We start from the raw sequence: 128,494 nt of genomic DNA, 5'->3' as shown, positions 1-128,494 counted from the left end.
TCCCCTGAACCCACAATGAACTGACCTGCTTTCCAAAAACACACAGCAAAACAGAAGTGACAGCACGTGACGTTATTCTTTTTTTACTTGAGCTCAACTCAGCAAAGCCAGAAAGAGGGAGAAAGAGAGAGAGAGGAATGGGAACTGAGGACAGTGAGAGAGAAAGCGATGTAAAAAGAGAGGGATTGATGGAGAGAGAGTAAGGGACAGAGAACCGGGGAGCAAAATGGAGAGGGGGGAGATAAATGTGGAAGTGACAGAGAAAGCGGGAGAGAGAGAAAGAGAATGGGGAGAGCAGAAGAGAAACTGCCTCCATCCACCTCACCTAGTGCTGCTGAGCTATCTATAGGCAGTGCTGCAGTAACATGCTGCAATACCTGTGTTACCTGTCTTGCTGATAAAGGTCATTTGGTAGACGGGGCAAAAATAGACATAGCGAGAAGGAGTGGAGGAGGGAGAGGGAGGGGAAGAGAGAGAGAGAGAGAGAGAGAGAGAGAGAGAGAGAGAGAGAGAGAGAGAGAGAGAGAGAGAGAGAGAGAGAGAGAGAAGAAATAGGCGACCAACGTTTATTTTTTTATTTTTATTTGTCCGTTTATTTTCTTTAAGTTGACAACAAAATACAAACCGTAAAAACTATAATAAAAAAAACACGGATTTCTTCTGTGCGTGACAAGCTTCGCCGCGACCCCGCCTCCTGCAGTTCTTCACGCTGCTTCACTCTGCCCTTCCTATACGCTTAATGTCTGTTTCGCTTAACCGATCGCACAAGCTTATATGCGAGTCCACGCTTATGAAGCCGAAATTTTGCAAACCAATGGTAACCAATTAATTTGCATGTAAAGTATAAGCATGCAAACGCATGGGAACCTGCTACAGTCAGCACTCGCACAGTCGCGTTTTACCGTTATATTAGTTTGTTACATACATACATATAATGTATGTATGTAACAAACTAATGCACTTACTGTTACCATGTTCTTGTTTATCCGTCAGCCCGCGTTTTTTTGTTTTTTATTATTTTTTTTCTCACAAGCCAAATCAGTCTGTCTTTATTGTGCAGTTACACAGCACTTCCTCCAATTTCACATGACGAAAATGCAGCCAAAACAAATCGAACGAGACAAGACACTGATGTAAAAGTTCATTAACAGATTTAGATACTGTGATGCACTTTAAAAAAAAAAAAAAAAAATCTTATCTTTAGTGCATTTTCATTTCACGGGTGTTGTTTTTGCTGAATTGCATTGCCTTTTAATGTTTTACGCAGTTCTGTGCCAGGGTAACATTTTGATTTATTTTTGCTGTTGGGTCGTTAATAGGGAATTTTACATACTGATACAATATGTACCGGATTTAAAAGTATGTACTGTATTACAGTCCACGTGTCCAGTAGGCTCTTTTGGCAAGCGATATGTTCAGAATCATATCGTTGTGAATTAAAATACTTCTTCTGCTGCTGAAAATATAGTACTGTACCAACAAAACCAATTACAGTACATCTAAATGGAAGCCTACTTATTTTAAAACACAGTCCTTTCAGCTATGTATTAATGACATTGTATCTATTTTGTGTTTCCTGAAAAAAACGAACAAGGGTTGGAACGGGGCCAAAATGAACTAATCAGATATGAGTCACACGCGTTTAACCATCACTGAAGTCAAAATTTTATAGGGTCGGGTATGTGAGTGCTGACTGTACAATACTATGCAAATTGAGTATGCTGAGTACACAGCAGCTCATTTGATTTTTTTATGACTTGTTGGTACTTGTCAATGCGGTCAGTCCCGTTGTTAGTGCAGTCTGGTGGGGATAATAAAACAGAAGACAGTACAGTGCATCAGTCCTGTGGTTCAGCTGCGATAAGTACAGGTCTGACAGGCGGGGGATTCCTAAGACTAGTGGGACACAGAGTGTGAGGGTGTGAGTGCATATGACCTGTGTTTCTGTGTGGGAGTGTGTGTGTGTGTGTGTGTGTGTGCGTGCAGGTGTGTGCATGTTTGGAGTGTGTGTGTGCGTGTGTGTGTATGTTTGTGTATGCATGTGTGTGCGTGTGTGTGGGTGACAGTCAATATTCCTGCAGGTCAAAGGCACCTTCCTCCAGTTTACCAGTCCTGCACGCACAATTTCTATAGAGAAGTGATCCTCGATGATAAAACAAACTAAACAGTAAATACAAGAGGTAGTGAGGGGGAGGTAGAAGCTGGTGAGCTGATCAAAGACACTGTGAAGGGCTGCCCTTATAAAGGTATAACACAGGAGAGAATAACACCAGAATTCTGCTGCCAAGGGGAAGTTATTAAGAAAGGAGATCGCTATCTCGATGGACCTGCCCTGTATAGATCAATAAGGAAATAAATAAAATAGACTATTAGTCTCTGCAGTCTCTCTTGTTCAGGTGAACCCGGTGGCCTTTGCTTGCTCCAGTCAGAGGAATGTGTGTCACAGTCAACAGCTAGAGCCTGAGTCACGTAGCAAGCGGACTACAGGACTGTACCGATACTACCTGCCTCCCTCCCTGCCTGCCTCCCTACCTCCCACCCTGCCTGCCTCCCTGCCTGCCTGCCTCCCTCACTATCCCTGTCTGCCTGCCTCCCTCCCTGCCTCCCTCCCTGCCTGCCTCCCTACCTCCCACCCTGCCTGCCTTCCTGTCTGCCTCACTGCCTGCCTCCCTGCCTGCCTGCCTCCCTCACTATCCCTGTCTGCCTGCCTCCCTCCCTGCCTGCCTCCCTACCTCCCACCCTGCCTGCCTTCCTGTCTGCCTCACTGCCTGCCTCCCTGCCTGCCTCCCTCCTTCACTATCCCTGTCTGCCTGCCTCCCTCCCTGCCTCTCTCCCTCCCTGCCTCCATGCCTGTCTGCCTGCCTCCCTCACTGCCTGCCGGCCTCCTTCCCTACCTCCTTGCCTGTCTCCCTCTATACCTGCCTGCCTGTCTCTCTACCTTCCTGCCTCAGTTCAAACCCACAGACCTTTTCAGTGCAAGACAGGTTGCTCAGCTCATTGCTATTTTTGAATTATTTTGTGTGTTTCCCCACTGTACCTGTGTGTGTGGTTACTATGTATGTTTCTATGCGGTCTGTGTCTATGTCTAATGAAGATGACAGTGTATTTCATTCTCCTGCACTCTTTGCTGTGTTGGGGGGTGGGGGTTTAAACATTTCAAATGCATTGTCACTGACATGTCAAGTGCATGATCAGCACTGAGTGACTCCAGTTACCTGTGAATGTAGAGGTGTGTGGAGTAGTGACTGTGGTTACCTGTGAGTGTAGAGGTGTGTGGAGTAGTGACTGTGGTTACCTGTGAGTGTAGAGGTGTGTGGAGTAGTGACTGTGGTTACCTGTGAGTGTAGAGGTGTGTGGAGTAGTGACTGTGGTTACCTGTGAGTGTAGAGGTGTGTGGAGTAGTGACTGTGGTTACCTGTGAATGTAGAGGTGTGTGGAGTAGTGACTGTGGTTACCTGTGAATGTAGAGGTGTGTGGAGTAGTTTCTGCTCAGCTCCCCCTCATGCAGCTCGAATCCGCACAGTTCGGACCTATCACAGTTGTGGAAGGTGAAGTGGTCCCCGCTGGCAGTCCGGCCTGCAGAAGCCCAGGTGTCACTTCCCCACTAGGTGTGTGGCATAGCCAGTGCGGTGCAAGCACTGTGCCAGGGTGGGGGTGTCGCGGGCAGGCACAGGCGCTGTGCCAGGGTGGGGGTGTGCCAGGGTGGGGGTGTCGCGGGTAGGCACAGGCGCTGTGCCAGGGTGGGGGTGTGCCAGGGTGGGGGTGTCGCGGGCAGGCACAGGCGCTGTGCCAGGGTGGGGGTGTCGCGGGCAGGCACAGGCGCTGTGCCAGGGTGGGGGTGTCGCGGGCAGGCACAGGCGCTGTGCCAGGGTGGGGGTGTCGCGGGCAGGCACAGGCGCTGTGCCAGGGTGGGGGCGTCACGGGCAGGCACAGGGGCTGTGCCAGGGTGGGGGTGTCGCGGGCAGGCACAGGGGTGTGCCAGGGTGGGGGTGTCGTGGGCAGGCACAGGCGCTGTGCCAGGGTGGGGGTGTTGCGGGCAGGCACAGGCGCTGTGCCAGGGTGGGGGCGTCACGGGCAGGCACAGGGGCTGTGCCAGGGTGGGGGTGTCGCGGGCAGGCACAGGCGCTGTGCCAGGGTGGGGGTGTCGTGGGCAGGCACAGGGGTGTGCCAGGGTGGGGGTGTCGCGTGCAGGCACAGGGGTGTGCCAGGGTGGGGGCGTCACGGGCAGGCACAGGGGTGTGCCAGGGTGGGGGCGTCGCGGGCAGGCACAGGCGCTGTGCCAGGGTGGGGGGGGTCGCGGGCAGGCACAGGCGCTGTGCCAGGGTGGGGGTGTCGCGGGCAGGCACAGGGGTGTGCCAGGCTGGGGGTGTCGCGGGCAGGCACAGGGGTGTGCCAGGGTGGGGGTGTCGCGGGCAGGCACAGGCGCTGTGCCAGGGTGGGGGCGTCACGGGCAGGCACAGGGGCTGTGCCAGGGTGGGGGTGTCGCGGGCAGGCACAGGCGCTGTGCCAGGGTGGGGGTGTCGCGGGCAGGCACAGGCGCTGTGCCAGGGTGGGGGTGTCGCGGGCAGGCACAGGCGCTGTGCCAGGGTGGGGGTGTCGCGGGCAGGCACAGGCGCTGTGCCAGGGTGGGGGCGTCACGGGCAGGCACAGGTGCTGTGCCAGGGTGGGGGTGTCGCGGGCAGGCACAGGCGCTGTGCCAGGGTGGGGGTGTCGCGGGCAGGCACAGGCGCTGTGCCAGGGTGGGGGTGTCGCGGGCAGGCACAGGCGCTGTGCCAGGGTGGGGGTGTCGCGGGCAGGCACAGGGGCTGTGCCAGGGTGGGGGTGTCACGGGCAGGCACAGGCGCTGTGCCAGGGTGGGGGCGTCACGGGCAGGCACAGAGGCTGCCGGGGGCAGATTATAGAGTGCTGGAGACACGTGTGGATCTGATACCTGGGAGAGAAGAAACTGAAAAGGATTTCTAATGAAAAATGTTTGTTGTTGAGTTAAAGGTTTCTTTTAGTAGTTCTATTTGTCTCCTTACCACTACGAAAAAGAGCTGGGTCAATCCAGCCAGCTTCCTCCTCACACCTGGCTGCCACATTCCTCCCGTTCTCTCCGCCAGCCCCCGAGCTCTCCTCACCTCTCAGTAACACAAGACTAGAAACGACCCCAGCAACTTCCAGAGCGCCTTGGCTGCCACCTCCGAGGGCTAATAACCAGCGCTCCAAAACACATAATCTTTTACCACTCATCAGCACAACTAATCTCCTGCAAGTCACTTATCAGACTCTATTTAACCTGCCATTCACAGGTACCACATTCTCCATGCTTTATCCCTTTATTGTTAAAGCATGGAGAATGCGGTACTGGTGGAAGCAAAGGAAGTGTGGCTCAGTGTGTTAATTTAAATAGCTGTTGAGTGAAAAAAATGAAAGTACACATGGCTTGTGTGTGTGTGTGTGTGTGTGTGAAAGAATGCATGTGTGCATCAGACAAAAGCTGTGTTATTGCAGAGAGAGAGGAGGACCCATGACAGGAACTGAAAAGGAGGGGGGGTTCCATTTATTTGACAAGGTGCTTGTTATTCTGATGGTAATAATAATAATAATAATAATAATAATAATAATAATAATAATAATAATAATGGGTTGTGTGTGTGACAGCTAGAGAAAGGAACCTACGCATGTCAAATATATACTGCATGAGGGCTTGCTCGCGCTCAGGGGGGTAAATAATGAATAGAATGTCAAGCATCTAGCTTGTTTAGAAGTCCTGTGAGTCTAATGTCCTATGAGTCTAATGTCCTATGAGTCTAATGTCCTAACAGACAGTAATACAGGGCCTTAAGCTTTAATGCTCCCAGTCTCTGGAGTTCCTTCCACCCCCCTCTATCTTGGACTGTGGTTCACTATTTTAAGTTGGCACTCTCTGTCTCTCTCTCTCTCTCTCTCTCTCTCTCTCTCTCTCTCACACACACACACACTCACTCATTGTTATTGAATTATCTTTCTGTTTCATGCATTTCTTTTGTAAAGCACTTCGGGAATCACTTCAGCTGTGAGATGGGTACAATATGCTGTGTATCTATCTATCTATCTATCTATCTATCTATATATATATATATAGCATCAGAAGAAACTTATCACTATTATAACTCATTTATTTACAAAAAAAATTGTATATAAATGATGGACATTGACAAAATGTTTTCTTTTTAATCACTCGATGATTCATCCTTGACCATTACACGCTTGAGTGACTATGACTGAAGCAGATGCACCTAATTAGTGAGACAGTTGATTGGACACTGGATATGGAGTGATTTCAGCTGTTGAATTGCAAGCTTGAATAAAAGCAATAAAAAAAATCACAGAAAAAAACAATATGCCACGTCTGTCAAGAGAGCAGCGCCTTCGTGCAATCGGCATGTTGGAGACTGGACTAGGGCACCGTACTGTGGCTCGCCGTCTTGGGAGCTCACAGCCAGCCATTTCAAACCTGGTGAGACGGTATAACCAGACACACTCTGTCAATGACAGGCCACGAACTGGGAGACCAAGAGTCACAAGACCTGCCCAAGATCGAGGGATCATTTTGCAGCATCTTTGTGATGTCAATTGTTAATCAGCACAATAAAAAGTCACTGCACCTGCTCTAAAACAGAGTTTGTCATTTTTCGATCTAGTGAATTTTATCCAGATATAAGTGATACGTTTCTTTTGATGCTCAAATATAAGTGATACGTTTCTTTTGATGCTCAGTGTATATACAGCTGAGAGACGAAATCGCTGTCTTCTGTGTGATCACATGGGGAGGAATCTCCTTTAACACAAGAATGCCTTTGGTGCAGACTGAGGGCAACCTTACTGCTCAGCGGTACATTGACGAAGTCCTTGAGGCAACAGTTTTAAAACAGGGAGGTCATACCCGATAATAACTTTTGTAATGTTTTCATTTTGACAGTGTGCCACATTTCATACTGAAAACTTATCATGATTCTTTGATCTGTATTTGTGTTCACATTTTCTGTGATTTTGTTTGATATCTGTTTAAAATGTTTGATTAAATCCATTAGACCTGAGTGTTGTGTTTCTTTTGTGCATCAGTATATATAAGTGTTGTAACTGACTTGGAAATAAAGGCACAGCGTGTTTACGTTTTGTTTTGTGACTTCTCGCCTTGCCATTGCCATGCCCCTTTTCAGCACTTGGTGCTGGTCATTTGTCTTAGTCTTGCTATCCTGTCAGTAGTCACCGGACTCTAGGATTAACATGCTCAATAGCCTGCATGTAAATGAACAGACAGCAGCCGGACAGAAGCAGCTGCCTGCCTGCCACTGGGGTAAGGCAATGGATACAGTTACCAACCTTTAGAAAAGTTTCCTGCAGTTTACAATGGTAAAGGCACAGTGAAAGCACGGTAAAACACACCAAAAACATGGTAAATGCACAGTGAAAGGACGGTAAAGCAGTGAAAGCATGGTAAACGCACAGTGAAAGCACGGTAAAGCAGTGAAAGCATGGTAAACGCACCAAAAACATGGTAAAAGCACACCGAAAGCATGGTAAATTCACAGTGAAAGCACGGTAAAGCACACCAAAAGCATGGTAAATGCACAGTGAAAGCACGGTAAAGCAGTGAAAGCATGGTAAACGCACAGTGAAAGCACGGTAAAGCAGTGAAAGCATGGTAAACGCACAGTGAAAGCACGGTAAAGCAGTGAAAGCATGGTAAACGCACAGTGAAAGCATGGTAAACGCACAGTGAAAGCACGGTAAAGCAGTGAAAGCATGGTAAATGCACAGTGAAAGCATGGTAAATGCACAGTGAAAGGATGGTAAAAAAACTGTGAAAGTACGGTAAAACACAAATGAGGATGGTAAAGCCTGATAAAACCTTGGCTAACCACTACAGCATAGTAGATTCCTGGTAAAAGCAAAACCTACTCTACAAGCCAAGCTATTGATGAGCCAGACCACCCTTCACCTTCCCCTTTGTCCCCCTGTGTTTCGAACCCTGCTGATCCCACTGTCCTGACTCTGGTCAGTATCCCAGAGTGCAGCTGTGAAATCATGACCATTAGTCACAAGTCAGCTGAGAGAGAACTATCTGAGGTTCTCAGAGTGGGTATAGAGTTTTAACCCTCATCACAGAGGGGTCTGGTAAAGCATATTGACAAACATGGCAAACCAGGGTAAACTATGGTAACTGCATAGTATAACCAGAGGAAAAACTGCAAAAATAGAGTATTAAACTTTTGTAAGAGTAGTCCAGGCAGTCAGCTACCTAGGAGGTGATCTCAGACGTATTTATTCCTTACAGATAGGGGAAGACAACAGCTGCAGAGGTCATCAATAATCAAACTAACATCCCTGACGTTATAAAGTGTCACGTTGTGTTGTCCAGGCATGTAGGAGGACGCAGCCTGAGGGTTTGGATATGCGGGTGTTTCACTATTCAGCCACACAGAGTGGGTGTTTATTTTGGAGAGTGATGCAAGGATGAAACTGAGTCAGCAGTAGTTTTTTCGAAATGGGTGCAGTCTTTAATTGCAAAGAACATTTTAAAAAAATGCACACTCTTCCACAGAGCTCAGGCCACGACTGACTGCATTCTGCTGTTCTGTCTGTTTAAATGCTGCCCGGGCATCACATGGCCCATTTGGGTAGGTAAAAAGTCAAACATAAAACATTTTTAAACATAAAATAACGAGTCAATATACATATATAAATACGGACTTATACAAATAAAGCTGTACATTTTTGTATTAATTAAAATAAACCAAATATGCCAAGAAATGTGTTAAACAACAGCTCCCCTTAGTTTCATATACCTGACCTGAGGAGTGGTCATGTGAACTCCAAACACATACAGGGCTTCAGACAAGAACAGATGGAAGTAAGGAAGTGGTTTTATTTTCTACTGACATGGTTTACTTGCATTCCACCAAAGCTATAACAAAAAGCAGCACTATTGCTGTTTTGTATGTATATAGTGTATGTATGTATATGATTGGAGTGAGTGTGTACACTTAAACGGATTAACAACGGGGTGCAAGTGATATGCACCAGTAATTAAGCAGCCCATTATATTTTTTTACACCTAGACACGCGTGGGACAGAGTTGACTGCATTTCTATCTGTCACGTCCAGTACATGAGCTTCCTAACTGTACGCACGCATGTCGAGGGGTTTTGCACACACACGGTTAGGCACAGGCAAATCAGAATTTGAATAGTGCAATGCTATAGAAAGAGGAAGAAAGCAGTTTGAACAGTGCGCACACATATCAACGGGAAGTTAGGAGCTTCAGGGTGCAGTAGTCATTATTAAAAGATCATGAAGTCAAACGGACTAACAAAGGCACTACGACTGATTAAAAGGACCCCTCACTGAAAATTACCTAGGCAATAATACCGGGTGGTTACTCGCATTCAAAAATGATTATCTGCAAGATACAGTGCTTTACTTTCATTGTTTTATAATCCAGGTGGATTCCAAGTTGAAGTCGAAACGGTTCTTTTTGAGATTCACAATACACACCAGTGATGTGATGTAATTTAGCTTGAACAAAACAAAAAAAGTATTGTATTTATAATAAAGGCATATTCGTAAAAATCGTTGTACATAAAAAATAGAATGCAAATAAGTTATTTTTAATCCAAACATTTTTAAATAAATTAAAAAATAGCAGAAAGTTAAAAAAAAAAAAAAAAACTCAAACGGAGCGCTGAGCCGCCTGAAGAGCTCCCCGTCTCACCGTGTGGCGTTGCAGGACCCAGCCAGGACGTGGTACTTCGCCAAGTCGGTCCTCTCATCTCTCCCTACATAGCAAGCACAGAGGAAGTCTCGCGTTGCTGGCTTTTTCTCTCTACCTCCCCTCCTCCTTCCTCCACTCCCTTCCCCTCTCTATCTCATTTCTGTCTCACTCTCTCTTTTCTGAGCGTGTGAGAGACTCGGTGACTGTATCTCCTCCCGAACCAAACTCGAAGCGTTGCAGTCATTGAAAACAGGCGATACACTCCCTGCTCAACAACATGGCTACTATCGTTACCTCGACCCGGTTTACAGATGAATACCAACTATACGAAGAACTCGGGAAGTAAGCGAGAAAATACGTTTTTGCTAAATGTGTACGTGTGCAATATTTGTGTCAGTCTTGGTGTGTGCGTGTGCACAGACATACATAGAGACAAACACGAGCGCAAGCTTATCGTCTCAGGAAAGAGAAGACAGCCAGTTTGTCAAAAACGCATACATACCCGAATCGAGTAAACGCGAGTCTCATTCTTAAGACCTAGATACATTGGTTTGAATTCAACTCATTCTTTCCCGAGTGTGCAATGTAATACTGTATTTTGCAATGAGGGCGAATATTGGTAATAGTAATACTAGTGGCAAGCTAATTTTCTAATTGGCTGGTGAACGCCTGGTCGCGTCCCTTTCTGAGGTGCTGTGGGTTTTATACACGGTGGCTATTAATTAAGACCACCCCCCAAGGAAGGCTGAAAAGCCTAGTGAGACGCATTCCGAGTCGCAGCTTGAAGACATCGCTATTTTTATTGTCATTTTTATTGTGTTTACGACATGTTTGCCGCATTTTTATTATTATTGAGCATTTGGGGCAGTGCCTCGCAGGTCTCAGTAACTGATAAGGTGTGTGATAGTACATACTCGTGTTAATATTGCTGGTCTCAGTGTACCTTCATATTATATGTGAATGATCTAATAACGCTACAGTGTATCGGCCTCGCCTTGTGTTTGTCAAGCGTGTTGTATAATTTTAAATAAATAAATAATGTGCACAGCTTTAGTCGACCCTGGTATTAAATAATATTTGTATTTATAAAAACGAGAACTACAATACACATGGATTTTAGTGTGTGTGTTTTTTAAACATGCCCTTGTGGTATGTATTGTTGTGCTGGTCCCCCTTGTCCGCGCCGGCTATTTATTGCGATTGTCATTTTATAGGATGGACCGTGGCACTATTTAGCTTAACTTTTTAAATAAATGCTACAATATTGCAACTGACTGGGGATTTAGTCTCACGGTTACGTTTAATGACACAATGTTAGCGATGGTTGTATTACATATTATGAATGTGTAATTATTATTATTATTATTATTATTAGTATTGTTATTTGTTGACAAGTGTCCGTTGCAATTGGCGGCTGTCTAGCGTATTAGAAGTGCCCATGGATATTTGCTTTCTCTGTTTCCTATGCATTTACAGCCGAGTCGGTTTTTATTCTACGATCTTTGTGTAGCTCTACGGTAGTGTAATTAATCCCCCACACAGAGCTCTGTGTTGCAGTACTGGCGGTTGCAGATGGGTTTTAGAGGCGTCTATGCCTCCCTTTTTTATAGCAATATTTTTTTATTCTTTTTTTATATGGTAGAATTTGCATAACCGCACATATCGCTCTGACATATAAACGTTTTTTTTTTTAATTTAGGGGTGCATTCTCCGTGGTTCGCAGATGTGTGAAGAAATCTACCGGCCAGGAATATGCAGCTAAGATTATCAACACTAAAAAACTTTCGGCAAGAGGTAAGACACATTTCAGTTTTTTTTTATTTTTAATTTATTTTTTTTTTTTAATGAAAAAAAAAGTCAGGTTTGTTTTATTTTATTTTAATTTGTATATTTATTAAATAATTGAGTTTGGATACGGTTTTGTGTTTCCTGTCTGCGGTAGACTGAACTGGGAGTGACGTCGCGTCACTGTTTGTTTTGTGTGCGTAATGTTTGAAAGGAACCCAAAAAAAAAAAAAAATGTTAAGGGTTTGGCTTTGAATTTCTGAAAATGTATTTGTGTGTGCTGTAAATGATTAAATTAGCGGGCCCGGTATGTCATTGCATACTGTGCGTCTGTCTGTGCTGCTGAAAAGAATCTGCTTGCACTTTACTCCAAGCAGAGACATTTCCCGACAGCTGCAGTTCGCACTTCTCCCATACTTAAGGGGCCGTCAGCAACTTCATACCATCGGGGTGGAGCGTGAAAATCCTATATTTTTTTTTTTTTTTTTTTTTACCCATCTGTATTTGTGTGTCATATGACCGGAATTGAAAATGTAAACTCTCTCTAAAATACCCAAGCGCTGTGCGTTTTTTTGGTTTGTTGGTGTTGTTTTTGGAGGCGGGAGTGGTTGAAACAAACGTAGGTGCCTGGAGCAGTCTTATTAGTACAGGTCCCTTATTTACTGTTAAGCGGTGTGTTGTCGGCCTTGGCCTAAAGCAAACGGCTGAAGCACGGAGACTTAAACGTGCTGGCAGTTAGCTATATGATGTTAGTTTGCTAGTTTTATTTATTTATTTATTCATTTATTTAATGTGTTTCACATTTTGATGCGTAGTTGCACAAATATTCCTCCCTCCGATCTCCTAGGTATCTTTGGTTCGTTTCATAAAGTAAAATAATTATTCATATGTTAACAAAACGTTGTGTGTGTAGACACTTGTACTTTCTGTGTACACACAGATAGCCTGCTCCCTCTGCATGAGGTATCAGGACCCTACCGCAGTGATGGAACTAAGACTCCAGTTCCAGGTTTGACTTGGGCGTAACAAGACACACGTGATTTTATCTGCATGCACCATGTGTACACTGTGGCTAACCAAGCCTATGCAGTAGGAGTCTTCTTTCCATCCCTGCTAGGTGCTGAGCTTCACACCAGTCCAGGGTGCATTCTGCACAAGAAGTAGGTTTATAGTGTGGTGGTGGGGGTGGCAGGAGGGTTTGGTTTCACATGTGTCAAAAATAAAGAAGCCTGGCAAAGTGAACCAATCTTTAGATATGGTAAGAGTTTTGCTGATCCCATATGAGAAACTATGGCACTTCGGCAGGGGGGGGGGGGGGGGCAGGGACATGATTGATGTGAATGGTTTAATTTAATAAGGAGTTTACATGCACGCTTGTTAAGGGAACTGCCTGAACAGAAATAGAAGAGCAAATATGGAACACATTTCACCTACAAGATTCATTTCGTTCACACCGAAAAACTACAAAAAGATGCAGCAATTAATTGACCCACAGTTGCTAATGAAGGTCCAGTTATTGATGTTGAATTCACCCACCAGTTCCACTCTCATCAGTAACATTGTCTTCTGTGCACACAGCTTGAACTCGGGAGTCCAGAACAGATTCTGAATGTCAAACTGTATTCATAAAAACAATCTTTATCTAAGTCATGATTTGAAAGCTTTGTGAATAGGGCCTCTTGTCCAGTATGTTTCCTCCTCAATTGAAGATCGTTCTCTGCTTGTTTTTTATACTGATGTTTGGGATCTGCAGGTGGTTTAGAATTAAGGCAGTGGTCGTGTTCAGCCGGTAAGTATGAGACAGACAGACAGACAGACAGACAGAGGGACACAGTCAGTGTATAAGAATCCCCATTTTTGAATGAAGACCCTAAAAAAAAAAAAAAAAAAAAGTTTCATTGAAAAGCTTAGTTAGCACTCGTTGAAAAGGTGTTGGTTACTTGACAAGCTGACTAATGTGTACCTCGTATTAGCTTTATTAACATTCGTTATTACCGGTCATGTTGCTTGTATTATAATCCTGAGAATCTTTTCGTTGGTTCTTAGATTTTTAAAAAAAGGTAAAAAGGAAAAGAAAGAAAATGATTACTTGAATTTCAACTACAAAGATAGATAGATAAACTTCTTCACAGCACAGGAACCAGGTAGGTCACATGGCCTGATTGCAGCCTGACCATTGGTGAAGTGAGCTTGAACTGCAACACAACAGGAAGTGATTAGGTACCAGGAAGAAGCAGCAGCAGCGTTGTCTTTGAGATTTCTGCACGTTCTAAACTGAGTTACAAAATACAAGTGACACCAGAGGTAATGGATCTTCAAAACCTTATTTGGCTCTGCATTTAAGAGGTTAACAAATGCTCTGGCCCCAGTCCAGTTACTGGTTTTCAAATCCGAGTGCCCCATGAATTGATCCAGACTAGTCTGGCTGCAGCTGTCCGCGGTACTGGGAGGGGTCCAACCCTGGGAGCCGGCACGCAGCTGCTCAGGGCATTATAGTGAAGCGCAAACACTTCTGAATTATTAAACGACAATTATTAAATAACAGTAATCCGCACACAAATATAAAAGCCATTCTTTATTGGTATATATCGGCCAGTCAATAGTGCACTTCACTCAGCCTGTCTGAGGACATTTAGATGTGCTGTCATTGGGATGAAGCCCCACCAGTTTGGAAGGGGTGGTTGCAGCAAAAATCCTTTAGAAATACATCATTAAAGGTGCTGTGTAACCAGAGCTTTCAAAACCACTCTAGCAGGGCTGGAGTGAAGACGCCCTCTCACCTCTGTGTTCTTTAGAATGTGTCAGATACCCAGGGAACTTCTTTACCCATTTGCCAGATGTTCTTTGGCACAATCTAGGCGTGTCAGGACTAGGCGCCTGTCTGTGTGTCGGTCTGTCTTTATGTAGGTACAGGTGTCGCACCTAAAACACATTTTTGTCATGTCATGATCGCTGTAATTGTGTTTTATAGCCAAGGCGGGGCTGGTGGGTGTGGCTGATACACTTGCCGTTTTGAAAATAAGACTCCTATTGCATAGCAGTGTTATCCATTCCAGGTTTTACTACGAGCTGATAAAGTCCAGTCCACTCATTGCCTCTCTGTTTTTCGCTCAGTCCCCTTTTGACTGGATAGGTATTTAAATTATTAATAGTTACAAAAGGCTGGATTAGGCAGTGAGGCGCTCTCTGTAGATTTGTGAAGCCGTGCGGACGTATCCCCTTATAAACGTTTCCACAGTAAAAGCACAACAAGTGTAATAAAGCATAGTTAGGTATGGTAAAGCATAGATACGTGCTGTAAAGAATAGCGAAGTATGGTAAAGCATATTAATAAATGTGGCAAACCAGGGTAAACTATGATTCAATGTATAGTTTTATACCTTGGTCGGAATGCTGGAAGTCAGTACAGCGTCTCCCGATTCCTCCAGAGCATCCTGTGAGGTGGGACCCTGCCCTTTTCTGAGTCTCTGAAGAGCTTCTCCGAGCTCCATTTGTTGAATCTAGTAACGTTCCAGTTAGTGGTGTATATTTCATGAGACAAATGGATTACGGTGAATCGTTAATGAAGCTGGGCTGGTAATGAGGAGTCGGAGGGGGAGCCTCGGTTTTGATGCGCGGTCTGTCTGTGGAGGGTTCTGCAAGAAAGCTGAGGAGAGGGAGGGAGGGGTGATTTATATCCCTGAATAAAGAGTGTAGAAAGGACGAGTCGTTATGTTTGTAAATACGAGAGCAGGGATTATGTTGTGTTTCTGAATGTGTGTGTGTGTGGGGGGGGGGGGGTGTTGAGTTTCTATATATTGTGTGTTTTTTTTTTTTTTTTTTTTTTTTTGTAATATTTTATGTATTTATTTTTCTCCTTTCACTGAGGCGTTTATTTTCTATATTGTAACACACTATGACAATGAGAGAGAGATCCATCCATTTCTGAGAGCCATGATTTTCACCCTCACCAAAATATCAGGCACTCAGTTTAGAGTATGGGATTTTATTTTCTTGTTTGTGTTGCAATCAAAGAACCTGTTCAGACAGTTTCTCACAGTTTAATACAGAAACACCTCATGTTCCTACTAAACCTTCTAAAAGTGCCCCATAGTAAAAGCACAGCAATGTGGAATAAAGCACAGTGAAAGCATAGCTATAGCTAAGAGTTGTAAAGCATAGCTTAAAAAATAGCGAGGTATGGTAAAGCATATAAATGACTTTTAATAATACATCTTATAATAATAATTAAGATCCCGTTGCAGTGACTGTTTCAGTATGTGACATACAGTACTGTACTGTTGATACCATCTATGGAAGGCTGAGTGCTAGCTCATTTGCTTTGATGCCAGGGCAGGAGCGCACTACACTGTTCTAGCTCTCCACCTGCTGGCTGATGAGTTAATAATACTGACATCCGCATTACACCTGTACTCACCCCTCAGCTACAGAGCCAGCAGTTGAATGGTAAGACATACTGTATTTACCTGACATGCACACAGTGGTTTTGTTTTACCATAACTACTGTCTGGCATCCTTTGTTTTGTAGTTAATTCAGTGGGTAAAGTCAGGCCTTCACAACCTATTCTTACTTCTGGGATATTTTTCAATTTTAATACAGTGTTACACATAATGGCTTTGATAATGTTTTCAAATCAACGAATGCCCGAAATAATCTTGAATGGATACCCGAACATCAAAACCACATGATCTTTCCAGGGATGGAAATAAGACTCCTATTGACACGCTTGATTAGGTAGAAAGTGTTGAAACAGTTTGTTAAATAATGATAAAGATAGTCATTCATTGTTGTGAGAGTCCAATAGGAAGGCCCTTAACTTTCAACTGCGAAGAAGTATGGTAAAGAAAGACTGTTCTACAGTGCAGCAAAGATAACACCACTTCAAATGACTAATGACATGTATAATGTATACTAAATATTTATAACAGCAATTTTTTTTCTCTTCTGCAAAATACATAGGACTTTATTTTGTTCTCATGAAATAGCACTGCTGTTGCAATACTTGGTGCTGAAAGATATAAAAATGTAATTCTGTACTTTAAGGAAATGTTGTTTTCAGTGACAGTGCTTCAGACTGAGTGACACTTCGGGTGTAAAAGCAACTTGACTAGAGGTGCAATCGGCACCCTGATTTCATATTCGATTATCGTATATACATTTTTCAACGATAATCCTTGCATTGATTTTCAAAGCATTAGTTTTTTTTTTTTTTTTAAATCAGATGTCCCTTTAACACTGTAATAATAAAAAATACTATATTTTAACAGAAGTCATTTCTATCTGAACTATGGTTGTTCATTACTGTTTACATTTTATGTCCAAAAGCAAAGCGTAAAAAAAAACGTATTGCCTTCATTTTAAAATCAAGAAAACGTGAATACAATAGGCCTACTTCTGATTTGGCATGTCCAACGCGAATGTAGAGGCCTAAAGTGTGTATCCTAGCAACGCGCTCATCTACCGTACTAGCACTAAAAGAAGCGCAGCCTCACACACTTACGGTTTTAATGCTAACTGGCAACAGGAGACTTCAAACTGGGTTCTAATTTGATGCATCAATTCACCAATATGTAGTCGAAGCTCGGGAAATTAAGGACAGATGATCAATTAATTGTTGCACCCGTTGCTTTGACACAACGCACTTGGTGTGAAAAGACCTTTAGACTGTTACAAGGCTGCTGCTTGCTGTGGTTCTTCCATTTGAATGGGTTTAAAATATCACAAAGAGGTGCTGAGCATCAGAGGAATCCCAGCCAGCGCTGAGCGTTGAGTCAGAATCCTCCGGAGACGCTGCTTCCTGTGACATCAGGATCACATATGCAAACAAGGGAGGAACAATGGGGTGAATGCTTCCGGTCCGATCGGATGAAACAGGGCCACTGTGTGTGAGATCTCATCACTGCAGCAGGACAGGAAGAGAAATGCACTCCCCACCTCCTGGACTTGATATGCTGACCTTGCCTTCTCTCGATTTGGAACTTGCATGCATTCAAATCCAACAGCAGAATGACTGGATCATGCTGTTCCAAATTGCGCCATCGCGTTGCTGAGCAGAATGCGGAGCTCGATCAAAGAAAAGTAATTCTCTGATATCAGCTGTTAAATATAAGTTTAAACATGCTCGTTCACAATTCTCCTTGTCATTTAAACAGCATGCTCCATGAACAGGGGTTCATCCAGGTTATTCAGCCCCATCCTCATTTGTGGAATAACTACAGTATTCTATGAAGGTTCATGGTGTCTCCTCTGTATATATTTTTACATGCTACTTTTTTTCCCCCCACACAGTTATTTAAAAGTAGTGAAAAAGTTTTGCGACCCTTGTTATGACTTGCAAACAATTGGAGGCCATTCAGCCCAACAGTGCCCAGTTTCTAGTAGCTGCTTGATCTCTCAACCTTGTCAAGTCAAGCAGTTCTTACTTTGCCTGTTGGGAATCTGCAGGGTTATGGAACGTGGTCTAGAATGGCACTGCAAATGACAAGTTCTGTTGCTTCAGTCCCTTTTGAAAACAATGTAACAAACCTGTTTCTTGAACCAAACACAAATGTAAAGATCTGCCTGGCAACACACAATGCATGGCCTGGGAGGATGTTTTCAAGCCTGGCACAGTGTGATACACCAAATAGGCCACATGTGTAGCTGCAACATTCCAACTGCATTCTCCAGTTGAGAGTTTTACACCAGTTTGCATGCACGCTCTCTCACCTCTGTCAAGTAGATAAACAATTTGGATACTCTCTCTCTCTCTCTCTCTCTCTCTCGGTCTTTCACAATGACAGACACCCTCCCTCCCTCCCTCCCTGTCCCTCACAGAGACTCGTGCTGAGGCCCTGCTGGCGTGCTGCTGGATGTGGAGCAGGTCCAGGTTACCCTAGGCGTCAGTTGATATTGTGACCTTCAGATCAGATCTCTTGGAAGAGCGTGTCAGATTTCCTGGAAGTCTGCTTTCCCTTCCCTGTCTCTGCTGCTACTCCCATGTGTGTCTTTCTCTTTTGCTTTTTCTCTCTGTCTCTGAACCTCTCAGCAATGTGACATCATCTCTCTCTCTCTCTCTCTCTCTCTCTCTCTCTCTCTTTTCAAACACAGGCAGCGTCCCTCGTACCCTCACTGTCACCGTCTCAAGGCAATGTGACGTCACCTCTCCCTCTCTCTCTCTGTTCGAACATGGGCAGTGCCCTCTCTCGTTCTTGTCTTTACCACTTTGTTATTGTAGTTATTATTATGAATTGGTCATTTAGCAGACGCTTTTATCAAGAGTGACTTTCAGAGACTAGGGGGGTGAACTGTACATCTCAACTGCTGCTGCAGTCACTTACAATAGGACCTCGGTTTTACTGTTGTGTATGGAGTAGAAGGTTCTGCTCCTGGTATGTGTCTGTCTGCAGTATAAATGAGTGTGACTGGGTTTCAATGTAGCAGTCTGGTTCTAGCAGTGCAGATGTGGTGCACTCCAGCACGCTCAACCCTTTAGCATACTGCACACAAAGCAGAGCAGTCTTCCCATCACAAGGAATACGAAGAGTTAACCTGCTCTAGAGCAATGTCAGAGTCCCGTTTATCCACCGTACAGCGAATTACCTCCCCACTGAACATACAAGGAGAACAGTTACAGGAAATCAGTACTGGAAGTTGCTGTACAGCTTTCTTCTGTAGTTGCAGTGTGTTGTGTACAGTATAGTGTGACAGACTGTATTGATGATCTCTGAGCACGTGCTGTAAGCAATGCAACTACGTGTATCTTCAGATATGTGTTGTTTTAATGCTGTTCCTGACAGCTTGTTGGTGAACTTGTGGTAGTCAGCTCAGTGAGATATTAAAATGGTTAGACTGTATACAGTAGCTTGTAAAGCAGCATTACTTGTGCATGACACATTACTAGTTACGTTACTAACCATTGCAAACATGTCTTTGGTGGCCTGTGTTTGACCCCCCTGTGTGTGTGTGTGCTCTAGCAGATATCAGGGCAGCACCAGAGGCTGGATGTGTCATTCAGCTGCATTTTCTTTCCTCGAATCAGTGACGTTGCTCACCACAGGAAGTGCACAGTATGCAAACTTCCACATCAAACACGTTGCGTTGAACTTGCTTTTTAAACAGAACTGCAGTGCTTAAACATCCAGGGCCATGCAGTGCTGCAGTGCTTAAACATCCAGGGCCATGCAGTGCTGCAGTGCTTAAACATCCAGGGCCATACAGAGCTGCAGTGCTTAAACATCCAGGGCCATGCAGAGCTGCAGTGCTTAAACATTCAGGGCCATGCAGTGCTTAAACTTCCAGGGCCATACAGAGCTGCAGTGCTTAAACTTCCAGGGCCATACAGAGCTGCAGTGCTTAAACTTCCAGGGCCATACAGAGCTGCAGTGCTTAAACATCCAGGGCCATACAGAGCTGCAGTGCTTAAACATCCAGGGCCATGCAGAGCTGCAGTGCTGAAACATCTAGGGCCATGCTCACAAACCCGGATTGTTTTTAAGAAAACTCAGGAGGCTCATTTGAGAGCTCCTACCTGCATCTTGGTTGTTTTGCTGTTAGTTCTGCAGTTTTTGTTTATCAAAGGAAAGGTACGAGCGCAGCGGTAAGTGCTATATAAATATGGCCCTAAAACGAAGACAGTGTTTTTGTCTTCTGGTTGTGTAAAGGCTATTCAGTTTTTTTAACTATGTATTCTTATTTATGCTGGAGAGGCATGTGATGTCTAATTCAATGCATCAGAAATGTACAGAGTTAAAGAAACTACCTCAATTTAAACAAATTAAAACCAATGTCGCCTGAAAGGGCAGCAGATTGCTAGCAGAGGTGGTGTATAACCCCCCTCCCCCCAACTGCCTTGTTTTTATTACTGCAGTAAATCCCCTTCCAGTCCCTCTGTCAGTGCTGGCGGGTGGGGGGGGGGGGGGGGGGGTGCGGGTGTATGTTCGAGACTGACCCTCTGTCATGGTGCTGCTCTGCATGGTCAATGATCTCTCTTCTCTCTCTCTCTCTCTCTCTCTCTCTCTCTCTGAAGGCAGCTGGACCTCATTATGTTTTATTCATTGCTACCGTTTTCAAAAAAATTGCTATTTTAAATTGGCTAACACAGTAGTACCATACATTTCCTCTGCCATGCACATCCATAGCTGTCTTGGTCTTGGCTGTGCGGTTCTGAAGTAAACGCATGTTTTAGCAAATACGTATTTTCATTTTAAAACACGATGGGCCATATTTTTTAAACGTTTACTCCAGTCTTAAATGAACCTGACATCTGGTACTACACAAGATAAAAGAAACCTTGGCTTGCCAGCCATGATTCTGAATGCTATCTTGTACTTCTTCTTTTTTTCTCTTCTTTTTTCTTTCTTCATGCACTGTGGTACTGCAGGACTCGTGTGTGTGTGTGTGTGTGTGTGTGTGTGTGTGTGGTGTGGAGCTTTTTTTTTAGCTTGTGTTTGATTGCCTTTTAAAGGCTGTGCTAGGCAGACTCTTCCAGCAGACAGAAAGCTGGTTAAACTGTACTATACTCGAGAGAAACACATCCTGGTAAAATACATGACCTGGCATTGCTTTTGAAGGGCAAATCAGCTTTCAGTGGCATTACAATGACTTGCTTCTCTTCATTTTCTATGTACCCCACCTCTAATAACTGGATTTCAGCTCAATTCACTGCTGCTGTGGAATGGTAACTGCCTCGGATGTGCCTTTCAATTCTTCTTTTCACAAACATTTGTTCTGGTCTGCTGACTCTGCTATTGCATGAAGTACTGATCAATAGAGAAGACATTAACCATGCAAAGCTGAGGAATCTTGTCCATGCAGTATCAGGGTGTGTGAGTCAGTTATCTATGAAATCATGAAACCAGCTTGTTCGCTGTACACACCCCCTACTGCCCAGTTAGTAGCGTTACTAAACTGTTCTGTACTTCAGGAAGCACTGGTGAAAATCTCCCCCTCTGATTGGCTCTCAAGACAAACCAAACAATATTTTGACTCTTCGTAATTTTATTTTTATCTTTCTTGTTTTTTACATTAGTTTTGGATAGGCAACAAGCTCAGGTGTGTCTTATTAAACTCATAGCAAAACCAGGAATGGATCAAACTGCTATACAATGAGATTCTTATTTCCATCCCTGGAGCAGCATTAAAAAAAAAAAAAAAAAAAAAAGTTAGATAAATAAAGAAAGTGAGCAATTTCAGCCTGTTGTGTTTTTCAGCCAGTTGAAGGAGATGGTGATAACGGGGCTGCTGCTTCTACTGGTTCATAGTGTGAAGCAGCAGATTCAGTCCCGAGTCCAGCCAGAAGCTGACAGCAGCTAAGTATCGAAGGGGGAGAACTGTAGAGTGTGTTTTACAGTAAACGGTGAAACGCAGTTAGACTGCAGTTTAGCTGCTACACTGGAGATGCAGTTAGAAACTAGATGCTCAATCTCTCCTTTTATTTTTTTCTCTCCCAACCCTCTTTATACTCCCCTCAGTCTCCTTTTGTTTATTCTCTCTTCCTCTTCCTCCCCCTTCCTCTCCACTCTTATCTCTCTCTCTCTCTCTCTCGCTCGTGCTGTGTTGTGGCATCAGGTGCTGTGATCTGCATTGCAGGTGAGAGGTGCTGGTTCCTTCATGACTTGGGACGGGTGGGGTGGGGTGATGGGTGGGGGACTCGCTGGCTGGCTTGCTTTCACATCGAGATGTGAGCCAGTAGTATCAGCTGTGTTGTCTTGTGGTGCTATTACAAAGAGACAGACAATGGTTAGATCTGAGGGACTGGGAGGGAGGTGTGTGTTTAGAGCTGAGATAGTGTGCCCTGGAGGTTTGCAGGGAGGCAGAGGGCAGGGAGCCAGTGTGAAGTTGATGCTTTGCTCTTGGTCGCTTGGGGGCTGTGCCTTCCTCTCCAAGTATATCCCTCCCCGAGGACTCGCGTCCTCCTGCTTTATTTTTAGCGCTGCTCTCCTTGGTTACACTATCAGCTCGCAGGATTGGAAATGTCATGCCGACCTCCTCGAGCTTCCTATCGCAGTGACCCACACCACTGCACCAAACTGCAGCCATGCCCAGGCACAGCAGAGAGAGAGAGAGAGAGAGAGAGAAAGAGGGATGGAGGGAGGTGTCTCGGGGTAAAATTAGGATGCAGAGACACTGTCTCTTGCATGCAGAACTCTTTCTTTCTTTCTTTTTCTTTCTTTTTCCTACTGATTCTTTGAAGGGCAGTAGGCAACTTCTAGTAATGCTTGGAACACCCCTCTGTATGTGTGCTCTTTCGCTCTCTCTCTCTCTCCCTCCTGTACCAGCTATGGGGAGAATGAGTGGCCAGCTTCAGTCTCCATGGCGATTTTTTTTTTCTTCCAATCAAGAAGGATTTAGTCCTATTTTTTTTTTTTTTCGACAGGTGGCCAGCTCAAACTGCTACCCACTCACTGCGTCAAAGAGGCAGTGGCAGCGAGCTGATAATTATAAGACAGGCCCACTCAAGCAGCTTGACTCATCTGTTGAGATGCAGTTTATAGCAAGGTGGGTTATACAGGGGAGAGTGAGAGGGAGAGGGAGATAATGACATTTCTGTGGTGTATAATAATGGACCTACTGAGTCAAGAAAGCCCAAGACCTGAGGTAGAGAAACTCGCCACAGCAGTGCCATTTTCAATATTACACTACATCTTTTAAAGTTATTTATATATGTACCTCCCTTTGTCTGAAATAATCAACAGGTGTCATGAATTAGTGTCATCTTGTGCGCTACTGAGTAATAACTGAACGACTGACCTCCATAGAATAAAATGGGACAGTATTGTCCAGTTGTATAATATACAGTAACATGGCTTCGGCTGGATTGCTCTGATAAGGGCTGGCCTGTTGTATGGAACTCCAACCAGCTTGACTAAAGGAGTGGCTCCTCTGTTTCGCCTATTGGTGCCCTACCTAGATGCCAATCTCCACAGAAAAATGATGGGAGAGCAGGGTCTGGCTGTGGTATACTCTATTAGTGACCTTTTGACTTTTTACTTTACGGGTGATAAAGACCCAGCACTTTGAGATACTGGCTTCATACTCGATGTGCAGCTGTATAAAGATTAACCCTTCCGTGACAGTTATTTTATAAAGCTGCTGCCGCTACAGTCCCCTGTTAGTTCCCCTGGGATGCTTTGTTTTTGTTCACAATAACTCCTGCTTGCAGTTCACATTGATATTGGTATCCCTGCTGTGTACACAGCTGATAGTTCTCCTTCTGTGTCTCTCTGCTGCAAACCTATACAGTATAAAATAATATATACTGTAGACCCCCGTCAAGCCGTGCAGATTGGGACCGATTTGAGCCCGAGTTAGTGAAACACAGATTCGCCGAAATTGAGTTTACTGTTTGGGAAATCCCTGCGCTATTAATTAAACTCAATAAATAAAATGTAATGTCCCAACAACTGTCAAAATATATACTGTACATGATCAGCGTTGTTCAGAGGCAGAGAGAGCTGCTTTAAAGCAGTCGCTGATCTTGCTTCGAGTCTTTAATTGTCGTAACTGCTCCTCGTATTCAGACTGCCAGGCTAAGAGACACGGATTAACGGGATTCTGCTGTAGTAGTAACACTCCCTGAGATCGTCAGTGGATGACGGTGTGTTTGTTCTTGAGAATCTAGGTGTTATTTGTGAAATCCTGTCGCGCTCAGCAGATGCTGAGAGGGGTGTAACTGACATAATAATCCCCCCTCTCTCTTTCTCTCCTCCTCCTCCTCCTCCTCCCTCTTCTGTATTAACTACCAGTGAGAATCCAATCCCGATGAAAGATAAAGACTAACATTTTAAAGGAGTGTTGATTCTTCCAGCCTGCCTTCGTCTTCAGGTCTCCTGCTTATCTCGCTGCTTCTGTCTTTTTTCATCTGGATTTTTTTTGTTATCTCTGTAGGTGGCAGAGGTTGCATTGCACGATTTAATCTCCATTATAACCTAATTATATTATAAACTAATTAACTATTCAGTGTGACCTATTGGTGAGAGCTGAGGGAGGACGGGAGGCAGTGTGGTCTACTGGTTAGAGCTGAGGGAGTGTTTCTCTAGCTGTATGTGAATTTGTGTACCGAACTGCATGTTTGTTTGTGTACTCCGCTGTGTGTGTGCGTTGTGATGCTGTACCACGCTGTGTGTGTTGTTGTGATGGTACACCATGCTCTGTGTGTGTGTGTGTGTGTGTGTGTGTTGCGTTTGTGTATGAAGTAATTTAAAAGTAGTGAGTAGTTGTTTCTTGATGTGAACTAGATGCAAAGAAATGCCCAGAGTCCTTTTCTTCAGATATTATTTTATTTCTATATATATATATTATATATATATATATATATATATGTGTGTATATATATATATATGTGTGTGTGTGTGTGTGTATATGTGTATATATATATATATATATATATATATATATATATATATATATATATATATATATATATATATATATATACACAGACGTGCTCAAATTTGTTGGTACCCCTCCACAAAAAACGAAGAATGCACAATTTTCTCTGAAATAACTTGAAACTGACAAAAGTAATTGGCATCCACCATTGTTTATTCCATATTTAATAGAAATCAGACTTTGCTTTTGATTTTTTATTCAACATAATATTGTAAATAAGAAAACAAATGAAAATGGCATGGACAAAAATGATGGGACCGCTAACCTAATATTTTGTTGCACAACCTTTAGAGACAATCACTGCAATCAAATATTTTCTGTAGCTCTCAATGAGACTTCTGCACCTGTTAACAGGTAGTTTGGCCCACTCTTCCTGAGCAAACTGCTCCAGCTGTCTCAGGTTTGATGGGTGCCTTCTCCAGACTGCAAGTTTCAGCTCTTTCCATAGATGTTCGATAGGATTCAGATCAGGACTCATAGAAGGCCACTTCAGAATAGTCCAATGTTTTGTTTTTATCCATTCTTGGGTGCTTTTAGCTGTGTGTTTTGGGTCATTATCCTGTTGGAGGACCCATGACCAGCGACTGAGACAGAGCTTTCTAACACTGGGCAGTCGATTTTCCTCTTGCGGCCGCACCCAGGGAGGTTGGCTACAGTTCCATGGACCTTAAACTTCTTAATAATATTTGCAACTGTTGTCACAGGAACATCAAGCTGCTTGGAGATGGTCTTGTAGCCTTTACCTTTACCATGCTTGTCTATTATTTTCTTTCTGATCTCCTCAGACAACTCTCTCCTTTGCTTTCTCTGGTCCATGTTCAGTGTGGTGCACACAATGATACCAAACAGCACAGTGACTACTTTTCTCCATTTAAATAGGCTGAATGACTGACTACAAGATTGGAGACATGTGTGATACTAATTAAAGAAACTAATTAGTTTGAAATATCACTATAATCCAATTATTTATTATCTTTTCTAAGGGGTACCAACAAATGTGTCCAGGCCATTTTAGAATATCTTTGTAGAATAAGCAATAATTCATCTCTTTTCACAGCTTCTTTGCTTTATTCTATGACATACCAAAGGCATGCAAGTATACATGATAAAATAGCTTTTAATCTCATCACTTTTCAGGAGTAATGAAGCATTATTTCAATGAGCTGTAAGGGTACCAACAAATTTGAGCACGTCTGTATATATAAAATTATATAGTTTAATTCTGGAAACAAAAAGAACACTCAAAGCAAAACAGATCACACTTTCATATGCGAACTGCGCGGAGCAAAACTTAGGTTCAGAACAGAACAAAATAATATAATGCAATACTGTGCAATCCTCCAGGAAGCCTCCAGTACTAGTCTTAATGAAAGAGAGAAGTGAGCTGAGCTGAGTGCGCCTTGATCACGTAGCCACTGACCTCGACCCCTCCCCCCTTCCTTCTCTTTGTGGGTTCAATCACCCCAGGCACCCTGTGGAGGGCCTCATGTTGTAAAGAAAACTGGTTCTGGCTCACACTGCCTAAGATGGTGTTATCTTGGTGTGGTTCTTTGTTCTTTTGTGCTTAATCTCTGTTATCTGTTGAGCGCATCGGTTCCTCCAGCAATGTGCGATTGTTTTTATTCCAGCAGTCAGACGGTCATCATCAGTGCAATTAAATGCAGTCTTGCAATCTCGCATTTACCAGTTCCTGTACCGCCTCTGATAATCTCCTTTTAAAACTAACAGAGTGTACAAACCTGTAAACACGTGTATCTTATATTGCATTCAAACTTCTTTCCATGTTATCCAACAGTGTACCACGCTGTGTGTGTGCGTTGTGATGCTGTACCACACTGTGAGTGTGCGTTGTGATGCTGTACCACGCTGTGAGTGTGTGCGTTTTGATGCTGTACCACGCTGTGTGTGTGTGTGCGTTGTGATGCTGTACCACGCTGTGAGTGTGTGCGTTGTGATGCTGTACCACGCTGTGAGTGTGTGCGTTGTGATTGTGTAACACAGTGGGTGTCTGCGTGTTTGTACCATGCTGTGTGAGTCAGTGCTAAGCCCACGGATTGTTTTATTTTTAGTAATCTGTGCTGCCCTTACCTCCTGCCTCATTGTGGGTAAGTCTCTTAAGCAGATAAACTGAGTAATCTCCCTCAGTTTCCTGTTCAGCTGTCTCCCTGTTCCCATTGTTTACATCCCTCCTGAACTGGGAACAGGGTCTCTCTCCCAGTCATCTACTGGGATTGCTGGCAGCTTGCCCTGCACTGTGGTGATACTGGGTTCAAGTGAAGACCCTGTTCTTGTCATCACAACCTCCCACCAGTTTTGATCCTCAGTCATTTCAGACATGTTTATTATCCCTCATGATTATTGTGTTTATTGTTGCAGACTCAAAAGCCAATATATTGACGCAGGGGAGATCATTTATTATTGTTATTAATAATAATATAAATAATAATAATAGTGGTCGATGTTTTTTTTTTTATTATTATTATTATTATTATTATTATTATTATTATTATTATTATTATACAGTGCATGCTATATAAAATAGCCTGGACCGGCTCGACTAAGAGTAACGCTCAGAAACACAGAAAACTGTAACCTCCCAGTATATAGAAACGGCACTATTTTCAAACCGTATGAGGACGCCACACCTTTAGGTCAATGTGCCATTTCCATAAAAATGAATGCTTTGTATTGCTGGCCCATTGTCAGTGTGCGTCTGTGACTCACAAAGCCTGGTTTTGCAAGCCCAGTCCCAGCTGTGGTTCAGCTGCTGTATTTGCGTGCTGCAGACCTCTTGTTAACAACCACGCTGAAAGAACAGTTTAAAAGAACAAAGGGGACGTCATCAATGAGTTCAAATAATTAACTCAGTACTGAATTCTCTGTACTAGACTGAATTGAATTAGCTGTCTGTCGGATCCCCAGTACAGTGCTGAGTTCTCTATACTAGACTGTATTGAACTAGCTGGCTGTCAGATCCCCAGTACATTACTGAGTTCTCTATACTAGACTATTGAACTAGCTGGCTCTCAGATCCCCAGTACAGTACTGAGTTCTCTATACTAGACTGTGTTGAATTAGCTGGCTCTCGGGTCCCCTGTCCAGTACTGAGTTCTCTGTGCTAGACTGTAAAATCGCTCCCAGATAAAATGACTGCATTCATATTTAATTTTTTGGGGGGGGGGTTTGACAGAACTAATTTAAATAGTTTAATAATTTTCATAGATTTAGTAAAACGCCCTGTACGCAGCATGTTCTCAGGGTTAAGTGTATTGGTGCTGTGTGCTTGCTGAGGTGGGGAGGCTCGTTCGGGGTTAAGTGTGTTTGGTGCTGTGTGCTTGCTGAGGTGGGGAGGCTCGCTCGCTCGTTCAGGGTTAAGTGTGTTGGTGCTGTGTGCTTGCTGAGGTGGGGAGGCTCGCTCACTCATTTAGGATTAAGTGTGTTGGTGCTGTGTGCTTGCTGAGGTGGGGAGGCTCATTCAGGGTTAAGTGTGTTGGTGCTGTGTGCTTGCTGAGGTGGGGAGGCTCGCTCACTCATTTAGGATTAAGTGTATTGGTGCTGTGTGCTTGCTGAGGTGGGGAGGCTCATTCAGGGTTAAGTGTGTTGGTGCTGTGTGCTTGCTGAGGTGGGGAGGCTCATTCAGGGTTATGTGTGTTGGTGCTGTGTGCTTGCTGAGGTGGGGAGGCTCATTCAGGGTTAAGTGTGTTGGTGCTGTGTGCTTGCTGAGGTGGGGAGGCTCATTCAGGGTTAAGTGTGTTGGTGCTGTGTGCTTGCTGAGGTGGGGAGGCTCATTCAGGGTTAAGTGTGTTGGTGCTGTGTGCTTGCTGAGGTGGGGAGGCTCGCTTGTTCGTTTAGGGTTAAGTGTGTTGGTGCTGTGTGCTTGCTGAGGTGGGGAGGCTCGCTTGCTCTTGTTCAGTGTGAAGCTGAGGGACCTGTCTGACAGGATCAACCCACTCATGCATTTTGGATCCTGTGACCACAAACTAAGCCTGCCTGATCCGCACAGAGGAGAGGAATATTGAATGCTGTCACATGGTTCTTTGCTGTCCTGGAAACCTCCAAACGGAGGGTGCATAGGAAAAGCATGGCTAAAACTGCAAAAATAATAAAAATAGGTTCACTTTTGTAAGGGATGGGCGTACTTCTATTTTTGCAATAAAAACAAGCCCACAGCAATCTCTCTCTCTTTCTCTCTCTCTCTCTCTCTCTCTCTCTCTCTCTCCTTTTGCATAGCATCATACACATACAAAACTACTAGGAACAGCTACAGCTTTCTTTTCTTTTCACTAAAGAAAGGCAGAGATTATCATGTCCTCTATGCAGGGACTGAAATAAGACCCCTACTGCATAGCAGTTTCACCCGTACCAGGTTTTACTATGAGCTTGAAGCTCAGATGTGTCTTATTAAACACGCAGTAAAACCAGGAGTGGACCAAACTGCTGTGCAATGGGAGTCTTATTTCCATTTCTGAGGTCATTTTACACCGGGGACAAACGGGGTTCTCCTGTTGGTTTTCTTTTAATTTAGATTTAGATTACAGTTTTTTTTTCTAGTCTGCGCCATATTAAAGTAAAGAAATATTTCGGAGGAAACCCCTCGAATTCCACTCATGTGCAGAACAGTGAGTGGGTGCGTGCTTTGCATCAGCTTTTGAGAGAGATTTTTTGATGCACCATCCTCTGTAAATGAATACGAATGCTGTGGTGGTTTTGGGGTGTTTGGGGTGCAGTGTTGGCAGGAAAGGAGGATATATGATGGAGCTGAACTCCTAAATCTCTCTGTCTTTCACTTTCTCTCCCTCGCTGATGTCAGCAGTCAAACTTTCTTTTGTAAGAAACAGTTTGACCAAGGCTGGGGGGCTGGGAATGAGGGAGGTGGGAATGAACCGTAATGCATCACCTCCAGGTGACATGACCAAGGAAGTGCTATAGAATCTGAAAGCGTTGATATGAAACAGAGGTGTCAGTAACCCAGTGCAATACCAGATAGTGCTGCAGGAATCCATTTATTGGGATTGAGTTCTCAACTGAAATCAGATGCTGACATCAGGTGAGGGGCATCGCTGTTGAATGGGCTAATTAAAATGGAGCAAGTGAAGAAACAGCAGCTTGGATTCGTGATGATTGCTGTTTATCTTAGACTGTAGAGAACAGCAATAATTGGCTTGTGCAGTTCTAGTAGCAGCTATGAGCTTTTAAAATATTAATACAATAACACTTGTTTCTTTCAAATCTAGAAATTTGAGACCAACAGGTAAAAAACAAATAGCAGAGCACAACAGGAAAGATTTACAGATTTTTTTTTTTAAGCTACCATCACTTTAAGTACACATACTGTAACAGCTTTGAAAGAGCAGTTTTGTACGGTGCACCTCTCCTGGGAGGGTGGGCAGACAGGCAGTGCTCCTGTCTGTCGCAGGAATCGGGTTAGTGAAAGACAAGCAGGCGCAGGATTAAGGGCTGTGTGGTTCGCAGTGTTGCACAATGAGTTAAATGCGTCACGACCCACTTTGTGTCTTCTGAAAAAGTAGTTTGTCTGCAGTGCCTGTGTTTCAGAAACAATAGCTCTGCATCTTGGTGTATTCTCCCTGTCTCTGTATTCAGGGCTTGTGTCTCTCACAACAAGCATGGCAGGGATAGAAAATACTCCCATTGCAGAGCAAGGTTTTACATTCCTTCTGTCAGATTAGTAATAATAACTAGAACTGCCAGGCAGTTTTACGGCTTCCAAGCTCAGTATCAGTTGGACATTTTGGCAATCTGTAGCATTGCAGCACAAGTGTTAGCAACATATCGGTTTTATGGAGCAGTTTCAATTCAAAATACTGCATTAGTTCATTTTCTCACAATACTTTATAACTTTAAACACCATAGTAACCAGGACCCTATCTACACACTGTAAGGAGTTATAATCTGTTTTTACATTTAACCTTAAGGAGAGGTCAAAGGTCACGATTAAGGTAATTTTAGAATGGAGCATATATGGGTTCCTAAATGTGTTGTATAGTAACCATAACCCTATGTGCACTGTCAGGAGTTATAAACTAGTTTCACATTTTACCTTGGAGAGGTCAAAGGTCACAGGCAATGTGCTTTTTGGATAGAGCATATATGGATTCCTATATGTGTTCTATAGTAACCACTAACCTATATACATTCTGTAAGGAGTTATAAGCTAGTTTTACATTGTAACTTGAGAGGTCAAAGGTCACAGTGAAGGTCATTTTTGGATCGAGCACATATATGGTTTCCTATATATGTTCCATAGTAACCATTAACCTATCTCCACTTTGTAAGGGGTTATAAGCTAGTTTTACATTTGGCCGAAGATTTTGAAAAGTTTTTAAAGAAATGTGGCAGGTGGCCATATTGGTTTACGCACAAACACAATTTTTGAACAAGTCAATTGTATTGACACAGGGATGGTGCTTGTCAACTTTGGAGTTAGTCAACTAAACTGTGTTTAAGTTTAAGTATGCCAAGTTTCAGATCAATCGGTTCACCGGTTCCTAAGAAGAAGATTTTGAAAGGCATTTTCCAAAAAATGCGTCGGGCCTTGGTTGACGCAGGAGAGCAATTTTCTTTTTTTTTTTGCATCTGAACTGTAATCTACATGGGATGATACCTGCCAAGTTTCATGCTGATTGGTTATACCACGTGTGAACAGGAGCAGTTTAAAGTTTTGGGAGGAAAAATGACAATAATTAAAATAAATTAATAAATAAAACCAATCTTTACAATAACAATAGGCTTCCCAAGCCAGCTTGGAAGCCTAATAAGACTCCTATTATAGAGCAGTTTGAGCCAGTGCAGGTTTTATATTAATTCAATGAGTTTGCAACGCACTCGTTTTGATCTGAGTTTCAGTTGATATGTGACGGCTGGCTAGAGGAGGGCTGCGAGTGTCTAAACTAAGATGCAATGTTGTATTTCCTGTTGGCTTTTGTGAGAGGTGTGACCTCTCTCGCTCTCGCTCTCGCTGAATTGTGTGTATTTTCACTTGCTCCTGGTTTTAAAACCAGGTCTTCAGAGGTGAGAGGCCAGGTCAGTAAGCTTGCTGTCTGTGCTGCCGCCTCCCCCGAGTTCTGTACTCAAATTTTCTGCCAGAGTGTTTCTGTAGTTTTGGAAGGCGCTGGTCTGTGTGATCCTCCGGCTGGCTGTGAATTTGCTGTGTCAGTTTGTTTTGTAATCAGTTTGTGGTTTTGAGGAATTGCTGCTATGGTCAGGCCATGTAATTCACAGGATATCTAGCACAAACCCTTACGGTCCTCCTCTCTCCCCTCTTTCCTCTTATCCCCCTCTTCTCCCCTCTCTCCATTCCTCTCTTCTTCCCTCTCCCCTCACTTATCAAATGTAGCTGTCAAACTACATGGGTTGATGTTAAATATGTTGCTAGTGTTCTGGTCCAAGTGGGGAGGTGGGTAAGTGAGTGCTTTTTTTTTTTTTTTTTTTTTTTTCACAAATTAAAGCATGGGGTGTTTGTTTTGCCCCTGTCAATCGGTGCCTTCCACAACGTGCACACAAGTGGATTGTTGGATGAACTGTTCCAAACCACAGAGCACAGTAAACAGCACAGTCCACAAAGAAAAACAAACTGAACTTGTGTGCACTCTGAAGCACTTGAAAGAGGTAGAAAATCTTGAGCAGATGGGCTGATTTTCATCTTTTTCCTCACTATGACACTATAAGGATGGAAATAAGACTAAATTTGCATAGCACAAGAGTGTCCAATCATGGTCGTGGAGGGCCATTCCACTTGAGGTTTAACAGGTAAATTAATATCATTAACTACTTCAGGGTCTGGACAGAGTTTGAATTTGTTTAGTTAAACAGTTCAGAACAGTGTTGGAACAAAGACCTAGGTGTGGAAGGGCCAACTTTGGCCCCCCCTGGCAGAGCAGTTCCACCCATTCCAGGTTTTACTACAAGCTTGACTAGCCACAGTGTAGAGGTAGCAACCTCAGGTGTGTCTTATTAAACTCTTAGTAAATCCAGGAATGGATCAAACTGCTGTGCAATGAGGGGTCTTATTTCCATCCTTGCTGTATATCTTCAATTTGATAAAGCGATTCGTTACAATAAGTGACTGATTCATCCATTCAAGCAGACAAACGTTTGGCCAGTGCCGTCTTCGGTGCGAGTTTGTCTGAGGTGGTGTGTCTCACTGTCATGTCCTCTTTGTTCTGTCTCCTCAGATCACCAGAAGCTGGATCGAGAGGCGCGAATCTGCCGTCTCCTGAAGCACCCCAACATTGGTGAGTGAAATACACTAGTACGTATATTAGTGCTGGGTCAAATATTCAAACAAATATTTTTTGACATGTATTCTGATGCAAAATACATGTTGTATTATCTTAATATTATGGGTTCTAATAACTGCAAGACAACTGTTGTACGTTTAACCTTTTGTCTCTGGCTCCTTCACGCCTCATTCTCCTCCCTGTTAATAACATCCGGTTCAACACATACCGGAACAATAACACTGTGTTTAACCTAACACCACATCTCCCTTTCTTGAGAGCAAAGGGTAGACTAAATTTGTCTCAACAGTGCCTTAAGGGATTATTCTGCCCTTACAAAGGAAGGCCTGTTTTTATAACTAGCTTTAGTTTTAAACTTAAGATCTTCTGCAATCTCAGCAATTTATTATTATTTTTCTTTTAATGCTGCTGCTGAAATACGAACAACTATATATATACATTTTAACACTTTCAGTCCTTCAAAGATTCAGTCTCTGATGCTTGTTGATTTAATCTTCCTGATCTTGTCCTCACTTGGTTGGTAGCAAGATGGAGTCTGTTTTCAGAGTAGACAATGATGGCAACGCTGGGGGTTGTGCTTGCGTTTGCAGACTGTTTGGGTGACATCACTGTTAAGTGGACTCAAGGGCAACAGATGATGGCGGTTGCGATGTACAGAACCCTGAGACACATCCACCAAGTAAGACCGTGGAGCTGAATGCTCGGAAATTACAGTTCCTGGAGTCTAACACCCAGACTTGGTGTCCTGCAGTCAGTTCTGGACTCTGTGACACTTGTTAAAGCAATTCTTCTCTGCCACCCTCTTCTCCCTTTCTTTGATTCTAAAAGTAGCTTCATCTGGAAGGTTTGGCCTAAGCATAGAAGGAAGAATTGGTAAAGTCTGCTAAGAAATAGTCGTGCGAGGACGTCTTCCCATTGAAAGTTGAGCTGGGCTATAGCCATTTCTCAAAGTTGTAGATCTGTAAGCTGAAAGTGCCCGGTATGGGTCTTTAGCTTTCTCCAGCAGATTTTTCACTGTCTGAAAAGCTCGTTCAGCTTTGCTGTTGCTCTGTGGGGACTGCTGGTCACATGACTGAACCCATAATCTGTAGCAAAGCTGTGGCTAGAAAACTGCGGTCCATTGTCGGTCACAAAAGTCTTGGGAACACGATGACATGCAAAGATCAACTTCAGATGTAAAATTATGTCACATGATCTTGTTGGTGGAAGTTTGGTTATCTCTATATATCTAGAGAAATAATATACAACAAGGTGGTAGTTGTTGTTGTGAAGCATGAACAAATCAGCTCCTAAGTTCAGCCAGGGCCGTTCTGGTAGCTCCGATGGCATTGGAGGTTCGGTATCGTTAGTGCGTTCCTTGATGCATGTTCTGCAATTCAGAACTAGCTCGTTGAGTTGCCGGCTAAGACCAGGCCACCATACTGCTTGTCTTGCTCGTTCCCTGCACTTAACCACTCCTTGATGTCCCTTGTGTAGTTTAGTTAGGATATTGTTTCTCATTGTTGCTGGAATATGAAGTCTTGTTCCTCTCAGTAGGCCATCTTGCACTGTGAGGAATGCATGCTCGGTCCAGTACCACTTCAAGGCACCGTCCAGTCTGCGTTGGTCTGGCCACCCCTCTGTGCAAAATACCATGACTCTTCAACACACACTGTCTGCCTTTTAAATGAGCTCTGAGTTCATCCAGATAAGTTTTGCTTGCTGGAAGAAGTTCCATTACAAAGTCCACATACACATTGGTGTCTTCCATCAGTTCAGTCTCAGAACTGGTGGTCTTGCTTCTGAGGGGTGCATGTGACGGTGTGTCTGCTGTGGTCAGGCTCTTTTCTGGCACATGTGAGATTAGAATAGGAATATCTCATCAGTTGCATTCTGAAATGCTGAATTCTGGGTGGTGCATCCAGTGCTTGAGCTCCCAGTAAGCTCAACAACAGCTTGTGATTAGTTTCCAAATGGAAATGCTGTCCAATGAGAAAGTCTTTGAACCGTTCACATGCCCATGTCAGGTCTAGCGCTGCTTTTTCCACTTGAGCGTAGCGCTGCTCATTGGGTGTTAAAGACTGTGAAGCATATGCAACAGGCACCCAGTTGTCTTTTTGCTGTTGTAGCAAGACTGCTCCCAGGCCATATGAAGAAACATCTGTTGACACTTTCGTGGTTTTGTTGGGATCATACAGAGCTAACATTGGTGTTGATGAAAGCTCCTGTTTCAGCCTTGCAAAGGATTTGACTTGATTATTGCCCCAATACCAGTGGTCCTTCTTAGAAAGCAAATCTCTGAGAGGTTTGTCTTTTTGTCTGCTAACTGAGGAATAAACTTTCCAAGTTAATTGACTGTTCCCAGAAAGCTTCTCAACTCACTGGCATTAGTTGGTTTCCTCATTTCAAGAATTGCAGCTGTTTTTTCTGGATCTGGTTTGATGCCACTGGCTGAAAGAATGTAGCCCAAGAACTTAGCTTCTTGTTTCCCTAGTTCACATTTGTCAATGTTGAGAGTGGTGCCGGCATCTCGAATTTTCTGAAGCACAGTGCATACACAAACATCGTGTTCTTCCTGCGTTTTCCCCCAAATCAGCACATCATCCATGTGACACACAACACCTTCTAGACCGTCAGTAACTTCAGTCACCATTCTGTTCTGAAAGTGTTCTGGGGCTGATGCTATGCCAAATGGCAATCTGTTGAAGAAATATCTTCCAAAAGGAGTAATGAAGGTTGTGAATTTAGCTGACTCTTCGGCTAGGGGAATCTGCCAGAATCCTATGTTCGCATCCAGCTTGCTAAAAAATGTTGCTCCTGCCAGCATGCCTAGGGTTTGTTCCACTGATGGAAGAATGTATTTCTTTCGACAAACAGATTCGTTGAGCTTGGTGAGACCAACACACATGCGTACAGCACCTGCCTTCTTTGGCACTACAACGATGCCTGCGCACCAATCCGTTGGTTCCTCAACTCTGCTGATCACACCTATCTTTTCCATGCGCGGGAGCTCTTCTTTCACTTGATGCATCAAGGGAAGAGGAATTCCTCTCGTGGGTCTTGAGAGTAAGGTACAGCATCTGATTTAAGCTTCATCTCATATGGCTGTTGTACTACACCCAGTCCGCTGAACAGCTTTGGATAGCTTTCTTTAAGTGTCTGAGTATTAATACTGTCTAACCGCAAGACCAGTTTCAGCTTTGTAATAGCTGGTCTGCCAAGTAATGCTGTCTGAAGATTTCTCACAACATAAACATGTTCCATAGCTACCTTACTGTCCTCCTTCAGTGTTTCACTGTAGACACCCAGCACATCCAGTGGCATTCTGCCTGGGCCAAATAAAGGTTTACTGGCTTCCTTCAATTTGCGCATGCCACCATTGTAGTATATGTCACAATAGATCTCTTCAAGAATCACTAACATCAGCTCCAGTGTCAATTTTAAACCACACACTAGTTTCTCCTGCTTCAACTGAGCCTAAAAAAAATATTGTCATCATCTTGGATCTTATGCACTGAACTTTCTTACAGTTCTTTATTTTCCACACAAATGGCATATCACTTAATTTGCCCGGCACTCAGTCTTGAATGCAAAGGCATTTTACCACGTCGTTGACGCTGTTTTTGTTCAGGCTTGTACTGTGCTGGCTTTTTTGTAAACTTGTTCTGCTGCTGCTGTTTGGATTTGCTGAGCGTTTTTTTTTTTTTTTAACTTAACCACATCAACAGAGCATGACTCTTGAGCTGCTGCTTTTGTCTCCCCTCTGAGATTAGTCTGCTGTTTCTTAATTTCTTCAGACTGCCTGGCCAAATTTATTGCCTTTTCTAACGTTAAATCCTTGTCGAGCTGCATTTTATCTGACAACCAAACGTCTTTCAGTCCAACAACTAATCTATCTTGAATGAGCTCATCATGAAGCAGTCCGTAATTAGTGTTCTGCCAATGTGTACAGTGGGGTAACAAACGGATCTACAGGCTCAGATTCACCCTGTTTTCTCTGATTTAAAACTAGCTCTTTCATAAAGTCACAAAAATAAGGGTCAGATTGTTTTCGTGACTTTTGTGTAGAGAGACAACTCTTGTGCTTTGTAAAATGTAGGCCCTACCATATTTATTACTGTATATTGGAGGACAGCAGCAGCCGTGAATAAACTGAACCTGTATATTTACATTGTTGTCATACTTAGCTGTATTGTAGTACATAGTAGTACTTTGTAACGACTGTAAACCGCACTGGATGAGAGCGTCGGCTAAGTAAATACATAATAAATAATGCTGGTTGAGCAAAGAGACAGCACTGGTCCACATAACAAGCACATTTGTTGAAAGAATACGAGCAGGCGCAAAATCATTGGATCGGCATAGCATCTGGAGAATAAATCCAATGCGACTCGAACGCCTTTTTTTTGTGTTTTTTTTATCTTATCTTATTTTAATTATTTAGAAAATTTTGTTTCAGTGTTTGTCATGAAAAACCGAAATAGAAAAAAAAAAATGATTGGTTGGAATCATCCCCACAACGAGTCTTGCTTCACAATCACAGCACAGTCGATTTGAACCCGCCCCTTGTACGATTTGATTGGTCACTGTGGGGACAAAACCCGCCCCCTCATGTGATTGACAAGCTTTAAAGAAGTCTTCGTTTGCCAAATGAAATTGAAAGATCATTTACCAAATTAAATTGAAAGATCAATTGGCAAACGGTAAATAATTAATTGATTTCAAAATTAATATATGAATTGACTAATTAATTTAAGAATTAATCTATCAATAATTAATGTAAGAATTAAAGATTTAATTTTGACCCTTATAACGCTCCATACTTGCTGATGCTGCTGTTCTCACTTCAAGCAGCTGGCGCTCCCTGGTTGCCGTGTCCCCTTCCATCTTTTTTGTTTTTCTCTGACCGTCTTCTTATATCTAAATATGTCAAGAGCGCATCTCACTATCAGATGTTGCAGGTCACTTATGACACCATGTCGTATTATCTTAATATAACGGGTTCCAATAACTGCAAGACAACTGTTGTACGTTTAACTTTGTTTTATTTAACACGGCAAACTCCAGCCTGCTTCCAGGATATTCTCTCTGGCTCCTTCACGCCTCATTCTCCTCCCTGTTAATAACATCCGGTTCAACACATACCGGAACAATAACACTGTGTTTAACCTAACACCACATCTCCCTTTCTTGAGAGCAAAGGGTAGACTAAATTTGTCTCAACCATACCTTAAGGGATTATTCTGCCCTTACGAAGGAAGGCCTGTTTTTATAACTAGCTTTAGTTTTAAACTTAAGATCTTCTGCAATCTCAGCAATTTATTATTTTTCTTTTAATGCTGCTGCTGAAATACAAACAATAACCACAATAACCTTGCACTTATTTATTTACCGCCTCCCCAGAAGTTGTGCGACCTGTTTAAAAATGGCAAATGAAAAAGAGCTCCTGTGATATGAGAGATTTAATATACACTGCTGTGCAAAACTCTGATGCATTATGGGCATCAACAATTTACTCAAAGCCTCCACTAGTGTTTTCTAATATTATAACAACCATGACTTGCATAAAGAAGGAAAAACATTGAGCGAAAATTTCAGTTTTTGTTTGCTTGTTCAGCTAAAAAAAAAAAACGTACAAGTAAACCTGATGTCTTTATGAAAACGTGTCTATGGCCACTGCTAAGAAATAAATAAATAAACACTGTTTACTGTGAAGAAACAGCAATGGCAAGGAATGAAAAAAAAAGTAAAAAATAAGTAAAATGCACTGTCAACTTTATTTACTATATATTTCAGGAATAAACAAAATAACATTTAACTTGAACTGCTATTTGGCATCCTTTGTTTTGTAGTTAATTCACTATGCAAGGCCTACACAACATATTCTTTACTCCTGGGATATTTTTCTATTTTAACGTGCTACGTATTGTCACCTCTTCCTGTAAAATAAAGGCACACACAAGCCCCCCTGCCCCTGCTGCTAAGCCTTTAGGTGCCTCCACAGTTTGATTTCAAACACATTTTCCCTTGACAAAGGTATGTTAAACATACTGAAATGTTGGGAAGTTGGCTCTTTTGAGCCAGTATATTGAATCCAAAAATAGCAATCCAAATGGCACAGATGTATTGAAAGGACTATATCTGCTCAATCCCTTTCACTCCCCCTCTCTGTCTCGCTCTCAGTTTAAATTCCATTCAAATCAATTCAGTTCAATTTAATTTAAATTGTCTTTATTGGTATGACAAGTCATACAAGTATTATCAAAGTTAATCCAGCAAATATGTACATTTTAGAAAATATCAATCAGAACAGAGATGTACTAAGGTGTCTTGCGTCTCTCTCTCTCCCTCTCCTCTTCTCTCTCTCTCTCTCCTCGTCTCTCTCTGTCCTAGTTTGTTCTCTGCCCCCAGGCCTTCTCTCTCCTCACCTCGCTGTCAAAGGGACAGCTTGTCGTGTTTTCTGCTTGAACTGCAGATAAACACCCAACAAAGAGCAATCGAGGGAGAGGGGGACACCTTTTTTTCCTTATAAAATATATAACAAAGTAACAGTACTAGTATTGAAAGCGTCAGGCTGCAATATATTGTGCAGAGATTTCTGGTAACTCTTTCACTCTCACTTTCACTATGCACATTCTCCCTCTTATTCTCTCTGACTCCCTCCCTCTCTCTGCCTCTCTTTCAGTGCGACTCCACGACAGCATCTCTGAAGAGGGATTTCATTACCTCCTCTTTGACCTGTGAGTATCAACCAACTGCTGTCCCAGACTCCCAGTCCCTCTGCTCTAACCACCTGGCCACACTGCCTCCCTCCCTCCTTCCCTTCCAGTCTCTGGCCTCTAACCTCCCATACCTACCCCTCTCCCTGCCCCCCGCTCCCTCACTTGTAGGGTGTTTTTACTAGAGTCTGTGTCTCCGCAGTGTGACTGGTGGCGAGCTGTTCGAGGATATCGTTGCTAGGGAGTACTACAGCGAGGCGGATGCAAGGTGGGTTCTGGGATTCATTGTTGCCGTGGTTACTTGCTCCAGCCTGTATTCTGCGGGTCAGTACTGAGGGAGATACTTGTGATTTTGAGACTTCTGTACACACACACACTGAGACACAGAAACACTCCCTGCAACACCCACACTGATACACTTCCTCTCTGAGTAGAACAGCGCTGGGTTTCTTTTCATTTGTCCTACTCTCTCACTCTAATTTAACTGTGGTGCTGAAGAATCTGTGGTGAAAGATCAGGTCTGTCGGGACTGGAGGTTTCTGCTGGGATTGAGCTGTAATTTGAATCCTGACGCACTGACACTGCGCTGGAGCGAAGGAGCGATTCTTTCTAAACTCAGGGGTGCCATGCATTCACAAGAGAGCGAGAATGAGAGAAACACAGCTGTGCTTCTGATTTGCTCTCATGCCAGTAAAGCAGCGCTGAGGTGAATTGAATTGGGACAGGGAGAGGCAAGGAGAGAGAGAGGGTTATAGGAGAGGGAGAGTCACGATTACTGGGCAGGGCTCTGGGCTCTGGGCTGTGTCGGATGGGAAGGAATGCAGGATGGAAGTTTTGCCATTTTTGGACAAAAAAGGAAGAAATAAAACTTGCTGCTCCTGATTTAGATTTAAAAGAAAACCACTGTGAAGTATAATAAGGACTTTCCTTCCTCCCCATACCCCTCCCTCTCCCTCTCTTCTCTAAATCTCACCATTGTTTACAAGGAGTCTGAGAAACCTGAAAAGCCAGGCTGTGACATTTTTCATGTTCCTGATACAATAGCTCCAGTACTGTATCTGCAGTCGTGTTGCTGGCATGCTTGTTTATATACAGCTGAAGATGATCAATTAGATTGATATATAGAATATGGTATACTATAGGGTGCTTTACAATAAAAGCTCATATCCACTCCAATTGTACTGTACTATTTGTCTTATATACTGTATATGAGATGAATTAAAAGGTAAAGTTAATGTGACAGCATTCCATCTGATGCAAACTAATTCATACATAGACATTTCAGATGGCTGTATCGAATCAATATCAGGGTCTACTAATATATTTTATTAAATAGGTATAGATATAGTTTATAGATAGAGTTGTATTCTCAAGAGCATGACGTTGCAATCCACTCTTTAGTGGCTTGACTTTTCCAATAATTTCAACACGTCTCTCCTTTTTAAACCCTAATCCATTAGAACAGTAAGCTGGTACAAGTGACCTGGTCTCCTGATTGATCACACTTGAGTTCAGTTTTTTTTTTTTTTTTTTTTGTCTGGCACTGTGGGTTGGGCACATTCCTTCTAATTGGACACAGATGGGAGTCATTCGAGTCAGAGGCACAGCTCTAAATAAGGGCTGACTCTCGGCTTGGACTCCGCTGGGTAGAAACCAGCGCCTTTCACAGAAAGAATAACACCCACAACACAGCAAAAAGGAAAATGAACTCCAAGTTCAATGTATTTGGACTAAACTGTGAAGGCACAGTGAAGGACCCGGGCACAGTGAAGGACCCAGACACAGCATGAACTGTTTTATTTATAAAAATAGACTTTTAAATACCTTGTGAGCTCTCTCTCTCTCTCTCTCTCTCTCTCTCTCTCCTCTCTCTCTCTCTCTCTCTCTCTCTCTCTCTCTCTCTCTCTCCTCTCTCTCTCTCTCTCTCTCTCTCTCTCTCTCTCTCTCTCTCTCTCTCTCTCTCTCCTCTCTCTCTCTCTCTCTCTCTCTCTCTCTCTCTCTCTCTCTCTCTCTCTCTCACTCCAAACACAGTGTCAGCACTGTCTCTTTTTAAATAACATTTCATTTTATTTTTTTCATTTTATAAGCTGGTTATCACGGCTTAAAAAAATCTAAACAAAAAAACAAAAAAAAAAAATGCATCACTGGTCAATTTGAAGTTTATTGGAAGTCCGGTCCCCATTGGAACCGATTTAACAGCAGCTACACAAGAATATCTCTGAGTGTGCAGGTCTGCCTCTCACAATGTCTCTGACAAAGCATTTGAAACATTTAAACCACAACAGGGTCTGTATCAACAGATTAAGTGTGTTTTTAATATCCGCTTTTTGTCTGTTTTTTTATTTAGATTTAATGACTTGTAATATGGTAATAAGTGTTTGGTGGCTACATGTAATCAAGTTGAGAGTGTGCTTTCTCTTGCACCCTTTGTATGACAGAACCAGAAACAGCCAATAGAATTACACTCTCAGCTTGATTAGAGGTAGCCACTGGACTTTTCTAAACCTACATTCCTGTGATATAGTCAGGTGATTTGCTGGAATGTCCTGATAAATGAAACAAATTGAATTGCTGTAAACATCTGCTGCTCTCGCTCTCCTCACGGGTATTCAGCACTGTAGACGTTCACGGTTATTTCTGCAGTTTCCCCTGCAGGTTTTCCTGTGCTCTGTGTACACTGGGGTTCGACCGTGCATGCAGTAACATGCCTCTCTGCTTCACTTTTACCTTGGATTTATGTTTAATGCTTATGGAAAATCTTATGTGGTAAGGGCTCCCAAACAAGTAATTGTTTATAAAATATTTTAAGTGTGTTGTAGAGCAATGCACTTTTATAAGGATGGGGGGGTGGTTATATAGCAGCTCGACTGAGTACCCAGCAGGAACAACAACGAAACCAGTCTGTGTGTGTTCCTAGTATTCGGGTAGATGCTCACAGTAATGTGTATCTCTCCTCTCTCCTGTCCTGTCCCGTCCTCTCCACAGCCAGTGTATTAACCAGATCCTGGAGAGTGTCAATCACATCCACCAGCATGACATCGTGCACAGGGACCTCAAGGTGAGCGCCCATCGCCATGGCAACCTATCGCACTACAGCTGCATCACCCGTCTCCATGGCAACACAGTGCGTCACTCCACCAGGTTCTGCCCAGGATAGCAATACAGCCGACCCCTGTGCTCCTCAGACTCTGTCTGTGCGAGACACTGGAAACAAAACCACACATCACCCTGAGACAGAGACAGAGATAGACTGACTGGAGTCCCTGCCGCCTTCCCTCCTGGTCCCTCTGCTCTAACAATTAGACCACACTGCCAGCTCCCAGCCCCTCCTCGGCTCTAACCACTAGACCACACTGCCAGCTCCCAGCCCCTCTGCTCTAACAACTAGACGACGCTGCCAGCTCCCAGCCCCTCCTCAGCTCTAGCCACTAGGCCACACTGCCTCCCTCCCAGCCCGTCTGCTCTAGCCACTAGGCCACTCAGCCTGCCATCAATTCAGGATGTGATGTGAATGTAAACAGGGGTGGCTGTGGCAGTGTGTTGCTATGGAGATGTGTGACATCACAGCAGCACGTCAGCAGAGTCTGTTCTGCAGAGACTAATTATGTCAGCTGTAATTCATCACTGCGATGACATCGCTGCCCCGGAGCAGAGGAGATACTTGACAAGCCGGTCACACAGTGCACCTCACAACGCATCACTTCCTGTGCTGTTCTTCAGGGGTGCAGAGTGATGAAGTCAGCCTTGACCTGTGTACGACTCCTGTGTCTGTCCTTGTCAGTTCATTTTACTGTCTGAGTGCTGCGTCCGACTTTGTTTGTTTGTATGCCTGTTTCCCCTTCTCTTTTTGTCTGTCTGTCTCTCTCTTCTCTTTTCCACGTCACTCTTCCACTCTCTGTCCACATGTCTCCCATCCGTCTCCTGCTCTCTCCCCCTGTCGCTTTCTGTCTCTATCTTTCATAGTCTCTCTCTCTTTCTGTCTCTTATATATTTCTTTGTCTGTGTCTTTCTGTCTATTTGTCCCCAAGTCAAGTTCACAATGTTTCAGCCTGAACTTCCTGACTCTTGTTATTAGTCAGTGCAGTGTTAATAAATGTTCATTGAGTGCCCCCTGGTGTCTCTGGGTGGAATTGCACTTGCAGGAAGACGCACACACCAACTTAGACTCCCATTGCAGAGCAGTTTGGGCCAGCCCAGGTTTTACATTCTCCAATCTTACCTATTCACAGTCTATAAAAAAGTCATGCTGTTTGTGTGTGTTGGTTGGCGTCTCTCTCTATTTGTATTGAATGTCGGTATTGACTCTTTGCCCCCCAGCCTGAGAACCTGCTCCTGGCTAGCAAGATGAAGGGGGCGGCAGTGAAGCTCGCTGATTTCGGACTGGCCATCGAGGTGCAGGGAGAGCAGCAGGCCTGGTTTGGTAAGAAACACACTCCTCAGTTAGCAGCATTGTCATTTGTTCAGTCAGTCATTCATTTATTATACCCTGGGCTGGAGGGAGCACCGTTTTCATTAGGTGTGGGAGGGAGCAGTTCAGTCTCCATGTTGCAAGCCTGCCTTCAACTGGAGGGACCGCCATTTCTCTAGGGGGTGAGCAGTTCAGTCTCCATGCCCATCACATTCTTGGCCCTGGTTTATTTTAGCCTACCGGACTGTAGTCCATGTTGTCAGCGTCTCATCTTTCAGACACGCATACGTTCAGGTTTTTGCCCAGTTTGTTGTTGTTCTCCTGGAGTGTGCACTGTGATGTATATTCAGATCTGCCCCAAATTCTGACTGATTTTTAAAAACTACTTTTTGTAGTAACTTGCTTACTCATCCTTGACATTTGACAAGACTGTTGTTGTGTTTTTCTATTTTCTGCAGGTTTCGCAGGCACCCCTGGCTACCTCTCCCCCGAGGTCCTTCGGAAGGACCCCTACGGCAAGCCAGTGGATATCTGGGCGTGCGGTGAGTCCTCCAGCTTTACTCAGTCTTACAGAGTGCCTGTGTACCACTCTGCCCTGTCTAACCCCCTTTCTTGCTGTTTCTGTCTTTTGATCAGGTGTGGTCCTGTACATTCTGCTGGTGGGCTACCCTCCCTTCTGGGATGAAGATCAGCATAAACTGTACCAGCAGATCAAGGCAGGAGCCTACGATGTGAGTGCCTCTCTCTCAAGTACAGCTCTATCGCTAACTTCCTGGGGACACTGAATTCCATTAGATGCACTATTGTTAGTTTTTACCCTTTTTTAATTTTTTGTTTTTTAAAGGGCTGGTTTATAGACAATCTACCATTTCCTAATATTTAAGTTCTTACTTGCTCAGATCATTTTTTTTACCATGCTTACTTACTATCACAGCAAAACTAACTTCTGTAAGGGCATCTGGCGATTTACAATAGAAAGTAACCCAACTAGGACAGTGGTGCAGAACACGTTTCCAAATGACAAGTAGAGATGCTTCAAAATAACAGGCGAGTATGGGGGAGAGTCAGAGTAATAGCATAGCTTACATTTAGTTATGTTACTGTGTTTTTTTCTACAAAAGGAAGTACTGTAGTGTATTGTGCTGTTGTATTTCAATACATAAACCATCCAATTGCCTGAATCTTGAACTGGAGAAAGAAGATCTAAATGTAAAGCAGTTTCTTGATTTTCAATAGAAAGCTTCTCATGGTCTCAGAGGGTGGATCAGTGACCATTGCTGGCAGCAGGTTTCTTTTTATTTGCATGTCCCCTTTTCATTGAGATGCTTCGGGTTTGATAAAAGCTCTACCGAGTTAGTAAGGTGCTGTTTCTCAGAGCTGCGGTCTTTCTTGGGGAGCCCACTCTCTTTAATTAGATGACTTGAGAAACTGTTCCCCTGCTGTGCCATCTGTTTTCCTGCCATCCTTTATATTCATTAAAAAGAAAATTCTAGCTCCTTCTGAGATTTTTTTCACCTCTCAAACAGTAACCTGGGTGACTGCCTCATTCACATGCTGCACAACCAGAACCAGACAGTCTTTTCACAGGCGCTGAATACGTGTGCTGAATACAGACCCTGCCACTTCATACCTGCGTAGTCACTGTCTCCAGCATATCAGTGATGGTCTTATTGTGTATGGCGGTTATGGCAGACCGAAGATCCTTCGAAGGGAATTTAAAACTAGAACAGACAGAGAGCTTCAGTCTCCTCCTTTTGCAGGCACTGAATTCATGACAGACGGCCGGGTCAGGTTTAAAGCCTCCTCCGGCGGTATTGATCTGGGAGGATGAAGTGTCTCAGCTGCTGAATGGGTGGAGATTGGCACACTTGTTCATTTTTAATTGGCTGCTATTGAAGTCTGTGCTGGAGGTATTGATCCTGTGAGGGCAGGGAGACGCATTGCAGAGAGGCGGGGGGGAGGGCTGGTACACTTGATTTGAGATGATTTATTGGCCTGCACAGAGGATGAGAGATTAGGGGTGACTGATTTGGGTACTAAGGAATTCCATGATCGTAATAGTGTAGCCACGTTGGCCTATTACAAATAAGACATTTAGTTGTAATTTATTATTATTATTATTATTATTATTATTATTATTATTATTATTATTATTATTAGTAGTAGTATTAGTATTATTATTATTAGTGTTGATACAACTGGGCTGAATGTCTTGCTTTTACTACAAAAAGCACAAATCTTTCAAATATTTTTCTAGGTATTAATGGCCCTGACTTTGTACCCCCCCCTCACCCCGGTAAATAGTCTGTTACTGATCTGCTTCTTTACTTTTGAGTTATTCTTCCTGAATTGGTCAGTATAGACAGGCCCAGTTTGCACCTGTATATGAGAGGGCACTTCCCCAGTATCTGATATTTCTATTGTTTCTCTCCCAGTTCCCCTCGCCAGAGTGGGACACAGTGACGCCTGAGGCCAAGAACCTCATCAACCAGATGCTGACCATCAACCCAGCCAAGAGGATCACTGCTGACCAGGCCCTGAAGCACCCCTGGGTCTGCGTGAGTAACACTCAGCGATCCCACTCTGAGTGTCTGTCTGTCTCTCTCCCCCTCTGTCTGTCTGTTTCTCTCCCTCTGTGTGTATGTGTCGGCTCTTCTCTCCATCACAGTTTAATCCCTTGATTTCCTTCCCTTGTTCAGCAACGCTCCACCGTGGCGTCCATGATGCACCGCCAGGAGACTGTAGAGTGTCTGCGCAAGTTCAACGCACGAAGGAAACTCAAGGTGGGTCTCTCTTCAGCCCTGCCTCCCTACATCACTCCCCGACTCCCTGACTTGTTTCTAGGTGTCAGACTCCTCTGAGTAGCAGTGTTTAAGAGCCTGCTAACTCCTATTACACACAGAAAATATCTAACAAAGCTTCTACAAGTTATGTGCTAGATTTAATCTGTACCAGCTTGCGTGAGAGGGCTGTGAAGCTCAAACTGAGCGAAATCATGTCTCTTTTAAAATAACCCCTGTACAAACTATTCATTATAATTCACAGAAACTCAAACTGCAATTAAACATAAGAAGTGTTGTCTTGTATGTGATTCATAATATTTTTTTCAAAAGAAGTGGGACTTAATCTTGCGATGATGCCCTCAGTTGAAAGTGATTGGGCTCCACATTTTGGGTAACTTCTGTCCATCTGTTCCAGGGAGCGATCCTTACCACCATGCTGGTCTCAAGAAACTTTTCAGGTAAGGTTCATTTAGCAAATAAAAAATCAAGAAAGAAGCTCTCATCAGTAAGAAATGGCTGTGTATTGGTAATGCTGTGGTCTGGAGGTAAACCCCTCTCTGGAGAATTGAAAATCCTGCACACAAAGACACTGTTTTTAACACTAGCACTCTCTGACAAACCAGGCCCTTCCCATCTTTATATCCCAAAGGAGGTTTAATTACAATCCGTTTTAATCCTTACTTGTTGTGTATTGTGCTCATGCTTGAGAGTTTATTGAACAGCTGGATCATGATAGAGTAACGCTCCCTTGATCACAAATCTTCATGGGGTATAGAATATAGTTAATGCGTTGTGTGTATTATCTGGCTGCTCAAACTGTGAAAAATGATTTCTGTGATACTAAGAAACACCCCAAACACGATGTAATAGCTTATTAAATCACAAAAACGAAGATTGAACTCTGGGAATTACTACTATTACTACATAAAAGGAGAGTTGTTGTATTTGTACCTTTTAGTATGGTGTCATGTATTCTGTGCAGGGATGACATCTGTACACAAGATAATAAGATATGCTGGATTCTAACACATTCTTAACCATGACTGCTTCATTTCCTATACATTATTGATAATAGTAAAATGAAAACCTGCCATAGCCCCACTCCAGGAACTCCTGCCCCCTATAGGTGGGAGCTGAGAGGGGGGGTAGAATGTACCAGCTCCAGGTATATGTCAGCAATTCCATCTAACGCTCCACAGTGACCCCAGCTTAGGAGACTTGGAGCTGCAGCCCTCCGTGCCCTGCCCGGCATCGCCATCTGCTTTGATACAAAAGTGATACAAAGTGTTGTAAGTCTTTTAAAGTGAGTGTCCTTGCCTCTCATGAGTATAAAAGACATCCTCTTCCCCAGTTCCTTATTGTTTTGCAGTTGGTCTTTGTGTTCTTCAGACTTTTAATTTCACACTCTCTTTGGATGAAGTCCTTTCAAACTGTCACTGCAGTCTCTTCGGGTCACTTCCTGTGTTACAGGTAGAAGGACCACACCACCTGACCACAATGTTTCCTACATGCAGCAATGCTCAAGTTGGTCCTTGCATTGTAGTAACCCTTTATTGTCAGTTTAATGATTTTTATTTAAATTTGTCACATTCTAGCATGTGAAAATAATGCTTTATACCAAGAACATCCCTAGCTTTACATTTATGTAAATAATGAAGTAGTTTAGTAGCGTTCTGTCTGTTTCACTTTACACGGACAGACAGCATTCAGAAGCTGTTACTTGCCTGGAAAAGTGGAAAATGAATTATTAACTAAATTTAACTAAAAACCGAAAGGAAAGGGCCTTGCTTTTGACACAGGAAGGAAATGAACGCCACAGTGTTGTGGCAGGAAGCAGTGGCTTCTCCATCTCGTCAAAGTGAAACAGAAGTCTAAAAAACAAACCGACAGCAAAACAGTAAAATGTCATTCTGCTGGATGGAGTTAGGGTTTCTGTATTAAAATGTATAAAGGACTGAAAAGTTTTGTTTTGGAATTTGTGTTCTGACTCTAGCCCCCATTGCTGGAGAGGTATAGTGCTGTCTCCTCCAGTAGCCAAGTGTTTTTAAAGGTACCTGCTGGAGAGATATTGAACTGCAGTGTTTTAATGGGGTACCGGTATTTGATATGGCTCTGAGGGCCTGTCTGTCTCCTGGCTTCTACCAACTGAACGCCTTTTTATCCAATAGTTGGCAGGCAGAGTACCAGCCCTGCCGCCGCCACCACCAGCACTGCGGCGCTGGCAGAGCAAGGTACGTCCTAGCACCAGGGGGAGCCGTGAGCTTCCACTGCGCAGCCAGCATGAGGCCTGGGAGCCTGCCCGCCAGTCACACAGACCAGCTCACTCGCACATGCCTCTCACATCCATCCATCTCACACGCCCATTGCATGCCGGCCACAGCCAGGCCAGGCTTTACTGGCAGCTGTAAATGACACAGCCCCATGCCAACATGAACCAGCCTTCATGTCATCCTTTTTCTGTTAGAATATTAATATGGTGAACCCTTCCGTATGGACATGGCAAAATCAGTTCATTAACACCAGAAATAAAAGGCTGGTTTGTTTTCAGATTAACTGGGGGTAGCCACCACATGTGGATTTACCAACAAAAATGTGTTAGAGATCAATTAATTACAAATCTTAGGACAAATGGCATGTGGGTGTTCATACACCTGAGATGGTGCTGAATTCACAGTAAAACCTGGAATGGCTCAAACCACCACATGAATAAATCAATAAATACACTTTAAAACACATTCAGTGCTTTTTGTAGCAGATCAGTTATGTTCTACAATGGGGTGGGTGTTCTGTTCTAAAGAATGCGGCACTGTGTTTTTAGTGAAGAACTTGTCACAGTCGCCCATGCCCACGCACACTGCTAAGTGAATTTAAAAACAGTTTACCTGCACACACAATTTATATAACATTTCTGCCAGAAATTATAGTGCAGTTAAATTAAACTTTTTGTTGCTGGTATTTTCCAGTTTTCTAGATTATTGAGAAATGATATCAGAATTAAGAATTTCAGATTCATGTAAGTTATCTATCAACAAAAATTACATAGAACAGAAAGAGAACTGCACTGCTTTGCAGCTAAACATCTTCAAGAAAATTACCTCTGATTTTCAGGCAGCATAAAGTGTGCTTAGCAAATTGTGATTTAATATCATCCCATACTGCATTCATTTTCGCAATGTTTTACATCAGAAATCACATTGCAGCAAGCAAACACGCATGCATTAAATAAGTTGCATGGTTATTATTAAATGCATATGTTCTAGATTTCTTTGCTGCTTGTAACTTGTATTTCGCTGCAGGGAACCCATATGTGAGGGTCATTAGTTCACAGCTATGGGCTGCTTAATGTATTTACATGGGGATCATTGCTAGAGTAGACCCTGTCCTAGAGCTGTATTTTGGACTAGCTCCTAGCTCTAAGGGTAGGGGGTCTTTTTAGAGGGAGCATGTGACATCTTACACTTCTAGGCAACTGTAGGTTTCTTGCAGCTCTTGGGGGCTCTTATAGTGCTATTATAGTGCTATTGGACCTATGGGATTACTTACAGTTCAATAGTACTGTATTGGGAAACTGTTGGTGCTATAGGAGACCTCCTAGAGCTGAAGGGGCTTCATCATTAAATGCTGCTCTAGCCCTTGGTGTAGGAAATGCGAAGCGCAGTGTTTGGGCTGGTGGAGGGACGGGGTTGCGCTCCGATCCTGTGTTGGATTTGGTGTCCAGTTGTGTGTGCTGGGCCGCCAGTGCAGGTGTCTGAATGGAATAGGGACTGGTCTGAACCAGTACGGAAGATCTGCATTATTCACTGCTGCAGGAGTGAGACCAAGAAGGGTCATGTGCTCTGTTCTGATTTCCTGGTCACTTTATAGGGCCATTCTACCGGCCCATTCATTTGGTGTATACCATTGCTTCTTGCGGGAAAGCGGTCCTAACTTCAGCGCTGGATGTCAATGGATCAACAGCTCCTTCCAAAACTCAGCAATGGAATACAGCAAGCTCTACCTGCTGCTGGAACTCCGGAACTGTAAAGCTCTTAGATGTCAGTATTTAGCACTGGCTCAACAGTGGGGTCAGTACTGCTGCCATTGCAGCTCCAGTATAGTCCGCCTCATCTAGCGAACTCTAGAGCTGCTATAGCCAACATGGCCGGGGATCCAGTTTCATAACCTGCTCTGTAGCCAACCAAACAGCAGCTCCTGCCCAGTCCTAACTGTGCAAACCTGCGGCTCCCCTCCCTCTCAGTGACAGAAGCAATAGAACACACCTGTACCGGAGTGTGGAAAGACAGAGTGAGAGGTGCACCCTGGGAAACTTCTTTTTTTGTTCGTATAAATTGCATGCTGAGCCTCTTTAATGAAATAACCCCACACACTGTCTCCACCTCCATTCTAACTGTCGCATGCACCAGAAAAAAAAGGTAAAAAAAAAAAAAAAATCGTTGCAAATACGCTGATCCCTGGAGCCAGCGTTACACTTCAGCCATCAACACCGGGCCAATAGGCAACCCACATTACCTGGCGGAGGAAAAGCACTGTTCTCATCAAGATGTAGCTTCACTGTAATCTGTTGCTCCCCACCACCGTCTCATTTTATCTGGCCAAAAAACAGGTCCAATATAAACATGAAGTAAATAACTACCCTCTTCTAGTAAAAAAAAAATAAACTAATATATATAATAATAATTCCTGTTCCCAATGACACTCCCAGACCCCTAGTCCTTTTTCAGACCCTCCTGAAAATCTCCACTAAAGTGTTCAAACCACCACACAGCATGCAGAGTACAGACACACTGCAACACCACAGCCACAGCTCAACCCCTAGATATTCACTGTATACACACAGCACCCTGACTCTTATTCTGTTTTCATGACCTTTGGCCCTTCAGGGTCTGTTTTTATTGTGTAAACCAACACTCCTGCTCACAGGGACCCTCTTATGAAAAGGAAACAAAAATGCTTACATAGGTTTAAATCAATGACTGTAGTTCAACACAATACATTTTTAATTTAATTTATAGAAGAAGAAGAAGAAGGAAAAAAAAAAAACGGAAATAATTTACCCTAAGATTTCCCACGGGTTTCATGACATGTTGTCACACCTGATTTACGACGACTCCAACATCACTGTTGTGTGTTCAAGGCCGTGTCATCCAAGCTCTGTACAATAGAGTAATGCTATATAATTAAACCTGGTGGCTTCTCACAATATTTAATGTTGTATACCCAAGGGCACTGTTTTTGTTTCTCAGTTAGACATTTCCTTGTGTATCTATTTGTTTCTCAAAGCTAACATTGTCTTGTTTTCTACATTTCATTTTACAGCTGCAAAAAGCTTACTAAACAAAAAATCAGATGGCGTGAAGGTAAGTGTTTTGGAAAGGTGGGGCTTTCTCTCGTTCTCCCTCGACTCTTTCCTTTATTACTTTGCTGAGGTTTAATGTTGAGGAAGCTGAGTTTTACTCGGGTCGAGCGGTTGACTGGGTGGCTAACTGGCTCAGCAGTCTCGCTTCCTCTCCTGTAGTGCTGGAGACCTGAGTTCAAGTCGCCCTCATTGCTCTTATTTATTAACATCTCCCAAGGAGTGCCCACGTCCAGCACAACAGGCTTGTAAATGCTTGCTGTCGTGCAACCATGACAGCACCAAGTCCTCAAAGAATTTGCTTGTGTTAAGATTTTATAATGGAGTGTTTTGAAGTTGCGGATGAGCTGGTGTAGTAGAAGTATGATATGAGCACACTTTAAGAACCTGCATTGCTGTATTGGATTGTAACGGCAAGATTACAAAACACTGCTATCGCTGGTCCAGATCACAGGAGAAGGGGACTATGAAGCTGTGCTGTAGGGCCACTGTTTCTGCTCATATTTGAGCAATATTCAGAAGAGATGCTGTGCTCAGCACTCCAGTGCAGCTCAGGACCCAAACCATGTAAATGGAGACAGAACTTTTAAAACTGTCACTGCACCCAAAGCGACCCACTACAAACAAAACAGCAAAAAAACTACAACTTTTCAATCAGTTTTAAAGAAATGTAAACAGTTTTAAAAACATATATAAAAACCTTGGACGATAACCACCATACTGTTAAAATAAATGGTGATTTTTAAATAGGCTTGTAATGCTTTAAAAAAAATATTCAATACTGGCACAAATGATTAATGATAGATAATTTAAATAGATAAATAATTCTAAAAACACTGACATGTAAATTCATGAAACTAAAAAGTTGCTTCAGCATCACGTTGTTTGTGCCATCAGGTAATACTGTCTTCACATAAAATGGTGCCTCGGCTTGCTGTAGTTCTTTCCATGTGACTGCCCAAAAGCGCAGAGATTCAGGGGCAGAGTGCACCGAGCAGGCGTAGGTGTTATGACGGCATAAGTGATGGGCGCTATTTTTTTGCAGAGTGCACCAAGCAGATGTAAGACTTATTCAGGCTGTAAAGGGGTTGTAACTGCACGCCTGCTAGCGGGTAGGTGTAAGGCTGGTGTAGACAGGCAAATAACAACATAGGGGATAGAGGCAGAAAGTTCAGTTTAAAAGCAAATCAGCTTCGAATATTGTAAAATAACATTTATTTTAGCAAAAGCCAAAAATGGGTGGAATAGTACATTGGTTTGATGATTTACAGTACTGCCATGCAATGCGTTGCGAAAGAATCCTACGGGACAGATTTTATCCATTGGATATGTTTGGTGAGCTTGAGCTCTATCAGCATTATCGATTACCAAGACAGAACCTCCTTCGTCTTACAGATGAAATGTGGGAGGACCTTCAATATATGAACCAAAGGAATGCTGCCGCCTTCTGATGAAATATCACTGTCGGGTTAAGCTTAGAGTTAAGAATTTCCTTGTTCTCTTTATATAAGGACAGCAGTGTGCGTATTTCGTGCTCTGTAAAGTTGTTTTTTTTCTTGACATTTTTGCTTATAGAATGCGGAAGCCAACACGTGAAATTTCCCTTCTCTGATGCGCCTCGGTCGCAACACGGTCGTTACTACACCAGGGATGGCTTTGCTTTGGTGCACTTGCCGTGGAATTTACTTTTAAGTCGGGCTTAAGTTGGAAGTAGTAACGACGACGTAAGCAGTTGCAACGGCAACGGTGCACTCTGCCCCTGAACACCAAGTAGTTAGTAGCATGGGATACGGGATTCAGAACACCAGGAAGTTAGCATGGGATACGGGATTCAGAACACCAGGAAGTTAGCATGGGATACGGGATTCAGAACACCAGGAAGTTAGCATGGGATACGGGATTCAGAACACCAGGAAGTTAGTAGCATGGGATACGGGATTCAGAACACCAGGAAGTTAGTAGCATGGGATACGGGATTCAGAACACCAGGAAGTTAGCATGGGATACGGGATTCAGAACACCAGGAAGTTAGCAGCATGGGATACGGGATTCAGAACACCAGGAAGTTAGCATAGGATACGGGATTCAGAACACCAGGAAGTTAGCATGGGATACGGGATTCAGAACACCAGGAAGTTAGCATGGGATACGGGATTCAGAACACCAGGAAGTTAGCATGAGATACGGGATTCAGAACACCAGGAAGTTAGTAGCATGGGATACGGGATTCAGAACACCAGGAAGTTAGCATGGAATACGGGATTCAGAACACCAGGAAGTTAGCATGGAATACGGGATTCAGAACACCAGGAAGTTAGTAGCATGGGATACGGGATTCAGTACACCAGGAAGTTAGTAGCATGGGATACGGGATTCAGTACACCAGGAAGTTAGCATGGGATACGGGATTCAGAACACCAGGAAGTTAGTAGCATGGGATACGGGATTCAGAACACCAGGAAGTTAGCATGGGATACGGGATTCAGAACACCAGGAAGTTAGTAGCATGGGACACGGGATTCAGAACACCAGGAAGTTAGTAGCATGGGATACGGGATTCAGAACACCAGGAAGTTAGCATGGGATACGGGATTCAGAACACCAGGAAGTTAGTAGCATGGGATATGGGATTCAGAGCACCAGGAAGTTAGCATAGGATACGGGATTCAGAGCACCAGGAAGTTAGCATGGGATACGGGATTCAGAACACCAGGAAGTTAGCATGGGATACGGGATTCAGAACACCAGGAAGTTAGCATGGGATACGGGATTCAGAGCAAGAGGAAGTTAGCATAGGATACGGGATTCAGAACACCAGGAAGTTAGTAGCATGGGATATGGGATTCAGAACACCAGGAAGTTAGTAGCATGGTATATGGGATTCAGAACACCAGGAAGTTAGTAGCGTGGGATACGGATGCGCAACCACAATAATAAATTGGTTAAAACTGCTCAGGTCCATGGAGACTTGAGGCAAAAAGTGAACTATTCAGTGCTGATGATCTCATCTCCGCATCACAAAAATCTCACCCCAACAACTGGCACTGAATAAGAGCTACAGAGCTGCAAACAATGCACCAGAACTCTGCCCTGCTCCGGACCACAACAATACTTTATGAATGTAAGATTATCAAATTATTACTCAAAAGGGTCATTCTTTGCTTGTAAACACTGAGAGGTGGTTGTTGTGTTTCTGTGTGTGGGAAACCAAGTGTTGCAGTAAAAAAACAAAGGGTTAGACTCCTGAAGAGCAGTGCAGCATTCATAGAACAGAGAGAGCTAATCCATCTTCATTAAACTGCTCCAGTCCTGACTATAGCACTCAGTCTTGAGGTGAACAGTGGGCTGTGTGTGTGAAGACAGTATTGTGGAAGGAGCCATTCATTGTCCAAAACTGAGCACTTTTTGAACTACTGTGTTTCAGGATTCGGGTCACTCTGTATGGCTAGCATGGAGAGGGTTCAGTGTAGCAGTGCTTGCGTGCTGTGAATTACTGCATTTGAGAGAGAAACTGCAAGCAGTGTTTTTTTTTTACTGATTTTATCGAATTCCACAGCTGCATCAATGTGGCTTCACTCGAATGTCTCAGCTCATTTAAAAACCTGGTTTTAGTACCTTGCCATCTAGTATCCTGTAAAAGACAGGAGTTCAGTATCTGGTGTGTTACATTTTTTTTTTTTATTTGTATGCACATTATATGAACGTGTGTGTGTGTATATTTAGAGAGAGAAAGCATTAACTGAAGTACATCAGTATGATTCTCAATCGCAATCTTTTTTTGCTTTTTTCAGGGATATCAATCTAGCGCTTTTTTATATAAAAAAAATATATATAAACCCCTCCCCCTTTTTGTTCCTCATTTGTCCTCTTCAAAGTTCTTGTTGTCGTTTCTGTGACCTTCTCTAACCAGAGGCTGTGTTCTATTTGGCTTTTTCTGTTTCTTTTTCTTTCTTTCTTTCTTTTTCTTTCTGTCTTGATCTGTTCAGAAAAGGAAGTCCAGCTCCAGTGTTTATTTAATGGTGAGATCTGTTGGATGATGTGTTTCTCTCTTTCTCTTTCTTTCTTTCTTTCTTTCTTTCTTTCTTTCTTTCTTTCTTTCTTTCTTTCTTTCTTTCTCTCTCTCTCTCTCTCTCTCTCTCTCTCTCTCTCTCTTTCTCTGTCTGTCTGTCTGTGGTGGGATGAAGCTGGTTGTGGAGGGTTGTATTGTTGTTGGATCTCCATCAAGGGTCCATCTTCACCCCCCTCCCATTCACATCCCCCCCCTGCTTGCTCTGCCATCACCCCCTTTGCTTTGTCAACTTGTCAGCCATCAGACTTTGAGCCGCTGCTGGACCAAGCATTGCCACTGGACTACCCTGCCTGGTCTGGAGTGCTGTTGCCCCTTGAAGGGGGTGCCACACACCAGGCTCTGTACAATTAATCGAAACACCAGCAAATCTAAAACCGCCATCAGTTAAAAAAAACAAACTAAGCAGCAACATTTAACAAGGGTCCTCTCTGGCACTTTCTACATAGAGCCCCACAAGTAATGCTGTGTGACCGTCACTATTTTTAATTCTTATTATAACACACATTACATTTTATTTATTTATGTATGAGAACCGTCTTTTATTTATTTATTTTAATATATATACGGTATGTATTTATATTTTGTTCTTGTCAAGGTTCATGAGCAAAAACACACAACGATTCTGCTTTTTACACAGTTAGTGCTGGAGAGGGTCTGGTATTGAGTTGCCTCATAAATGACGTGTATGTGCATCATTCACCACACAACTAGGCCCTTTCAGAGGTCTTTTTCACTGGACCGCCAGATTTACTGCACAGTCCTGTTGGAGCCTCTTGCTGTCCTCTGCTGTTTGATAGATTTAAATAAGGACACTGAACAGTCGTTCTTAAAGTGCAATAAAGCGGGTAGTGTCAGCCTACTGACAATGCTTATAATGCAGGGGAAATAATGATTTCAGTTTGCTCAGTGCAAGGATAAAGGCTGGAATATTTTGAAGTTTGGCAGATGTTTTGGGAGGCTAGTTTAGTGCCAATAGATAGGGCTCTTGACTGAGTCCCAGTGGAGAGCAGCAGTCCTTCCAAAACTACGGTTCAGTTGTCATTCTGTGGTGGGGAGAGGGTTAGGAGTGGAGGAGTGGAAGAATGGCAGGGAGCTGGTGGATTGTTGGTGCATTGGCTCTGGAGCTGCTTCGTTTGTGGGGAAGATTACCTAGCAGCCGCCTCTCATAGGGCCTAACGGCAAGATCAGTTAAATAGTAGGATGTTGCCAGCTTGCTGCTGATAGAGGAGATTCTACCCCTGCTTGTATGTGTGTCGCCCCTCTCTCTCGCCTGTCTGTTTGTTTCTTCCAGCTTCTCTTGCTAGCGCTACACAGGCCCTCAAATTTATTTTAGCCACGGGTGCACAAGTGAGTCAGCATCCCTATCAGAATTTCACAGTGGTTCAAAAAAATAAAAACATATAAAAAAAAAAAAATACATCAATATTATTGATTGATGTTTAAAAAGTTTGTGATCGTAACTATCAGTAGCCGGTATAGCAAATCATTTTTAATTTTACCGGAAACGAAAGACAAAATATAAATAAACTATGGTAATGCTACAAGGCTAAACAAACAAAAATGAGTCTGTAGCACTGGCATCAAGTGAGTAAACTTCTACAGATTGCAGCTTTGAGCACTATAACTTCCAACAGAGCTTCTAATACAGCACTTGAAGAATCATGCCAATAAACGCTGTCCAACAATAACACAGTGGAAAAGAAGTTATTGCATGAAAACACTTTAACAAAGAGGAAGGGTTTCAATGGAAGTGCTTGAGGCTACTGTTCCACATGGCTTCTCCAGAGCCACCTCTCTTCATGTGAACTGCCCCCATTCTCTCTGGTTCTTGGTCAACTCCTGTCTCTGCTGCTTGTGAAGGCGTGCTTATCTGGGCTTAGCTCACTGTGTGGGGAGAACGCTTCCTCTGCGGTCAGGGGGAGCAGATACTGTGCTCTGTGTGATAAGAATTGTTTTAAAGATTACTGTATATATTTATATATTGTGTCTGTTTATCTGTAGGAATATAAATGCTGTGTATTCTGTTTACAAATGACTGCATACAGACCTACATGCACACAAACACTCACAAATGCACGTTGACAGACACGTAATCTTAATACACTGTGACAGACGCGCGCACACACACCATGACAATCTCAACACGCACAGCGCCTGACAGAGACTCACGCAGATCTACACATTGACACAAACATGGACACTTTGTGCACTTTTATTTGTGCAAGTGTGAAGCCCAGTCCGAGAGGGTGAGGGTCCAGGTCAGGTTTTCTCCTCTCTGTGTAGTGTAGCTTTGAGGAGGGTTCAGGTGCGAGTGGCTCAATGTCTGGATCTCTGGACTGTGCTCAAGCAGTGATGCCCTGAAGACTAATCAATTAATGTAGTAAATCTTACACTTCAAAGGAACCGTACAGGTGTTTTGAATCGGAGGGTTCAGGGGTTCTGAAACCCAGGCCTGGATTCTCTCCTCTGGACCGGGCTGGTGGTTCGGCCCAATCATTGCTTGCATTTCTAAATCCCTTTGTTTTTTTGCCCAGCCACAGACAAACAACACTAAAAACAGTACAGTAAGCAGCAGCAAAGACAGCAGCATTTCATCTTCAGCACCAATGGTATCTCATCTAAACTTGGTTTCTTTCATTGTTTTTTACTATCATTGTTCTGTTTGCATTTTGTTTTAAATCTCCTGCCTGTTCCGTTTCTCCCCTTCCCCCTCCACCTTCATTTGAAACGGCGTGTGTACGTGTTTGTGTGATTATTCAATGGCATTGTTTAATAATGTCGGAAGCAACTGTTTTCCAAAAGGTGGCCTTGCCTGATTCATTTTTCTAAAAAAATAAAAATAAAAAAAAAAAATAAAAAAAAATTGGTCTGTTCCCATTTAATACAAGAAGGGGAAAAAATGTGAAAAATGTTACATTATAAATCGCAATGTAAGAGAAGAGAACAGGTCTGAGCAGACAATGCTACTCGTCATCTTCTGACTTTTCATGAGCCATTTCTTTAAGTCTGACCCAGGGCTGCCAGGGGACTGGATGATCATGCAGATGTTTTGAGGATGCAGTCTCCCCTGTCTAAAGAAAAGTGTTGTTTGCCGTACCTGCAAACTGTGATAAACCGCTCAGTAACATAGATGAGGTTGTATACATTTCACATGATTGACGCTTGGATTACAAAAATAAGTAAGGGACTGCCCTGGCTAAAACTAAACTCATCTGTAACGTGTTGACCTGTATTTACCAGTAAGAACAGTGTGAGAGAGTAGTAAAAAGCTGTTCACGAATGCCACAATAAGCACTTGGCTTGGCCATAACTTTCCAAAACGGACTCCTTGATATTCTGTTTTTGTAAGGTCTTCTTGCTCAGCACAGTATGAATTGCGTTATAATTGAATGCCATTAAAAGACAACATGAATCCAATTGCCTGCAGCAGGGGTTGTTTCAAGTTTGCTAACACACAATTAAAGCCAAGTTTATAAATTCAGTAATCCGTATTTCTTTAACAAAACACAGATTAAGGAGATTAATAACAGACAAAAACCCAGGAGACTGCATCTTTGCCTGTAAGGTGTGTGTGTGTGTGAGTGTGCCCGTGTGTTCTGGGTGCCGCATTGTGATGTGTTTGGGGTGCCTTGGAAGGAAGGGGTGTCAGGGCATGACGATGGGGAAGGGGAGCAAGATAGAGACCCTGTCCTCTCAACTGGAAGTCCTTAATTTTACTCTTGCTCTAAAACATTTTGCCGTAGAGAACCACCGTATAAATGCTTGGCATATTTGTTTGTTTATGTATTTATTTATTTATTTTTTTTATCCTCTCTGATATATCTGTTGACAAGCAATAAAATGTGCACACTATTCCATTCCTGAATGTGACGAACACCCTTCCCCTCCCAGATTTCCGAGCACCCCTCTAGTCTTGTCTGCCTGACTGTGTGGGGCTTTTGGTGTTGTAAAACAGCAAGCTCTCTGTGTTAAACTTTCTCCTGCCCCCCTAGGAGCCACAGACCACTGTTGTGCACAACCCAGCTGACGGCATCAAGGTGAGCATCTCACTCTGTGTCCTCTCATTCCTCAGGCTCCTGCTGAAGTTAATATGCATTCCTGTATATTTGACTCTTGGTACAGGACAACAAAAAGTCATCTGACGAGTTTGCAACCAAAGAGATAGAACCATCTGTACATATTAACTAACGAACCCCATTGTATGTTGCTGTTATCCCTTTAAGAGATGCTTGCACCTTTGCCTGTAACAAATAAACCAAATTTATATTTGAGCTGGACAAGTGGGGGTTTACCCCTTTACTAATCTACTATAATTGAAAGATGCTGACTTGTCTGTGGAGATTGGACTTTGTCCGAGGAGGTCAGGATCATTGAGGTGTTCGAGCAGAGCTATATCGCTTACATAATTACACCAAACAATGGGACCCGAGATTGACAGCATGGCTGATGAGACACTGCTTTGTTCCCAGGGATCCACGGAGAGCTGCAACACAACAGAAGAGGAAGACATGAAAGGTAGGAGCGATGCAGAGCTGCAGCGACCTGGTGACCTGTCTCAGTCCTCTGGGAGGGGGGCATACTCTAACACAGCTGGGCACTAGAAATGATATTAAGGGTACTGTCCAGGGATAAATCAAATAAAGAATTGTGTAACCTAACCTGTATGACCTTGAGATACCTCAAAAGTAAATGTCCTTCAAGCATTTACATTTTATATTTTCCCTCTTAATATTCTTCAGACACTCGAACAACGCAGTCCCCTTAACAGAATAAGGAATAATTTTAAATAACTGCACTCTGACCACCCACACATTCCCCATGCGTGTGGAAACGCAGCCTGCCTTGAAAAGTACCCTGAATTGTCTCAGTGGCCTGAATACCTGCTTATTTGTGACATGCATGAGAACTCACCTTCACAGTGAAGGCATGGAACGTGATATTTCCCACCATGGCAGGGCAATAGCAGGCCATGCTGAATTGCTCTGTAGCGCCTGTGTTTCACTTTAGCATGGGCTAACTCCCCATTCGTTGGGCTAAACAGGCATGCTCAAGCAATACGGTTACCTAGAAGAGTGCTGGAGCAGGTTGTCTGGAGGAGTAGAGGGTGCCATTGTCATCTGTTCAGGGTATGAAGTGTTGAGAGCAGGTGGAGGATTGTACCACTGTGGTGTGTCGTAAAGGGGAGTGTGTGTGTGTGTGTGTGTGTGTGTGTGTGTGTGTGTAATGGAACAGTGTACCACTTTGTGTACATTTAGGCTGTGTGGTTGAACACTGCACAGCCAGATGTGAGGATTCTGAAGCTGAAAGCTGTTCTAAAATGTTTGTCGAGTGCTACTCAGTGTTATTTGACTGGGTGTTTTAAGTAGATCGAACTTAACCAGTGTGCTGGAAAGTGGTTGTGTGGATGGTGTAAAAGACTGTTCCACTGTGTTGTGTAGCAGGTGTCTGTTTAATACAGGTGTTAATCGATTTGAGTGAGAGCCTGTAAGTTTAAGCCACGCGTTGAACGTTTGGAATTGTGCTTGCTTCTATACGTTTTCCATTCACACACTACTGTTGAACATATGTGTCTTGTACACATTGTTATCTAAAAACAGCTACTTCATTTATTAAAAATAAATACATTAGCCAAATAACACATGCCAAGAAGTGAGTTATAACATTGTGTAATTCAATGGAGTCTGAATCCCTATTAGATACCACAGGTGGATTCACAGCGTTAAACACATTCTGTCCTTTGTTATTTTTTAATAGATACTGTTTGCCTTGTTTAAACTTTAGATTCTCTGAATCTCTAAATCACTTGCGTAGTTGCAAAAGAGAAATATAGGTTCCATATTTACAGAAGCAGAGGTACTGACAGCAGTGGGAGTTTGGAGAGCTCAGGATAAGGATGCATTTTGGTGAAGTGATTCAGTATATATTATAGCTCTGTATCCCATACTGTGTGTGTGTCTGTTTTTTTTTTTTTTTTTTTGGATTGGTTAAAAATGTTTTTAATTTTAGAAATTAAACAGAATCAACCAGCCATAATTTATAAAGTAAGGCTTTAAGTGTGGGGACTGAACCACTGTTTTGTGTATCACAGGTGTGTCCTTGTCAAGTAAAGGAGTGTACCATATAAGCAGGAGGGGGAGGAGGTGTAAAGTGTAGAGTTCTGTTCCACTATCTTGTATTTCAACCCCATTATGTTTCTTTTTGGTTTGGTTAAACACTGCAGTGTCTGTCTGTGGCACTAGCAACGACAGTGCGGTGGTGAGCCAGTGCAGTGCCGTGACTGAGGACCTGACAGTGCAGGTGGGATCCCCTCAGTGTCCGCCAGCCAGTAAGTGTGCAGCCTGCCTCCCTCCCCCTCCCCTCGCCCCCCGGCACACCACCTCCGTGCCTCTGCTCTCGCCCAACCCACCCGCCTCACTCCCACTTGCTGTCGGTAAGACTGATGCTCCTCACCCCACCCCCTTCTCTCTGTCACCCATCCCCTGCTCTGCCAGGATCTATAGCTGTGTATATACCTCCTGCTATAGTCTTCAGATTCATCAGCATCTATCAATCCCATGCTGAGGATTAGCATGTTCCTATTCAAGCCAATCTTTTGTATCCACGCCGAGTTTCCTGATTCTCCTCTAAGCAACTCTTTCTACACCAATGCTCTTGAATCCATATGCCGTAATCTCTATCCTGACTCCAATAGCTGTATACCACCTTCTCCTCAACGAATGCATGACCTTCTGCAGATCCATACTCCCCATTCTCTAGCCCCCAAACGCCTTTTCAAATCCTTACTCTTTTTTTTATCATGCATTAGATTCAAACCATAGACTTTCAGCCTCATTTGATATAACCTTATCCCCAGATCATATACTTTGCTTATCAGAACCTCTGACTTTCTGTTAATAGTTCATCACCCCCCCCCCCCCCCCCCCCCCCCCCCCCCCCCAGACCCTGAGATCTCTCTAGGGTATCCCCTAGATATTTTAAAGCAAGGTTTCCTTTTATTTTTATTTTTTAAATCTTGAATGCATTTAGAAATCAGATTATGGGGTTGTATTCAGTGGTCTGTTGTCACTTTGGCATGTTTTAAGGGTGTGCTAGTAATGGACAGTAAAGATGTGGTGTAATGCACCAAGGGAGAGGAACACTAAAGGAAGAAAGCTACAGCTTGGGAGAGGAAACTTGTCTACTGTAGTTTTTATAAAATGATGAAGATTAAAACTTACGATAACTCTTTGAATCATTTTGGTGCCACTCTATATAGTTTGTACAAGACTAGGTCAATTGAGAGTTGCATGTAAATACATCCCGTGAGACCCAATGAATGGGTCACTGCCACGACTCTATTAGCACAAGTGGGATTTTCAACAATTTGTCTTCTGTTGAAAACCATTCTGTTTTAATGTTTGCAGCATCAGTAGCAGAACCTTACTCAGCCTTCACGCCTCTGTTAAAATCTCACCCACTTCCAGCCCCTTGGGTTCCCCAGACTCCAGCAACCCCACTGTTCACCAGTGGAATCTGCACAGTTGGGAAAGACAGCCTTCCTGTCTTGCCCCAGTAGAAGCTTTATATTTAAATGTTTTATTTAGCTTGAGCCTGTGTACATTTTAAAAGAGATCTTCTAAAACAGTATTATGTCACAGTGACACCTGCAAATTAGTCGGGTGCCCACCATACTCCCTGTATAAAAGTCATTGATAAAATAGGTAACTGTGTGCCACTAAGTTTGGATTCAGAAGAGTTGGATTCTTCTTCCAATGAGTGGTAGAGTGACTGGGGGCGCTGGAAGCTGCCCTGGAGACACAGCCGCTAGAAGCTTCTCTACTGTGGGTTTAGTTTTACACACAAGTGTGCTTTCCTTTTCCCTTCTATGGGGTGTTGTGCATGTATTTGTTCTACCCTTCATTAGAAACCTCTCTACTTTTCACAGACTCATGTCTGATACGGCTCTGTAGTTTCCTGCTGTCCTGTTTTTAGATGATAATCAGGACAGAACCATGGTCTTTGGCAGATGTTGTTCACACTGGCACCATTCATATCTTTTTTTTTTTTATGATTTCTAGTACCTGACAGACAGTTTATTCATGTCTTCTTTCTTGGTTTTATTTTTTTGTTTTAATGTGTTTTCTTCTTTTTCCTTTCTTGCTGTTGTGTTGAGCATGTCGTGAGATGTGTGTCTTTGTCTCTGATATTGTGTTGTGTCTTTCAGCTGGCCTGCTGCATGAAGTAAAACGCATTGCTTGGAACAGTTCAGGACAGGTCTCTGATTTAGAGCATGCTTTTTCCATAGCCTCCTCCTCCACGCCCCTAGGTGGCAGCACCGTGCAGCAGTGCAAGTGCAGGGCCAGAGCTACAGCAGCTCTGCGCCACAAACTAACCAAGGAAGGGATTAGGGTACTGACACCTGCAGAAAAAGACACGAGTGCCATTAGTAATCCTGTCTGTTAAGACAATTTTTGTATGAATAGGGGCAATGACCCTGTGATGTAAAGGGGATTATTACAGTATATGCATTAAAAATGAATAATAATCTTGGGATTATTGAACATCACTACAATAATATAAACCAGGCGGTTTTCTATTTGAGTAACTCCTCTGCGGGCAGAGATCGGGGGGGGGGGGGGGGGGGGGGGGGCGGTGTGTGTTTGCTGCATTGGGTATTGGAAAGGATGAGTATGGAGCAGGGTTGCAAGTCTGGGTAGTTTTAGTCTTACATTTTGAGGTGGTTGTGCTTGTTTTTGTAGGAATATTTTATTGGTCTAAAATTATATATATTTTTATGGCTGATGATACAGAAAATAAAGTGCAGTCTGTTGTTGCCCATGCATTGATTTCTAATAGGTGGTTTAGTACAGGGTACATTAATAGCGGGAGGCTGATGGAATTTGTCTTCTGCGTGTTCAACAGCTTTAGAAATGTGTGTCATTTTAAAATTGCCAATAAAAAAAAATCTAAATGCAATAAAATGTGGCAATATAGAAATAAGCTTGAGTGTGTGAAATATTCTCCTTGTAAACAACGCTCCAAATTTCATGATTTGCATTCTGTCCCCTTGCTAAGCACCTTGTTTGTCTTTTTCGCTTCACTTTATTGCAATCTGCCCAGGCCCTACTGTTTCGAGGACATTACTCTAGGAGCATGTTTTTATTTAGTCTGCGGAGGAGGAGATGTACATGTTGTCCTCAGTGATGGCAAGTATGATGGATGCATGTTTGTTACTGAGTGTGGGTGTAGGCCAGTGTTTACAGAAATGTTGATGGGAAGGTACTGATGGATTGTGATGGGTTCAAACTTGTGAGACACAAATCCCTGTGGGGTGATTTCTTTGAATATATATGAAACCTCAAGGACAGCCAGAAGAACACTGCGTTGTAACTCAAGTCTTTTTCTCTCGCAATTTCTCTCTCTTTCTCTCTCTTTCAGCTCGCAAGCAGGAGATAATCAAGATCACAGAGCAGCTGATTGAAGCCATCAACAATGGAGACTTTGAGGCTTACACGTGAGTGCATGCTGCTGTAGCTTAAGGAGCTTTATTATTTAGGATGGGCCTAGTTGGGCTTTTTTCAAATTCATAGATACGTTTATCTTCAAAATACATATCTCTGAACAACTGCGACAAACTTTATCCATTTGAACTAAGTCCCTTTTAAAAATTATCAGGACATGAATTCATAAAAACGTGATAATCTGTGTAAATAATTAATTTCCCAGTTTTCAGAGTAGTATTGTTGCTACGATTATCTGTAAATGTTAATGCTAATAACTGTAGAGCAGATGAAGCTAACCTTTATCCGTAGAATACATTAAACAGACGCAGGCACTTAAACTAATTTATTATGTATATTAACATGTCTACCGAATGTAAAGTCATGGATTTCTGTATAAATCTGTTTTTAGGCGACATTTAGGGTGAAAGTCTATTCTAAATAACCTATAGCTTTTGTACAACCATGGAATGTTTTGGTATAACCTAAAGTATAGTAGAATGTTTTAATGCAGATGATGTGGATTTTCAACAGTGCCACTGGTTTCCTTAGTATAAATTTTTTCTTCAAAATTTTCAATGGCCTAAATTATATTGTACACACTTTTTAAAGAAGGTATAGAGGATTTGCACAGATGAACAGATGTTTTGTATTCTGTACAGAATGTCATTTGTCTCCCCCTCTGGCAGGAGAATCTGTGACCCCGGGCTGACCTCGTTCGAACCCGAGGCTCTTGGAAACCTGGTGGAGGGGATGGATTTCCATAAGTTCTACTTTGAAAACTGTGAGCTCCTTTCTGTTCACATTAGTAATGTTTTTGTACATGGTATGCACACAGTCACTTTGCTGTGCCCCAGTGAGGTGTGGGGTTTGCAGAGTGCTGTCCACCCTATACCATGTCCTCCTGTATGTGCTGCAAGTGACTGGAGGTGAAACCATTGCCAGTACTGATGCAATTGTGTTGGTTATGAGGATAGGGGCCTGAACACCCTGTAAAATGCCTCATTAGTTGTTTTTTTCATTGCTTTTGAACAGTAACAATTTTCATGTTTGGGACTTTTCACATTTGTTTATATTTTTTTATTGTTTCAAATGTGATTATTTTGCAAGTCACATGTTAACAAGGCTGGCAATGTCAGGGAAGCACAGTGCTGATAGCCTGATTTACCAGGTGTGCATGGAGGTTCAGTGTTCAAGGAGAGATGCGCTCCAGCACAGGCTAGGCAGGGTGACTGACAGTGGAATGATTTCACCCACAGTGTTGAGTAAGAACAGCAAGCCGGTCCACACCACCATCCTGAACCCTCACGTTCACCTGATCGGAGAGGATGCGGCCTGCATTGCGTATATCCGGCTGACGCAGTACATCGACACCCAGGGCCGGCCACGCAGCAGCCAGTCCGAGGAGACGCGCGTGTGGCACCGTCGCGATGCCAAGTGGCTCAACGTGCACTTCCACTGCTCTGGGGCCCCAGCTGCTCCACTACAGTGAACTCTGAGAGCACGGGTAAGGGGAGACCTTATTATTCAGGTTTTTGTATGTCGGGACATCAGTACAGAACGGTATATTCAAATTTTAAACACAAAATACATTTTTATAAATGGAGCAAGTGATCTTTTTTTTTTTTTATTTACATGGTTTAGTACTGGATCATGGTGATCTCTTGGTGAAATTGATATTGTTTTGAAGGCCTGGCCTGAATGGTAACCCCAGTATCTGTTTGTTTGCAGCTCGCTTGGATTCCAAAGCTGAATGGAGCGTTTCTTCTCCGTGGTCGGATTGGCGCCGGGGAGCCCGGACGGAGGAGACCTCTCGAAGTTTAAAAAAATTACAAAAAACAACAAACAAGTCCAACCCTAGCTAGACGTTCCGAGCGCGCCCGCTGCCGCGGCCCTGCTCTCGGGATGGTGCATGCTTCTGACGCCCACACGGCGGCTGCTGTTTTCTTGTCGTTTTCCATGGATCCATCTTTTTTGCCCGTTTTATGCTGTCCAGAAGGTGTTTTTAAACAAAAAAAAAATACAAAAAAAATAATTTAATTATATATAAAAAAAAAAAATGAATACAAAAAGATACGTTTAAAAAAAAAAAAAAAAAAATTATATAAGAACACGTAACAGTCAAAGTCGGTGATTGCATTGAAACGCAAAAAAAAATGATTGCACACCCTAGTTCAGTGGGTGCGTCTTGCGTTTCTTTTATTTTGACATGAAATAAGTCAACAGAGCAAGAAGGGAAGGTGGGGATTGAACTAGAATATATATATATATATATACACACACACACATTTAAAGCACCAAAGTGTAGACTTCCGCATCAATGAAATTGTTTTAGCGTTGTTTTTGTTTCTTGGGAGAGGGGGTGGGTGGAAGGGTATGGATTTTAGTATTCTCTTGTGTTCTTGTGGAACTCTTGATTTTTACTCTCAATGAAGCGAAGTTTACGAGAACCTGTATTTGAAATGTATTTTGTTTTTTAAAGTGAATGAAGTAAATAGGGTTTTTTTTTTACAGTGAAAATGAATTTCACTTCTGAGTTTTGGGGCAGGGGTTCAGTGTGTGCTTCCTCATCCCCAAAAACCAGGCCCCATTGCTCTGTTAGAATTTGAAATAAATAAGTACAAATAATGCACAAACAAGGCGTCTCCAGCTGGCTATGCAGGAGAGACTGGCGCTCTGTTTTCATCTGCACTTCCGGCTTCACAAACATTTCGAATCACTTTTTTATCTGAAGTTGTGGAACACGTTCAGTAGATGTCAGTATTCAAAAGCAGTACAGCAAACCAGTTTCAGATGATAGGCCTCCAAGAGAAAGGCAATACTGAGATAATTAGGTGACGTTAAACACTGCAAAGTGCATTTTCATCTCTTTGTCTCCTCAACACTTATGCCACGCACCACTGCGTCCAAAACAAATTTGTTTTTTTTGAAGAGGTTGCCTGTTCTATTCACCAGACTCCAATGCAGAAGGGCAATTGAATTTAGTGGGGTCATACTCCACAATATGAGAGAGTGAGATTTAGAACAGCTCCGACCACTAGATGTGTCGCCCTCTCTCCCTCCCAGACCCTCCATCGAACTGTCCAACAACCACTAGACCTCACGCCCGCCATCACTCGCTGTCCCTCGTCTTTAATGACTAGGCCACACAGAATCCTAAACTCTGTCCTCGAGCTATAGCCATAAGAACATACTGCTTCCCTCCCAGTCCTTCGGCTTTAACTACCGGGCTGCGCTGCCTTGAAAATGGTGAGACTGGTCTGCTGTACATTTTTGAATATTAAAACCTGGCTTCCACAACCTCAGTTCAGTACGTTCTGCGCTGTTTTCTCAGGGGCCTGCACTGCGCATTAAGGAAAAGCAGGACTCCACCTGTAATGCACAGCCATTTCGGGCACCAAAACCATAATCATGCAATACATTGATCTTTTCATTTTCTAGCAGCTGAAGTGACGTGAGGTTAGTCTTGCCTATCACCAGCTGTTTACATGGTATTAGGTTCTTTCACTTAACAGGACAGTCCCGGGTCACCTGGCTGGTTAAATGAATAACATTATTTGTTAATGCTTTATAGTGCATGACATAAATTAATATTAAATAGATGTGCAATTGCATATTAAATGTGTTAAATTTAATAGATATGCAATTGATATTAAATTTACATTCAATTATTCCTTGTTACTTTCCATTAACATTTAAGTCAGATTAACTATTTTCAATTAAAAACATGCAAACAATGGGAAATTATTACATATTTTCAAAGATAACAAAATGTAATATAAATGGACGTGATATGCAATTAATCGACATTTGGTTAACATTTAGCAAGTAACCAGCTATTGCATATTTATTAAATATTAATTTAATATGCAATTGCATGTCTATTTAATATTAATTTCTGCCACACAATATAAAGTGTTATCCATTATTTTAGTGGAAGGATTAAGCAAAGCAAACCAGTGCTCTGGGAAACCTTGGCAAATTTCAAATAGAATAAATCAGAATGAAAGGGCGTCTCTGCCCCCCTGATTCTGTCAGGAGCGTCCCAGGGTGGAAGGGCAGGGGAGAGCAGTGGAGGCTCCAGTGAAGAGCTGGCTGTGGTGATGACTATCCTGGGAAATTGAAGTTGCAGTGCTTGTTCTAATTGTTATTCATATTCATGTTAGTAGTAGGCCTAGTAAAATGATGTATTATTTAAATGTAAATAAAATTGTAGTCACGTTGTAGATGTTGGCGCTCCGTTTTGAGCTCACATCCAGACTCTCTGAGTTTCAGGAAAGGGATAGCGAGGCAAAGATTTCAGCCGAGGCTGCATCCGAGTTCTCCCGTTCCTGATACAAATGCACATCGTAAGGCTATGAAGACCCCTTTAGCAGAGCATACATATGCTGAAATCCCAATTCAGCGTAAAATCAACCATTATTCTTACTATAATTACAATTAAAATATAATATTCAGTGTGACTGACTTTGCGATTCCATAATCTTCAAAGTTTGCTCTGGAGTCAGTTCTTGGAAGAAATTCCAAACAAAGTCTGATAATATTGAAATGGGAAGTGAAGCTGACTGTTATACCCAAAAGCAAAGCTCCCTTTAAGCATATCTGTATATTTCTCTATGTATCTAGGTACCTACAGTTTGTATTGCCTCACTCCCTATAAATAATGACAGAAGCTATTGAAGTACTCTAGTTTCACCATGTTTATAAAAGTGAAGAGGTTTAATTTGTATGAATTGTAAATGGTGGGCTAAAGGAGGGAACATGCCCTACATACTCCATCATGCTATGCCACGTACATCATGTCACGTTTTAATAATGGGCAGAAAATTACGATTTCAGAGCAGTAACAATGTCATTACAGTATACCACCACAAGGTAGCATCAAATTCCCATTGGATCAAAACAAAAAATTATGTAAAGGGGACATACCCTGTTTTTGTTCCCACAATTACTATATTTCGTGTGTACTAAACCATAGCGCTGTAAGCACCATGCACCGTTGGGCTATGTAACATATCAACACCATGGCACTGTGTCTCATACATACACCATGATGCTACTGTATGGGTTAAATACTGTAGAATATGGGATGTTTATTTTGGGGTTGCGTTGTTGGGACAGACTACCATGCCTTGCCAAGCTGATTGTGTGCGTATATAGCCAGGGATATTCAGTACAAGATTGCAATCCACAACACAGTTTACTAGGGGGAGGGGGGAGACCCTAAATGAAGCGATGGACAGTATACCCACGATGGCACAAAAAAAACAACTAGCTGGAAGGGACAGCCTTGTCAACTTATCAAAAAAAACAACAAATATTTCAAGAAAACAAACCAAAACTCCACAAAATGTACAAACTATATATGCAGTTTTACAGAAGAAGAAGTTATGCATGTCCACTTTCTGGTAAATATTTTTCACTGTCTGTGTTTAACTTGATGAAAAGTTCAAATCTATATGAAACTTTAGTTGCATCTTTGAGGTAAATGAAAACTGCTCCGTCTCGGATGTAATAAATAAGTGATGTACCACATTTAAAAAATGTAACAGAAGCCTCAACTTGATCTGTTCCCATCCTTATTAGTACATGTACTGCATTGTAACCGCATAATATGGGGCTAAATAGAAATATACTCTGAGTTTTAAAAGACGCATTGGATGCTGGATTTTGCATGAACATATAATTAAGAAACCATGAACTTCAAACTATCCAGTGTTTGTTTGAATGTTAGTAGGTCTTCGTCATAGCTTTGTTATTATTGAAACTTGATCTGAAAGTATTTAATAAAACCCACATTTCAAACAGCGGCCCTTGTACTGTGCAGTTTATCCGTTGGTTTTCTGTTCCAATCCCTGGTCTATCAGTCTTCTCTCACTTTTTATAAACGTCCACAGTCACTTTCAGCCAGGTTCGCAAACATGCAGTCAAATTAGTAACATTTTTCTGTGTTGTAAAACAACAAAGACCATTTTGTCAAACTGTTGAATAGTATTGTAACGGTGTCCCTACAGATATTAATTTGGTTCATTTGTATTCAAGAATATAACATAATTTGCCTGCAGCAGCGGATACATAAGGATAGTTCGATATCCACTTTTTATTCGCCTCAGGACAACGTGTTTATGTAACATCAGCCAAAGGCCAATAAAAACGGAATGCCACGAACGATTATTCACTATTCTGTATATATTTTAAAATAAATAGCAATAAAATGTTTTTTTTTTTTAAAAACTAAATCCATTAATTCAAGGATTATTTTACCTGTATGGCTTCGCAACCATCTTTTTAGATAGAACCTTATCATTTTGCAGCCTAGGAAAACATCTCTCCAATAGAAAATCTACAAGAATTTAAATGCTATAATAATACAATTGTATATACAAACTTTCCAAATCAAAACGATAGAAATCTGAAATTATTTCATACATTGTAAAGTTGCTATCAAACCTCTTATTGCCGGCAGTATTGTTTGAACTACCAGGAAACATACCTGTTTCACACAGAGACGCACGCCCCGGTGGACCTCATTCATTTGGTGTGACTGTCAAGCGGTTGCGGTGCCCTCTGCTGTTCACACTGGGTAGTGCAGGTAGTGAACTTCAGTGAGACAGACGAGGCTTTAGCTTTCATTTCTTATACAATGCACTTAGTAGAACTGCTGGTTTAAGTGTAAAACTTTTTTTTTTTTTTTAATCTGAAGGCATTACACATCCTTTGAAGTTACTCAGATTAATCTTAACCCCGTGCAAAAATAAATGCATTTCTGCTATAGTCTTCAAAACCCTAACCCTGTGGTGAGAAAGTGGAACTGTTACATCTTGCTTTCAACAATCTGATTGGATAAAACAAGCTACAGTAAGTACCTGACTCCTGATTGGCTCACACAGTTAATGAATCAAACTGATTTTGTTTCACCAGTAATAAAGACTTAAATGTGGAGATAGTACAGTAGCAGGGGGCATGAAAGTTTACTGTTTCAGCACTAAGAAACTTTGCAAAAAGTCAACCGTGCTAGAAGTGTATAGGGCAGCAGTATATAGTAGTGGTTAGGGCTCTGGACTCTTGACCGGAGGGTTGTGGGTTCAATCCCAGGTGGGGGACACTGCTGCTGTACCCTTGAGCAAGGTACTTTACCTAGATTGCTCCAGTAAAAACTCAACTGTATAAATGGGTAATTGTGTGTAAAAAAATAATGTAATTGTATGTAAAAAAAAAATAATGTGATATCTTGTTACAATTGTAAGTCGCCCTGGATAAGGGCGTCTGCTAAGAAATAAATAATAATAATAATAATAATAAGTGGAATTATTTCTGCTGTGCAGCTTCAGATTCCACAGCTTGACCAGGGACACAATATAAAAACAGATTTTCCTATGGAAGCCAGCACGTTTTTAGTATATATATATATATATATATATATATATATATATATATATATATATATATATATATATAAAAAATGATAAAGTATTAACACTGATAGCATTTACCCTGGTATTTACCTGTAGGTCTACTGTGTAATAGGTTTGATCATCCCTCCTCGCTTCAGTGGCATGAAATTCTGAAATAAGATCCACGATTCTCAACTCCAGAAGTGTGCACTCTCTGAAAAAGGAAGTTAGTCTCATAGAGAAATTTAGTCTACTAGTCTGTAACAAGGACACAGGTGGTGCAGTGGGCTAGTTCATTAGCATGCTGTGCTGGTCCTCATGGGGCTGGGTTTGAATCCAGTGCTCTTTCATTTATTTTCAGACTTTAATTTACTGTATAGTCAAATGGAAACTCAAGCTTTGCCATGAAAGTGAGATGGCACAGTGGGCTAATTCACTAACATGCTGTGCTGCTCTCCTTAGAGAACTGGGTTCAAATCCAGATGATTACAGCCTTTATTTTCAAAGAATTGGATAAGGATTAAACCACTGCACCACCAACTCCCACATGAAAGCTGTGTGTTCACACTGCATATAAGGTCAATGAAACCATTTATTAATAAAGGAAGGAATTAACTGGATTTGACCCGAGTTCTCCAAGAACAGCACCGCATAGTAATGAAGTAACACACTGAACGATCTCACTTTCCTAGAAAAGTGCTTTTCATTGATTATGAGGTAAATGAAGAAACCAGCTGTATTTGAGGAATAGCACAGCATGCTCCTGCATTATCACACTGCACCACATGGCTCTCTATGCAACAGCCAAGCATTGCATATGCAATCTTATATCAACCTCTTTATATTATTATTTTCATGCTTAAGATCACCGAGACCTTGTCCGTCATGTAAAACTGAGTATCAGAAATGAGAGTCTTTGAAAATAAAAGGAAAACACAAGCCTCTAATATGGGGTTTGAACCCATTAGCCTGGGAATCAGAGTCCCATGCTCTACCAACAGCCAGCAGGCTCACCTACTGTGAAACCTGGGGTTAAATTGTGCTTCTCAACTTAGTTTCTTTTGTGACAAACTGGATTCAAAAGCCAACCGTTACAAGTCTATAAGGTAAATTAAAGAATATTTTGGAAAATGAGGGACCAACACTTGTGGCACTTGAACCAACTGCCCAGTCAATCAGAGTACAGGGCTCTACCAACTAAGCCAGCTCAAGAGCTGCTTTGCATCCTTGTAAAATGCCAACTAGTACTTGAATGCGTTCTTTGTACATTATGTAGGAACAGATTGAGACTGGATAACACTTTCAACACACAAGACAAGGCCTGAAACGCAACTCTTGCATTTATTTATCAGTGCGTTTCTTTTTTTCTCTTATCCAGAGAACACCAGTGCTGTGCCTTTATGTTGTTCTGGATGTCACTGCATTTCTTTTGGCATAATGGCAGTCAGAGTTGGGCAGGGTCTTGTTGAGAGAAATCTTCCCCACCCTGCCAAAAAAACTGTGTCCTTCTAAAGCAATTTTCAGAAGGTAGCGACACCCTTATAGAGGCAGGTACTGAATACAGTGGAAGATTCAAGTCAGAAGTGTCATACTAAGTAAGAATCAAACAGGTCCCCACTGGTAAAGGCACGGCTGCGTGGTATGCAGGGGCAGGCCTACAGTCAGGGCAGCGCAGAGACAAGGTGGCATAGAGGGTTCATGTTAATGCACCAGCCTATCTCCTTCCTCTGAAAGCCTGGGTTCCAATCTGGGGGGGGATAGGTGGTTGGAGTGGTTTCCTATTGTTAACCTCAATTTTGACCCTAATTTCTGGGAAGTTGGCATGACTGTGTCTATGTTGTGAGCGACTTGTAGGGATAAATAAAAAGTATAACAAACTAAAATAAAATTGTTGAGCAACATCATACAGACAGCAAAGCCTCACTGTACAGAACCGACTCCGACACGCTTCCCCAAACACTGCAGCGGTTTATTAGAGATGATATTGTGTTGGTGGTTTTTCCTTTTTAAAAATACATATTTAAAAAAAAAAAAAAAAAAAAAAAAAAAACACACAACACCACAGAGCAGCTTTCAATATCAACAAGTCCTAAGTCAGTCAGTGTGTCTGTCTGAACACCTGTCCGTTTGTGTTCAGCCTGAGAGATAACCAGATATACAGTTCCAAATCTCTCAACTGGCTGCTGCTGTTTGAAATTAAAATTCTCAGGATGCAGTTTTTTGTTCCGTGGCAGTCCTTGAGAAAACGGCAGTTATCAGTAACAGTGCCCAGCGGGATACAACTTGACGTGAGGATGGCCTGGGTGGGTCTGGTTTGGCCTGGTTTTGGCAAGGGACAGGGCCTTCCTGTCTGTAGAGTCCTGGGATAAATTAAAGCAGCTAGGACCCTGGAGTGTGTGCATCTCTCTCCCATCCACACACACTGCCGATCCTCCTCTGGGTTCATGTTTAAAAACAGTAACAGCAACGTGTCCTTTATTATTAAAAATGTCTCATTTAACAAACAAAAAAAGAAAGGATTACACACATTAACACCTTTAAAAAAAAAAAAATGTGCATAGGTTTAGGTTTTGTTTAAAAAATTTAAAATAAAAAGAACAAACAAATGAAAGACAGAAAGGGGTATTGGAGAGAGGGGGGTTATAGTTCATGGGTGTCTCTTTGTGTTTACGCCTCCGTTCAGGCGTCCTTAGTCACATTCTGCACTTTGTGTTTTTAAAGTGTCTGTACAGGTTTAACAGCAGCTTGGACACTGCTGCCGTGGACAACGAGTTCCCCGCAGAGCAATGAACACCAGGGAGGAGGAGCGAGGGGTGGGTGTGTGCGATGAAAGACCGTTCACACAGGAACACGTAAGAGGCATCACGTGAGCCACAGCACCCCCTATGCGAGACCCGTGGTAGTGGTGGGGTGTGTGTGCACGCCTTTGTTCCATGTTTCCCTGCGTCTCTCTTTGGGTTTTTTCTGTCATTACTGGTCTTTGTGCTCTCCCTCCCTGTTTGCTCGCCTGGCCCGGCTCTGGCTCTGTCTGGAGGTCCAGTTCCGGTTCTGTGTTCAGCTCCAGCTGCTGCTCTGCAGTTCCTCTCTGAGCCACACAGGGATGGCCTGCCCCAGCCTGTTGAGCAGCTTGAGCAGCGCCATGTTGTGATCGCGGTAATACTCCGATAGGAAGGAGCGTGTCTGAGACAGAGGAAAGGGAGAGAGTGAGTGAGTGAGTGAGGAGAAACAGACAGACCGCATCTCTAAATTATACAACTTCATTGAGCTCTGCTTCACCTATACACACTTCCACTTCTTACTTATTTCAAATCGCTGACATCTTGACCTTAATTTCTAACTTGACTTCATTTTATACAAGACTGGATTAGCACTCTACCGGCAGGTCTCAGACTTCAATGGACAGAGGTAGCATCAGGTAGTCCAGGATCAGTGCTCACCAGGGTCTAGTGTTGTTGCTGGCATGAGGAGCACACCGATACTCACTCGCCTTCCACTGTTAGTTTGACAGGGAATCTGTTCCCATCAGTAACATGAATTGCGTAAGCAATAGGATACCTCAAGGTGTGCAGAATTACAAAGTGCATTCACCACCCAGGATGTGTGCTCATTTCAGTCTTATTGCACTTAACAACAAATACAAAATAAACACTTCACTGGTAACTCTGATTACTAAATGAGCTCCATGTGGTAATTGCTCATGACATTTTCTATTCCATGTTTGCATAGAGTATGTGTAGCTCATTGTAAGTGTTTCCTGGGATTCGACGCGCTGCAGTGTGTGCTCACCTCGGGCTCCAGGTCTGGGTATTTCCGGCCCTTGCTCTTCCCCAGACACCGGGTCCGACCCGCTTCGAGGCGCTGGCACCAGAACCCCTTACTGTCATCGAACCTGAAACACACAGAACAGAACCAGACCCAACCCCTCCCTGTCAGACCTGAAACACACAGAACCAGACCCAACCCCTCCCTGTCGTCAAACCTGAAACACACAGAACAGAACCAGACCCAACCCCTCCCTGTCATCAAACCTGAAACACACAGAACAGAACCAGACCCAACCCCTCCCTGTCGTCAAACCTGAAACACACAGAACCAGACCCAGACCCAACCCCTCCCTGTCATCAAACCTGAAACACACAGAACCAGACCCAGACCCAACCCCTCCCTGTCATCAAACCTGAAACACACAGAACAGAACCAGACCCAACCCCTCCCTGTCATCAAACCTGAAACACACAGAACAGAACCAGACCCAATCCCTCCCTGTCATCAAACCTGAAACACACAGAACAGAACCAGACCCAACCCCTCCCTGTCATCAAACCTGAAACACACAGAACAGAACCAGACCCAACCCCTCCCTGTCATCAAACCTGAAACACACAGAACAGAACCAGACCCAACCCCTCCCTGTCATCAAACCTGAAACACACAGAACAGAACCAGACCCAACCCCTCCCTGTCATCAAACCTGAAACACACAGAACAGAACCAGACCCAACCCCTCCCTGTCATCAAACCTGAAACACACAGAACAGAACCAGACCCAACCCCTCCCTGTCATCAAACCTGAAACACACAGAACAGAACCAGATCCAACCCTCCCTGTCATCAAACCTGAAACACACAGAACAGAACCAGATCCAACCCTCCCTGTCATCAAACCTGAAACACACAGAACCAGACCCAACCCCTCCCTGTCAAACCTGAAACACACAGAACCAGACCCAACCCCTCCCTGTCGTCAAACCTGAAACACACAGAACAGAACCAGACCCAACCCCTCCCTGTCATCAAACCTGAAACACACAGAACAGAACCAGACCCAACCCCTCCCTGTCATCAAACCTGAAACACACAGAACAGAACCAGACCCAATCCCTCCCTGTCATCAAACCTGAAACACACAGAACAGAACCAAACCCAACCCCTCCCTGTAAAACCTGAAACACACAGAACAGAACCAGACCCAATCCCTCCCTGTCAAACCTGAAATACACAGAACAGAACCAGACCCAATCCCTCCCTGTCATCAAACCTGAAACACACAAAACAGAACCAAACCCAACCCCTCCCTGTCATCAAACCTGAAACACACAAAACAGAACCAAACCCAACCCCTCCCTGTCAAACCTGAAACACACAGAACAGAACCAGACCCAACCCCTCCCTGTCATCAAACCTGAAACACACAGAACAGAACCAGACCCAATCCCTCCCTGTCAAACCTGAAACACACAGAACCAGACCCAACCCAACCCTGTCAAACCTGAAACGCACAGAACAGAACCAGACCCAACCCCTCCCTGTCATCAAACCTGAAACACACAGAACCGAACTCACGTCAGTGCCTGTGTGTAGTTGAATAGGGGGCTCACCCCCAGGAATCTTTGCACCCCATCCAGCACAGACACCGGCTTCAAACGCAGCTTGGCACCATCCACCAGCAGGAGCTGCAGAGAGAGGAAGAGACAGTGAGAGAGAGATACAGTGTGTGTGAGAATGCAGTGTCAGTGCTGCAGGGTGGCACACAGTCAGTACTGCAGTGCTGTACCTGGTCGGGGGGGTAGTACTGGAGCCACCTATCCAAGTGAGCTGCGTAGGCCCCCGGGGAGAGGCAGCGGCTCTGCAGGGCTCGGAGCTGGGGCAGGGCGCTGGGGGGGGCGTGCACCACCTGCTGGAAGGTGTAGTTCAGAGCCACAGGGTCCTGGTGAGCCCGCTGGTGCTGTAGAGACAGAGACAGAGTCTCAGACTAGATACAATACAATGAAGGGCCATCCCCTCGTTCCCTGTCTGAATCAACTCAGCTCTCAGACTGCAGATTGTGCAAACAGATTAGCAGTGTGTCTCACAGACCTGGTACCAGGAGTGAGCATGCTCTGCTGGGTTAATGAGCAGTCTCTCCCCCACTGGTTATTAGCAATATGTCTCATAGACCTGGTACCAGGAGTGAGCACGCTCTGCTGGGTTAATGAGCAGTCTCTCTCCCCCCCTGGTTATTAGCAGTGTGTCTCACAGACCTGGTACCAGGAGTGAGCACGCTCTGCTGGGTTAATGAGCAGTCTCTCTCCCCCCCTGGTTATTAGCAGTGTGTCTCACAGACCTGGTACCAGGAGTGAGCACGCTCTGCTGGGTTGATGATCACTGCGATTATCTTGGCTCGTGGCAGCAGAGAGGCAGCGCGGCGAGGGACCGGCTCTGTGTCAAAGTAATTTGCGCTCTTCTCAAACAGGAAGTCTGTGCTGGCGTTGGAGGGGAAGGGGAAGAAGTCCATGTACCTGTCGGGGGGGGGGGATAAAAAAAACCTCAACACTGCAGAGCTAGTTCACATTGAAATGACACGTTAAAATGAGCTAGACTGCCGTTTATAATATATAGCTAAGGAACAATTAAAAAAATAGTACAGGGTGCTGCGCGAGATACAAGCTCATTTGCACCCACTCAAGGTCAGAGTGGCCACTCAGTCCACTGGATAGTATGATGCATAGACGGGGATGGAAATAAGACTCCCGCTGCATAGCAGTTTGATCCATTCCTGGCTTTAATAAGCTTAAGACACACCTTCATTTGTCACCTGCACACTGCTATGCAATAGCAGTCTTATTTCAGTCCCTGCACAGATAATATGGTAACCTAGGTCTTTTTATAATTAATGTGGTCTTAGTGCTGTAAAGAAAGATGTAGCTATTCCTAGTAGTTCTATATAAATGTGTGTAATCTCGCTGGTTACCAGTCAATGCCGCGGTGGTAGTTGGGCCCGTTGAAGAACTGGATCTCCTCAAAGGTGACTGGGCTCGGGAAGTTACTGGTGAGCGCTGGGTGCAGAGAGAGGAAGAAGTGCAAAGCCGTCGTACCTGAGAGAGAGAGAGAGAGAAACACAGACAGACAGACAGACAGACAGACAGACAGACAGAGAGAGAGAAAGGCTTATTAAACTCACAGAATGAATGTAAAACCTGGACTGGCTCACACTGCTCTGAAAGGGAGTCTCTCCTACCAGTCTTTTGTGGTCCGATCACCAGGAACTTGGGCAGCCTGTCGCAGGTCTTCTCTTTGGACCAGATGTCTTTGTGTCGCTTGTCATCGCAGGGGTTCTGAAACACAGTCGACACACAGAGAGCGCACCATGTAATCATTTTTGCACAAGGCTGAAAAGAAGACTCCCTATTGTATCCATTCCAGGTTTTACTACGAGCTTGATTAACCACAGTGCACAGGTAACAAGCTCAGGTGTGCCTTATTAAGCTCATAGTAGTACGGGTAGTGCCGTTCTTCAGTGTCTATTCGACTTGGTTTCTACTAGTCTGCTCTCAGCCACTCCCATACCTGCCATAGGGGGTCCCTCTCTTCAGGGAACATCTGGAAGTACTGGTCAGCCAGCTGCTTGGGAGGCAGGGTCTGCAGGCGCAGGTTAGTCCAGCACTGGACGAACTTCACCAGCGACTCAAAGGTGTACAGCCCCAGCCGGTCGTTCCCATAGTTAGAGAGATGGGTCATGAAGATGCTTACCTGGAGAGAGGGAGGTTACATCTACTGCAAGAACATGAATACTTATAACAGGATTTCAAATACAAATATATATACGGCTCTGGATATATACTATAGTATTATAAATGTGCAGCACTGTAATAACAGTAACTGCAACTAGACATGGGAGTTTCTCTGTGAAGAAAGCATCCCTGGTTAGCTTGACTAATATAACTGGTTGGCATATGTGTTCACCATGCTTTCACTATGGTAAACTTCTATAAGGGATGCTTGATAAAAGAGATATATTCTTTTAGAGGGAGGCCTGGTCTCATTGCTCTGTGTATGACAGATGGGAGCCGGGGGGGTCCCTGATACTCACTGGGTTGAGCAGCACCGTCAGGAACAGCTCCCCTCCCCGGATGCTCTTGTCAAGCTCTCGGGAGCCCCCTGGGTACTCGTTGTAGAAGATGGTGTGAGTGAAGAGGCCACAGGTCTGTCTGGGCAACACCTGAGAGAGAGAGAGACAGACAGAGACAGAGACAGAGACAGAGAGGGTTAACCTGCACAGTTCTGCAAACTCAGTAGCCTCTGACCACTTTCCCTGGCCTGTCTCTTTCAGCCTGTATGCTGGTTCACTCTGGCGTCATGCTTTTTTGGAAGACAGAATCTGTTTTGAGGTCCCTTGATGTTGTTAGTGACCAGCCCTGTGGTACTGTGCTGATCTCAGATGGCGGTACTTTCTCTGTCTCTCAAACTGTGTGTTCTGGGGTCCCTGGCTCTCTCACCTGGATGCCGTTGTGAATGAACCCCCTGTGGTATCGCGCCGGTTTCAGGTGTGGGTACTCCTCTCTCTAAACTCTGTGTGTGTGTGTTTTGAGGTCCCCGCCCACTCCCTGTGTTCTGGGGTCCCTGGCTCTCTCACCTGGATGCCGTTGTGAATGAACCCCCTGCGGTATCGCGCCGGTCTTAGGTGGGGGTACTCCTCAGTGCTTGTCACTTGGATCCCCCACACAGACTTCCAGGCCTCGTAGAGCTGGCTGTGAACGGGGTACACCCCCGAATGATGGGGCGCCACTGCATACCCCAGATCTGTGGGGATCCCGTGCTCCTGAAAAACAGGACAAAAAACATTAAAACATTTGAAAGTGCATCCTGAAGCTTGTGGCTTTAACCCCAAATGAATATCCAGGGTCTCCAACCCTGGTCCTGGAGAGCTACTGGATCTTCTGGTTTTCGTTTCAACCAAGCTCTCAGTTACTTAATTGCACAAATTATTGGCTTAAATCCCATTAAATCCCAAATAGGTCACAATGTTTTCAGACTCAAAGCTGTTGCATTGTCAAGCAGTCAGGTTCAATTCGACTGCATTTCTGTGTCCGAGAAGGATATTCCAAGCTAAACCACCAGAGGGCAGCAAAACAACCAGTGAAGTCACAGTCACAATTGCACTCCAGTACAACAGCCTGCTAGTGCAATTCTAGAAGAAATAACCACTCAGCACAACAGAGATGAGAATAAGACTCCCATTCCATAGCAGTTTGATCCATTCCTGGTTTCACTATATCAGACACACCTGACCTTTACCTGTACACCGTGCTCGCAGTATGACCTGGAATGGGATAAAACCCGTCCTCACCTGAGCGAAGAGCTTGTTGAGCCTCATCTGCTCGGCGAGCACGCTCACGTTGTGGAACAGATGTGGCTGCATGTGGCTCCACATGTGAGGGAACCACCAAAACTCCTTCCTGTGCTGCAGCAGCATGTCATCCCCGATATCCTCCTCATCCGTGCCTGCCAGAGAGGGGAGAGGGGCGAGTTAATCCAGCTAGCTCCCCATCACACACTCACACTGGGGCAAGAGGGGATACACACTGTGGCAGGTACATCAAGCTGGTTCACAGACATGCACAGTTTACTATTCTCACTCCTGCAACCCACCTAACATCAGAGCAGATTTAGAGGGGGGGCTGGGGGGGGGATTGCTGGCACCTGGTCATTTCAATAATAAACTTAAGCAAGGGGAGCTCTGAAATACAGGAACGCGTCACGAAAGCCTAATTTTACAGATACTAACTAAAACCCTGCTGAGAATTCTTATCTGAGAGATGAATACAGCTCTCCCGCTCCCCTCAGCACTGCGTCAGGGCTGCTTCCCTCACCTGTGTGATGGAACTTCCCCGAGAAGCCCAGGTTAAAGGTGAAGTCGGGGACCAGCGCTCTCAGTTTGTTCTGAGTGTTCAGGAGCGCCTGTGAAGAACAGGAGAGACATCGAGATCAACACTGTGTTACTACAGAGTTCAAAATAAAATGAAAACTACAGCCATCAGTGTGACAGTAATGTATATCAACAGTGTGTACAGAAGAGTACAGAATAAGAAATGCTTAATCTCAATTTGAGATGATTCTCTGTGTCATACAGATGGACGGACGGACGGATGGATGAATGAACAGACAGTCTCCAGTAAATCCCCCAGATTCAGACAGCCCCAATAGACTGTGCTGAGGAATGCCCTCCCTGAGGATCGAGATGCATGTGACTGACAGCCACGCTGTACTGTAGGTACCACACAGGCCCCATGACTCTGTGTGAAATCCACAATGGGTTGATTATTTCACAGCCTGCGTTTCCGCTGCGCTGCGTTCCAGGAAACACGGCCGGAATTACTAAAACCAGCACTTACTGACTCACAGGGTCAGGTTCAATTGAGATACCTGAGCTGAAGAATTTAGTGAATCTACAAAGCAGACCTCACTCCAATAGACTCATAGCAGCAATACATCAGCCATCCATGGCAATAGACCAGCAACTTGTAATTGAACAATATCAGCTTTCTGTCCAATAGGAATCTTCGACAGTATTGAGTGTTTGAACGAGTCAGACTTGGCAGGGGTCATGGTCAGGGTCAGTCTTCCAGTACCATGGCAACAGTCAGCTGACACAGGAAGGAACAGAATCCGACACTCCCTTCTCTCGCTTCCATCTCCGAGTGTTTAGTACAAATACAGAATCACTTCTGTGAAGGTTTCAGACTCTTAACAGCTCTATAACCTCCCCCAGTTATCAAATAACCTAAACCCAATTACACAGTACCTCCCCATGCTGGCCACTGGAGGTTCGCTTAGTTAAACAGTATCTAAAAGTACTACATAGCTGCTCATTTTCCACCAAGGAACGGTTCTTGAATGAGGATTAAATGTGATTTAACATCCATCTCCACCTCAAAAGAAGATTGTTAGGGCTGTATTTTTTTCACAGTAAAAATGGCTCATTTGAAGGTCTAAAAACAGGCTTTATTAAAAAAGCAGAAATTGTAAAATACTTTGGTTTTTTATGTCCACCTTTGAAAGACTGGAATTTACAGAACTCTCAGAAATTTGAATTTTCACGGGGGACTACGTATTACACAGCAAGGGTACATTTCACGGAAATCAGGAAATCCATGATAACGGTAAAAAACAAAAACACAGCCTTCATTATTAATAGACATCATACAAAACAGCAGCACCAGAACACGCACCTCCCAAAGAGGCAGAGCTGAGGCTGCACAGACAGGATTAGCTCTGCATTAGACCTGGGGGGGTGGCAACAGGCTATTATGACCCTTCTACAGTGTCAGGTAGAGAATATGAGTCAGGTCTGGGGCTTTAAAATTAAATTAAATGAAAATCAATGAAATCTACCCAACCCTCGCCTTCAGAGACCTGAGCTTGGATCTAAATCTTGGACTACCTTACAATATACTACCTAACTAACATACAACACACAAACACTAGCCATATACTACCTAGAGTAACTAAGCTACCCAACTAATTTAACTGCCTAACTCAACTAACACTCCATCCCCCTCCCCTCCTCTCACCTCCACGTCCGACACCTTCATGCGCGTGCCCTCCTTGCCCACGAAGATGTCGTCGATGTCGACGAGCAGGTAGCGGTCGAGGGGGAGGCACAGCCTGCGTCCTGTCAGGTGTGCGATGGCGTCGATGAACACCAGCTTGTGCAGCCAGAAGGCCAGGTTGTTCCCGAAGAAGACGCGCTGGATGCCATCGTGCAGCCCCAGGTCCTGCACCACAGTGGCGTGCTGGGCCTGGTGCTCACTCACCTGAGCCAGCGCCTCTGAGGACTTGGTGCTGGCCAGCAGGACGGGCTCGTAGGTGCTGTGGTTGGACTGGAAGACGGTCCAGTCGTCTCCTGGCAGGGGCCCCTGCTCCACCTCGTTGGCACGTGTTACGTAGAGCAGCGGTGCGGCAGGGTTGATGCGGTAGTCACGCAGCCCCAGGTTCGAGTGCAGGAAGAGCGGGAAGCCCTTGAGCTGGGCGCTGAGCAGTGAGTTCTCGTTGGCCTTGAAGAAGCCGATCATTCCCACGCCGAAATCGGCACAGTACTTGTCCAGCAGCTCCCGGTTCCAGGCGTCCAGGTTGACGTACTTGAGCACGTTCTCGTAGATGACCAGCGCGTAGTGGCCACGCCCCCTCTCCGTCAGCATGGGCATGTCCCCCTTCCCCGGGGCGATCTCCGTGCGGTACTTGAACCGGCTGGACTCCAGCATCGCCACAATCTCCTGGCCCAGCTGGGAGTACTGGCTCTCCACGAACACCAGCACCATGGGGTCTGTGCGAGACGTGTCCACCGCCTTCACGAAGCGCCGCTGTCCCGCCTGCAGGGGCACTAACGGGGGGGCTCTCTGTCCCCCCTCTGGTCCTCCTCCCACCCTGCAGTCACTGAAAGGAAGAGGGGGCGCCTCTTTGATCTTGGGGCTGCTGCTGACATAATAAGCCAGGAAGCACATAGAAAGCAGGCTGAAGATGATCAGGGCCAGGATCAGACGGTGCAGCTCAAGCTGCCGAAGGCTACGCACAGATTTCCAGACCCACAGCATAGCGGCGGCAACAGCAGGGGGACCAGAGGCAGGGCAGGAGAAGGAGGAGGGAACAGGAGGAGCAGGTAGAGAGAGAGAGAGGAGGGGTGAGCAGCAGACACTGGCAACAAGCTCAGCACAGGAACGGCCATTTACTCTAAGTAACCATGGCACCCATAGCTTCTCTCTCAGCTTGCCGTTGTCACTGCCCACTGCAGACACGCACACAGAGAGGCAAACACATGCGCACACACAGGCTCACTCGACTTCCCCTCGCCCACCCTCCCTACCTGTAGTTTATCACACACACTATCAATTCTTCTCCCACACAGTTAAGGCTCAGGAGAAGCTAGTCGGTTTTTTCAATCAGTCTCAACTCTCCCTTTCCTCACAGTGCCTGTTGCCAGCTCCTCTCTCTGCCTTTCTCAGACACACTAAGAGGATTGGCTGCCCCGTCACACTCCTCCACACTCTCTCTCTCTGTGTTCTAAAGAGCACAGATTTGTATTCCTCCTTTCTCTCCCCGCGTTTGTCTTTCTTCTAGTTCTCTTCCTCACTCTCTTCAGCACTCCAGAGCTGCTGCTGCCCCTGTCCTGTGATCAGCCATGCTGTGATAGGTGGGTTTCCCCACGGTAGGTGGAGGTCTCTGTCCTTCAGCAGTGTCTTATTCCAGGAGCAGTAATATCACACACCTGCAGGGACAGACAGACAAGAGTTAAACATTTAGAATTCTGAATACCTGCTTAACCTTTGTCAGAATGTGTATGTAAAAAATATGATCCAGCAGTATGCGTACAGCTCAAGGTAGTTCTTTTCATTCATAACTATTAAACACTCAGACTTCTAGTTGAAAGGTCTGTCATTTAAGTTATTTTTTTAGAATTAAGTTACAAGTTAAGATAAATTCTTTTTCCTTATGTTACACATGTTGTCACATGAATGTGCTGTAACTCGCAGAAACTTGGGAGGGGCAGCAGTTTGGGAGCCTTTGATCTACAAGACCCCATTATAAAACAAAAAATGTGAAGCTTGAAATAATGAACCCCCCCCCCACCCCCACCCCCAACCCCAACCCAGTTTATACTGTCAAGATCACTGACTTATTCAAAAGTCGCTGATCACAATTTAAACGACACTCAATAAACACGTCTGGTTTAGTCCTTGTTTTCTGTTTTTTCTAGATCACATCCTCTTGCTTGCTCAGTGTCGGAGCCCCCGTTCCCAGGAGGGTCCCAAAATAACCCCCCCCCCCCCTTCCTGTGGAGGGATTGCTTTACAGGTGTGTGACAGAGAGGGGGGGGGGTGTTAATCTTTCAAACAGACTGTTCCCTTAGCAACAAGTCTCTCTCTTGCCTGGTACGGTCTACACGTCTTCTTGGGTGACATTAGGTAGGTACGTTCATTTTACATTCACCATGTGGAATTTCGAGCGTGGGAGGAAGCAGTCGTTTCACAGGCTGGCTGGCGGTCCAAAAACGACAGCCTTCAAAGACCGAGTGGCCCGTGCCAGTACACCCTCCGGGTATGAGAGCACGTCTCGTAATGCATGCCCATGGACAGTCCTGCCAGGAGGAGCCAGGCAGTTCCGGTACACCCTCTGGGTATGAGAGCACGTCTCATAATGCATGCCCAGACAGGAGGAGCCAGGCAATTCCGGTACACCCTCCCCTGGGTATGAGAGCACGTCTCGTAATGCATGCCCATCGACAGGAGGAGCCAGGCAGTTCCGGTACACCCTCCGGGTATGACAGCACGTCTCATAATGCATGCCCATCGACAGGAGGAGCCAGGCAGTTCCAGTACACCCTCCCCTGGGTATGAGAGCACATCTCGTAATGCATGCCCATCGACAGGAGGAGCCAGGAAGTTCTGGTACACCCTCCGGGTATGAGAGCACATCTCATAATGCATGCCCATCGACAGGAGGAGCCAGGCAGTTCCCACAATATAGCCTTTCACAGCTGTGTGTGTCACTGCAGTCTCCAGCTCTCACTCCCCCTCTACTCTCTCTCTGTGGAACAGCTTAACAGACATATCCACAGTGCTTCTGCAGAGCACACTAATAAGACTCCCATTGCAGAGCAGTTTGAGAACCAACCCAGGTTTTACATTCATTCTGTGAACTTAATAATAAAACTCCCATTGCAAAGCAGTTTGAGCCAGTCCACATTTTACTGGTGTGCATTCAATTAGACCTGCCCCTTTAACTCGCGCATCTAAAATCCTAGCTTCCATTTGCGGCAATGGAAAGCAGAGACTTGCAGCTTTCAAAAGAGCCCTTATTCATGTATTTACGGTAATCTTCTGCTGCAGGAGGCTGTGCTGAATGGCCTGCAGCCTGTGGGGTTCCCTAGCAACCACAGAAACCAGATCCATCTGGACAGCAAGTGGAGAGGTTTGTCAACAAAAGTTTTTATAGGTTTTCCAAACCTTTGGGGAAAAAAAGGTTTTACTGCTCAAGATGTCCTTCAAAAAAAAAAATAGAAGATGATGACAGTTCAGGAACAGACTTGGAGAGCTGTGATTCAGCAGAGGAATTGGCTTTTGCTGATGTTACTGATCCTGTTTTGGACTTGTAAGTATTTATCTATTTACACACACACACATTATATAAACAATTGTTATTTATGAAGTTTGAGGTAAGTGGCACGTATGTGCAGTATGAAATTGTTTTGTTACTAAATCTACAGTGTGTAAATTATGTATTTATTTTTGTAGGAATAGAAGATTTTTCTTGTAATTATTATATTTATGTAGTTTGAGATAAAACGTTGCCTGTATAAGTAGTATGAAATTGTTTTGTTTGTAAATGGCGTGCCTAAAAATATTGGAACTGGAAGAAGAACCCGTGCCTTTTGCAGGAGGCAGGGGAAAGTCAATTTAACACCATGGAAGTGCAAGGCATGTGGTGTGTCACTGTGACATCTTAGACAGAAATTGTTTTCTGGAATGGCACAAAGAACTTATGCAGAATAAGTAGCACAGAGAGACTTGATTCTTTTGTTCCATTTTTTTTATTTTTCTCAGGAATTGTAAATATGTTTATAACTTGTTAATTTTTTATCCAATTTTTTTTTTTTTTCCTAAGTTCAAAACAAGTTGCACTTGCAATACCCATTGCTGGAATGGAGCTGGCTAATGTAAAACAATTTTCAAAAATAAATAAATTTATGTTGTAAAAAAACTTTAGGTTTTTTTGTCTTTTTTTTTTGTTAACAACTGTGCTACCTGTAGTGTTTGCTAGCCTGGGTAACTATTTTGAAAGACCAGTTTGTGCACTTTCATTTCATGTATGGCATTTGCTTGTAACATTTATACTTGGAGTTAAGAGCACAAATGTAACCAGTGGAAATGGATTGGCTCAAACTGCTCTGCAACGGTAGTCAGCACAGCGCTGCGTGTTATTTGTTACTATCCGATTTGGATGTCTAGAAGTTTATTCAGATCATGCTCCCCTCCCCACTCACAGTGGGGTCACTTTCTATTCATGAACAATAGCCCGAGTGGGAAAGTGCTGGCCCCTGCACAGGCTGCACAATGGGGCCCTGGTAAGGGCACTTTAAAAGAGAATCACCCCACTGACACCATAATATTATATATAGAAATTATATATTTAAACTTCCCAATTACCAAAAATCACACACACAAGGAGAGAAGGAAAAAACACATACCAGTGTGTGAACCCGTCTGACCAACCTTCGAAGGGTTAAAACAATCTTCGAATCCCTGGCAAGCAAACAAACCTTCAAACACAGCCCTAGTTTGTCTACAGGAGTAAGCTGCACTCAAATTGGGGGCGACAGAGGCACGCTAACTGACCCTGCATCCTAATCCAGAGCATGAAATATGAATCATCTAACAAACAGGCTCTCATCACGCGCTAAACCTGTGCAGCTTTGTGAAATGCATCTTCCCCTGACCCTGCAATACTGACAGATTAGAGAACGCATACTGCCCTGCTCAAGGCTCTCAGTCCTAATCGCAGGCAGCATTAGCATCCTCCATGTTACTCAGTGCCCACTGCGCTACATACACAACACTGAAAACACTTACAGGTGGAATGAAGCAGGGTAGAGGGATCACAAAAAACACAAGACAAAGAAGAGAAGAAACATTCCAAGCGAGATGAGGCCATTCAGTCCATCAGGGCTCATCTGGTAGGTAGCAGCGGACTGATCTCAGAGGTGTTTCTGTCTCAACAACATGGCTAGGTAGCCCATTCCACACAGTCACCACTCAGTGAGGCATCTCCTTCCTGCTGTGAAATATGAACTAAAGTTTAAATATATTTATTTTTCTAAAAGCACAAATTTGAATGCAACTGTGTGAGCTGGTTTTGGAAAGAGAACTCGATTGCAGATAGAAGATGCTCTTGTGGATATCATGTCTCCTTTGGAGATAATAGCCACACGAAACTGCAACAACCACATGTGACCACAAGGGGGTATGCGTGTTCTGTGCAACACTCCCACTGACAATGAAAACACGCAAACCCTATTAAGAGGGGTGAAAATGAAGCCATGCTGTGCTGGACTGCGCATCCCTAGCAGTTTTCTTTGTTTACCAGGTAAATTACTATCTGTTGGGCCTGTATTCAGCCTTTAACATCCTCTCACAACCTCTTCACACCTTGCATAAAAAGGTCACAGGGGGGGATATGAACTAGTTCTCTAACTCTCTGCTCGAGTTTTATTTTCGTTACAGTTTACCAATTCATACACCCAGGTCAGCGTGGGTGCAGGGGGGGTAACGGGGATCCTCGCCCAGCACGGGTGCAGGGAGGTACGGGGCTCCTCCCCCAGCGTGGCTGCAGGTGGCAATGCCCCTGGGTCTTGCAGGGGTCCAAGCTATCCCTATTAAGGTACATATTTAGGCCCACATCTTTGTTAATTTTTTATGATTTTAGGCATCCAGATTTAAAGTGCAAGTAAAAAGTTACTTAAATGTGTATGAAAAGCAATTAAAATAATTTATTTATATTAGAATTTTAAAACCAGAAACTTGTCTTTGCACACAGTAATTCACAGTAAGTAAAGTCCACAATTTAAGCAAACTGTGTGGCTTTGCAATAATTTATTACACAGAAAGTGGTGAAAGACAAAAATCAGACACCAATGAAACAGAGAAATGATATTTTAGGCAAAAACAAACAAACAAAAAAAAAAAAAAGTCACATTATATAGATACCAAAACACCAAGTGAGCCAGAAGAGAAAAACGGGAAGCAATTTCTAAATTAAAGACCTACGATAAGAAGCAGTATTGATTGATAGTAAATGTGAATACAGAAAAGGTAAGTGTAAGCTGTGTTTTGTTTTCTATTTTTTCATGTATTCCATTTTTTTTTGCATTTTATACAAAAAGAGACAAATTTTAAGTTTCTAAAAATATGAATGGAGCCACATTTGTTTGTAGTTTTCCAAGATTGAGTATACATACTTTCCCAAGTCGCCGTTTCAAAAAGAAATATTTCACATATTAGAAAGCTGCTTGTTCACAGTTAATAAAACAACGAGCACTTAAAACGAGCGTTTCTAGTGGCAAATCACACAGCCATTTCCACTGCGGATTACTGCCTGAGATCAAAGACATTGTGAATGACACAAACTGCACCAATCCAGCTGCACAGACCTTAGTGCACAGCAGTGAAATTCAGTCCTGGGGCTATGCTTTTTAATTTATTTTGTATTATGGTTTATTTCAGGATGTAGGCAGACTTTTGTAAAAGTAGTTGTCCTTCATTATAAATGCTAGTAGCAGATCCGCACAGTTGAAAGGTCGCTGCTATCTACAGGGTATTTCTCTCGGTATTGCACATTCATTCCCATTCGCGTCACTACATTCCATAACCTAACGTTGAATTTATTTTTATTTTTTTCAAAATTTGGAATCGGCAATCATTTCTCTTATTTTCTCCCCAATTTCGTAAGCCTAATTATTGTTTATTTCAACCAGGCTCACCGCTGCCACCCCCGCGCTGAGACGGGAGGGCCGAAGACGGACACGCGCGTCCTCCGAAACGTGTGCCGTCAGCCGTCCTTTTCTTTTTACTCTGCAGGGCCGCCATGCAGTCACCTCAGAGGACCACACAGCTCTGGCAACTTACAGGCAAGCCCTCAGGCACCCGGCCAGCCTACAGGGGTCGCTGGTGTGTGGTGAGCCGAGGACACCCTGGCCGACCTAATCCCACCCTCCCCTCTGGGCAGCGCTCGGCCAATTGTGCGCCACCCCCTGGGAGCTCCCGTCCACGGTCGGCAGTGGAATAGCCTGGACTTGAACCGGCGACCTCCAGGCTATAGGGTGCATCCTGCACTGCACACGGATCACCTTTACCGGATGCGCTACTAGGGAGCCACTGAATATTTATTTGTTTTGTATTATTAAATGGCAATCATAAATTGTATTCCCCCCACCCTCATACGCACATCACGAGCGCCCTGTGGCCCGCCAAGATTTGGCCATTGCCTTATCTGGCCCTCCAGTGAATGTAATTGAATACCCCTGGTGTAGGCTGTTAGCTGCTCCCCCCTGCCCCTCCCTCTAAGGAAGGAATTGCAGAATTCATTTGATTTGTTTTCTCTCCCTTCCCTGCGGTGGTGGAAATTCCCAGAATCTGATTCTAATTGCTGACAAATAAAACAGACGATTGCATTTTATTAGAGAAGTGCCCTGTAATTTTGTTTTTCGTCATTCAGCCAAATATTTTTTTACACCACAAAACAAAAACTTTATTAAGAGTAAGAATCTGGGTCTTAGAGAGTCTGCAAATTATACCCACTAAATACTCCATTCTCAGCTCTCCAGCGCTGTCATTACCCTGCACCTTAATAATGAGCTCTAGTCTTTCACTCCATTCAGAATAACGAGCACATTGCTCCCCCTAGAATGGGACATTTCGAAGCGTAGGCAAGTGGGCAGTAGGGCAGTGGTCCTAATGGGCTACTTGTATGATGCACAATAAGATCCAATGATGAAAACTTTTGCCTTTTAAACAAAATAGTTTAACTGAGATGCATGCAACTACAAAAACACGCTTAATCCTCAAACCATCTAGTAAAATAGTACAATGCGCCATGTTGTGCTTTAAGTCTTGAATCACAAGGCAAACGATATACACCTCTATTACAATACAATATATCATGTAAAAGAAGATAACAACCCCAGGCAGGCAGGCGCGTTTCGGTCTCTGAATTGATGGCAGGTCGGTGCACGTGTGCGAGTGCTGAATCACACAGCCCTGTAACCACACGGAGATTCAGACTTCCTGTTCAAGAGAAAAGCGAGAATGGCGAGTTATGATAATAACCCTGCTTCCGTGAAATAGAAATGTAACCATTACCTCATGGGGATTAATCCTTTAATACCGTCTAACCTGAATAGATATATCAAAACTGAACGCAGTGCTTGTGACGTAGTTGTGCCCGCCTCTAAGGGCATAAACGACCAGACACAAGTATAGTCATCTGGAATGCTACAAGGCTCAGCCAAGGCCACCTTGCGCATTACCATGAGGAACCCAATCCAAGTAGACGGGGCTAAAAAATGGAGGGAGAACTCACCTGTATGTTTATGCTGCAAGGGTCGAGATCGAGGCCGCTCTTAACACTCTTGTTCCAAAACCAGGGTTTTGTGGATCCACGACATTCAGCCGATAAAAACACATAGAAGTATGGAGAGTAGCCCACACTGCTGCATCGCAAATGTCCCTGCCAGATGCGCCCTGGAACAAGCCCATTAAGTTGCCATGCCCCTGGTAGAATGGGCAGTGAGCTTCTCTGGAGGGGGCAAGTTGGCTGGTTCATAAGCAGTCTGAAACGTATCTGTGATCCATCTAGATAGCCTCTGTTTAGACAGAGCTTTCCCATGGGACATAACAGAAAAAACTGCTCAGACTGCCTCCAACTGAGTTTTGTCCACATAATACGCTAGCGCCCGCACCGGGCAAAGCGTGTGGAGCTGCTGCTCGATCAGAGTGGAAAGGAGGCGGATGAAAAGCCTCAAGTTCCACCGTCTGGTTAATGTGGAATGTCGAGATTTTTCGGCAAAAAAGCAGGATTAGTGAGACTTTCGTCCTGGCCTCTGCAAAAATTAAGCAGAATTTTTCAATCGAAAAAGCTTGCATCTCACCCACCTGCTTGGGGAATGTAATCGCAAGCAAGAAAGCCATTTTCATAGAAAAATATTTCAGCTCCGCTGAATGCAAGGGCTCAAAGGGAGGCTTCATAAGTGCTTCCAGCACCACATTAAGCCTCCAGCGAGGGACAATGTCCTTCATAGGCGGCCAAAGCCACCGAGCTCCGAAATGGCTGCCAAATAGACCTTCTATGTAGAGGGGGATTTCCCCGTCATCAAAAAGGTCCTGTATAAATTTGCATTAACTGCCATGGCACAGGTTGAAGGGTCAAACCCCTTGGGCAGACATCACATTTGAAAAACGCCCCACTTGTACCCATACTGCGCTCTGGCATTCTGTAAGGTGTCAATGACCCTACTGCAGCATGGCATCTATTGCCAGCAGTACCCCGACTCCTGTTATTGAGAACCAAAGGGGACAATGGGGTCATTCTTGGGAGGCAAAACAGGTCCACCTGTGTTCTCCCAAACCGTTGCCAAATGAGGCTCACCACTTCTGGGTGAAGCCTCCATTCTGAGGAACTGGGGATTTCCTTTGAAAGGTGGTCCACTACCCAATTTGTCACACGGTTAGATGAGAGGTGCTGTTGTGCCCACAGCAACAGCCTGCGGGCTCCCTGATGGAGACTGGGGGACCTGAGGCAGTCCTGGTGGTTTATGTAACCTACCACAGTAGTGTTGTCCGTCTGGACAAGAACATGTCTCCCTTGAACCTCCTGTAAAAAATTCTGCAAGGCTAGAAACACTGCCTGCAGTTCCAAAATATTTATACAGACACGCCACAGGGGTCTCCATACTCCTTGCGCTCCCCTGCCGTTCCACCTGATGCCCCAGCCGAGGCGGGACGCATCTGTGGTGACAACGTCACTTCTGGTAATGCTACGCCTAAGCGTAGGTAAGCAGGCTGTGTCCACCAGAGACACTGTCAGCAGACGGCTGCAGTATAATGCGGGCTCAAAAGCCCTGCTGTTGAACCAGCCTTGGAGAGGGCGCATGCGCAGAAGTCCCAAAGGAAGAGTCCGGGAAGCTGCTGCCATCAAGCCCAGGAGCCTCTGAAACATAACTACTGTGAGCTTTCTGTTCAACTGAAAGTTTCAGCCAAGCAGCTATTCTCTAAACTCTGTCTTCCGACAGAGTGGACAACATGGTCCTGGAATCCAGACCCCACTCTTTATCGGGATATGAAAGTAAGCGTCTTAAGTCCACCGTAGTGAACCAGTCGCCTGGCACAGGGCACAGAGCACCATACCCCTGGTACAATGCAAACGGTACGGTACAGGGGCACAGAGCACGATACCCCTGGTACAATGCAAACGGTACGGTACAGGGCACAGAGCACGATACCCCTGGTACAATGCAAACGGTACAGTACAGGGCACAGAGCACGATACACACGGTACGATGCCACTGGACCTATACACAAGTGTGCAACTATTTAGAAACGATTACAAATAAGTAGAAGGACCTCAGTGACTTCACAGGGGCGCAACAGTGGGTTCCCATGCAGCCGGCTACCCCACTGTATCCAACAACCATCAGGAAAGGCTCTTGCCCGGGTGTTCCTGGAATGGCGAAGAGTTTAAAGAAAACCACAATAAGAAAGAATGAACAAGCAAGCGAGCGGGGGTCAGTTAATAACTGACTCGAGTCCTAGAGGGGGTCACTTAATGAATTTAATAAGACACACCTCAGCTGGCTACCTATACACTGTGGCTAATCAAGTACAAAATAAAACCTTGAATGGGTGATACAGCTATGCAGTAGGAGTCTTATTTCCATCCATGGGAACAAGAAGAGGCTGTTGCTCCTTAGTACACCGTTCTAATTTAATAGAACAGAAGGCAAGTGTTGAATGAATGCTCCCAGTGTTTTAGATGCTACTACTGCACCTGGTAAGCTATTCCGTGTATTTATAACTCTGTGTAAAAAGGTGCTTCCCTACCTTCTGTTCTGAACATGCTTCCACTCAGCTATTATTCATGCCGCCTCTCTTGTTCGGCGCTCCAGTTTAGTTTATTCCTTTTGTTCCCACAGGGCTGGCACAGGAACATCTCTAGTGTGAGCGGTCATGCTTTTTCTCTAGGCTAAAGAGATTCAGTTCTTTCAACCTGTCCTCTCAGCTCACGCTACTGACGTCTGTTCAAACAAAGCGGTTTCCAAACAACATGCTTTTCATTGTTCTGGCACGAAGTGGATGTAAAAATGGCAGACACTTGAAACTTGTCTGCCATTGAGACCAGGTCTACAACACGAACACAGAACCCTGCTGCACAGTATCGGATCACACAGGTTTATTTTAAAAGATGCACCTCCAGCTAAAAGACCAATATGAAGCAGACAGACCCTTGATTTAGTAGTTACAATTTTACTTTGGTTTTCACACACAGTATTCAATTACAGTGTGTTTTGGATCAAGCCCTTTTGGTTTATTGAATATAAATAGCGACTGATTAAACATTAGTCTGTTGCACCCTGATTTCTCTTTCGCTATTAGAGCTGGCCTGAAGGGTTAAAAGGTCACAGAAACCTTGTATCAATGTCATGACTGCCCTCAGGACCGTATGGGAGGGGCAGAGGTCACCCTGGGGTCACAATTCCCCCAGGCGGTCACTAATCAAAGAATTTATGAGTGAGGTGGCGATTCGGCCCGTCAGCATTCGCCTGGTTCTTGGTAGCTGGTTGATCTAAGAATCATTAAGTGTTTGAGGTCACCTGAATGCTGTCTCTTTTACTGTCGCTTCCTTTATTTGTGTTCCATCACAAGGAATCTCCCTCCTGCAGACTGTAGAGAAGAGGGTGGGGCTGGTTTGTTCAAAACACTTGGGGCACAATGTTATAATACATGACTGACAGGGAGACTGGTCGCAGTTGCTGGAGGAGGAGGAGGGAAAGCGATACACAACAAGCCGATGCTAGCCTCGGTATTTCTACAAGAATATGCGCGCATCCTAATGATATATTATTACATTTGAAGCCTTTTCATAGACCCTCAAATGCTGTATGCATCTTTTGTATACAACGAGCATCCTAGGGCACTTAATCATTCTAAACACTTTCAACTTCTGAATTTACACAGTGTAAATCTAAGACATCCCTGCCATGATCGACCCCTCCCCCATCCCATCCCATCCAATCAGAAGTGTTTGAGGATACCCCAACAAGACAACAAACACAGTTCACAGACAAATAGGAGAACTGCATTACTTCCCAACCCCCACACCAAAAAGTCGTAAATTAAATGGGCTTCACAATAATACAACAGCAGTAACGTGTGCTTGTAAAAAGTGCTTTGCAGGTGAATTGAGGAAGACGCTGTACATCGAAACACGTAACCAACCCCCCCCCCCCCCCCTCCAGCTTACGATCAATTCGCTGGTAGAGTAGAACCATGCAGACATTATTACATCCTCTCCCGTCCTCGCTGTCTGCCTGTGTGTGTGTGTGTGTGTGTGTGTGTGTGTGTGTCTGTCTGTCGAGAGCCAGGAGATTGTGAAGTGCCTTGCTGAGAGGTTAGCTGGTCTACACACAGCACTGATTGCAAAGGCTCTGCTGTTTAACGGACAGCCAGGAGAGCCTCTTATCACTCAGCGGAGCACACAGGGAGTGCAGGGAAACGTGTGCAGTGAACACACTGATTACACCCACTCCCTGAGCCCACGGGGCTTACTCACACCAACTCAACTCTAGGGCTTTTTGACCAAGGATTTTATTTATTTATTTATTTATTTTATATATAAAAAACTGGTTCGAAAGAGAAGGAGAGAGAAAAAGCAAGCACTTATTGTTGTGAGAGGCACAGAGAACAGCATGACTTGCTGCTGAGTATGTAGCTTAACCAGACACAGCCTGAGAGACCATTTAAAAAACTTTGAGAGTGTTACGGTCAGGCATAACAAACAGGGATGGAAATAAGACCCCTGTCCCATGGCAGTTTCACCCATTCCAGGTTTTACTACGAGCTTGATTAACCACAGTGTATCGGTAACAAGCTCAGGTGTGTCTTATTAAACTCATAGTAAATCCTAGAAATGGATAAAACTGCTATGCAAAGGGTCTTATTTTTAACCTGTTAACTTGCTTCGACTGCAATCTCTCTACCTTTATCTTCTTGTGATGTAAAAATGTTCTTTTTAAAACTGGACTTTACAGCCAATGCAGTTGGAATGCAGATCTGCATGGACAGCCCCTGTAGCAGAAGATCTTGGCAGTGTTTTCACCAAACAGAGAGACCACACAGCAACATCCTCTTTGCATACACAAACATCACTGTTTAAAACAAACCTCCCCAGGATAACTCCTCTCGCAAGCAACACCCAGACCCCCAACTACTGTACACTAACCTCCCCTTCCCCAAATTCTTCAGCTGTAACTATTAAACCACACTGCTTCCCTCCCTCCAGTGTGTCAGCTCAAACCACTAAGACACAGTGCCCTGTCCGAGTGTGTTTTTGTGACATTCCAGTCTATTACTAAACACGCTAGCCTTGTTGCACAAGCACTGGCCATGCCTGTATTTTTCTTGTTTTGCCAGCAGCAGTATATCTATGCATGCAAGTCTTGGTTAAGGAACTACAGCACCCCAACAACACCCCAGGATCCAGCCCCTTCCTGGTAGAATATCTGGTAACACAAGTCAAAGTATTTCAGAAAAGCTTAAATCAAAACACCTGTCAATGTCTTTGAATATGAAAGACATTGATGAAGCCAATCTTTTTTCCCTCGTTTTCTTGCCAAGAGTTTTTTTGAGCTTTTGCTATCAGTTTGCTTGTGTGAGTTACCTTCAGACTCACAGAAAGGCTCATGGCAAGCATCATTCTGCAGGGTTTAATCCTGAAGTATAATCGTTTCAGAATTAAACAAAGTGACACCCCTGGTTACAGACAGACACAGCAGGGTCAGGTCTGGGGGCACTGCAAAAAGGGCAGCCTGCTGTTTTAAATTCTCAGATCACCCCTACACTGCTTGAAGCTGAAGTTCATTTAAAAAGTGACACAGAGAGAGAAAAATATAGCTGAAGTGTGTGTGTGCACACACGTGCACACGCGCGCACACTCTTAACACCATTCCTGCACTCAAACCCACAGCTTCACACCTGCTCCCCTGCCCACCAGGCCCCCCCACTCCTGAGACACTGCAGCTTCCTCCCAGTGGCAATCCCAATATTTACACACAGGGGAAAAACAAACCAAACCCTCAGGAGCTGGCTTCACACTAAAACCAACCAATCACCCCTCCCCACTCTACCCTCCAGTCCTGCACTCTCTCCCTTCCCATTTCTCTGTCTCCCAATTCAAATGGAAAGAATCACTGGTTAATTACTTCTGCAATCAAAACTTACGTTCCCTTTGCTACTCAACCATTACAAGCAAAACCCAGTGATTCATTGAATCAAATGCTTTGGGCGATTAAAGCGAAAGTGTACAGACACGATCACCTCAAGATGTTATCACTGTAGTGAGAGAAGCTGCAAACAAGCAGAGACAGACAGAGAGAAGGAAACCGGGCTACTCTCCCCCTCCTCGCTCACAGACACCCCACATGGCAGCGCTGACAACAGCCTGACCCAGTTCAAAACAGTCAGATATTTCCTCCGCAGGCTTCAGGAAAAGGGAACACAGAGAGACCGAGAGAGAAAGAAAGAAGAAAAAAGAACAGTAAGAAAAAGGGAAAAAAGACTGCATCCAACTTCCTAATACCTAATCATGTGTTAAACTCACTCCAATGGTCTTCATGCAATCAGACCAGAGACTCCATAAATCATGCAGACTGGTAAAGAAAGTCCTTATCAAGTTATCTGGAGAAAATAATGGAATGGAAAACAGTATTGACATGCTCCTCTATAGATAAAGTTGCTGCAACTTCCTGATACCTGATCATGCATTAAATTCACTCCTTTGACCTACAGCAAATGCACACTATGCCAATTAGGTCACTAAGGCGCCAAGATCTTGTGCTAAGGAATGACCGTACCAAGTTCCAGGGGATAAGACCATCTAAGATTCTGACTACAAACATGTATATCAAATAAGGAAATTACACAAATCAAATAAATAAACAATGCCTTCTGCTCCGGTTTTCAAATATTCTGCCACTTGAAGCCATCATTATTATTTCAGTCTTATTTCCATCCTTGTCACTGTTTCAGTGTGTGTGTGTGCACGAGAGTGAGAGCGAGAGTGCAGGGCTGGCAGCTCTGATCTTATCCCTGTTGCCTCTCCATTGCGAGTGATATTGATTTAGCAGACTGCAGCTCTCAAAAACAGCTTCAGTGAAGACTGTCGCTGCTGTAATCCCTGTGTCGCTCTCAAACGCCAAGGATGGAAATAAGACTCCTGTTGCATAGCAGTTTCACCCATTACAGGTTTAGCCACAGTGTATAGGTAACAAGTTCATCTTTTCAAACTTATAGTAAAATCAGGAATGTATCAAACTGCTATGTAATGGAAGTCTTATTTCCATATATTTTTAATTCCCAAAGCTGCCTATTTTGCTTAATTAGTTTGCAGACACACCTGGGAGGAGGACACTGGCCCTCACCAGTTCACTTCTTTACTGTGAATAATCTGCAGCACTGATAATTACTGTACTACTGTACAGCTACCCTAATCCTAACACTATCCATCAGTTTAATTTCTTTATTGTGAATAATCTGCAGCACTGGTACGGTAAATCACTGTAGAGAAACTAGAGATGCTGCAAAAGGCACAGTGCTACTTTCTGCCTCGTTTTGATTCTTCAATACAACCCTCACTCATGGTCCCCCGCTGCTTGGAGATCAGGCAAAGCTCTCCACGCTTCCACTCTCTCTCTGTGCTTCCATGTGTCTATCCACTTATTGCAATCTGAGCTGCAACACCACTATCTGATAAAGCTCAAGTAAACCTTTGCTCTCCTACACACACACACACACACACACACACACACACACACCCCTACCTCTTTCCTCCATCCCTCTGCATCTTCACATCGTCAAATATCATCAGAAATGTCTACAAGTCAAAATATAAAAGACTCCCATTGCAAGTTTTACGATCCCATAAAGAATGGAGAATCTGCTCAAACTCCTGGCTCTTGATCATTCCAATAACAGACCTCATTGAGGGGAGTTCTGTAACCCAGGACTGGGTGCAGCAGAGCTGGTGTGAGTTTCTAACCCACAGCGTTTCACTGCTAAGTTGGTAAGCGAGAGGAAGTCTCGTTAAGGATTTCTTTCCTTTGGTAACCTTGTTAAGCAGCAGCAGTAATTTAATTCCCAGGGGAGTCTGGGAGCCCCAGCCACAGTGCCAATCCTAATTGAATCTGATCACTGCGCAGTATTGATCTCCAGACTCTGATTCAATCACTAAAGATCCCTAACCGAGCCGCATAGAAACACTGCTATACTGAATCAGGCTGGCCTCGAAATCAAATAACCTTTCACTACCACTTAGCTGGCATACACTACCACACCCTACACACACACACACCCACCCACACAAACACACACAGGACTCCCACTGCACAGCAATACAGTGTTACTGCCATCCAGACACGCATGTTTGTTTACAGTGTTTGAGGACTTTGCTGCATTGACTCCTACAGTGTAGATTCCCTATTTTAAACTCCATGGGGCCCGAGGGGGGGGGTTCACACAATAACACACAGATCAAAATACATGTTTGCACATTACAGGGATGAGCCTGGGCAGTACGTGGATTAATCTGCTCAGATCTCAGCAGCAGCAGGATCAGGCCTGGTCAGTGCTTCCCTCCCTGCAACCCTCTATCTGTAACATAACTGCATTACTCCCCCCACCATAACTACCTCTAGCCATCAGTAACTCATCTCTCCATCCTTGAAGATGAATGTTAAACTAATGTAGAACATGAATGGCACCCTCCCCTCACACCCAGCTGGTCCTAGACACCAGAGAAACCAGTCTAACCACTCAAGGAGGGGAGCTAGGCGTCATCTTCATCATGATCATCAATATCACTGCGGTCTGTCACAGAGGCCAAGGATGCACTGACAAAAAAAAAAAAATAAGGAACTGAATTATCACCGGGGGTCTCATCTCTCTCCTTTAAATCAGACAGACATTCTTGGGTGGGGGGAGCTCCAATCCTGTTAAGAAATTAGCTGCTGGGGACAGATGGACAGCTCTGTATCTCTCCAGAGGACCACACCAGCACAGGGGACATGTTAGCCAGCAACCCAAGGCAACAAGATCTCTTTAGGACAGGGACTCCTGCGGACACTCCTCAGCGACCACAGCCCTCACCTAACCAAAGGCCTCTGCTGTCAGATACACAGCTAGAAAACACAACTGCCTGTCTGTCCCTCTCCATCTCTTAACCATCGCCTCCCAGGTGTTTTAACTCTCTATCCTGTTTGCATCTGCAGGTGTAATGACTCTACTACAGCAGCACCTTTCTTGCTTGCTTTTTTTTTCTGTAGTTTCATATTATTTTGTTGGTGTGCAGCATTCAGAGTCGAACATCTTTCCTTTTTTTTGGCTCTCTTTCCCCCCTGCAGGTCAAGGAAAGCTTTCGTTTTCTCTCCTTGTGCCTGCTTGTGACGGATGGAAATGAAGATGGAACAGATGGAAATGAAGAAACAGACTGTCGATAATCCACCAGTGACAGATAGACACACCTGGCAGAGAGAGCTAGATAGAAGACAAATAAAAAAGGGAAAGTTTCTTACTGTACTGGGGATCTGAGAGCCAGCAAATTCAATACAGTCTTAGACAGAGAGCTGCAAGTTGAACTCTTATTTCAAATCACAAGCTAAGAGAATGAACCCCCCCACCCCCACCCAACGCATCTGCTGGTCCTTCAATTAAAAACCAGAGTTAGAGTCTGCCACGTAACTCAGTTTTACAAGGCTGGGAAATAAATAAAGCTGAGAAAGTGCTGAGACCAGTAAATCAATGCACTCGTGAGAAAGCAGTAATTACAACAGGATCACAGCTCCAGACACAGAAACAAGAGATTACTTATCTTGAAAAAAAATGAAACAAAAAAATAAAAGTAAATAACCAGAGCTCCTTGTCGAGAGAAGCAACATTCCTAATCGCAGCTTTTAAAACACAGATTGCGAGTTTTTTCCGCCCTTTGCAGATATTGTATAAAGCAGCCTGCAATGTGTGGATAGACGAAGGAATGGGTGGAAACGCCTGTCTGCTTGAAGTAGCGTCACAAACAGGCAGAGCTGGTTAGAGCCAGGAGGCGGGGCAACACATTATTCCATTATTGATTTTATTTTGCTTGTTGGACTCAAACATTCATTCATCAATTAAATAGCCCTCGCACCTATTATATTATATTAACAGCACAGGCCACTCATTCAATTGCATCTGAAGGCTTTCGTGACAATTTCTTGCTTTTTAATTCTCAATGCACAATGCATTGTATTACAGTATAATTCTAAGCACATGCATGTTTGCATGTCAAGTCTTTCTTGAAGAGTCTACAGGCTTGCCTCTTGCTTTTGAAAATGCTTTGGTTATTGTTATTGATTAGCTGTCCGATACTTTGGCTGCACCTCCAGTTACAGCTATGCTAGGAAGGGCTGACCTATTAAAACCTGTCAATACACCTCACACAGCCCAGCGCACCTGTCAATAACCAGCACACAGCTTCATTAGCACCTCTGTAGCAGGGATGGAAAATAAGACTCCTGCTGCATAGCAGTTTCACCCATTACAGTTTCTACTACGAGCTTGATTAGACACAGTGTATAGGTAATAAGCTCAGGTGTCTTGTTAGACTGGCAGTGAAACCAGGAATGGATCAAACTGCTATGTAACGGGAGCCTTGTTTCCATCCCTGAAGCACAGACAAGGTAAAGTAACCTCTACACTCACTTTGCAATAAATATAAAAGAAACTCAGTGTCTCAGACTTCAAAACACCGGTCAAAGGATTTGACAGTGCTCCCACTTTATAACGCTGTAGGTTGGGCACCATAGGTAAAATACTGTGCATGTTCCAACTGCAACAGCAGTGCTAGTGTAATGGTATTATGGGTCAAATGGAAGCCAAGACCACAGCACACCTGTTCCACACTATGAAAGGCTTCCCTTTCTCCGCTTCCCCCTGAATGGGGTCCCTCCTCCTCCCAGCTCGGTCACAGCTCTGCTTTCTCTCAATGCGTTCCCAGCAGGAGGCAGGAGTTCTCTTGTTCCATCTCCCCCGCAGCTCTCCTCCACCATCTTTACTGCTCTTCTCTTTCTTATTCTCTTTCTAGCATCCTTACCCCCCTCCTCTCTCTCTCTGTGTTCACTGACAGCACGATTACAGCTCTCTCTGTGACACTCAGTTGCACACATCGTAGACACAAAGAGACTCGCACTCCACACTGAAGGAGACAGGAAGACACATTCACACTGTGCCATCTCTCAGGGGAGAACAACAAAAAACAAAAATTGCCGTCCTTTCTAGAATCTGTCTGCATTACCAGATGTGTGTCCGGATTTAATCCTATGTAGTCAAATAAATATTTACATAACAGATACAGCGTGAGTAAAGCCGTGCGTATCATTTAGGCACCATGTCATCAAGGTCTGGGTAAATTCCTGCTATTTAATTTACAGTTATTTTTACACTCCGTTCACAGAAATTATTACAATGACTACATTGATTCATTCACGCACCTTGACCCCGTGCAGCTGTTATTTGGACTCCCTGTGGTTGCGGTGCTTCAGCGCAGCCCTGGGTTTCAAGTTCTGTTGTCTTGCCTGAGGAGTTCCAGTCTAAAGCAATCAGCACGTCAGCAAACTGAAGCGCGCCTCCGTCACTGACCCTGCGCGGGTCTCGCTGCCTAGCGATGATTCAGGAGGCTGTTCGCAGTCCAAGATGTTCACTGGTGATGTTTTCACAGCAGACAATTCATCACAACACAGGAACCAGGCAAGCACACGACTTTGAGATGCAGCATGTATTCCTTCCATTCGCCATCTCCACAAACCCCACTTCTAATGTTCTGCAGTATAACAAACATTTAATAGAAGTCTATTGCCGAGGACAGTGATAGCATCACCTCCCTCTCTCAATGCCTCTGCAACGGAGGTCTCTTTGCACTGCAGTCAACTCAACAACAGAGGGAATAGATACCTTAGGGATGGAAACAAGACCCCTATTGCATAGCAGTTTCACCCATTCCAGGTCTTACTAGGAGCCTAATTAGCCACAGAATATAGGTAGTGTTCTGCATTTCAGTTTTTTCTGAATTTTACAGGAATTGTTTTTCTTTTAATATTATTATTATTATTATTATATATTTTTTTAATTGAACCTTGGTTTTTACTGATTTATACAAAATTCAGTCTACTATTCCGTATTTTCCCTAGACTTTTTTAGAAAATACACACTATTTTGATTTAAATGCCATTTTATTTTGATTCCAATATTGTAAAAAGCAGCTCTACACTGTATCCTAGGATACAGCAAGTACATTTAGACAGAGGATCAAATAACATTCAAACGTCGCATGTGATTGGTTCTCTCTTGCTTCACAAACACATTATCACCAGATTCTGTTGGCCAATGGCCAATCAAAGTCCGATTATTGTGGCAAGTGCTGGGCGTGGCAACTAGCCTGATCAAAAACTAAATACCTGCACGAAAATATAATATTGAGTGGATGAGGAACAGGGAGAAAACAAATCAGTTTATTATGAATATTCAAAAGAAACCAATGTTTAGAAGTATACAAAAAGCCAAATAGCACAAAATGATGATGCTTCAGTTGGTAAACTTATGGAACGCATTAATGGAAATGTCCAGTGTGATTTTTGGCGTGTCTCCCGATGGCTTGCACCGTCCAGTTCTGTCAATTTTCTTTTCTTTTTATGATTTCAAGGTGAATAAACCTGGCTTGTTTTGTGCTGACGTCACGTTCATACCTTCTGCAGATACTAGCTCTGTCAGCACAGTGATTGCACAAACCAGAACTGCTAGACATCCTATTCCTGTGTATACCGATGTTTACTCCCAGATGTTTAAATTAAAAATGCATTTTTACAGACTTTATCCCTATTTCAACATATGTAAAATAAACTCCAAAAAAACTCACGGGAAATTTGTTGCTATAAAAAACATAACACTGTGTATAGGTAACAAGCTTGGATGTGTCTTATTAAACGCATTGCAAAACCAGAAACTGCTATGCAACGGGAGTCTTATTTCCATCCCTGTATCTTCTGTGCATTCCTGTATTTCTGAAGGGGGGGGGGGGGGGGTCTATGACATGACTCGTTGTCAAGACCACCGCACACAACACAGTCTACATCGAGAAAATATATATATATATATATATATATATATATATATATATATATATATATATTGTAAAACAAAAGTGTTATGGAGGAAAGTCGGAAAACACCATAATTAGTCACATTATCCTTTCGTAGGTTAAAGGTCACAGAAAAGAAAAAAAAGGCTGTTTCCCCACCACCACCAGCTGCAGCTCACCCCCCTCCAGCTCAGTGAATATTTCAAATTTTTTTCTGTCACTCCTGTTTCCCTCCAAACACAAACTGAACAGAACTGCCTTACAGACGGGAGGAGAGCGATGCATTGTCATGGATACACACACACAAACACGCACTTTATTTTCTAAGAGAGCATTAGTAAACACTGATTCTTCTTCAGTTTGGTTTAAAATACAAAAAAAAGTCGATAGCAACTGTGCAGCTATGGTGGGTGCAATCTATTCATGTTCCTTCAGAAGTAAAATCTTACTATTACTACCATAACAATATATATTTATAAATAAGACAAGGTTAATGCACAGCCTCTCTGAAACAGTCCAACACAGGCAGGCAAAGCGTTCCCCTGCAGTCCTCTGGGTCTTAATGTACATTGCAGAGCAGTTTGAACGATGCTGACATTAAAATCTCTACACAGCGCTGCAGTGTTGAGTGGAGTGCTCTTTCCCATAAATCTCTACACAGCGCTGCAGTGTTGAGTGGAGTGCTCTTTCCCATAAATCTCTACACAGCTCTGCAGTGTTGAGTGGAGTGCTCTTTCCCATAAATCTCTACACAGCGCTGCAGTGTTGAGTGGAGTGCTCTTTCCCATAAATCTCTACACAGCGCTGCAGTGTTGAGTGGAGTGCTCTTTCCCATAAACCTCTACACAGCTCTGCAGTGTTGAGTGGAGTGCTCTTTCCCATAAATCTCTACACAGCGCTGCAGTGTTGAGTGGAGTGCTCTTTCCCATAAATCTCTACACAGCGCTGCAGTGTTGAGTGGAGTGCTCTTTCCCATAAATCTCTACACAGCGCTGCAGTGTTGAGTGGAGTGCTCTTTCCCATAAACCTCTACACAGCGCTGCAGTGTTGAGTGGAGTGCTCTTTCCCATAAATCTCTACACAGCGCTGCAGTGTTGAGTGGAGTGCTCTTTCCCATAAAGCTCTACACAGCGCTGCAGTGTTGAGTGGAGTGCTCTTTCCTGTAGCTCTGCATGCAGTCCAGCAGTGTTGAAATACTGTGAAACTGGACTCTGTACCAACTTCCCTCCAGCCCGGTGCTATCTCTACAGGAAGCAGAACTGCCAGGCCTTTCCTTCACTGGGTACTCAAAGTAAAATCATTATTCCAGCCCTCTGAGAAATATTTATATTAATAAATAAAAATAAAAGAATAAATAAAGACACCATTGCATTTACTAAACAACACTGGATTCAGTTAATTGGTAAAGCAACTGGCAGAGCAGAGTGGAGATGAACCAGTGAACACTTAAGAGGAAGGCACCATTTCTATAAAGGGTGGGGTGTTTATTGCTTTGACCTTAATTTGTATCATGGAGTAGAGCTGTAGATCTCTCGCAGGGCACCCCCATTTCACCACACACCCCCCCCTCCTCATGTTTGGAAACCACTGACCCAGACACCCACGGAAGCATTAGAAGCTCATTGTTTGCCGTTTTCAGGTTAATTCCCACAGCCTGGCGCTATCGAGAGAGTACATGCACAGTAATCAATCAAGCGAGCGCTATCCACACACGGAAGCATGACCCAAATATTTACCCTCGCTCAAAGACCCTGTGTCTGTGCTGCACGGAGCGGATCGGAAGCCCCTTTACATAACTTACTGGCCTCGCAAACAACAGAAACACACAGCGGAGTCAGGAGGGACAGCCCCATCATGAGATTCAACACTGCAACGGGCTGCAGATGCGACATCTCAATACCTCGCTGTTTATTTAATCCTTTCTACCCAGTCCGGCAGGCACTGTCTACTGTCCCTACACACGGCTTGTGATGGTTTCCATGGAGACAGCAGGGTTGCTGTCAGGTCAACAGGTAAGCTAGTCTAGAGGCAAAGCAGCAACATGAAAACAAGCTTCTTTCCTTCCTTCCTGTCTGTCAGTCAGGGACTGTACCGCAGAGACTAATCGGATCTGTGTGAAAGAGCAGCACATCCTCTCTAGCATGGCTAGCAGGGTGAACTGCACTGTGGACAGTCTCAGGATCTGGCAAATATTTGAATTTGATTTTCATTGTATTCCACATCTTCAATGAGTGTTTAACGAGTCAAATGTTTGAAAGCAAAAACACACTAAAAGAACCCAAACGGTAACTAGACAAAACTTCTTGAAGTCTTTGCCAACGTACTTTCTGGTAGAACACAGAGACCGACAAAGACAACACGTTGCTCCTTTGTTTGACTTTATATCAGAAAGCGAAAACCTGCAGAGGAAGGTATGCATGTAAAACAGGCATGCCTCAATAAGGTAGGGTAGGGCTGAGTGCACATTAAAATAGGGAGTGTTGGGTTAGAATTGAAACATTCTACTTAAAAGCTTGTCAAACATACTGTATGCATTCATACTGTAGGAAGTGTACCATTCCATGAATTCACATTGATGCTGCACATGCAGGACTCATAATGAGCTTCCCGGATTGACTAACACTTATGATAAAGTTTAAAAGCCAGTACAGATTCATATACTCCCCCGCACTGTGCCACAGCATGCTCAGTCTCAATCAGAGACAATAAATGGCGGTTTCCACAAGCCAAGAAAAGAAATCTACGTGAGAACCTTCAATTACAGCATCAGCAACTCCCAGGGACCTCTCTACCTGCTGCACAGGGGCAATCTGTTCCAATTCACCCTGGGGCGTGTAGGACAGCCCTCTAATCACACATTGTGGTCAGCTTTACTGTATAGGACGGTCTGTCAGAAACACAATGCCCACCAGGAACTCCATTAAAACTGATCATTTAGCATTTAGACTATGTAGGTCTAAGTGCATTCCAAGCATTCAGGAGAGATGAACTTCGATTGGAAGTATACACTGTCCCTAGTTCTGTTATACAGGGATGATAAATGCTAGGAGTTTAATAATGCACACCTGAGCTTGTCACCTATAAACTGCAGTAAAACCTAGAACTGCTATGCAAGAGAAGTCTTATTTCCATCCCTAAAACACAAACCATGTTTATCCTTCTGCAGGCTCAGCAGCGGTCAGTATTCACCAGATTAAGGAGCGTCCTGAGCACAAGAGATAAAAGCTCTGTAAAATTGCACAGAAATGTTTTTTTTGGTCTCAACAATTCAATACCTAAAAAGTAATGCTGGGACCAATGTGACTATCTGAACAAAAAAGCTGCTTGGGTGACAAATGACCATGTTTGTATTCGTTCATAACAGAATTAACAAATGACTGGAAAAGGAAAGGAAACCAGTGCATATTGATCACTGTGTAGCCACAATATCACACGAAATTGATTTTTGAACCCAGCCTACAAAAGATGATGTTAATTGTTTTAATTTGAATCTCTCTCTCGCTGGTTCTTTGCAATCTACAGGTCTAGTGTTACTGTAACAGCCAGGCCTGGTTACAAACCAAACAGGGTTCCTGAACTCAAACACCAGAAAAAGGTTGAAGTGTTCCTGTAAATATTTAGTCAGCAGAATCTTATTAGCTGGTGATATTTATACATTGCTGCAAAAAAATCCTCTAGGTACTACTAACTGGGTGTATGGGAAACGCAATGATACGACTATGAAATTTCCATTAACTGTACATAAACCTAACTGGATTGCACTAGCCCTGCCGCACCCAGTCCTGGGGCTCAGAACTCTTAAACAGTTGTAGTGCTAGATTTTTGGAACCCCGCTACTTAGTCTTTCAGTTGCTTAGTTGTAAATCAAACAGTGTGTGTATGCCTCTGTGTACACGTCTGAGTGCGAGTGAGACTGTCTTTGTCCAGAGTGGGAATGAATGTTTCAAATAAAGACCTGTTAAAAGCAGGCAAGACCAGGCAAGACCACGCCGATGGCTCCCTCTCCCCCTCCCGTCAGTCGTAGTGGAAATTTCCATACTACTGTGCTCAACCACCTGTTTTTCATTCAGTGCGAATATCTACAATTGCAAACCACAGGCAAAAATCTCAGCCTCCAGTACACCCTGCCTGCTATGAAAAAGACCCCCACCACCTTCTACAGCAGCTCTGTAATAATCCTCACACCTTTTCCCTGTATCCGAGTCGCGCAGGTTATTTTATACACAGGAGCTCCACTGTCGTACAGGCTGTAGTCTGTGTTGTTTCTTGTTTTCTCCTCCTCCTCCCCTCTCTCCAAACCACACACGCACACACACAGACACACGTTTGCATGTATGTGTGGGGACTTCTCATTGACTCTCACTGTAGCTTTATTTACTATTTCTAACTCCATTCAGACAAAACTCCACACAGGGTGAAAGTCGAAAACAAACTAAATATTTTGGCACATTTTTTTTTAAGGCATATTTAGTCTTAAAAACGTTTTATAAAGTGGGGATGTCCCCACAACGTTGTTTTTTCAGGAGTTACTATCTTTGTGGGGACATTCTCAAATTTTGTCCACTCATGGATAGTAATACCTGCCCCCCCCCCCCCCCACCACACACACACACACACACACACACACACACACACACACACGCAAAGCTGGTGATTTTAATCAGTGTCAGTACATGAAACACACAGCCTCCTATTGTACTCAAACTCATCCATAATTAGTGCTACATTTCAAGTGAAAACACACCAACATTTTTTTTTTATTATAAACAGAAAATAAAGAATGTGGATAGAGAATGTGTTGTTTTTTGGCTACTGGTTCGAGTCGGTGCAGGTACACAGCTGCACAGCGTGTGTTTACAAGCCTGATTAAGATCCAGACTGACACAGTGCTAGCGATCATTGAAAACAAGTCGGTCTCAGGGACCAACACACCAGGGTGGCCTTTGAACCCTCACTAAGTGTTAAACCCAAAGTCAAACAGACAAACACAGCCCCTCCACACACACACACTGAACACTTCCCCCAAACCTGGAACAGCACTACTGAGACACTTAGACAGTTAAATCCTCCTACAGATTATTTTATTCCAGATTATCAGATTGTTGGTTAACAAGTAAAGATATGCCAAGTTTTTTTTTTTTTTTTAATCTCAGTCTATGCTGATGAAAGATTTTTAATTCACAGCAAGGTGATCCATTCTGTACAATTTCCATCTTTCTTAGTTTCTCCAAACAAACTGTTTTCATCTAACATCTTTATACCCTTCTACAGGTACATGATGTGTACACATTCGTATTTATAAAAAATAGACATTTTAACTCGGGAGCTTGTTATTAGAATGGCTACATTCACCTATATGTTTCTGTAAACCGACATCAGTTATGGTGAAGTGTGCAAAAGCAGCAATTCATATTAATTGCATTTACTTTTACAATGAAACGTACATGAATTTTACAACACAGCGATTGATATGTTCGACATTAATATGCAGAAGCCCTCCAAAAGAATCTCATCTTATCGGAAGCACTGAAGTTACTGTATGAAATGAGCAATAAAGAGAACGCCAGTCTAATTACAAAATAACAAAAGGCAGAATAGCTACAACAGAGGGAAGAGAACCATTGGCAAACTCAGACCACAACATGGTCTCATTTGAAGTGATTTTTAAAACTTCAGAAGTAATGACTAAACCTAAGGTTTACAATTTTAGAAACGCAAACCATGAAGGTATGAAACAGAGACTAACAGAAGTAGATTGGAGTAAAATAGAGAAAACATCCACAGAAAAAGGATAGCTGTTTTTTTTTTAAATGTAGTACTACAGGCGCAAAACAATTACATCCCAAAAGTAGACAAATCTAAAACAAAATGGCCAAAATGGTTTAATAGATCAATTAAAAAAAATGTTCAGTGAAAAAGGCACTTTACAGAGTGTTTAAAAGAGACCAAAAACAAAGTACACAGAAAGAGTACTTGGAACTGCAAACACAAGTCAAAAAGGAAGTTAGAAAGGCCAAGAGAGAGATAGAGATGAACACTGTAAGGGGGCTAAAACCAATTCCAAAACATTTTTCCAATATTATAACAGCAAGAGAACATTCAAAAGAGGAGGTTAAATGTCTAAGAGATACAAATGGCAAAATCATAGACAAAGAAAAAAAATAGCAAATATATTAAATGATTATTTTTCACAAGTTTTTACAAAGGAGGATACGGACAACATGCCCCACATGTCGACCTGTTCCTATCCAGTTTTAAATAACTTTAGCATAACAGAGTGTTACAGGGACTAGGAGCTCTTAAAATAAACAAATCTCCTGGGCCGGATGAGATCCTCCCAAAAGTACTCAAAGAAATGAAAGAAGTTATTTACAAACCGCTAACCAAGGTCATGCAACAGTCTCTTGACACCGGGGTTGTACCGACAGACTGGAGAATTGCAAACGTAATACCGATCCACAAAAAGGGAGACAAAACCGAACCAGGTAACTACAGACCAATAAGCCTGACTTCTATTATATGTAAACTTATGGAAACTATAATAAGATCCAAAACAGAAAGTTACCTATATATGGTAACAGTATCCTTGGAGACAGTCAGCATGGTTTTAGGAAAGGGAGATCATGTCTAACTAACCTGCTTGATTTTTTTGAGGATGCAACATCGACAATGGATAATTGCAAAGCATATGACATGCTTTATTTAGATTTCCAGAACGCTTTTGACAAAGTCCAGCATAAAAGATTAATTCTCAAACTGAATGCAGTAGGGATTCAAGGAAATGCATTCAAGGAAAACCTCAAAATGGAGCGAGGTAACCAGTGGTGTACCACAGGGATCAGTATCAGGTCCTCTGCTATTCCTAATCTACATTAATGATTTAGATTCTTGTATAGTAAGCAAACTTGTTAAATTTGCAGATGACACAAAAATAGGAGTGGCAAACACTGTTGCAGCAGCAAAGGTCATTCAAAATGATCTAGACAGCATTCAGAACTGGGCAGACACATGGCAAATGACATTTAATAGAGAAAAGTGTAACGTATTGCATGCAGGCAATTAAAATGTGCATTCTAAATATCATATGGGAGATACTGAAATTGAAGAAGGAATCTACAAAAGACCTAGGAGTTTATGTTGACTCAGAAATGTATTCATCTAGACAATGTGGGAAAGCTATAAAAAAGGTGATCTGATTCAAGCATTCAGAATTCTAAAAGGTATTGACAGTGTCGACCCAGGGGTCTTTTTCGACCTGAAAAAAGAAACAAGGACCAGGGGTCACAAATGGAGATTATATATAAACCGCGTTATGAACAATCTGGTACAGTATACATCACAGTCAACACACCGCGTTAAGGTCAGGTGCGGTTTACTGTGCCCATTCTGTTTGGGTAATTCACGTTTATTATTACAATGCTGATATAATAAAGCCCTGCAGTGGTAGACTCTTCCATGGTGTCGAAGCTTGCTGCCTCTCGTCTCTGTTCTTTTTGCCCTCACCAAAGCTATGTGTGCGATTACTCGGATTCCTCTTATTTCAGTACACAGTTTCCCACATTCCACCACACCGCTATACCCCAACAACTGCAATTTGCAAAACACTGCACTGATGCGCACTGTCTGCTGTGTTTCTTTTGGATTGCGATTAACTACTTTTGAGATATTCAAACACTCAATCCAACGATCAGGGTGTTTTTTAAACACATACCATGTGTGCGATTATTCTCGAATTACATACCACCGGCATCACTACTGACTTCGCAAACTATTAGTAAGACGGGTTTCAAAATGTTTTTATAAAATAGTCGTTTATGTAGGGCGATTATTATTATTATTATTATTATTATTATTATTATTATTATTAATGAAAACAGCTCTAAAAACAACCACCCCTTTGTATAACACATTTTCTGGCTCCCCGCAACACCCCTGTTTTTTTTTTTGTGTTGCTATTTTACTCGCTGTGTGTCTCTCTCTCTCTCTCTCTCTCTCTCTCTCATTACTAAATTGTTTCAATCATGATGTATAATCAGTCAGACAGGCACATTGACACACAATCAATCAATCAATCTCTCTCAACAGCATTACTGCACCAAAATCGGCGGCGTTTTAATAATATAAATAAATAAATAAATAAATAAATAAACAAACAACTCACCGATAGTCTTGTTTAAAAACAAACCAACAATTTAAAAAATCCACCCACCGAAAAATCTCCAAGCTTCCAAATGATGTTAAAAAACAAACAAACAAATGAAGTTTAAAAGCACCCCGATTCCAGACCTCACAGCTCCGCCATCTTCATTCGGCGATTCATTTACTAGACTCTGCCTGAGGATCGATCCAACTTCCGCGACTAGGGGGGGAGGGCTGCTTCGCCGGACAGAAAGAAAAAAAAACGTTTAAACTCGGCGTATGCTTATGGTTGGCCGAATAAGACAGATTACATTTTTGTTATTTAGTTTTTTTTATATATCTTCGGTGACAACTCGAGGAAATAATACATAGTATCGACCACCCCCATTAAATAATTGATGCTGAGTTCTAAATAGAAGAACACCTCAGAGTGTTCAGTCAGGTGAGAGGCACAGAAGGCGGGATCTATTCTGTGTTATACAAACATACATTATACATATACCACAAACATACATGCATGACAACGTGCTGCATTATTGTACTGGTTTAACTGGAAGATATATATATATATATAGTTTTTGGTTTTTTGCAGCTGCTGGGATTTTCAGCAGGTCAGCTATCTAGCTACACATACATACATACATACATACATACATACAAAGGCTGTCACATAGTGTACATGCCTGAATACATACATGCATTCATACACACACACACACACACACAAATGTATGCCAACGTGGTGTTGCTGTATGCATCCCTGTCCTTCTAAAAAAAAAGTGCGTCCTAATAAAAGCACAGCGGAGTGTAATAAAGCATAGAGAAGCATGGTAAAGCACAGGTAAGCATTGCAGTGCACAGATATGATAAAAAAAAACATATTAGTAAACCAGGGAAATGCATAGGAAAACCATGGGAAAAGCATGATAAAACTAAAAAAATACTGTGGTAATCTTTTATAAAGGCGCTGAGGCATACATATTATTTGTTATACATGAACTTGTCAAGCATAGACAGATACTGCGCGCACCTGCAGCTTGTCCCGTTGCGGTATGGTTTTGTAACATTTGGCGTGATTTTGTATTGAAGTCATTGGGCCATTTTTTTTGCAGCAAGTGAAAAGTTTGTTTCATAAGATAATTACGTCATAGTACTACTGTAATAAAGGCATTCGCTTCAAAACAGGGCGCAGGAAGGGTTACTGACAGCGTTCTCAAAACGAATCAAGTCGCTGCAACCCCTGTCTGGGGTTAGTGTTAGTGTGCGAGTCAGTTTCTGTAACAATAAGCAACCCGGCAGATACAGACAGACTCGGATAGGGGGCTAATTGGAGGAGCTTGGTTGACAGGTGTTTCTAATCCGGAAGGCAGACTTCACAGTAGATCTCCACCCTCAATACAATTCCGTAGAACACAGCTTCCCTGAAGGAATTGGGGAGATCGTTGGGAAATACTGCAGTTTATATAAAAATGAATCTGGTACCACCTAGTAGTAAGTAGATTTTTTTCATACTTTTTTCCTGGAGTCACCGCGTTTGTAATTAATCCACTTTGGTAACAGGACGCCCTCCTGTGTGTTCTATGGTGTACTGCACTGTGCAACACACAACTTATGTGATTAGCTGTCTACTGCCTGCAAGTCAAGGGACCAGCTGGGGACTACAACAGGGATCAAGATGATATTGTACAAGAGAAGGTTTTTTTGCTCAGTACCTGGCAGTTGGGATTCTTCAGACAAGCTAAATGCTGGGTTAAAAAGGCAGATTTAGAGCAAAGTTATAATATCTCAATATTGGAGGAGCCACAGAACCCAGAGCCACTCTGAATGGAGGCAAACCCTGTGCTGTAGCAACTGGTAGTGTAAAAAAAAAAAAAAAGCAACTAATGAAAGAGCATTTCAAGCTTCAAAGCCACTTACTCCTTCACCATAGCACTCACACACCCACGTTGCATATCTGTGTAGCAATAACTAGTGCACAGTCTGATACATTAGACCAAAATGCTACCGAAAGGTCTGCAGGGGGCTATGACAACTGTTTTGGAGAAGATTGGTGGAAATTAAAAGGTAATTGGTAAGGTAATTAAAACTTTGTCAAGTGGGATCTTAAAGGACCCCAATAATTCAGCAACCCATTCCACCCCCTCCTTCCTCCTTTTAAGATTTCAAAGACATCCCCCACTACTTTAAGGTTAAATACAAACTGGAGCTGCACCTACAAGAAATAAAAAAGAAAAGAACCAGCACCCTTACTCAGATCATTCTTTTAATACTCTTTTTTTTATAACCTAAACAAATGGTTTCTCTTCTGGTTTTTTTTTTTTTTTTTTTTTTTTTTTTTTTTAGATTTTATTATTTTTATTTCAGTTACCAGAAAAAAAAAAGAAAAAAAAAAAAACACAAAAAAAACTTAACACCAACGACAAAATAAAAGACCTCCAGGCAGAGGAATGTTGCAGTATAGATCAGCTGTCATCAATAACATCATCATCATAAAGAGGTTAAATAAACAAAACTAAGGGAGTGAGCAGGAGGGGAGGTATGTCCTTGTGAGAGACTTGTGTGTCTAAAGCCTCTCTGACTGGGGTGACAGAGTGAGGCAATGTTTGTGTCTGGCTGGGTGTTCGTTTGTTCGTGAGAGAGAGAGAGAGAGAGAGAGAGAGAGAGAGAGAGTGAAAGTAGGCGTGAGTTCTAGGAGGCAGTGTGTCTCAGAAGGTTGCCATCTCAGGTGTCCGTCTGTGTTTCAGTGGGTGCCTGGGTCTCCATCTCTCTCTCTGTGTGTCTCAGTGTCTGGGTGTAGGGTATGTGTGGGACCGGGTCTCAGTCTAAGTCTTTCTTTCACTCTCTGCTCAGGGGAAGACGTGTTGCCCTCTGTCTGTGTCTCAGTGTGTGTGAGTGTGTACAGTTGTCACTGGGTCTCAGTGTGCATGTGTGTATTGTCTCTGTCTCTCTACTCGGGGGGGAGGGTGGGTGGGTGGAGATGCTTTGCCACAGCTCCTGGGTCTCAGTATGTTTGTAAGGTTGTCTCTGGGTCTCTCTCTCTGCTCAGGGGGCGAAGGTTGCCATCTCGAGGGAGATGCGCTGCCACAGCTCTTTGGTCTGCTTGCCCCTCTTGAGGTTCTGCAGCACATCGTTGAACTGCATCATGCCGACGGGGGTGAGGCAGAACGCACTGCGCGCGCTGCGGATGATATTCACAAAGTCATCGTAGTCCGCCGGGGTCAGGTGGATCAGCCGGTGATGGATATACTGGAGAGAGAGAGAGAGAGAGAAAGAGGATGATAGAGGGACGGAGAGGGTGAATAGCCCCTCTCATCTGCAGGTATGCCTGTGTGCGTATCTATAGGACTGTTAACGTATGCAGTCTTGCACCTGTGTGTCTATAGCTCATGTGTAGTGTGTGTGTGTCTATAGCATGTGTCTGGGTCTGTGTCTACAGCGTGTCAGTGTGTGTGTGTGTCTACAGCATGTGTCAGTGTATGTCTATAGCATGTGTGTGTGTGTGTGTTTATAGCATGTATCTGGGTATGTGTCTACAACCCCCTCACCTGCAGGTATGCCTGCTGGCAGCGCTGCACGAGCTGGTGGAAGGCAGGCATGCGCAGGTGTGCGTGGACGTGCGCAGGATTCAGCCGCTGCAGCGCCTCCATGATGATCTCCTGCAGCACGAAGGGGCTGAGCACGCCCTTCGCAGCCCCCACGCAGAACTGGTACACATAGTTCACTCCTGCAAAGACACAGAGACAGAGAGAGTGAATACCTTCCCATACTACACAGACACAGAGTGAATACATTCTCATACTGCAGAGACAGACAGACACACAGTAAATATTAGGTACACTAATAAGCACGTCTCCCAATTATGAATGTATTATTTAACTGCTAATGCATGCTCGTGATTCTTCAGCTCTAAGCAATATGTCTGTCAGTGTGTCAAAATACTGTAATACAAGGGCAGTGTTATCGTCCCGTCCCGTCCCCCTTCTCTCTCTCTCTCTCTCGCCCCTTACCCAGGCGCGCGGCCAGCCCCAGCAGCCACTTGACATCCTCAGTGTAGGGGGGGCTGCGGGAGAAGTTGTTGGGGTGATCATTGTGAGCCCTGCGCCCCAGCATCTCCAGAGCCAGCATCCCTGTGAGGACAGGAGACAACGCACACGTGTGATTAAACCTGAACAATACAAACACACGTGATCAAAACTGAACACACACACACACACACACACACACACAGTGTGAGCAAAACTGAACACAGTACACACTCACAATACACACACAACACAGTGTGATCAAAACTGAACAACACACACAGACACTGTAATACAAACACACACAGACACACTAATACACAACGTGCAGTAAGCAGTGAGTACGAGGAGCAAGGAGTCTGTGTGCTGACCAACTCTGTAGGCAGAGTGCAGGTAGTGCAGGCCCTGCTGGCTGACTGGCTGGCTGTGCTGCTCCTCCTCGGAGGGGAAGGGGGACGGCTGGGGGGCAAGGCCAGTCAGAGAGGAGCCTGCGTGCATGCCACCTACTGGAGACAAACAAACACAGGAGAGATTAATAACACCACAACTGCAGTGCGAGAGCCAATCCAGGTTTTACATTCATCCTGTCAGCTTAATAATAATAATAATAATAATAATAATAATAATAATAATAATGATAATAATAATAATAATGACTCCCGTTGCAGAGCCAGCCCAGGTTTTGCATTCTCTGCACTGACCTGCCACGGTGGTACCGAGGGGCAGCCCTGCTTCGGGGTGGTAGGGGTGCACAGCAATCTGTGTCATGGACGGGACAGGCACACCTGGGAAGCTGACGGTAGTGGCTGCCATGGGGGGGTGCGGGTGGGGGCCCGTCGCCACGGAGAAGGGGTACTGGGCCCCCATGAAGGCCGGGTGCACTACCTGGGAAGGGACACAAACACACTGAAGTCAGTTAGACAGTGATCTGGGCAGCCAGGCTGCCCACACTGCAACCACACCAGCAGGGGCAGTGTGCTCCACACAGCATCGCAGAGCCAGTCACTCTCACACACACACAGTGATCCAGGCAGCAAGGCAGGCTCACACTGCAACCACACCAGCGTGTACACTTGTAGACAGTCAGTGATAGAGTTTGTATCTAGAAGATTTGATTTTACACACGCACAGAGACCAAACCCCCACAACCAACACACACAGAAACTCAAACAGCATGCCTCCACACTTCCATGCGAGTCCGCTATCAACACACGTAAACAGAGACAGACAGAAACACAGAGTCCTTCACTCTCCTTACCTGTGGGTATGCTCCCCCTGACATGGGGAACACAGCTGGCCGGGGGATGTGCTGCAGGGGGTGCCCCAGATACTGCGGGGTGCAGATGGAGGACAGGTGCGTCTGGATGGTGGTGTAGGGGTGCAGCCCCTGTGTGTGGGGGTGCCCCATGGCAGACCCTGCGATGGTGTGCTGCTGGTACAGCGTGGAGCCCACCGATATCACGGGGACCACAGCCGCTGTGCTCACCGTCACCGCCGCCCCCCCCCCCTCCCTCCAGGAGACGCCCAGGCTCCAGCCTCTCGCCGCGGCCCCTGCCGGCCCCCCCGTTGGCCCCACAGCCCCCCGAACCCTCACGCTGGGTCCCTGTCCCACCCACCACGGTCTGCTCATACAGCCAGTACCACTGGTGAGCCACTTCGAAGAGGACCTCGGGGTACACCCCTCCACCCTTCGCAGCCTCCTCCACCGCCATGCACGCCTTCTCCAGCATCACGTTGTCCTGAGAGAGTGGAGAGGGGAGGAGAGAGAAAATGTTAAACGCCATGGTTAATACACCATTATCATCTTGAACTTTATTTAAAGACCTGGGCTGTTTGTAATATCTAAATGTAAATCAGGGAACTCTAGCTTATCTTAGCAAACAGCCACCCTCCACCCCCTTCGCCACCCCACTTCCCAGTCCCTACCTGCTCCTTGCACTGCACCAGTGCCCTTTGGATCTCGTTGGGGTTCAGTGCGTGTGCGTGAGGCAGGCAGCTCAGAGCCAGCTCCGCCGCGGCCCGCACCATGTTGAGGTCACGGGCCCGCGAGGCCCGGTCTGCTAGAGATGCTACCTCAGGGGGGGTGAGGTGGCCGTCCCAGCACTCCACCAAGATATTAAGAGCAGCGCTGCCGATCTCCATCGCCTGGCCTAGGGGGGCGGGGAGAGAGAGAGAGACAGAGAGAGAAAATGAGAGAGGCGCTCACACACACACACACACACACACACACACACAGAGCGTCACACAGGCTCGCTCACCAGTGATCCAGGAGACGTGAGAGGAGTAGGTCCTGGAGAGCCAGTTGGGTGAGACGAAGTTGTGCAGGCCCAGGGCGTACAGGCCGATCTCGAAGGCGCACAGGTGCAGGTTGCGGTGTGGCCCCTGGTGGCCCCCGCTGGCGGAGGGGTGTGTGAAGATGGAGGTGGAACTGTTGCCGCCGGCCTTGATCAGCACCGTCTTGGCCAGCTCAAAGTAGAAGTGTGCTGCGGCCTCCGAGGGCTGGTTAGGGACGTGCGGAACGTGGCACTCCGGACGACGCCCCTTGTACCTGCACAACCAGACAGACCTTCGTTAGGCTCCCAGCCAAGGACTTGTCCCAACCAGACCCTCAAATATTAAGTTAATAAGTTTGAGAGTTCTATATGTCTCCTCGTGCAGTTTCTGGCTGCTCAAAATCAGAGCTATCAGTGAGCTATCTATGATGAAAAAGTGACAATCATGATGGATACCAACAGCATATACAGAATAATGAGAGTTACCAAGTTTCATGACAATTTGAAAAGCAGTTATCCAGATATCTGTAAAAAAATGTGAAGTGTGGAAATAAGACCCCTATTACAGAGCAGTTTCACCCAGTCCAGGTTTTACTACAAGCTTGATTCACCCCAGTGTATAGGTAACAAGCTCAGGAGTTTCTCATTAAACTCATAGTAAAACCAGGAATGGATCAAACTGCTATGCAATGAAAAAAAGGAAGTTTCATCAGCAGCAGGGGGACAAGAGAGAGAGTCTCTTTATATAATAAATTGGAACATGCCTTGGCTTTAACCCTTGATATAGCCAGCCTTTGTTTATCACAGGAGAGTAGAAATGAGAAATCACTTTATTCATCAAATGAGAAGTGGGTAAACTCAGTTTATCTGCGTTTACTCTCAACTACACTACTGGAAAGATCCTGGTCCGTTTTCAGTTTGCTTGTTCCATCACGCTCACCTGCTGCTGTCGGCACTCTTGGCTCTGGCCCCGCCCCCGCCCCCTGCCCTGCGTGACCCGCTGGAGGAGGAGGAACCCAGCGAATCGGACGAGGAGCTGCTGATGCTGTCACTGTCCTGGCCTCGCCCCCAGGAGGCCGCTGCCCAACCGCCTCGCAAGGGGCGTCGGCTGAGCGTGGGGGAGCTGTCGGAGGTGGTTTCGGGGGCGCTGCTGTCGATACTAGCCATGCCTGAAAAGAGGAGTCAGAGTGAATCTGTAGCCAGGCTAGAAGAAACTACAAGTGAAACATTGAGAAATCCCTGGGGTGCTGTGCGTGTGTCTGTTATGGGGTGCAGGTTATTTGTGTGTCTGTGTGAGCCTTTATTTGTATTGGTGTGCGTTTTGGGGTGTTCGTTACCGGTGTGCTTCTTCTTTTGTCGAACAGGGGAGCCCCAGCAGCGGCCACTGTATGCCCCTCGAGCCCCAAGGGCCAGTCGGCTGGGGACCCGGCCCTCAGACTTGAAGGGGGGGGCCTCGCTCTGCAGCTCAGCGGAGGAGAGGGGCACGCCATCTGGGGAGAGGCAAACAAACAATTACACACAGGACAGTAACTGTCCTCTGCTTACACACTGTGTCTTTTGTGTGTATAAATAAACCTGTTTTTCTGTGTTGGAGATGATTTTCGAGGGACAGGCAAATCTGGCACCAACATCCCATTCCAGCCCACATCCCTAATGTCCCTAACGATTCTGTGTCGTTTCTATTGCATTTCAGTGATTGTGGTCATTGGTTCACGTTCTTCAGGTGTAACTATTTATGGAACGAATAGAACAAAAATATAAAAAGACTGGAATAAAATTTTGGTGCCAGATTTGGCCACGCCTAAATTCACACTGAACTTCCAAAATATACAGTATTCATAATTCTGCACCATTTTCAATTCTACATAAATATTAGTGAGCAGCCCTCTGGTGGCCAAACAGTGCATCACAGGCATCTCTGTAATAGACATGTTCCCTTTGCATGTCATCCTTCACGTACCCTCCAGTTTTTGCAATGTTCCGATATCGTTGTCAAACTGTATTTCTCTTCTTTTGTATTACTCACTCTCCCCCCTCCCCCTCTCTCACCCTGCTGCTCTCTGCTGCTGTAGTTCTCTCCGGCAGGCCCCTGCACCGTGCTGGTCAGCCCTGCTTGCTGATTGGCTGCCCCCTCGCTGGCGACGCCCTGCGCAGCTCCAGACCCTCCTCCCATGGACTGTCCTGTGTGCTTGGCCACGTCCCCCGTGTGAGCCGCGTGCTTGGAGGGGGAGCGTTGGCTGCTGGCGGCCGGCTTGCTGGAGTAGAAAGAGCTCAGAGTCTGGGGCTTGTGAGTCTGGCTCTCCCGGTCCAGCAGCTTGTCCAGGATCTATGAGAACAAAAGAACGACACAACACTGCTTCTTAATAATGATACTATTAACCAATCTAGACTCTACAGGCAGAAGAGAACACAACTTGTATCTCTTAAATATACAAAATAGCACAACACACTATTGTTAACAACAACAACAACAACAACAACAACAACAATAATGTTCCCCCTTTATAAAGTGCCATTGCTACGAGACTGTGCTATTTGTGTCCCACATTTTAACAAGAATACAAGAGCTGGTGTAATGGCATTACGGGGCAATAGGGAGCCTCGACCATTCAGCATCATAACTAGCTGTGTCTGTCTGCACGCCTGTCTATCTGCCTGTCTGTGTGTCGTACCTTCTTGAGCTTGCCCTGGTCGTCCTTGTAGGTGATCATGAGCGCCAGGGCCAGGTCCCCCTTCTCTCGGCGCGTCCCCTCACACAGCAGGGGGTGCTCCGCCTCGCTCACCGTCGTCTTCATACCTGAGAGAGAGAGAGAGAGAGAGAGAAAAAAAAGAGACACTGTATCACTCACACACACACCTTGAGACACTGTATACTCACACACACACCTTAAGACACTGTACCACTCACACACACCTTGAGACACTGTACCACTCACACACACCTTGAGACACTGTATACTCACACACACCTTGAGACACTACCACTCACACACACCTTGAGACACTGTACCACTCACACACACTAAACACTGTATACTCACACACACCTTGAGACACTGTACCACTCACACTAGAGACACTGTATACTCACACACACACACTAGAGGCACTGTATACTCACACACACACACTAGAGGCACTGTATACTCACACACACACACTAGAGGCACTGTATACTCACACACACTCCATGAGACACTGTACACACTCACACACACACTCACTCTCTCACCAAGTGCTGCGACGGCTGCCTCGAACCCCAGCTCCTCATCTCCTGGCATCTCGTTGTTCCGGTTTCGGCTCGGGGGACGGGAGCCGGTGGGGGAGACCACTGTGGAAGAAACGGTGGAGGGGACGACACACAGTCAGAGACAACACTTCCACTGCATGGTACAGTCCGGCTCACAACACAAGTTCAGGTAGTTTAGCTGGTGAATCAGGGACAGTTCAAAACACAGGGTTCATTGACAACACAAGCTGGTTCTGGACTGTGGTTTCAGATTCCTTTAGAGAGACACTGATGATGTGCTCCTGGCCTGGGTGCTTGTTGCTGATCCTGCCTCAGAGCATGTCCAATACCACCTGGTACAGACTGCAGTATCAGTGCTGCAGATTCTGAGTGTTACCGAGTCTACCGACCGGTTACTGATCCACTTTGTGTGTGGTTCTGACCAGGGGTGCAGAGCACATTGAATATATAGCTAGCATACTCTGTGTGGTACTGACCATGACTGTGTGGAAACAGTGTAGAATTCTGACCCGGACCATACTGCAGGTACTGACCCGGGGTGCAGAGCACATCGAAGATGAAGCTGGCCAGCATGAGAGGCAGGACGGGTCGGTAATCGCAGAAGTTCCCGTCACGGAGCTGCTCGGCTCGCTCCCGGATAGAACTCATCTCCACCAGGCCCAGAGGCAGCTTCTTCAGCAGGGCCACCACCTCCGACTCCTGATACGCCAGCTTCACCTGGGGGGGGGGGGGGCGGGACACAGCAGGGTCACTGATACACACTACCAACACAGAGAGAGACAGACAACACACACAGTGGAGGCAGCGCCGCATTCATAGCCGTAATTCACTTTTTCAGTAACAGGTGATTGGTTTTAATATAATAATCCTTTGGCCCCAGCTACAGCAACCATCCCTGCGCTGTACCAAAGTTATGCCCATTCATTACCTCAAGTGCCTATTTGCCCCATTGCCTCAGTAGAGCCAGTGCCTCCCTGCCGTTACCTCGAGTGCCTTGGTGGAGGCAGGGGGTCTCTGTAGCTCCAGGGCGAACATGCCAGTGTTGAAGGCCAGGTTGTGCAGCTCGGGGCGCTCGCTCAGCACAGTCAGCAGGAAGGCAGTCTTGCACAAAGTGCCCGTGGCAACCAGGGTCTGCCGGCTCGTCGACACCTTGCTCTTTTTACCCTGGAGAGACAAGGATGGCAATTAAGTTGGAAAGCTAAAAGCCAAATATGACTTTCTGAGAACAGCCCTGACCCTGCATAGCTGCTGGACAGTACCTTGGTTTGGGGTGCCCTGTCTCTGTGCCCCTGCTCTGACAGTACCTTGGTCTGGGATGCCCTGTCTCTGTGCCCCTGCTCTGACAGTACCTTGATCTGGGGTGCCCGGTCTCTGTGCCCCGGCTCTGACAGTACCTTGGTCTGGGGTGCCCGGTCTCTGTCTTGGTCTGGGGTGCCCTGTCTCTGTGCCCCTGCTCTGACAGTACCTTGGTCTGGGGTGCCCTGTCTCTGTGCCCCTGCTCTGACAGTACCTTGATCTGGGGTGCCCGGTCTCTGTGCCCCTGCTCTGACAGTGCCTTGGTCTGGGGTGCCCTGTCTCTGTGCCCCGGCTCTGACAGTACCTTGGTCTGTGGTTGCTCCACCTTCAGGTCAGGAGGGTTGGATAGAAGATCCTCAGCCAGCTCCACAGCCAGACGACACGCCTCGTTACTGTAGCCATGAGCATAAAGGGCCTCTGCACACGCAAACAGCACCTGGGGAGAGAGAGGATTCACTAGAAACTTTCCACAACAGAGTAGAAAGAGAACAAATTAAAAAAAAAAGTCATATTCTGAAACCACAATCCTGAAGTGAGCTCCAGCACTCCAGGGCTGCCGTAGCTGTGTGTGTGTGTGTGTGTGTGTGTGTGTGTGTGTCTCACCTCTATGCGCCCCTCCTGCTCCAGCGGCTTGATCCCAGAGAAGACGTCTGGTTCCTCCTCTCCGTTGGCGCAGTGCTGGCCACCCCCTCCCTCCTCAGAAGCAGCGCTCAGGTAGTATGCCTGGTAATCATCCTCCCTTGGAGGCTCCGGGGCCTGGGCAGAGATGGGCTCTGCCTCCCCACTCTCCGTCTCCCTCTCCCAGGAAGAGGCAGGCTCCACGGCAGGGTCCTCCCCCTCTTCCAGCTCCTCAATCTCAGCCTCCACCTCCACCTCCCCTCCCCTGCTCTCTGTGCCTGCGGACGAGCTCTTGCTGGGGTAGTATCCCATGGTGCTCCCTTTCCCAGGGCTGTACTTGCACAGTGCGTCTCTGTGCAGGGTGGGTGGGGAGTGGGTGGTTGATGCTGGGGGGGGCAGCAGGTCGAAGGTGTTGCTGGCTTCGGCCCCCAGCGCCAGGCTCGACCCGTCATCCATGCTGAGCTCAGCTAGGTCTGGTTCCAGAGAGCTGTCCTCGCTGCTGGTCCTGCGCTTGCTGGACCCATGCTTGACACTCCCAGCTCCACCTGCCTTACCTGCCTGAAGCAGCTTCACTTTGTCCCCCAGAGCAGAAGCAGCAGCAGACCCTCCGACTCCAACTTTGTACACCCCCTTACTGCCACCACCGTCCTCCAGAGCCAACGAGACCCCCCCACCCCCTCCCCCCAGCCGACCCCCCAGCACTAGCCCTCCCCCGCTGGAGACCCCTTTACGCTTTCCCGTCTCTTTGGGGCGCACTGCCATCTCCAGGTGTGAGTTGCCCCTGCTGCTCCTGTGCTCTGCTGCGCCCTCCTGCCCATTTGCCCTGCCAGCTCCTGGCTCCGGGGGTTCCCCTGCCCCTGCCCCTGCCCTGCCTGCCCTTTGCTGCTGCACTGTCCTAGCCCAGCAGAAGGCCAGACTCTTCTTGTCCGCGCTGCAGTAGGTGATGCCGGGCAGGGGGTAGGCGCTCTCCCAGCTGAAGAAGCAGGACTCCACCGCCGGCTTGAAACCCTGGAACAGCTTATCCAAGGACTTGCGGTGCTGCCCCCGCTTCACGATCTCAATCACCTTGAGGTGCCACTGCTTGAGCTGAGCGCACAGCTCCCCTCGCCTGGGGAGAGCGAGAGAAGAACGAGAGATGGATGGGTGAAAGGACAGGGAGGACAAGAGAGGGGAAAAAGGGAGGTAGGGTGAGAAACAAAAAGATGGTTACTGCTGGGATTTACATGAAAAGGACTACTTTACACCATTTACATTTCCTGAGATTAAATTTCTTGCTTGTTTAACTTCCTACTGTGAGTGTTCGGTACGATTCTCTACTGCTGTTTCTGCTAACAGGCAAGTAGTAAGAACTCAACTACATTATCTGCCAATGGGGAGCAATTGGGGGGCTGGGGGGAGAGTAGTGTTACCTCTGTGGGCTCATGGTGGGGTCCAGCACCGCCAGTCTCCAGAGCACCACCATCTCGTCACACATGCTGGCGCAGGCGTGAGCCGCCACCTCAGACTGGCCGTTACTGCGCCCAGTGTGCCCGCTGGCACTGCTGTGAGAGGCGGAGGTGCGCACACTGTACCACCAGCCGATTATCTACAAGAGACAGGGAGAGAGAGATAGAGAAGAGAGAGAAGGAGGTTAATCCTAGACTGTTCACCCTAAACAGACGTGGAGAGACACTGCTCAGGGGAGTTAGTTACCTGGTGTGTGTGTGTGTCTGGTTTATCTGCTCAGGTGAAGCACTGCTCAGGTGAGTGTGTCAGGTTCACCTGCTCAGGTAATTATGTGATCGCCTCAGGTGTGTCTGGTGTTCCTGCTTGTAGAGGAGTGCATCAGGTTTACCTGCTCAGGTGTATTAGTTACCTGCTCATAGGTGAGGCACTGCTCAGTCAGTATCTCCAGCAGTGGCGCGGCGTTGCTGTCTCTCCTCTTGAACATCTCCCTGACAATGGAGAGCAGGTTCCAGATCCCCTCCGGCTCGCGGCCCCTCAGAGGCCTCAGAAGGCAAGCCCACTCTGCAGCAGCAGGGGGCTCAGTGGAGGAGAGGTACATGGAGTTCACATCACTGCAGAGTGAGAGAGGGAGCGTGAGAGGCGAGAGGTACACCAAAATTCACCATCCTAGTCAATTGGTCTATTTCCCCTCCTTCCCCATTCTCTCTACCCCTTACACCCAGTTCTCCCAGCTCACCTGAACACCACCGGCGAGGGCCCGCAGAACTTGTGCAGAGTCTTCTTGATGTTGTCGCTCAGCGTCGACTCGTCAAGGTACCAGGTGCTCTGATCAGAGGCCGAGGGGCCGGCCGTGGGGTCTGGGGGACAGAGAGAGACAGACAGACAGACAGGTTTAGCTTGGTAAACATAACTTCAATCAAAAGATGATCAGAGCTGAGCTGCATGTCCCTCCCTCTCGGTCTTGCTCCCTCCTTGGGTTCAGCTAGATGCTGGGATGAGCTATCCCTCACCCCTCTATTCCTGGGGCTCAGCATACAGTGCTGATGGCAGTGGACTGACAGAAACAGCTCATCAGGAGCCGCTGTGCTGTTCTATCCCTATCCCTTCTCCCTTCTCCCTTCTCCCACCCTAATCCTCCCCTCCCTCTCACCAGGCGCTCCGCATACAGTGTTGATGGCAGTGGACTGAGAGGAGAGCAGTTCGTCCAAGAGACGCTGGGCCGTGGGCAGGATCTGAAAACAAGACAGGAGACAGACAGGGCGCAAGATTAGTCCTGCAAGACAGCCAGCTACCATCTCGTAGAAACAGGCTGTGGAAGGATACAGGGGTACGAAACTGAAATTCAGGCTCTCACCTGCTGTGGCAGCTCACTG

At 44.5% G+C, this 128,494-nt stretch overlaps 2 protein-coding genes and 1 pseudogene across 18 annotated transcripts; 1 reads left to right on the top strand and 2 right to left on the bottom strand.

The window, feature by feature from the left end:
* The first annotated feature begins 9,748 nt into the window (after window positions 1–9,748).
* Window positions 9,749–71,754, top strand: LOC117417715 (calcium/calmodulin-dependent protein kinase type II subunit gamma). 14 transcript variants are annotated; one of them, XM_058985134.1, is made up of 23 exons: window positions 9,757–10,081; window positions 11,439–11,533; window positions 33,089–33,148; window positions 39,819–39,873; window positions 40,055–40,120; window positions 42,838–42,910; window positions 44,170–44,272; window positions 44,719–44,802; window positions 44,897–44,991; window positions 46,696–46,818; window positions 46,960–47,043; window positions 47,459–47,501; window positions 49,212–49,274; window positions 52,360–52,400; window positions 56,383–56,415; window positions 60,458–60,502; window positions 60,935–60,980; window positions 62,686–62,790; window positions 64,669–64,791; window positions 65,883–65,958; window positions 66,634–66,728; window positions 67,204–67,451; window positions 67,676–71,754. In XM_058985134.1, the coding sequence occupies exons 1-22, from the start codon at window positions 10,017–10,019 to the stop codon at window positions 67,434–67,436; spliced, it is 1,806 nt and encodes a 601-aa protein (XP_058841117.1). In that variant the 5' UTR covers window positions 9,757–10,016; the 3' UTR covers window positions 67,437–67,451; window positions 67,676–71,754. The 14 variants fall into 14 exon arrangements, with proteins under 14 accessions (XP_058841121.1, XP_058841117.1, XP_058841119.1 ...); XM_058985133.1 differs by lacking the exon at window positions 56,383–56,415 and adding an exon at window positions 59,000–59,074 and having other exon boundaries at window positions 9,758–10,081; XM_058985136.1 differs by lacking the exon at window positions 56,383–56,415.
* Window positions 71,755–75,286: 3,532 nt separating this feature from the next.
* Window positions 75,287–114,618, bottom strand: LOC117417710 (bifunctional heparan sulfate N-deacetylase/N-sulfotransferase 2-like). 4 transcript variants are annotated; one of them, XM_058985129.1, is made up of 14 exons: window positions 114,239–114,618; window positions 84,669–86,359; window positions 82,968–83,055; window positions 82,445–82,599; window positions 81,731–81,916; window positions 81,188–81,316; window positions 80,665–80,847; window positions 80,336–80,432; window positions 80,069–80,192; window positions 79,442–79,616; window positions 78,893–79,063; window positions 78,682–78,791; window positions 77,125–77,227; window positions 75,287–76,518 (listed from the first exon to the last, which is right to left on the bottom strand). In XM_058985129.1, exons 2-14 carry the CDS (start codon window positions 85,686–85,688, stop codon window positions 76,393–76,395), a joined length of 2,667 nt encoding a protein of 888 aa, XP_058841112.1. In that variant the 5' UTR covers window positions 85,689–86,359; window positions 114,239–114,618; the 3' UTR covers window positions 75,287–76,392. The 4 variants fall into 4 exon arrangements, with proteins under 4 accessions (XP_058841112.1, XP_058841113.1, XP_058841115.1 ...); XM_058985130.1 differs by having other exon boundaries at window positions 114,287–114,618; XM_058985132.1 differs by lacking the exon at window positions 114,239–114,618 and adding an exon at window positions 104,435–104,455.
* Window positions 114,619–116,466: 1,848 nt separating this feature from the next.
* LOC117417698 (zinc finger SWIM domain-containing protein 8-like) overlaps window positions 116,467–128,494 on the bottom strand; it is a 20,661-nt pseudogene continuing 8,633 nt past the window's right edge.

This window comes from Acipenser ruthenus, chromosome 13 (assembly GCF_902713425.1).
Source record: "Acipenser ruthenus chromosome 13, fAciRut3.2 maternal haplotype, whole genome shotgun sequence".
NCBI lineage: Eukaryota > Metazoa > Chordata > Actinopteri > Acipenseriformes > Acipenseridae > Acipenser > Acipenser ruthenus.
Note: the sequence above shows the minus strand (reverse complement) of the source record. Positions and strands in the feature narration are given on the sequence as shown.

Bases quoted from the DNA above. Each gene is read 5' to 3' on its own strand.
- LOC117417710 (XM_058985129.1), bottom strand. From the start codon at position 85,688: ATGCTGTGGGTCTGGAAATCTGTGCGTAGCCTTCGGCAGCTTGAGCTG. The intron at 82,600-82,967 runs GTGAGGGAAGCA...CCTCTCTGGCAG, and splicing joins GGGGAAGTTCCATCACACAG to GCACGGATGAGGAGGATATC. The intron at 81,917-82,444 runs GTGAGGACGGGT...CCTGTTTTTCAG, and splicing joins TCAACAAGCTCTTCGCTCAG to GAGCACGGGATCCCCACAGA.
- LOC117417715 (XM_058985133.1), top strand. From the start codon at position 10,017: ATGGCTACTATCGTTACCTCGACCCGGTTTACAGATGAATACCAACTA. The intron at 59,075-60,457 runs GTATCTCATCTA...CTGCCCCCCTAG, and splicing joins TTTCATCTTCAGCACCAATG to GAGCCACAGACCACTGTTGT. The intron at 60,503-60,934 runs GTGAGCATCTCA...CTTTGTTCCCAG, and splicing joins ACCCAGCTGACGGCATCAAG to GGATCCACGGAGAGCTGCAA.